The 126995-nt window shown below is 42.1% G+C and overlaps 3 protein-coding genes across 8 annotated transcripts; all 3 read left to right on the top strand.

The window, feature by feature from the left end:
• Positions 1 to 404: 404 nt before the first annotated feature.
• On the top strand, positions 405 to 56749 carry LOC100917444 (mediator of DNA damage checkpoint protein 1). 6 transcript variants are annotated; one of them, XM_031969295.1, is made up of 19 exons: positions 405 to 673; positions 3419 to 3565; positions 7459 to 7627; positions 9070 to 9159; positions 9950 to 10054; positions 10524 to 10628; positions 11815 to 11919; positions 12722 to 12817; positions 14401 to 14493; positions 19015 to 19116; positions 19920 to 20045; positions 26702 to 26806; positions 29224 to 29328; positions 38504 to 38599; positions 39374 to 39478; positions 42008 to 42112; positions 42913 to 43017; positions 52316 to 52420; positions 56453 to 56749. In XM_031969295.1, exons 2-19 carry the CDS (start codon positions 3440 to 3442, stop codon positions 56683 to 56685), a joined length of 2076 nt encoding a protein of 691 aa, XP_031825155.1. In that variant the 5' UTR covers positions 405 to 673; positions 3419 to 3439; the 3' UTR covers positions 56686 to 56749. The 6 variants fall into 6 exon arrangements, with proteins under 6 accessions (XP_031825155.1, XP_031825159.1, XP_031825156.1 ...); XM_031969296.1 differs by having other exon boundaries at positions 406 to 673; positions 19938 to 20045; positions 56453 to 56744; XM_031969297.1 differs by lacking the exon at positions 38504 to 38599 and having other exon boundaries at positions 406 to 673; positions 56453 to 56746.
• Positions 56750 to 61001: 4252 nt separating this feature from the next.
• LOC105750570 (nuclear body protein SP140-like protein) lies at positions 61002 to 105763 on the top strand (the record flags this gene model as incomplete). The annotated part of the gene is made up of 20 exons (XM_031969294.1): positions 61002 to 61125; positions 63179 to 63265; positions 67450 to 67536; positions 69700 to 69786; positions 74088 to 74174; positions 77278 to 77364; positions 79647 to 79751; positions 81319 to 81461; positions 84129 to 84176; positions 84948 to 85025; positions 85799 to 85846; positions 88906 to 88948; positions 91440 to 91568; positions 96192 to 96331; positions 96659 to 96724; positions 98348 to 98466; positions 99083 to 99206; positions 100440 to 100511; positions 100796 to 100939; positions 103180 to 105763. Coding segments are annotated over 20 exons (1902 nt in total), but the record flags the coding sequence as incomplete, so codon positions are not given.
• A 10105-nt stretch (positions 105764 to 115868) lies between these two features.
• On the top strand, positions 115869 to 125988 carry AIRE (autoimmune regulator). Its single transcript, XM_031968564.1, has 15 exons — positions 115869 to 116018; positions 116470 to 116644; positions 116844 to 116996; positions 117182 to 117253; positions 118748 to 118861; positions 119087 to 119220; positions 119569 to 119760; positions 120527 to 120642; positions 121566 to 121656; positions 121969 to 122154; positions 122485 to 122556; positions 122800 to 122924; positions 123739 to 123835; positions 124692 to 124841; positions 125702 to 125988. Exons 1-15 carry the CDS (start codon positions 115869 to 115871, stop codon positions 125780 to 125782), a joined length of 1908 nt encoding a protein of 635 aa, XP_031824424.1. The 3' UTR covers positions 125783 to 125988.
• Positions 125989 to 126995: the final 1007 nt, after the last annotated feature.

Below are 126995 nucleotides of genomic sequence, written 5' to 3'. Positions count from 1 at the left end.
GACAACAACAAGTTCTGTAACTACAGGGCAGAAAGCATTTAGAAAAAAATAGATTAAGCAGAAAACCAATTTACTTCCAGGGAGTTGCTTGTGCGTGGCGCAATGTCCCAAGGTTTGCCCCGGCTTCTGCTGGTCCTGGGGGTTTAGTGGCTGGTCCTGGGGGCCTGCCTTGGAGATTCCCAGATCAAAAGGAAGCTTAGATCCTGGGAGATCAAGGAGGGGAAAGGACCCCTCACCCAGGGTCATGCAGGTAGCAAGAGACATGTTGTTTTCGCACCGGGCTACGCCGTCTCCTTGCTTCAGGTGGCATGGCGGGGGGAGGGGGAGGTTGGGGAGTGCAGGGGCATGATCACCCTTCGCGAGAAGCGTGCCATGGTCAGATGATGCCGTTCCTTGCTCCAGTGAGTCCTCGGTTCCCCTCCCTCGACAGCCTCCTCCCCTTCACTCTCCGGGTACAGAAGCGGAGGGCTGGGGCCTCTGATTCGAGCTCTTGGGCTGCCTTTCCCCGCCCTGGGCACTGTGGTATAGGCAGAAAATGCTTTCACTTTCAATTCTTTAAAAAAAAAATGGAAGTTTTTAAACGGAAGTCGCGTTACGGTGAGGCTGAATCAAGTTCCAGCTCAGCCCTTCCGCCTCCCCAGAAGTCCGTTTATCCAGCTCCCAGGGGCTAGAGGTAAGAAGGCGGCGATGGGACGGAGCGGAGAGGGAAGGGCAGCTGGCGGCGCCTTCCCCGGGAGGGAGAGGAGAGAGGGCACGGGGAGCCCCAGAGGCCTGTGCCACAGCCCGGCCTCCGAAGGCCTGCGCTTTCGGAAAATCACTGTGTGGCTGAGCGAGGAGCGCCCTGGAGTGGGGTCACGAGGCAGGGAGACTCCACTCCCAGGCTAGGGCCATAATCTAGAAGTGAGGGGAGGGAGGCAGCCGGCACGAGGGTGCCGAGGGGTCGGAGGGGAGAAGGGAGCTTGGGACAGAGCCCCAAGTGACAGCCCATCGCTTTGGAGGCTTTTCCTCCCTATCCACCAATCCCAACCAATCGTACGTGGTCGTAGCCCCGCCGCCTGAGTCTTGGCAACGAGGTCACAGACTGGCCGGGGAGGCGGCAGGGAACAGTCACGGGGACCTCCAGTTATCCAGACACTCACTGAAGATTTCAGTCTAAACTTAATGGGTCTGATTCTCCCTAACAGGGAGGGGAAATCTGGGGGCGGGAGGTCTGATGTGCACGACTTGTTTGGGAAGAGCAGATTGCAAAAGGGACAAACTTCCAAAGCAAAGGCAGCCCAGGAGGGAGAAGAGACTCCTGAAATAGGGAAATTCTGAGGAAGCAAAAAGAAACGATTCATATGAGGAGGAAAAATGAGATTTGTCTGAAAAGGCTAGTGTGATTGCACAGAGAATCCGCCAATTTAGGTTTTTAAAAGAAATATAAAGAAAATGGGGGGGAGCCAGGTAACGTAAAATGAATAGGTAAATGAAAGGATGACTAAATGAACTAATAAATGAATGAGGAAAATGAATGAATGAACTAATAAATGAACAAAAGAATGAATAAATAAAACAGCATTGATTAAATAAATAAACATGTGCAAAGAACTATGCTAAATGATGAGGCTACAAGAGAAAGGTAATATAGTATCTGTTCTCAAGGAGCTCCCATCCTAATTGGAAGTGGGAAGATACAACATGCACACACATACACACACACACACACACACACACAGCCATTTATGAAGTTTCTGCTTCAAGTTTAATGGAAATCAATGGAAATTTCTGACAGTACTTAGGGCCAGTAGAAAGGCAGATTTCTTTAAACACCTGCTTTTATGTTATTCCCTTTGTTAAAACCACATTCATTTCTTTTTTTTTTTTCAATTTTTAGATTTTTTTATTATAGCTTTTTATTTACAAGTTATATGCATAGGTGATTTTACAGCATTGACAATTGCCAAACCTTTTGTTCCAACCTTTCCCCTCCTTCCCCATCCCCTCCCCGCAATGGCAAGTTGACCAATACATGTTAAATATGTTAAAGGATATATGTCCTAACAGTTATTTTGCTGTACAAAAAGAATCAGAGTTTGAAATAGTGTACTTTTAGCCTGTGAAGGAAATCAATGCAGGCGGGCAAAAATAGAGGGATTGGGAATTCCATGTAGTGGTTCATATTCATCTCCCAGAGTTCTTTCGCTGGGTGTGGCTGGTACAGTTCATAACTGCTCTATTGGAACTGATTTGGTTCATCTAGTTGCTGAGGATGGCCAGGTCCATCAGAATTGAACATCATATAGTATTGTTGTTACAGTATATAATGATCTCCTGGTCCTGCTCATTTCACTCAGCATCAGTTCGTGTAAGTCTCTCCAGGCCTTTCTGAAATCATCCTGTTGGCCATTTCTTACCGAACTGTATTATTCCATAATATTCATACACCACCACTTGTTCAGCCATTCTCCACTTGATGGGTATCCATCCATTCAGTTTCCAGTTTCTGGCCACTACAAAGAGACCTGCCACAAACATTCGAAAACCACATTCATTTCAAGAACTTTGATGTCAAGAACTTTTATCTGGGGCTGCTGAAAAGATCTACAAGGGTTACTTCTCTGGACAATGGCAGGCATGTGTGTGTGTGTGTGTGTGTGTGCGTGTGTGTGTGTGTATGGGTGGATGAGTTTGGCTGTAAAAAGGGTAGTCCAGGAGGTACAGCTAATCCCAAGGCTCTTAAGTTCGGGACCAGGGATATTTACATCAAGGTCTGAGGGAAGGCAGTGGTCAAAATGATTGGTTGCAATGGTTTAGAATGTCTGGAAAATGCCTCCCATTTCTTCTTTTAGCGAGGCTGACTTTTCTGCTCTCATGGTGGCAAATGGTCAGCCATTAGTATCATTGGTTAAGATAGGGGATTCCATTTCCACAATAGCAGTTGCTCCCCAGATGATGATTAGTGGTCTGGAACACTGCTATTGTAGGGTATGAGGACTTACCTGCTCATCAGAAACCATTTGTTAGTGACAAATAAATTTTCTAGTTTTTAGAGATTTTCCTGGAGTTTCAATTCCAGAAAGAATAATGAGCCAAGAGAGAGAAAATGGAAACCTCTCCTCTTTGGGATAATATCCCCTCCATGAAACTGTATCCTAATGAGCTCCTTGTGAGAGGAAAGAAAACCTAATTAACAATAACACTTATACTTGCATCAGTCATCACAAGTGAGGTCAGAAAAAGAGGAGATAATCCTCAGCAACCCTTGCCCTGCTCCCCTAATCTCACCATGCCCTGTCTCCTTGTTGGTTCTGTGGCCTGTTTTTTTTTTTCTGAAGAGGAAGGCTCCTCAACTGCCCTCAGAGATCCCTATACATTCTCCCAGATACTAACTCCATGTCCTCTGGAAGACACATTTTAAATGGTCTTTTCTCCACAGGTTTCAGATCTGGAGAGGAAGATGGTTGACAACCTTTTTGAGACCTTTAAAAAGAACAAATTTAAGATAATCACAGCAATAAATACCCCGTCTCCTTTCTTGGAGGTACTACAACATTACTCTTTAATCTCTGAGCACACTTACCATGTAAGTACTCACTATAATCTGGTCTAATGCACTCTCTACTCCATGACTTCATTAAGCTTACATATTTAATTAATTAACTAATGTTTATTAAGTACTTATTATGCACCAAGCACTATGAAAAATGTTAGGAATGCAAATACAAAGAATGAAATAATTCCTACTTGAAAAAATCCCTACTTGACATTCTAATGGGAGAGAGGAGAAGTACATATAAAACTACAGGTAGTATAAATATACTAAACGAATAAATACAAATATATCCAAGATAATTTGGGAGGAAGGACACTGGCAGTTGAGAGGGTATGAGGAAAAGATTTAGGAAAGAGGTGGTGCTTGGAATCTGAAATCAACTCTTCTCTCTCTCCTTCTCCTCCTCTTTTTCCTCCCTTCAATTCCCTCTTCTTTCTCTGTCTGTCTGTCTCTGCGTGTGTGTGTCTCTCTCTGAATGTCTCCTCTCTCTCTCTCTCTCTCTCTCTCTCTCTCTTCCCCATCCTCTCCCTCATGTCTGTGTCTTTTATCTTTCTTTCTCTCCCCCTCCACCACTCATCTCAAATCTGTTACCAAGTCTTGTGCATCCCACATCCTCAATAATTCTTTGCTCTTCTCCACTCACATAGCCACCAACCTAGTTAAGATCCTCTTCACCTTAAGTCTGAACTAGTGTAATAGGGTCCTAGTTAATCTCCCTGTCCCCAAAACTGTGTGAAAAAAGCAAACTGAAACTATGGGGAGAAAGGCAGGAGGCTCTTGTAATAAGCAACAGGTCACTGTATAAAAATATAAGCAAACAACTGCAGAAAATTGAATATTTCCCCAATAATTCCATAACTTGACAGTTGAATCTCTAATATTCCTGGAAGATGGCAACTATTATTATATCACTTTTATGGATGATACGACACAACTGAGGTTAAGAAAGATTGCGTGATTTGCTCAGAATCAAACAACTAGTTCATGAGGATCTAAAGCAGGACTAGAAGGAGTCTAAAGCTCTCATACCTAGCCTAAGCTGTATTGACAAGGGAATTCAGGTATGAGAGGAGTGGTCAGGGCAAGATCCCCAGGGATTCCCAACCAGCACCAGCTTAAGGAAGAGGCATAAGGAATCGTCCAGAATGATTCCAAGCACTGATAATTTCTTTTTTTTATTAAAGCTTTTTTTTTTTTTTTAAACAAAACATATGCATGGGTGATTTTTCAGCACTGACCCTTGCAATATGTTCTGTTCCAAATTTTTCCCTTCTCACCACCCCCTTCCCTACATGACAGCTAGTCCAATACATGTTAAATATGTTAAAGTATATGTTAAATCCAATACATGCATACATATTTATACAGTTATCTAGCTGCACAAGAAAAATTGGATCAAGAAGGGGAAAAAACCTGAAAAAGAAAACACAATACAAGCAAACAGCAACAAAAAGAATGAAAATGCTATGTTGTGGTCCACACTAAGCTCCCACGGTCCTCTCTCTGGGTATAGATGGCTCTCTTCATCACCGAATAATTGGAACTGGCTTGAATCATCTTATTGTTGAAGAGAGCCATGTCCGTCAGAATTGATCCTCATATAGTATTGTTGTTGCCATGTATAATGATCTCCTGGTTTTGCTCATTTCCTTAGCATTAGTTCATGTCAGTCTCTCCAGGCCTCTCTGTATTCATCCTGCTGGTCATTTCTTACAGAACAATAATATTCCATAATATTCATATACTGTAGCTTATTCAGCCATTCTCTATCTAGTTGATGGGTAGCCACTCAGTTTCCAGTTTCTTGCCACTACAAAAAGGATTGTCACAAATATTTTTGCACATGTGGGTCCCTTTCCCTCCTTTAAGATCTCTTTGCGATATAAGCCCAGTAGAAATACTTCTGGGTCAAAGGGTATGCAAAGTTTGATAACTTTTCGAGCATAATTCTAAATTGCTCTCCAGAATGGTTGGATCCATTCACAGTTACACCAACAATGTATCAATGTCCCAGTTTTCCCATATGCCCTCTAACATTCATCATCTTTTCCTGTCATCTTAGCCAATTTGACAGGTGTGTAATGGTATCTTAGAGTTGTCTTAATTTGCATTTCTCTGATCAATAATGATTTAGAATACCTTTTCATATGACTAGAAGTAGTTTCAGTTTCTTCATCTGAAAATTGTCTGTTCATATCCTTTGATCTTTTATGAGCTGGAAAATGGCTTGATTTTTTTTTTTAATTTTTATTTAATAGCCTTTTATTTACAGGATATATACATGGGTAACTTTACAGCATTAACAATTGCCAAACCTCTTGATCCAATTTTTCACCTCTTACCCCCCCCCCCCCTCCCCTAGATGGCAGGATGACCAGTAGATGTTAAATATATTAAAATATAACTTAGATACACAATAAGTATACATGACCAAAACATTATTTTGCTGTACAAAAAGAATCAGACTCTGAATTATTGTACAATTAGCTTGTGAAGGAAATCAAAAATGCAGGTGTGCATAAATATAGGGATTGGGAATTCAATGTAATGGTTTTTAGTCATTTCCCAGAGTTCTTTTTCTGGGCATAGCTAGTTCAGTTCATTACTGCTCCATTAGAAATGATTTGGTTGATCTCGTTGCTGAGGATGGCCTGATCCATCAGAACTGGTCATCATCTAGTATTGTTGTTGAAGTATATAATGATCTCCTGGTCCTGCTCATTTCACTCAGCATCAGTTCGTGTAAGTCTCTCCAGGCCTTTCTGAAATCATCCTGTTGGTCATTTCTTACAGAACAGTAATATTCCATAATTTTCATATACCACAATTTATTCAGCCATTCTCCAACTGATGGACATCCATTCAGTTTCCAGTTTCTAATGGCTTGATTTTTTTTATAAATAAAAGTCAATCATCTATATATTTTAGAAATGAGGCTTTTATCAGAACCTTTGAGTGTAAAAATGTTTTCCTGGTTTATTATTTGCCTTCTAATCTTGTCTGCATTAATTTTTTTGTTTGTACAAAAACTTTTAAACTTAATATAATCAAAATTATCTATTTTGTGATCAATGATGATCTCTAGTTCTTCTTTGGTCACAAATTCCTTCTTCCTCCACAGGTCTGAGAGGTAACCTATCCTATATTCCTCTAATTTATTTATGATCTCATTCTTTATGCCTAGATCATGAACCCATTTCGACCTTATCTTGGTGTATGGTGTTATATGTGTGGGTCAATGACTAGTTTCTGCCATACTAGTTCCCAGCAGTTTTTGTCAAATAGTAAATTCTTATCACAAAAGTTGGGGTCTTTGGGTTTGTCAAATACTAGATTGCTATAGTTATTGGATATTTTGTCTTATGAACTTAACCTAGTCCAACTAGTCTATTTCTTAGCCAGTACCAAATGGTTTTGGTGACCACTGCTTTATAATATAGTTTTAGATCTGGTACAGCTAGGCCACCTTCATTTGCTTTTTTTTTTTCATTAATTCCCTTGAAATTCTTGACTTTTTGTTCTTCCAGATGAATTTTGCTGTTATTTGTTTTTATTTTATAGTTTTGGGGGGAGTTTGATTGGTATAGCACTAAATAAATAGGTTTAGGGAGTATTGTCATCTTTATTCACTGGACCTATCCAGGAGCACTTGATATTTTTCCAATTTTCAGATCTGACTTTATTTGTGTGGAAAGTTTTTTGTAGTTTTGCTCATATAATTCCTGACCCTCCCTTGGCAGATAGATTCCCAAATATTTTATACTATCAATGGTTATTTTAAATCGAATTTCTCTTTGTCTCTCTTGCTATTGGGTTTTGTTAGAAACACTGATAATTTCAAAAATTCACCAGCGTTATAGGAAGTCACTTTCAAGAACCAAGGAATGAAGGGATAACTAAGCTCTCTTGTCAATAATTTTTAGGTTGCCCTAAAGGAGTACCAAAAATCACGCTGTATGTACAACGTGGTATACAACATCCTCATGCACCTAGAATATAGTTTCAGCACCAAGATCCTTGAAGCCTTGTTCCACCCCTTCAACCTGCAGACATATCCACAATTAAAGCAAATCCAACACCACTTCAAAGATGGTAAGACAAATCTAAAGCAATTTGGGATCTTGACACGGGGACACCTATGAGTGTAGGGAGACATGAAGAGACATCTTTTCACTGTCTCCCACTGGCATTCTAAATGACTGAGACTAGCTATGCTGGCTCCTATACAGGAGTTTTTCTTTCCTATGGGTACAAGGAAAGGGGTTGGCTCCTTTCTCCCACTTTCCTTTCCAGGGCTAGGAAAATCTGGCTACATTCAGGAGATCTCAACAACCACACAAAAGGAGATGTCGCTCTTATGTTTGCAAGCACCCGAGCAGCTCCTTCCATAGCTTTAGAGACAACTTTAAACAGGGATCTCTGGAAAAGGTGTGAAGAAGAGTCAGGGAGGTGTCTATCCCAGTGTAATTGCTTCTTTCTCTGACTGAAGCTTTCCTTTGCTGTCTAGTGATTCCAGATGAATCAACACCACAAGGCAGCAGGGGACCTCTGTTCCAAGCAGCAGCCTTGAGAGGACATCAGCTGTCAGGGCCCCTCAAAACGCTTTCCAAAGTTTGTGGGCTGTTAGGAGACCTCCTGTCTCTGTTCAGGGCTCACTTACCCAGATCTTTCTTATCTTATTTCTTCCTCTCCCACTGTGGCCAAGCCTCAGCTTTGACTTTCATATCATATCAAGTCATTATCCTGGGACTTGAGAATATCATATCCCCAAGTAACTGTGTCTCAAGTTCCTGAGGGCATTCCCACAATTTTTCATCTTTGTAAGAAAAGCCATATCTCAAAAAGGGGGGTAGCTAGTTGGTATAGGAGAGAGAGTACCAGCCCTGAAATCAGGTGGGTCTGAGTCAAATCTGGCCACAGACACTTAATATTTGCTGGCTATGTGACCTTGGGAAAGTAACTTAATCCCAATTGCCTCAGTAGAAAAAAAAAGAATAGCAATATCTCAGGAATTAATATGTATAATTTTGATTACATGAAATTAAAACATTTTTGTACAAAACACATCAATGCAGTCCAGATTAGCAGGAGATAGGGGAAATTTAATTCCAGCAATCCTGTTCCACTCCACCATTACTCCAAATCCAAAACCACTTCAGAGATAGTAAGGTGAATATAGATCCAGTTGAGATCTTAAGACAGGGACACTGGCATTCCCTGGGCAAAGAAGCTGAGATCAGCTGGGCTGGCTTCTTCCCAGGTGTTGTCCTTTCCTGTGGGCACAAGGAGATATCTCTACTCCTGTCTCCCACTTGCTTTTCCAAGATTGCTTAGGTCGGGATGCTCTGGAGGAGTCCCAACTGCCAAACAAAGGAGATGTTCCCTCTTAAGTTTTCAGGCACCTAAGTGCCTTCCATAGCTGCATAGAGAGCTTTAGGCAGGTGTCTCTGGAAAAAGTATGAAGAAGAGTCAGGGAGGTGTCTGCCCCAGTGCATTTGCCTCTTTCTCTGACTGAAGTTTTCCTTTATGTCTAGTGACTCCAGCTGCATCAGCACTACAAGGCAGCAGAGGACCTCCTGTCCAGTGGGCATCAACTGTCAGGGCTCCTCAAAATTCTGTTCAAGGTATTTGAGTTTTACGAGACTTCCTGTCTCTGCTCAGGTCTCTGTTACTCAGGTCCTTCTCATCTCATCTACTCCTGTTGCTTGTTAACTCTCAACTATGACCCTCAAGTCACATCATGTCTCCTTCCTGTCCCCTGAGCATAATATATTCCTCCCTGGCTGTATCTCAGGTTGCTGAGGGCATGCCCTTTGGCTTTTTCATCTTTATGGGAATAACAATATCTCAAAAATTAAAATGCATGATTTTGATCACATGAAATTAAGATATTTTTGCAAATGAAATCAGTGCTGCCAAAATTATCAGGAAACTGGGGGGAAATTCAATTAGGGCAGTCCTATTCCAACCCATTAACCTGTAAGAACACCCAATAGTCCAAATCCAAAAGCATTTCAAAGATATTAAGGCAAATCTAGAGCCAGTTGGGATCTTGAAATGGGGGTACCTGTGTTAAGGAAAAGACAACATCCAGTATCTCCCACTAGAATTCCAAGGTATAGATGACCGAGTCTATCTGTGAGGACTGGAGTTGTCTTTTCCTATGGGGAGAAGGAGAGGTGTCTGCTCCTGACTCTGACTAGTTTTTCCAGTTCTGGCTGCTCTGGGGACTCTCAACAGCCACATAAAGGAGATGTTCCCTCTTATGGTTGCAGGCACCTGAACAGGTCCATTGATAGTTGCATAGGGGCTTTTTAGGGAGGGTTCTCTCAAAAGATGTGAGAAGTCAGGAAAGTGCCCATTCCCCTGTTCATCTGCCGCCTCCTTTCACTGAAGCTTTCCTTTGCTGTCTAGTGGCTCCCAATGGATTAACACCACAAGTCAGCATGGGCTTTCCTATCCAGAAGAGCGGCCTTGAGAGGACTTTTGCTGTTAGGGCTGCTAATTTTGCTGTCAAAGGTAGGTGGATTTGGGGTGACCTCCTGTCTACACAGGCCTTTCTTTTACAAATATTTCTTGTCTAATCCATTCCTCTCCTTTGCTTCTCTCTCTTTACAGGCTATCCCTCAATTTTCCTTCTTGTCAAATGTCTGCCTCCTATCACCTGTGCATATTATATCCCCCACTGTTTTTGGTCCCTGAGGTAGCCCTTTTCATCTTTGTAAAAACTACAGTATTTCAAGAAGCTAAATGGATAACTTTGATTACATGAAATTGAAACATTTTGCACAAACTCCTGCCTCTCACTTGCCTTCCCAAGGCTGTTAGTTCTGGTTATTCTGAGGGAGCCCTAATTGCCAAACAAAGGAGATGTAGAGAGAGCTTTAGGCAAATGTTTCTGAAAAAAAGGTGTGAAGAAGAGTCAGGGAAGTGTCTGTCCCAATGCATTCGCCTCTTTCTCTGACTGAAGCTTTCCTTTGCTGTCTAGTGACTCCAGATGCATTAGCACCACAAAGCAGCAGCGGACCTCCTCTTCAGAGCAGCAGTTTTGAGAGGACATCAGCCATCAGGGCTCCTCAAAGCTCTGTCCAAGGTATTTGGGCAAGTAGGAAACCTGTCTCTGATCAGGCCTCTCTTACCCAGGTCATTCTTCTCTTAGCCCCTCCTCTGCCTTTGTGGCCAGGACTCACTTTTGACTTTCATATAATATCATGTCCCCATCCTGTGACCTGAGTATATTATATCCACAACTAAGTGTGTCTCATGGTCTTGAGAGCTTCCCCCTTGGTTTTTCATCTTTGTAATAATTGCAATATTCAGGAAATGAAATGGATAATTTTTATTACATAAAATTAAAACATTTTTTTGCACAAACCAAAATCAATGCAGTCAAAATTAGCAGGAAACAGAGAAAATCTGATCCTAATATGTAGAGGGCTGAATCTCTGAATCAGACAAGAGAGCACTTAAGGCTATCTATTCGATGTGAGACAATGGCTTTATCAGCATATATTTGGATGATGGCTCTCCTCTCCATTGGTGCTTGCTGAATGTTTGATAGTAAAATAATCATAGGCAAGGATTGGAGGGTGGAGGGAGAGAAGTCAGAGGCACTTGGCGGCAGGATGAGGAGGAGAGAGGCTGGAGAATGTGGACTCCAGAATTCAGGATACAGCTTTGGCAAGCCATGTGGCAGCTCGTCTCCCTCCTTCACTTCTCTCCCCAAAGACCAAGGACTTTGATTTATCCTGACTCTGGCTGACCCTGAGGCCCTCCAAGTATCTAGCTCGTACTTTACACTAATAGTCTTGTTCTACTCCATCAATCAACAGGAATACCAGACATTAGTTCAAATCCAAAAGCTTCAAAGATGGTAAGATGAATCTGGAGTCATTTGGGATCTTGAGATGTGGTCACTTATAGGTTTAGGGAGATAGGAAGGACATCTTCCATTATTAGCCACTGACATTCTCAAAGCATAAACAATTGAAGTTATGTGTGCTGGCTTCTATACAAGAATTTTTCCTTCTTCTGGGTATAAGGAAAGGGGTCTCCTACTTCCCTTTCCAGGGCTTATAGGGGCCCTGACTGCTCTGGGGGGTTCTCAAGAGCCACACAAGGAGATGTCAGCTCTTATATTTGCAGACACCTGAGCAGGCCCATTAATAGCTGCATAGGGGCTTAGAGAGGGCTCTCTGAAAAGATGTGAGAAGTCAGGGAAGTATCTTTGCCTGTGCATCTGCCCTTTTCTTTGACTGAAGCTTTCCTTTGCACTCTAGTGACTCCTGATAGATTAATACCACAAGTCATCATGGGATATCCTATCCAGAAATGCAGCCTTGAGACAACATATGCTGTTAGAGCTGCTAATTTTGCTGTCAAAGGTAAGTGAGTTTTGGGGGACTCAGGCCTCTCTTATATAAATTCTTCCTATCTAATCCACTCCTCTCCTTTTTCTTCTCCCCTTCTGTAGGCCAGTCCTCAACTTCAGTTCTTATGCTAAATCAGATCTCCCTCCTATCATCTCTGTATATTATATTCCCCACTGGCTGTGTTTTCAGTCCCTGAGTGTAGCCCCTTTGGTTTTTCATCATTGTAACAATTGCAATGTTTCAGAAAGTTAAATGGATAATTTTGATTATAAGAAATTAAAACATTTTGTAAAAACTAAATCAATGCAGCCAAAACTAGTAGGAAACTGGAGGGAGAAAGAAATTTAATCCAGGCAGTCCTATTTTACCCCATTCACCTTCAGGAATGCCTACCATTAGTTCAAATCCAAAATCACTCCTAAGATGGAAAGGTGAATCTAGAGCCTGTTGAAATCTTGAGACAGGGATGCTGACATTTAAGAGGAAAAACAATTGAGATTAGCTGTGCAAGCTTGTACATGGGTGTTGTCCCTTCTTTTGGATACAGGGAGGTATATCTAATCCTGCTTCCATTTGCTTTTCCAAAGGTGGTGAGGTCTGACTGCTCTGAGGGATTCTCAATGCCAAACAAAGGATATATTCTCTTTTATGTTTGCTAGAACCTGAGCAGCTCCTTCCATAGCTGGACAGAGAGCTTTAAGCAGGTGGCTCTGGAAAAGGTGTGAAGAAGAGTCAGGGAAGTGTCTGTCCCAAGTGCATCACCCAAGGCATCTGCCTCTTTCTCTGACTGAAGCTTTCCTTTGCTGTCTTCCAGATGCATTAGCACCACAAGGCAGCAGCGGACCTCCTGTTCAGAGCAGCAGTTTTGAGAGGACATCAGCCATCAGGGCTCCTCAAAGCTCTGTCCAAGGTACTTGGGCAAGTAGGAAATCTCATGTCTCTGCTCAGGCCTCTCTTACCCAGGTCATTCTTCTCTTACCCCCTCCTCTGCCTTTGTGGCCAGGACTCATCTTGACTTTCAAATAATATCACATCCTAATCCTGTGACCTGAGTATATTATATCCACAACTAAGTGTGACATCTGCGCTAGCACTCAGGACACCCCAGAATCAGCCAGAGTCAGGATAAGCAAAAGTCCTCAATCTTTATTCTTGGCCCCAGATGCAGGATTGAACAGGATGGAAGTAGAATCTCTGGCAACCGCCTTCCCTCTACCTCTGAGAGTGTGTCCCTGGCTAGCTTTACTCCACCCCCTAGTCCCTCCTACAATCCTCTATACACTAATCATTGAGCCAGTACGGATAGTGGAAAGGACCATTTTCCAAGCATATGTCCATAGAGTATCATCCAATCAGTAATTAGTCTCAAGTGCTCAGCAGTCCCGACCTCAGTGCATATTTCCAGCCCTCTACAACTAAGTGTGTCTCATGGTCTGGAGAGCTTCCCCCATGGTTTTTCATCTTTGCAATAATTGCAATAGTCAGGAAGTGAAATGGATAATTTTTATTACATGAAATTAAAACATTTTTGCACAAACCAAAATCAATGCCATCAAAATTAGCAGGAAACAGAGAAAATCTGATCCTAATATGTAGAGGGCTGAGTCTCTGAATCAGACAAGAGAGCACTTAAGGCTATCTATTCGATGTGAGACAATGGCTTTATCAGCATATATTTAGATGATGGCTCTCCTCTCCATTGGTGCTTGCTGAATGTTTGATAGTAAGATAATCATAGGCAAGGATTGGAGGGTGGAGGGAGAGAAGTCAGAGGCACTTGGCGGCAGGATGAAGAGGAGAGAGGCTGGAGACTGCAGACTCCAGAATCCAAGATACAGCTTTGGCAAGCCATGTGGCAGCTCGTCTCCCTCCTTCACTTCTCTCCCCAAAGACCAAGGACTTTGATTTATCCTGACTCTGGCTGACCCTGAGGCCCTCCAGGCAGCTAGCCTGGTAGTAAAGTAGTAGCTAGTAAAGCCCATACTTTACACTAATAGTCTTGTTCTACTCCATCAATCAACAGGAATACCAGACATTAGTTCAAATCCAAAAGCTTCAAAGATGGTAAGATGAATCTGGAGCAGTTGGGATCTTGAGATGGGGTTACTTAGAGGTTTAGGGAGATAGGAAGGACATCTTCTGTTATCAGCCACTGACATTCCCAAAGCATAGACAATTGAGGTCATGTGTGCTGGCTTCTATACAGGAATTTTTACTTCTTCTGGGTATAAGAAAAGGGGTTGGTCCTTGTCTCCTATTTCCCTTTCCAGGGCTTATAGAGATATGACTGCTGTGAGGGATTCTCAATGCCAAACAAAGGATATATTCTCTTTTATGTTTGCTAAAACCTGAGCAGCTCCTTCCATAGCTGCACAGATTGCTTTAGGCAGGCGGCTCTGGAAAAGGTGTGAAGAAGAGTCAGAGAAGTGTCTATCCCAGTACATTTGCCTCTTTCTCTGACTGAAGCTTTCCTTTGCTATCTAATAATACCAGATAGATCACCACGAGGCAACTTGGGATCTCCTCTTCAGAACAACAACCTTGAGTGGACATCAGCTGTCACGGCTCCTCAAAGCTTTGTCCCAGGTACTTGGACTTTTAGGGGATCTCATGTCACTACTTTTACCCACATCCTTTTTGTCTTAACCACTCTTCTTCTTTGTCTTCTCCCTTTTAGGTACTTGCGTCCCATCTTTACCTCTCATACCACATCATGTCTTCCTCCTATCACTTGAACATAACATAATTCTAAAGGCTATGTATCTGTTCCCTTGGGGAGTCCCTTTGGCTTTTCATTTTTTTTTTTAACAATTGTGATATCTCAGGAAATTAAATGGATAATTTTTGTTACATGAAAGTAAAACATTTTTTTCACAAACCAAATCAAAGCAGCCAAAATTAGCAAGAGACTGGGGGAAATTTTGATCCTGGCAGTCTTATTCCACCACATAAACCTGCAGGAATATCCACCATTAGTCCAAATCCAAAAGTGTTATGGGCCAGAACTTGAAACAAGGTGCTAAGTCAGTGGAATTGATAGAGACAATAGTTATCTAATTTAGCATGGTTCAGTATGATTGATTTAATCCTACAAGGAGATGTTTTGGGCCAGAACTTGAAACAAGGTACTAAATGGAATTGAGGAGATGTGGTTAAATCTATATTAGCACTGATTTAATCCTACAACATATAATGGTTTCCTAGCGATATAATGATTGGTGTATACTCAGTGTGGAACATACTCAGAAGCTTTCGGCCAGAAAGGACAGGCGCACTAGAAGTTCTCGGAAGCAAAGACAGATTCATTCCATCATCTACCTTTGTTGTCGCTGGAGGCTGAAGCACAAACCTTTGGAAGTTGAGGAGATTCAGAAGCCGGGAAGGTAGTCGGGCAGAACTAAGGAAGATAGAGAAGTGGTGGCAGGCTGTCCTGTGGAGAACACTGAAACTAAGATCCAGAAGGTCTCCAGAAAAAGTAGCCGAGCCCCAAGTGAAGGAGACAAGACTTTGAAGGAAACAATAAAGGATTTGGACTTTAACTCCTGGCTGCATTTGGAGTGATTACTGAACTGAAAAGAAGAATACCTCCAGAAGCCCCCCAAGAAACCTGCTCCCAGAGAACATTACATTTTAGAGAAGAATATTACATTTTGGCTCCAGAGTGTGGGACCAAGAACCTTTATCTGTGACCCAGAAATTAGGGTGAATACAAAAATAGACAAGGAAACTTTATTAAAGGGCTAAAGTAGTACTTCAGCTAAAATGGGACAAAGGTTTAGAAAACAGCCTTCTTTTCCAATTTAAGGAAAATGTGTAGAGAGCATTTTCAGACTTATTTAAAAACCAAGGTTTGATTATAATTTGGGGGCAGATCACTTAACTTTTAGAAACTGTACAGTACACATCTCCTTGGTTCTCTAAGGAAAAAGAATTGGATCTAGAGGAGCGGAAATTAGTAGGAGAGCAACTATGTCAGTTCTACAATGAAAATGGACCTGACTCAATTTCCAAAGATGCACTTTATACATACAATTTAATACAACTGGCTTTAGGAAATTATATGTGTTAGAATAAGGAAAAAGAAGAAAGAGCAGGAGAGGGAGGATCTAAATAAACTAGGTGAAAAGGATGAAGAATCAGCTAAGAATAGAGTTAAGTACAATTCTGAGTGTAGCATTTCATACCAGAAGCCATCTCCTGACCTACTTACCTCAATTAACCTTTCATGGAAGGAGGGAGAAGAAGGAGGGGGAGAGGCAGTGACACAATCAGCACCACCTATGAAGCAGCCTATGACAAGATTACACAAGGCATTGGTTAAAGCTAAGAGACAAGGACAGGATATATCTGATTCAAAAATAAATGCCTACCCTGTGATTGAAGAGCTTGACTCTTCAGGTCAAAAAAGGAGAAGATACACTCCTTTTGATCTGGAAAAAATGAAGGATTTGAAAAAGGGTTGCACTCTTTATGGGGCTATATCGTCTTATGTTAAGATTTTACTAGAGAATATAGCTTATGAAATCTTAACCCCGAGTGATTGGAAATCCATAGCAAGGACATGTTTAGAACCTGGACAAAACTTGTGGCTTTCAGAGTATCATAAATTATGTAGGATACAAGCCCAATGCAATAGACAAACAGGAGTTAATATACAAGTCACTTTTGATCAACTAGCAGGTGAAGGTCAGTATGCAGAGAATTCAGCACAGATTACCCCATAGGAGCATATGAACAAATTGCTGCTGCTGCTATAAAAGCTTGGGATTCCCTCCCAAGACACGACAGAGGGTAAGCTTTCACAAAAATAGAGCAAGGTCCCAATGAACCCTTTGCTGATTTTGTTGGACGTTTGCAAACATCTATCACAAGAATCATTGGAGAAAATGCAGCTACAGAAATAATGACCAGACATCTGGCTAAGGAAAATGCCAAGGAGGTTTGCAGAAGAATTATATGGAGACTACATAAAGACACTCCTTTAGAGGAGATCATAAAACGCTGTGCCACAGTGGGCACAAGTGCTTATTATACCCAGACTATGATGAACATGGGAAGACAGGGTCCCTCTTGGTAAGTGACTTCTAGAGAAACTCATTGACACCTTCAGTGTGAAAAAGTTGGACATCTGAGAGCCCAATGCAGATATGGAGATAGAGTGAGAAGACAGGATGAGAGAATAAGACCCAAAACCCCACGTCCAAAATGCCACAAGGGCTTCCACTGGGCCTCAGAATGTAGATTGACCCAGGGAAGTGAGAGGCAGGGCCCAGCTCCAAGATATCATACAAAAGACAGGTGGGACATGATGGCAGCTGAGTCTGCCCAGAGAGTCTTTAGAAGTTCAGGATTCTTTTGTGATCAATCAGCCAAAAAGCAATCACATGGCAGAAAAGGATTATAATTGGGGAGGATACAGGCTTTTTTAACTCAACAGAAGGGCAGTGTCCAGTGAGAGCAGCTTCAATATACCTGCCAGGTGATGAAGAGAAATCTAGAAAGTAATAACTAGAAAGGACTAGATAGGTTAACTGCTTGGGAGAAAGGGTTTGTTTGTATCTCTACAGAGGGAGAAGGAAACAGATGGGTGGCAACGAGCACCTGGAGAGAGATAGAAAAAGAGAAAAATCTGGAAACAAAGGAGAAGACCTAAGAACAAAATCTGTAGGAATCTTTGGATTCCCTAACACAAGATGAGACTATAGTAGGACTTCAAAACTTGTAAGAATTATTGGATTCCTGGCACATGAACTAATGGACCATAGATTCCTTTTGGACTATTTCTAGGATTTATGGACATATATAATTCCTTATGTTGATTCATGTTATTTGTTACATCACTACTAGCCTGTGTTACTATGTGCTTATATAATTTATGTAATTATGTGTAATACCTCCCATATTGATGGATTTATGTATACCTGCTTTAAGAGTGAGACCCTTCAGAAACCCACTAATTTCCCATTTCCTTTGGTGTTTTCATCTCCCTTCCTGAGATGTCAGGGAGGGCATGATCACCTCCTTTTATGGTGTTTTCAACCCTTTTTTGAGTAGTCAGGGAAGGTGTGATCACCTCTTTTTGGGTGTTCTCATATCCTTGAAAAGTCAGGGAGGTCATGACTACCTATGTTCTAAAAACAAAAGGAAGTGGGAGATGTCATGGGCCAGAACTTGAAACAAGGTGCTAAGTGGAATTGAGGAGACAATGGTTAAATTTAGTTTAGCATTGATTTAATCCTCCAACAAATAATGGTTTCCTAGTGATATGATGATTGGTGTATACTCACCACATATAAGCTAGAAGCTCTCAGGACCAGAAAGGACAAGCACACTAGAAGCTCTCAGAGGCTGAGGCAGATTCATTCCATCTTCCACCTTTGTTATGGCTGGAGGCTGAAACACAAATCTTTGGATTCAGAGACAGTCGGGCAGAACAAAGGAAGACAGAGAAGTGGTGGGAGGCTGTCCTGTGGAGAACACTAAAACCAAGATCCAGAAGGTCTCCAGAAAAACTAACCAATCCCCAAGTGAAGGAGACAAGACTTTGAAGGAGACAAAGGATTTGGACTTTAACACCTGTCTGCATTTGTGATTACTGAACTGAAAGGAAGACTACGTCCAGAAGCCCCCCGAGAAACCTGCTCCCAGAGAACATTACATTTTAGAGAAGAATATTACAAAAAAGTATGTGAAACATGATGAGATGAATCTAGAGCCAGTTGGGGGGAGGGCACCTATGTGTTTAGGGAGACAGGAAGAGACATCTTACATTGTCAACCACTGGCATTCCCAAAGCATAAGCAACTGAGCCCACTTGTGCTGGCTTCTACACAGGAGTTTTTTCTTCCTAGTACAAGTAAAGGAGTTGGCTCCTGTCTCCTATTTCCCTTACCAGAGCTAGTTAGATCTGGCTCCTTTGGGAAGTTCTAAACAGTCACACAAAGAAGATGTCCCCTCTTATGTTTACAGGCACCTGAGCAGCTCCTTCCAAGTGCATACAAAGCTTTAGGCAGGTGTCTCTGGAAAAGGTGTGAAGAAGAGTCAGGGAAGTGTGTGTCCTTGTGCATTTGCCTCTTTCTTTGACTGAAGCTTTCCTTTGTTGTCTAGTGATTCCAGATGAATCATCACAAGACAACTTGGATTTTAAAATTGAGAGCATCACCCTGGAGTGGGCATCATATATTATGGATCGTCAAAGCTCTGTTCAAGGTAATTGAGTGTTAGGTGACCTCCTGTCTCTGCTCAGGTCTCTGTTACCCAGCTCCTTCTCATCTTACCCATTCCTGTCCTTTGTTAACCAGGTCTTACCTATGACCCTCCCATCACATCATCTCTCCCTCCTATCACCTGAGCAGAATATATTGCTTACTGGCAGTGTCTCAAGTCCCTGCAGGCTTCCCCCATGATTTTTCATCTTTGTAAGAATAACAATATCTCAGGAATTTAAACAGATAATTTTAACTACATGAAATTAAAACTTTTTTTGCAAAATGAAATCAATTCTGTCAAAATTAGCAGAAAACTGAGAGGAAATTTGATTTGGGCAGTCCTATTCCACCCCATCAATCTGTAATAATATGCACCATTCGTCCAAATCCAAAAGCATTTCAAGGATACTAAGGCAAATCTAGAGCCAGTTAGGATCTTGAGATGGGATCGTCTATGTGTTAAGGGAGACAGGAAAAGACAGCCTCCACTGGCTTCCCTAGGCATTCCCAAAGCAGAGACAACTGAGTCTGACTGTGTTGACTTCTAAACAGGAGTTATCCCTTCCTATGAGTACAAGGAGAGGTGTTAGCTCCTGTCTCTGACATGCTTTTTCTGGGCTGGTTAAATCTGTCTGTTCTGGGGACTACCAACTCCCACACAAATGTGCTATCCCTTCTTATGTCGCTGGCACATGGACAGGGCCATTGATAGCTGCATAGAAGATTAGACAGGGTTCTCTGACAAGAAGTGAAGGGTTACTGATGTGTTTTTTCCTGTGGATCTGCCTCCTTCTCTGACTGAAGCTTTGCTTTGCTGCCTAGTGACTTCAGAGGGATCGACAACACAAAATGGTAGTGCAGGATCTTCGGTCCAGAGGACCAATCTTGAGGGAGAATCAGCTGTCAGTCCTCCTCAAGGCTCTGTGAAAGGTACTTGAGTTTTAGGTGACTTCTTATGTCTGCAATTCCTTTTGCAAAAAACCATTTTTTTGTTTTAAAGATTTTTGGGAACCAAAACCCTACCCCTTGTTCCCCTACCCCCAAACCCCTTTCCCCTGGGCCCAAAAATGCCCAAAGTTATTTTCTTTTGGGGCCGAAACCCCAAAGGAATTTTAAAACAAAAAAAAGGTTAATTTTTTCTTGGCCCTTCGATTTTTTAAATTTGGGCTCCCCCAAACCTAAAATTTTTTTGTCCAACCAAAACATTTGGCAAAGGCTTAACCCCTTGAAAAGGGGTACTTTTTAGGGAACCAGGGGCCCTCCCTGTTCCCAGGCTTTGGGCCCCCTGGGTCCCCCTTTTACTTTTCCGTTTCCCTTCCTTTTTCAAATTTATTTTCCCTTTCTTGCCCTGTTCTTCCCTTTTGTTTTAAATCAAAAATTGTATTTTTTTGGGTTTTCCTTTAAAAATTTAAAACAAATTTAAAATCTAAAAAAAAGGGGAATTTGTTCCCGGCCTTTTTCCCCAAAACCCCAAAATTTAAAAAAATTTCCAAAGTTTTAGGGGGCCCTTTAAAGGGGTCAAGAAAAAATTCCCAATTTTCAGCTTTAAGGTACCCTTTTGGTTTTGCGAAAACCTTTTTGCCCCTTGGTTGCTCCCCTGGGTGCCCCCCTTCTCGGGTTTCCCTTTTTTGGGTAAAGGGGTTTTTTTTTTCCCTTTAAATTTTAAATTTTTTAAAACCAAAAAAGGAAACCCAGTTCTAAAAAAACTAGAGCCCCAGGGAAAATTTTCTTTGAATTTTTTTTAAAAAAAAAAAGGAAAAAAAAATAGGAACTTTTTTAGGGGAAGAGAACACTTTTTAAAATTAAATTCTTTTCGGGGGTTTTTGCCAAATTTCACTCCCTAAAAAACCTTTTCACCCCCTTTTCCCTTTTGGGCCCTTTTTAGTCTTTTTCCCTTTTTTAAAAAAAGTTTTTCCCTTTAAATTTTCTTGCTTTCCTTTTTAAAAAAATTAGGGGGGTTTGTTTTAATTCCCTTTTTTAAAAAAATTTTCTAGGAAAAAACAAAACCCGGGGGCCCTTTTTAAATAAATCTGGCCAAAATTGAAAAAGGGGGAAATTTTAAAATTTCTATTTTTTTCCCCCTTTTTTTCCCCAAATTTGTAAAAAAACCAAACCCCAAAGGGAAAAAAAAAGGGTGGGACCCAGGGTTTTTGGGGAAGGAAAACCTCCCCTTTTTTCCCAAAAATTCCCGGGGGAGAAACAAAACCTTTTACCCTTTTAAAAAAAGGGTTGGGGAAAAGGGGAAAAGGTTTTTCAAATTTTTTGGGTAACCTTTTGGGAAATAAACATTAAAAATTGGAATTTATTGGGGGTTTGAATTTTGGGGGCCCCAAAAAATGTCGGGTTTTTAAGAGCTTTTCCCGTGGGGTTAAGGTTTTCCCCGGGTTTTTGGGCCCTGACCCCTTTCCTTTTGTTCCCCCCGGGCCCTCAAAAAAAGTCCCCTTTTTCAGGGAATTTCCCAAAATTTTTGCCCCAAAAATTTTAAAAAACGATTGTCCATTTTTTTTTGGGTTTATGTTTTTTTTCAAGTTGGAATTTTTGATTTTGGGAAATCCTTACCCTAAAAAAATGGGGAATTATTTAACCCCCTTTCCCGTTTCCAAATCCAGGGTTTCCCTTTTTTTAAAATTTTTCCTGTTATGGAAAAACGTTAAACCTTTGCCCCCAAAATTTTCAAAAAAACAAAAATTTGGGTTTGAAAAATTTTAAACTTTTCAATTTCTCAAAAAATTTTTTTTTCCTACCCAAAATTGGGGGAAATTTAAAAGCTAAAACGAAATTTTTTTGAAGGGGAAAAGGTTTAAAACAGAAACTAGTTAAAATTGGGAATTTTGCCTGTGCCCCTTCCTTTAAAGGGCTTCCTTCCCTTTTTCTTTGTGGTAACTAAATTTTTGGGGCCCCCAAACCCCAAAGGGTTTCTTAATTTCGGCATAAAAGGCCGGTTAAGGTTAAAAATTTTTGAAAAAGTTAGGGTTTTTTTGCCTTCCTCTTTTCTGCGAATTTTTTGCCATGCCCACCCCTTTTCCCCCGGGAGGGAAGGACCCTTCCCCCCCTTTGGGCTATAGGGCCCTTTAGTTTTTCCCTTTTCTTTTTTTTGGTTTTTTTTTTTCCCAAATTTTTCTTACCCCCCCTTTCCCTTTTAAAAAATTTTTCCCCCATTAAAAGCTTTTTTTCCCACTTTTTTTAAAAAGAAAAGGTTTTTGGATTTTTTTAATTAAAATTGGGAAAAACGGAAGAAAAATTTAAATAGTTTTAAAACCCAATTAATTCCCAAAAGGGGAAAGTTTAAAGGGGTTTGGGGCACCCCCTTCAAAACCCCAAAGGGGGTTTTTCTTTGGGGCCCAAAACAAAATTTTTATTTTTGACAGGAAAATTTAAAAAAGGCGGGAATTTTAAAAGGCAAAAGGGGGGGCCCCAGGGCCCCCCACTTTTTCTTTTTCCGGGATTTTCCCAAAGAAAGGGGAGGGTTGCTCCCCCACCTTTAAGTTTTTTGTCCTCCCCTTTGGGTCCCCCCCCAAAGGATTTTCCCCCTTTTTCCCCCTGGAACTCCCTTTCCCAACCTTTGCCCAAATTTCTTTTAAAAAAAATCGGGGTTTTTTCATTTTTTTCTTTTTTTTTTTTATTCGGTTACTTTTTCTAACCATCCCCCAAATTAAAAAATTCTAAAAAAAATTTTGGGTTTTTATAATTTTTAAAAATTTTTTTAGGGTTTGTTTTAAAAAAGGGTTTTTAAATTTTTTTCCAAAAAAAATTTTGGGTTTTTCCCGGCAAATTTAACCTGCCTTCACCACCCATTTTCCCTTTGTAAGAAAAAACCCCCATTAAAATGTAATTGTTTAAAAAAAAATTTTTTTCAAAAAAAGCCCCAATTCTAAAATTTTGGGGCCCAGTTTCCCAAATTTCCAATTTTCCCTTTAAAATCTTTTTTTTTTAAAAAAAAGGCCCTTTGGGTCCCTTTGGGAAATTGGGAAAAAAAGGGTTTTAGTTTTGGGACCCGCCCTTTTCCAATTTTTACTTTTCTTTTAAAGGGTTGGGGGGTTTTTTTTTAGGTTTTCCCCCTTTCTTGGGGTTTTTTCTGGAGTTTCCTTTGGGATCCCCATCCCAAATTATTGGTTCCCGAAATTATTTAAATTTTAAAAACCAGGGTTTCCAAAAAAAGAAATTTTAAAGGCCTTTCCCCTTCCTCTTGAACTTCCCTTTTCCCAAGGGTTTGGAAATTACCGTTTAAACCCATTTACCCGGGTTTGCCCTGAAAAATAGGCAGGGTTCCCTCTTTTGCAGGGTTTTTTGTTTAAAGGGAATTTTTGGTTTTTTTTCCCTTTTTTTTTGTTTCCTCCAACAAAGGAAATTTTCCCTTTTTTCCCCCTCCCCTTTTGAAACTTTTTAAAAAACTTCATTTTGGGCCCAAAAAATTTTTTGGGGTTTTTTTCACCTTTTTATTTAAAATTTTTTCGAAAAAGGGTTTAAATTTTTTGGGTTTTTTAAATTTTGCAAAAAAACCCCCCGCAAAAGGGGGGAAAAAAGGAAACCCTTTAAATTTTTTCCCCTTTAAAAAAAAAAGGGGTTCTTTAAATTTACTTTTTCCCCCTAAATTTTTGGGTTTTTTCCCATTTTTTCTTTTACTTCCAAAGGAAATGGAAAATTTTATTTAAATTTTTAAAACTTTTTTTACCAAAATGAAAATTCGCCATTTTCAACGCTTTTGGGGATAAACAGGCCAAAAAAATTTTTTTTTCGGGAGGACCTTCCCATTTTTTTTTGGGAAACGGGGTTAAATTCCGAAGGGGAAACCGGGTTCCCCCTCCCTTTCTCCGGGGATGTCCCCCTTTTTCCCCTTTAGGGGAAAAACCCAAGGATTTTCCCCCCAGGGACAGGGTTTTAGGGAAAACTTTGGAAAAAAGGGAATTTAAAAGGTTCCCCCGGTCCCGCAGCCCCCCTTTTTTTAATCCCCCCCCCAAAAGGAAACCCTTTTGGTCCCAAATTTACCCCTTTGGGCATTTTTTCTTAAATTTTAATTTTCCCCAAATTCCCTTTTTTTATTTTTTTTTTTTCCCTTTATTTTCCCAAAAAATTTTTAAATTTCAAAAATTTTTCATTTTAAAACAAATTTAAAAGGGGACCCAAATTTTTTTTTTTTTTTTAAAATTTTTTCCCGGTTAAATTTAAATTTTTAAAATAATTTTTATCCAAAAACCAAATTTTTAAAATTAAAGAAAAAGGACTGGGGAAAAAAAAGTTTCGTTTTGGTTTTATTTACCCAAAAAAAATTTTAAAATCCAAAAATTTTAAACTAAAAATTAGGGAAGATTGGGGGACCCTTTCACTTGTTTTTTAAAATTTCCGATAGGAATTTTGGGGTAAAAAATTCCAATTTTTTCCCTTGAAGAAAAAATGGGGGGAAAAGGGCAAAGTTATCCTGGCACTCTTGTTCCCCAAATAAACCTCAGGAATACCACCATTAGCCCAAACCAAAAGACTTAAAAGATGCTGAGATGAACGGGAAGTTGGGTGGAGGGTATTGTGTTTAGGGGAGACAGGAAAACATTTTACATTGTCAAGCACGGCATTCCCCAAAGATAAACTGAGCCCACTTGTGCTGGTTCACCGGGTTTTTCCCTTCCCAGTACCAGTAAAAGAGTTGGCCCTGCTCCCATTTCCCTTTCCAAAACAAAGCTGGCTCCCCTCTGGGGAGGCCTCACACCACACAAAGGACCTGTCCCCTATGTTTTCGGCAGAGCAGTCCTTCCGTAATAAATACTTTGGCAAGGTCTCTGGAAAAGATATGAGAAAATCAGGGAAGTTGTGTCTAGTATTTGCCTCTTTAGAGTGAAGCTTTACTTCTAGTGATTCCAGATGAATCACCATAAGAAAGCTTGGAATCTCTTATTCAGAGGATTACCCTTGGGGGCCAATTCAGGGTTCCTCAAAAAAACTGTCAGTGTTCAAGATATTTTGAGTTTTAAGAGACCTCCCCTGCTCGGCCCCTGTTACCCATTCCTCATCTTTCCAGGTCCTTGTTAACCAGGCCTTCCGTCATCCTCCATCACATCATGTTCCTCCCTTCACCTGAGCAGAATATATGCTTTTGGCACTCTCAAGTCCTTGAGCTTTCGGTTTTTGTCTTTGAAGAATAACAATATCTAAATTAAAACAGATAATTTTGACTACATGGAATTAAAACTTTTTGAAAATGAAATAATGGCCAAAATTAGCAGAAAATTGAGGGGAAATTTGATTTGGGCAGTCCTATTCCACCCCATCAATCTGTAACAATATGCACCATTGGTCCAAATCCAAAAGCATTTCCAGGATACAAAGGCAAATCTAGAGCCACTTGGAATCTTGAGATGGGATCACCGATGTGTTAAGGGAGACAGGAAGAGACAGCCTCCACTGTCTCCCAAAGGCATTCCCAAAGCAGAGACAACTGAGTCTGACTGTGTTGACTTCTAAACAGGAGTTGTCGCTTCCTATGAGTACAAGGAGGGTTAGCTCTTGTCTCTGACATACTTTCTCTGGGCTGGTTAAGTCTGTCTGTTCTGGGGACTCCCAAATGCCACACAAATGTGCTATCCTTTCTTATGTCGCTGGCACATGGGAAAGGCCCATTGATGTCTGCATGGAAGGCTTAGACAGAGTTCTTTTAACAAGAAGTGAAGGGTTAGGGATGTATTTGTTCCTGTGCGTCTGCCTCCTTTTCTGACTGAAGCTTTCCTTTGCTTTCTAGTGGCTTCAGAAGCATCAACATCACAAATTGGTACAGGATCTTCTGTCCAGAGGACGAGTCTTGAGAGAGCATCAGCTGTCAGTCCTCCTCCAAGCTCTGTCAAAGGTACTTGAGTTTTAGGTGACTTTCTATGTCTGTAAATCCTTCTTGCCTTATTCAGCTTTGTGTTTTGTCTTCTCTCCCTCGGGTGCCCAGGGCACATCTTTGCCCATCATGCCACATCCTATCTTCCTCTTATGAGCTGAATGTATCATATCACCTATTGGCTCTGTCTCCTGTCTCTTAGGGAACTCCTTTAGTTTTTCATCTTTTTTAACAATTGTAATTTCTCAGTAAGTTAAATGGATAAATTTTATTACATGAAATTAAAACCTTTTGCACAAACAAAATCAATGCAGCCAAAATTTGCAGGAAAAAAAATGCAGGGACAGGTGATCCTAAGCAGCCCTATTTTACCTCCATAAACACCACAAGCACTTCAAAGGTGGAAAGAGGAATTTAGAGCCAGGTGAGATCTTGAGGCGGGGGCACTTAAGGTTGCAGGGAGACAGGAAGAGATTCCCATTACTCCTCCAGCATTACCGAGGATTAAATTAATTCTGGCCGGCTTTGACCGTTGTCACTTCCCTATGAGACAAGGACAGAATTCCCCTGTCCCACCCCCCTTCTATGGCTGGTTGTCTTGTGCTTTGGGGGACCCCAACAGCCACAAAGGAATTTCCCCTTATATTCTTGCAGGCACCTGAGGATGATTAAAGGCTCAGAGGGGCTTAGGGGGATCTCGAAAAAGAGAACAAGATTCAGGAGGTTGTCCCAGGGGTCTCCCTTTCTCTGACTGAAGTTTTTCTTTGCTGTCTAGTGACTCCACATGGATCAACACCACAAGGCAGTATGGACCCTCCTGTCCAGAGGAGTAACTTTGAGAGAGCATCAGGTGTAAGGGCTCCTCAAAGCTCTGTCCCAGGTACTGTGCTTTTAGGTGACCTCATGTCACTACTCTTATCCATATCCTTTCTGTCTTACCCCCTCCTCTTCTTTGTCTTCTCTCTCTCAGGTACTTGTGTCCCATCTTTACCCCTCATGCCACATCATGTCTTTTCCTTCCTTGAATATCATATAATTCTAAAGACAATTACGCTTTGGGGAGTCCCTTGTCTTTTCATCATTTATTTTCTTTGATATCTCAGGAAGTTAAATGGAAAGTTTGATTCGAAAGAAAACATTTTTTCCAAACCAAATCTAAGAAGCCAAAAATTCAGGAACTGGGGAAATTTGATCCGCATTTTTTCCCCTTTTAAACCCCAAGAATATCCACCATTTTTAAACCAAAAGCCCCAAAAATTGAGAAATCTAGGGCCAGTTAGGTGGAGGGTACCATGTGTTTGGGAGACAGGAAAAAACATTTTACATTGTCAAGCACGGGCATTCCCAAAGCATAGGCAACTGAGCCCACTTGTGCTGGCTTCTACACGGGAGTTTTTCCTTCCCAGTACCAGTAAAAGAGTTGGCTCCTGTCTCCCATTTCCCTTTCCAAAAACTGAGACTGGCCCTCTGGGAGGCTCCTCAACACCACAAAAAGGCGTGTCCCCTCATGTTTTCTGGCACCGGAGCTCCTTCCGAATACAATACTTAACAAGGGTCTCTGGAAAGAAGAGGGAAAAGTCAGGGAAGTTGTTCTCAGTGTATTTGCCTCTTTCATTGAGTGAAACTTTCCTTTACTTCTAGTGATTCCAGATGAATCACCATAAGAAAGCTTGGAATCTCTTATTCAGAGGATTACCCTTGAGTGGGCATCAACTGTCAGGGTTCCTCAAAAAAAACTGTCAGTGTTCAAGATATTTGAGTTTTAAGAGACCTCCTGTCTCTGCTCAGGTCTCTGTTACCCAGTTCCTTCTTATCTTAACCAGGTCCTTGTTAACCAGGCCTTACCTGTCATCCTCCTTATCACATCCTGTCTCCCTCCTGTCACCGGAGATATATTTTTGCACTGTCTCAATCCCGCGACTTCCCCTCATGGTTTTTGGCTTTTAAGAATAAAATTTCAGGAATTAAAACAGATAATTTTGACTACATGGAATTAAAACTTTTTGCAATGAAATCAATGCTGCCAAAATTAGGAAAATAGGGAAATTTGATTTGGAGTCCTATTCCACCCCATCAATTGTAATATGCACCATTGGTCCAAACCAAAAGCATTTCCAGGATACAAAGGCAAATCTAGAGCCACTTGAATCGAGGGACCCCGATGTGAGGGGAGACAGGAAGAGACAGCCTCCATGTCCCCCAAAGGCATTCCCAAAAGAGACAAGGTCTGCTGTGTTGACTTCTAAACAGGGTTGGTTAAACAAGGAGAGGTTTAGCTCTTGTCTCTGACATACTTTCTCTGGGCTGGTTAAGTCTGTCTGTTCTGGGACTCCCAAATGCCACCAAATGTTTTTTTTCTTTGCTAATGGAAAAGGCCCATTATGCGATGGAAGGCTTAGACAGAGTTCTTTTTAACAAAAGGAAGGGTTAGGGATTATTTGTTTTGTTGCCGCCCCCTTTTCTGACTGAAGCTTTCCTTTGCTTTTAGTGGTTCAAAACAACATCCAAAATTGGCAGGATCTTCTGTCCAGAGGCGGTTCTTGAGAGAGATCACGTCGTCCTCCTCCAAGCTCTGTCAAAGGTACTTGAGTTTTTAGGTGACTTTCATGTCTGTAAACCTTCTTGCCTTATTCATTTTGTGTTTTTTTTCTCCCTGGGTGCCCAGGGCACATCTTTGCCCATCATGCCACATCCATCTTCCTTTATGAGTGAATGTTCTATCACCTATTGGCTCTGTCTCCGTCTCTTGGGAACCCTTTAGTTTTATCTTTTTAACAATTTTAATTTCTATAATTAAATGGATAAATTTTATTCAGAAATTAAAACCTTTGCACAAACAAAATCAATGCAGCCAAAATTTGCAGGAAAAAAAATGCAGGGACAGGTGATCCAACACCCTATTTTCCCCATAAACACCCAAGAAATTCAAAGGTAAAGAGGAATTTAGAGCCGGTGAGATCTTGGGGGGATTGGCAGGGAGACAGGAAGGCATTCCCATTATCTCCTCCTAATTACCTGAGGATTGACAAAATTTGGCCATGCTAGCTTTTAATTGTACTTTATGAGTACAAGGGACAGAGATCACCCTGTCTGCCCCCCTTCTATGGTGGTTAAGTCTATGTGCTTTGGGGACCCCAACAGCCACAAAAGGAGATTTCCCTTTTTCTTGCAGGCACCTGAGCAGATGATTAAAGGTGCATAGAGGGCAGGCAGGGGATCTTGAAAAAAATGAGAACAAGATTGGGGAGGTGCGCCCAGGGCATCTGCCTTTTCTCTGACGAATTTTCTTTGCTGCAGTGACTCCACATGGATCAACACCACAAGGCAGTATGGACCCTCCTGTCCAGAGGAGTAACTTTGAGAGAGCATCAGGTGTAAGGGCTCCTCAAAGCTCTGTCCCAGGTACTTGTGCTTTTAGGTGACCTCATGCCTACCTTTTCCATATCCTTTCTTCTTACCCCCTCCTCTTCTTTGTCTTCTCTCAGGTACTTGTGTCCCATCTTTACCCCTCATGCCACATCATGTCTTTCTCCTATCACTTGAATATCATATAATTCTAAAGACAATGTATCAGTTCTTTGGGGGAGTCCCTCTGTCTTTTCATCATTTATTTTAAAAGGATATCGGGTTAAATGGATAAGTTTGATTACATGAAAGTAAAACATTTTTTCACAAACCAAATCTAAGAAGCCAAAATTCGCAAGAGACTGGGGGAAATGTTGATCCTGGCACTCTTGTTCCACCATATAAACCTGCAAGAATATCCACCATTAGCCCAACAAAAGCACTTAAAGATGCTGAGTGAATTTAGGGCCAGTTAGGTGGAGGGTACCATGTGTTTAGGGGAGACAGGAAAAACATTTTACATTGTCAAACGGGCATTCCCCAAAGCAGGCCTGACCCACTTTGTGCTGGCTTCTACACGGGAGTTTTTCCTTCCAAGTACCAGTAAAAGAGTTGGCTCCTGTCTCCCATTTCCCTTTCCAAAGCTAATTAGATCTGGCCCCTGGGACCCAACACCACACAAAAGGACATGTCCCCTCTTATGCTTTCTGGCACCTGAGCAGCTCCTTCCAAGTACATATAATACTTTAGGCAAGTGTCTTGGAAAGATTTGAAGGTCAGGGAAGTGTTTTAGTGTATTTGCCTCTTTATTGAGTGAAGTTTCACTTCTAGTGATTTTTGGGTGAATAAAAGAAAGTTGGAATCCTTGATTCAGAGGATTCCCTTGGGGGCATCAACGTCGGGGCCCTCAAAAACTGTCAGTGTTCAAGATATTTGAGTTTTAAGAGACCTCCTGTCTCTGCTCAGGTCTCTGTTACCCACTTCCTTCTTATCTTAACCAGGTCCTTGTTAACCAGGCCTTACCTGTCATCCTCCTATCACATCATGTCTCCCTCCTGTCACCTGAGCAGAATATATGCTTACTGGCACTGTCTCAAGTCCTTGCAGACTTCCCTCATGGTTTTTCGTCTTTGTAAGAATAACAATATCTCAGGAATTAAAACAGATAATTTTGACTACATGGAATTAAAACTTTTTTGCAAAATGAAATCAATGCTGCCAAAATTAGCAGAAAATTGAGGGGTTTGATTTCGTCCTATTACCCCATAATCTGTAAAAATATGCACCATTGGTCCAAACAAAAGCTTTCCAGGATACAAAGGAAATCTAGAGCCACTTGGGGAGGGGATCAGTGTGGGGGAGACAGGAAGACAGCCCCTGCTCCCCAAAGGCATTCCCAAAGAGCCCGGTCTGACTGTGTTGATTCAAACAGGAGTTGTGCTCCATATCAAGGAGGGTGTTTGCTCTGCCGCCTTTCTGGGCGGTTTTGTCTGTTTGGGACTAAATGCCACAAAATCATTTTTCTTATTCGCTGGCAATGGAAAGGCCCATTGATTTATGGAAGGAGGGACGAGTTCAACAAGAAGTGGGGGTTAGGATGTATTTGTTCCTGTGCCTGCCTTCCTTTTCTGACTGAAGCTTTCTTTCTGTGGTTCAGAAGCATCAACACAAATTTAAGGATCTTTTCGGGCACGAACATCCTTCAGTCCCCAAGCTCTGTCAAAGGTACGAGTTTTAGGTGGGCTTTCTGTTAAATCCTTTTGCCTTATTCAGCTTTTGTGTTTTGTCTTCTTCCCGGGTGGGGCACATCTTTGCCCATCATGCCACATCCTATCTTCCTCTTATGAGCTGAATGTATCATATCCCTTTGGCCTGTCTCCGTCCTTAGGGAACCCTTTAGTTTTTCATCTTTTTAACAATTGTAATTTCCAGTAAGTTTGGATAAATTTTATTACATGAAATTAAACCTTTTACAAAAAAAATCAATCGAAAATTTGGGAAAAAATGCAGGGACAGGGATCCTAAGGCTTTTCCCCTTAAAACCCCGGCACTTAAAGGTGGAAAAGGAATTTGAGCCAGGTGGTCAGGCGGGGCATTAAGTTGAGGGGCGGAAGAGACATTCCTTATCTCCTTTAGCATTACCTGAGGATTGAAATTAACTGGCCTGCTAGCTTTGACTCAAGTTGTCACTTCCTATGAGTACAAGGACAGAGACTACTCTTCGCCAACCCTTCTATGGCTGGTTAAGTCTTGTGCTTTGGGGACCCAACGCCACACAAAGGAGATTTTATATTCTTCAGGACTGGGCAGATGGGTTAAAGGCCATAGAGGGCAGCAGGGATTGGGAGCAAGTTAGGGGTGTTGCCCAGGGATGCCTCTTTTCTCTGGAAATTTTTCTTTGTGTTAGGTCCCAATGGATCAACACCAAAGGCAGTATGGACCCTCCTGTCCAGAGGGTAACTTGAGAAGACAGGTTAAGGGCCTCAAATGTCCGGTACTTGTGCTTTTAGGGACCTCATGTCACTACTTTATCCATATCCTTTCTGTCTTACCCCCTCCTTTCTTTTCTTCTCTCCCGGTACTTGTGTCCCATCTTTACCCCTCATGCCACATCATGCTTTCTCCCACTTGAATATCATTAAATTCAAAGACTGTTCAGTTCTTTTGGGGATCCCTCTTTTTTTTTTTTTTTTTGTTCTCAGGAAGTTAAATGGATAAGTTTGTTTGAAAGAAAAACTTTTTCCCCAAATCAAGAAGCAAAATTTGAGACAAATGTTATTGGCCCTTGCCAACATCCTGGGTTCCACTTTCCCAAAAGCCTTAAAAGATGTGGATGAACGGAAAGTTAGGGGAGGGTACCTTGGTGTTTAGGAGACAGGAAAAATTTTACATTGTCAACAGGGCATTCCAAAGCATGGCAACTAGCCCATTTGGGGCCTCAGGGGACCTTCCAAGTACCAGTAAAAGAGTTGGCTCCCGCTCATTTTTTCCAAAGCTAATTAATCTGGCCCTCTGGGAGGCTCCAACACCAAAAAGGACATGTCCCTTTATGCTTTCTGGCACCGGCAGCTCCTTCCAAGTACATAAATACTTGGTGGTTGGAAAAAGATAGAAGAAAAGCGGGAAGTGTGTGTCTCAGTGTATTTGCCTCTTTCATTGAGTGAAGCTTTCCTTTACTTCTAGTGATTTCAGATGAATCACCATAAGAAAGCTTGGAATCTCTGATTCAGAGGATTACCCTTGAGTGGGCATCAACTGTCAGGGCCCTAAAAACTCAAAAGGTTAAATTTTGAGTTTTAAGAGACCCCGTCTCCCAGGTCTCTGTTACCCAGTTCCTTCTTATCTTAACCAGGTCCTTGTTAACCAGGCCTTACCTGTCATCCTCCTATCACATCATGTCTCCCCTCCTGCCCTGAGCAGAATATTGCCATTTGGCACTGTCTCAAGTCCTTGCAGACTTCCCTCATGGTTTTTCGTCTTTGTAAGAATAACAATATCTCAGGAATTAAAACAGATAATTTTGACTACATGGAATTAAACCTTTTTTGCAAAATGAAATCAATGCTGCCAAAATTAGCAGAAAATTGAGGGGAAATTTGATTTGGGCAGTCCTATTCCACCCCATCAATCTGTAAAATATGCACCATTGGTCCAAACCAAAGCTTTTCCAGGATACAAAGGCAAACGAGCCACTTAATCTTGAATGGGATCACCGGGTGTTAAGGGAGACAGGAAGAGACAGCCTCCACTGTCTCCCAAAGGATTCCCAAAGCAGAGACAACTGAGTCTGATGTGTTGACTTTAAACAGGGTTGTGCCCTATGAGTACAAGGAGAGGGTTAGCTCTTGTCTCGACATACTTTCTGGGCTGGTTAAGTTGTCTGTTCTGGGGATCCCAATGCCACAAATGTGTATCCTTTCTTATGTCGCTGGCACATGGAAAGGCCCATTGATTCGCATGGAAGGCTTGAAGAGTTCTTTTTAACAAAAGTGAAGGGTTAGGGATGTTTTGTTCCGTGCCTGCCCCTTTTCTGACTGAAATTTTCCTTTGTTTTAGTGGCTTAAACATCAACATCAAAATTGGTGGATTTCCTGCCAGGGGCGGAGAGAGATCAGCTGTCAGTCCTCCTCCAAGCTCTGTCAAAGGTACGAGTTTTAGGTGATTTCATGTCTGTAAACCTTCTTGCCTTTTCAGCTTTGTTTTGTCTTCTCCCTCGGGTGCCCAGGGCAATCTTTGCCCATCATGCCAATCCATCTTCCTCTTTGGTGAATGTATCATATCACCCTTGTTCTCCTGTCTCTTAGGGAACCCTTTAGTTTTCATCTTTTTAACAATTGTAATTTCAGAAGTTAAATGGATAAATTTTATATAAATTAAAAACCTTTAAAAAAAATCAATGCACCAAAATTTAGGAAAAAAATGCAGGGACAGGTGATCCAAGCACCCATTTTACCTATAAACAACAAGCACTTCAAAGTTGGAAAGAGGAATTTGAAGGTGAGACTTGAGGGGGGGCATTTAAGGTTGGGGAGAAGGAAGAGACATCTCCTATTATCTCCTCCTAGCATTACCTGAGGATTGCAAAACTGGCTGTGCTAGCTTTGACCGTTGTCACTTCCATGGGACAAGGACAGAGACTACCCCTTCTACCCCCTTATGGCTGGTTAAGTCTATGTGCTTTGGGGGACCCCCAACAGCCACACAAAGGAGATTTTATATTCTTGGAACCTACAGATGAAAAGGCTGCATAGGGCTTAGGCAGGGGATCCTGAAAAAAGAAACAAGATTCAGGGGAGGTGTCTGTCCCAGGGCATCTGCCTCTTTCTCTGACTGAAGTTTTTCTTTGCTGTCTAGTGACTCCACATGGATCAACACCACAAGGCAGTATGGACCCTCCTGTCCGGAGAACTTTGAGGAGGCATCGGGTGGGCCCTCAAAGCTCTGTCCCAGGTACTTGTGCTTTTAGGTGACCTCATGTCACTACTCTTATCCATATCCTTTCTGTCTTACCCCCTCCTCTTCTTTGTCTTCTCTCTCTCAGGTACTTGTGTCCCATCTTTACCCCTCATGCCACATCATGTCTTTCTCCTATCACTTGAATATCATATAATTCTAAAGACAATGTATCAGTTCTTTGGGGGAGTCCCTCTGTCTTTTCATCATTTATTTTTAACAATTGTGATATCTCAGGAAGTTAAATGGATAAGTTTGATTACATGAAAGTAAAACATTTTTTCACAAACCAAATCTAAGAAAAAATTAAGAGACGGGAAATGTTGATCCGGCACCCTTTGTTCCACCAATAAACCCTTGGGGAATATCCACCATTAGCCCAAATCCAAAAGCACTTAAAAGATGCTGAGATGAATCTAGGGCCAGTTAGGTGGAGGGTACCTATGTGTTTAGGGAGACAGGAAAAAACATTTTACATTGTCAAGCACGGGCATTCCCAAAGCATAGGCAACTGAGCCCACTTGTGCTGGCTTCTACACGGGAGTTTTTCCTTCCAAGTACCAGTAAAAGAGTTGGCTCCTGTCTCCCATTTCCCTTTCCAAAGCTAATTAGATCTGGCTCCTCTGGGAGGCTCTCAACAGCCACACAAAGGACATGTCCCCTCTTATGCTTTCTGGCACCTGAGCAGCTCCTTCCGACATATAATCTTTAGGCAAGTTCCCGGGAAAGATATGAAGAAAAGTCAGGGAAGTGTGTGTCTCAGTGTATTTGCCTCTTTCATTGAGTGAAGCTTTCCTTTACTTCTAGTGATTTCAGATGAATCACCATAAGAAAGCTTGGAATCTCTGATTCAGAGGATTACCCTTGAGTGGGCATCAACTGTCAGGGCTCCTCAAAAAAAACTGTCAGTGTTCAAGATATTTGAGTTTTAAGAGACCTCCTGTCTCTGCTCAGGTCTCTGTTACCCAGTTCCTTCTTATCTTAACCAGGTCCTTGTTAACCAGGCCTTACCTGTCATCCTCCTATCACATCATGTCTCCCTCCTGTCACCTGAGCAGAATATATGCTTACTGGCACTGTCTCAAGTCCTTGCAGACTTCCCTCATGGTTTTTCGTCTTTGTAAGAATAACAATATCTCAGGAATTAAAACAGATAATTTTGACTACATGGAATTAAAACTTTTTTGCAAAATGAAATCAATGCTGCCAAAATTAGCAGAAAATTGAGGGGAAATTTGATTTGGGCAGTCCTATTCCACCCCATCAATCTGTAACAATATGCACCATTGGTCCAAATCCAAAAGCATTTCCAGGATACAAAGGCAAATCTAGAGCCACTTGGAATCTTGAGATGGGATCACCGATGTGTTAAGGGAGACAGGAAGAGACAGCCTCCACTGTCTCCCAAAGGCATTCCCAAAGCAGAACAAGAGTCTGACTGTGGACTTTAAACAGGGTTGTGCTTCCTTGGACAAGGAGGGTTAGCCTTGTCTCTGACATATTGGGTGGTTAAGTCTGTTGTTCGGGGATCCCAAATGCAAAAAAAGGCTATCCTTTCTTATGTCGCTGGCACATGGGAAAGGCCCATTGATGTCTGCATGGAAGGCTTAGACAGAGTTCTTTTAACAAGAAGTGAAGGGTTAGGGATGTATTTGTTCCGGCCTGCCTCCTTTCTGACTGAAGCCCTTGCTTTCTAGTGGCTTTGAAGCATCAACATCCTTGGACAGGATCTTCTGTCCAGGGAGGTTTGAGAGCATCAGCTGTCAGTCCTCCTCCAAGCTCTGTCAAAGGTACTTGAGTTTTAGGTGACTTTCTATGTCTGTAAATCCTTCTTGCCTTATTCAGTTTTGTGTTTTGTCTTTCCTCCCGGGTCCCAGGGAACTTTTCCCATCATGCCACATCCATCTTCCTTTAGACTGAATGTATCATATCACCCATTGGCTCTGTCTCCCTTAGGAACCCTTTAGTTTTTCATCTTTTTTAACAATTGTAATTTCTCAGTGTTAAATGGATAAATTTTATTACGAAATTAAACCTTTGCACAAACAAAATCAATGCAGCCAAAATTTGGGAAAAAAAGGGACAGGGATCCTAAGAAGCCTATTTCACCTCCAAAACACCACTTTTCAAAGGTGGAAAGAGGAATTTAGAGCCAGGTGAGATCTTGAGGCGGGGGCACTTAAGGTTGCAGGGAGACAGGAAGAGACATCTCCTATTATCTCCTCCTAGCATTACCTGAGGATTGACAATTAATTTGGCCTGCTAGCTTTGACCGTTGTCACTCCTATGGTACAAGGAAGATCCTCCGTTCCAACCCTTCATGGCTGGTTGTCTATGTGCTTTGGGGGACCCCACACAAAGGAGATTTCCCCTTATATTCTTGCAGGCACCTGAGCAGATGAAAAGGCGCAAGAGGGCAGGCAGGGATCTCAAAAATGAGAACAAGATTCAGGGAGGTGTTGTCCCAGGGCATCTGCCTCTTTCTCTTGACTGAAGTTTTTCTTTTGCTGTCTAGTGACTCAAGGATCAACACCACAAGGCAGATGGACCCTCCGTCCAGAGGAGTAACTTTGAGAGCATCGGTGGGGCCTCAAAGCCTGTCCCAGGTACTTGTGCTTTTTGACCTCATGTCCTCCTTATCCATTCCTTTCTGTCTTACCCCTCCTTTTGTCTTCTCTCCCAGGTACTTGTGTCCCATCTTTACCCCTCATCCACATCATGTCTTTTCTCCTTCATTGAATATCATATAATTTAAAGACAATGATAGTTCTTTTGGGGAGTCCCTTTTTTCATTTATTTTTAAAATTGTATTCTCAGGAAGTTTGGTGTTTGATTACATGAAAGTAAACATTTTTTCCCAAACCAAATCTAAAAGCCAAAATTGCAAGAGACTGGGGAAATGTTTCCTGGCACCTTGTTCCACCAAAACCTGAGGAATATCCAATTAGCCCTAAATCCAAAAATTTTAAAAAGATGCTGAGATGAACAAGTTAGGTGGAGGGTACCTATGTTTTAGGGAGACAGGAAAAACATTTTACATTTTTAACCGGGGCATTCCCAAAGCATAGGCAACTGAGCCCACTTGTGCTGGCTTACACGGGGTTTTCCTTCCACAAGTAAAAGAGGGCCCTGTCTCCCTTTCCCCAAAACTGTTAGATCTGGCCCTCTGGGAGGTCTCAACACCACACAAAGGAGTGTCCCCTCATGTTTTCTGGCACCGAGCAGCTCCTTAAGTACAACAATCTTAGACAAGGGTCTCTGGAAAAGATATGAAGAAAAGTCAGGGAAGTGTGTGTCTCAGTGTATTTGCCTCTTTCATTGAGTGAAGCTTTCCTTTACTTCTAGTGATTTCAGATGAATCACCATAAGAAAGCTTGGAATCTCTGATTCAGAGGATTACCCTTGAGTGGGCATCAACTGTCAGGGCTCCTCAAAAAAAAACTGTCAGTGTTCAAGATATTTGAGTTTTAAGAGACCTCCTGTCTCTGCTCAGGTCTCTGTTACCCAGTTCCTTCTTATCTTAACCAGGTCCTTGTTAACCAGGCCTTACCTGTCATCCTCCTATTACATCATGTCTCCCTCCTGTCACCTGAGCAGAATATATGCTTACTGGCAGTGTCTCACGTACTTGCAGACTTCCTCCATGGTTTTTCGTCTGTGTAAGAATAACAATATCTCAGGAATTAAAACAGATAATTTTGACTACATGGAATTAAAACTTTTTTGCAAAATGAAATCAATGCTGCCAAAATTAGCAGGAAATTGAGGGGAAATTTGATTTGGGCAGCCCTATTCCACCTCATCAATCTGTAACAATATGCACCATTAGTCCAAATCCAAAAGCATTTCCAGGATACAAAGGCAAATCTAGAGCCACTTGGGATCTTGAGATGGGATCACTGATGTGTTAAGGGAGACAGGAAAAGACATCTTTACTGTCTTCCATCGGCATTCCCAAAGCATAGGCAACTGAGTCTAACTGTGTTGACTTTTGAACAGGAGTTGTCCTTTCCTGTTAGTATAAGGAGAGGTGTTAGCTCCTGTCTCTGATGTGTTTTTTCTGGGCTGGTTAAGTCTGTCTGTTCTGGGGACTCCCAACTGCCACACAAATGTGCTATCCCTTCCTGTGTTGCTGGCACATGGACAGGCCCATTGATAGCTACATAGAAGACTTAGACAGGGTTCTCTGACAAGAAATGAAGGGTTGGGAATGTGTTTGTTCCTGTATATCTACTTCTTTCTCTGACTGAAGCTTTTCTTGGCTGTCTTGTGACTCCAGAAGCATCAACTTTACAAGTTAGTACAGTATCTTCTGTCCAGAGGATCAGTCTTGAGAGAGAATCAGCTGGCAGTCCTCCTCCAAGCTCTGTCAAAGGTACTTGAGTTTTAGGTGACTTCCTATGTCTAGAAATCCTTCTTGCCTTATTCAATTTTGTGCTTTGTCTTCTCCCCCCTCGAGTCACCAGGCCAAATCTTTGTCCCTCATACCATATCCCGTCTTCCTTTTATGACCTGAGTATATCATTTCACCTATTGGCTCTGTCTCTATCTCTTAGGGAACCCCTTTTGTTTTTCATCTTTTTTTAATAATTGTAATATCTCAGTAAGTTAAATGGATAAATTTTACTACATGAAATTAAAACCTTTTGCACAAACAAAATCAATGCAGTCAAAACTACCAAGAAACTGGGGAGAAAGGTGATCCTAAGCAGCTCTATTCCACCTCCATAAACAACACAGGCAATTCAAAGGAGGAATGAGAAATCTAGAGCCAGATGGGGTCTTGAGGCATGGGCACCTAAAGTTGCAGGGGAAGGGAAATCTCCCATTTTCTTTCTCTAGCATTACCAGGGGACTGATGATTAATTCTGGCTATGGTAGTTTTGACACAAGTTGTTCCCTCCTATGAGTACCAGGACAGATGTCTACTCCTGTCTCCCATTTCCCTTTCTATAGCTGCTTTGAGGGACTCCCAACAGCCACACAAAGGAAATTTCCCCTTGTCTGTATGCAGGCACCTTAGCAGGTGGATTAAGGGATGCATAGAGGGCTTAGGCAAGGATCTCTGGAAAAAAAAATGAGGAGATTCAGGGAGGTGTCCCCGGGCATCTGCCTCTTTCTCTGACTGATGTTTTCCTTTGCTGTCTAGTGACTCCACATGGATCAACACCACAGGGCAGTATGGAACCTCCTGTCCAGAGAAGTAACTTTGAGAGAGCATCAGTTGTAAAGGCTCCTCAAAGCTCTGTCTCAGGTACTTGGGCTTTTAGAACCCACATCCTTTTTGTCTTAATCCCTCCTCTTCTTTGTCTTCTCCCTCTCAGGTACTTGTGTCCCATCTTTACCCCTCATGTCACATCATGTCTTCCTCCTATCTCTTGAACATAACATAATTCTAAAGGCAATGTATCAGTTCTTTTGGGGAGTCTCCCTGGCTTTTCACCATTTATTTTTAACAATTGTGATATCTCAGGAAGTTAAATGGATAATTTTGATTACATGAAAGTAAAACTTTTTTCACAAATCAAATCAAAGCAGCCAAAATTAGCAAGAGACTGGGGAAAATTTTGGTCCTTTCAGTCTTGTTCCACCCCATAAACTTGTAGCAATATCCACCATTAGTCCAAATCCAAAAGCATTTAAAAGATGCTAAGATGAATCTAGAGCCAGTTGGGGGGAGGGCACCTGTGATCACTGTGTATTTTAAAATCAGCCCGAGTCAGGAATTCAGGGTAGGGAAAAATCGTCAATCTTTATTCTCAGTGAAGAAAGATCGGAGGTGGAAGAGAATGGGCGATAGCAATGTGCGCAGCTGAGTCAAGAAGCTAGCTAGCCCAGAAGCCACACAACCAGCAGCTACCAGCATAGAACCCAGGTCCAATCTCTCCCAGCCTCTCTTCCTGTCTCTCTGCCTCCACCCACCAAAATGTTCATTTCCTATACAACACATCAGGACTTGCACAGAGAGTGGGCTGGGGCCATTCTTTATCCAAGCATGTATATTAATAGAGTATAGTCCAATTACTATTTAGCCTCACGTACGTGGGACCTCAGTGCATCAACTCAAGCCTCAGCCCATTACAGGCACCTATGTGTTTAGGGAGACAGGAAAAGGCATCTTACATTGTCAGCCACTGGCATTCCCAAAGCATAAGCAACTGAGCCCACTTGTGCTGGCTTCTACACAGAAGTTTTTCCTTCCCAGTACAAGTAAAAGAGTTGTCTCCTGTCTTCCATTTCCCTTTCCAGAGCTAGTTAGATCTGAATCCTCTGTGAGGATCTCAACAGCCACAGAAAGCAAATGTCCCCTCTCATGTTTGCAAGCACCTGAGCAGCTCCTTCCAAGTGCGTACAAAGCTTTAGGAAGGTGTCTCTGGAAAAGGTATGAAGAAGAATCAGGGAATCACCTCCTTACCCATTGCCCTATTATGTATCCCCCCACAAATATAGAAATATGTCTGACAAAAGAATTGTCTTGATAGGATAAAAATAGGAGTGCAAGCCCCCTTATTTCTATGACAATAGGATTCGAACATATACTAAAGAATCCAGAACCCTTTGTGAGTGTCCCAATGCATTTGCCTCTTTCATTGAGTGAAGCTTTCCTTTACTGTCTAGTGATTCTAGATGAATCACCACAAGGCAGCTTGAGATCTCCTATTCAGAGGATCACCCTTGAGTGCGCATCAGCCGTCAGGGCTCCTCAAAGTTCTATTCAAGATATATGAATTCTAGGAGACCCCCTTGTTTCTGCTCAGGTCTCTGTTACCCAGCTCCTTTTCATCTTACCTGTTCCTGGCCTTTGTTAACCAGGGCATACATATGGTCCTCACATCACATTATTTCTCCCTCCTGTCACCTGAGCACAATATATTACTGACTGTGCCTCAAGTCCCTGCGGGCTTCCCCCATGATTTTTCATCTTTGTAAGAATAACATTATCTCGGAAATTAAAACATAATTTTGATTAAATGAAATTAAAACTTTTTTGCAAAATGAAATCAATGCTGCCAAAATTAGCAGAAAACTGAGGGGAAATTTGATTTGGGCAGTTCATTCCACCCCATCAGTCTGTAACAATATGCACCATCAGTCCAAATCCAAAACCTTAAATCTAGAGCCACTTGGAATCTTGAGATGGGATCACCGATGTGTTAAGGGAGACAGGAAGAGACAGCCTCCACTGTCTCCCAAAGGCATTCCCAAAGCAGAGACAACTGAGTCTGACTGTGTTGACTTCTAAACAGGAGTTGTCGCTTCCTATGAGTACAAGGAGAGGTGTTAGCTCCTGTCTCTGATGTGCTTTTTCTGGACTGGTTAAGTCTGGCTGTCCTACGGATTCCCAACTGTCACACAAATGTGCTATCCTTTCTTATGTTGCTGGCACATGGGAAAGGCCCATTGATGTCTGCATGGAAGGTTTAGACAGAGTTCTCTTAACAAGAAGTGAAGGCAAGCTAATTGTACAATATTTCAGAGTCTGATTCTTTTTGTACAGCAAAATAACGGTGTGGTCATGTATACTTATTGTGTATCTAATTTATATTTTAATGTATTTAACATCTACTAGTCATCCTGCCATCTGGGGGGGGGGTGGGGGTAAGAGTTGAAAAATTGGAACAAGAGGTTTGGCAATTGTCAATGCTGTAAAGTTACCCATGCATATAACCTGTAAATAAAAGGCTATTAAATTAAAAAAAAAATAAGAAGTGAAGGGTTAGGGATGTATTTGTTCCTGTGCGTCTGCCTCCTTTTCTGACTGAAGCTTTCCTTTGCTTTCTAGTGGCTTCAGAAGCATCAACATCACAAATTGGTACAGGATCTTCTGTCCAGAGGACGAGTCTTGAGAGAGCATCAGCTGTCAGTCCTCCTCCAAGCTCTGTCAAAGGTACTTGAGTTTTAGGTGACTTTCTATGTCTGTAAATCCTTCTTGCCTTATTCAGTTTTGTGTTTTGTCTTCTCTCCCTCGGGTGCCCAGGGCACATCTTTGCCCATCATGCCACATCCTATCTTCCTCTTATGAGCTGAATGTATCATATCACCTATTGGCTCTGTCTCCTGTCTCTTAGGGAACTCCTTTAGTTTTTCATCTTTTTTAACAATTGTAATTTCTCAGTAAGTTAAATGGATAAATTTTATTACATGAAATTAAAACCTTTTGCACAAACAAAATCAATGCAGCCAAAATTTGCAGGAAAAAAAATGCAGGGACAGGTGATCCTAAGCAGCCCTATTTTACCTCCATAAACACCACAAGCACTTCAAAGGTGGAAAGAGGAATTTAGAGCCAGGTGAGATCTTGAGGCGGGGGCACTTAAGGTTGCAGGGAGACAGGAAGAGACATCTCCTATTATCTCCTCCTAGCATTACCTGAGGATTGACAATTAATTCTGGCTGTGCTAGCTTTGACTCAAGTTGTCACTTCCTATGAGTACAAGGACAGAGATCTACTCCTGTCTGCCACCCCCCCTTCTATGGCTGGTTAAGTCTATGTGCTTTGGGGGACTCCCAACAGCCACACAAAGGAGATTTCCCCTTATATTCTTGCAGGCACCTGAGCAGATCGATTAAAGGCTGCATAGAGGGCTTAGGCAGGGATCTCTGAAAAAATGAGAACAAGATTCAGGGAGGTGTCTGTCCCAGGGCATCTGCCTCTTTCTCTGACTGAAGTTTTTCTTTGCTGTCTAGTGACTCCACATGGATCAACACCACAAGGCAGTATGGACCCTCCTGTCCAGAGGAGTAACTTTGAGAGAGCATCAGGTGTAAGGGCTCCTCAAAGCTCTGTCCCAGGTACTTGTGCTTTTAGGTGACCTCATGTCACTACTCTTATCCATATCCTTTCTGTCTTACCCCCTCCTCTTCTTTGTCTTCTCTCTCTCAGGTACTTGTGTCCCATCTTTACCCCTCATGCCACATCATGTCTTTCTCCTATCTCTTAAATATAATATAATTCTAAAGGCTATGTATCAGTTCTTTGGGGGAGTCCCTCTGTCTTTTCATCATTTATTTTTAACAATTGTGATATCTCAGGAAGTTAAATGGATAAGTTTGATTACATGAAAGTAAAACATTTTTTCACAAACCAAATCTAAGAAGCCAAAATTCGCAAGAGACTGGGGGAAATGTTGATCCTGGCACTCTTGTTCCACCACATAAACCTGCAGGAATATCCACCATTAGCCCAAATCCAAAAGCACTTAAAAGATGCTGAGATGAATCTAGGGCCAGTTAGGTGGAGGGTACCTATGTGTTTAGGGAGACAGGAAAAAACATTTTACATTGTCAAGCACGGGCATTCCCAAAGCATAGGCAACTGAGCCCACTTGTGCTGGCTTCTACACGGGAGTTTTTCCTTCCCAGTACCAGTAAAAGAGTTGGCTCCTGTCTCCCATTTCCCTTTCCAAAGCTAGTTAGATCTGGCTCCTCTGGGAGGCTCTCAACAGCCACACAAAGGACATGTCCCCTCTTATGTTTTCTGGCACCTGAGCAGCTCCTTCCAAGTACATACAATACTTTAGGCAAGTGTCTCTGGAAAAGATATGAAGAAAAGTCAGGGAAGTGTGTGTCTCAGTGTATTTGCCTCTTTCATTGAGTGAAGCTTTCCTTTACTTCTAGTGATTCCAGATGAATCACCACAAGGCAACTTGGGATCTCCTCTCCCTAGGAGCAACCTTGACAGGGCATCAGCTATCAGGACTCCCCAAAGCTCTGTTCAAGGTATTTGAGTTTTAGGGGACCTCATGTCTTTGCTCAGGTCTCTGTTACCCAGTTATATCTTCTCTCCCCCTTTCCTCTCCCATTGTGGCCCGGCCTCAACTTTGACTTTCATGTTACATCAAGTTACCATCTTGGGATCTGAGCATATCCTATCTTCTAATTGTGTCAGGTTCCCAAAGGCATCTCCCTTGGTTTTTCATCTTTGTAAGAATAGCAATATCTCCAGAATTAAAACAGATAATTTTGTTTACATGAAGTTAATACATTTTTTTTTTTGCTAAATGAAATCAATGCTGCCAACATTAACACAAAATTGAGGGGAAATTTGATTCAGACAGTCCTATTGTACTCCCTCAACCTGTAAGAATCGACAGGAGTCAGGAATTCAGGTTAGGGGAGAATCGTCAGTCTTTATTCTCAGTGAAGAAGGATAGGAGGTGGAAGAGAATCGGCGATAGCAATGTGTGCAGCTGAGTCAAGAAGCTAGCTCGACCAGCAGCCACACAACCAACACTCAGTCTCGAACCAGGCCCAATCTCTCCAGCTTCTCTTCCTGTCTCTCTCTGCCTCCACCACAAAATCGTCATTTCCTATACAACACATCAGGACTTGCACAGAGAGTGGGCAGGGACCATTCTTTATCCAATCATGTATATTAATAGAGTATAGACCAATTACTATTTAGCCTCATGTACTTGGGACCTCAGTGCATCAACTCAAACCTCAGCCCATTACATCTCCCACTTTGTTTTGTTTTAGAACACAGGTGGTCATGCCATCCCTGACTCCTCAGGGAGGTCAGAGCCCCCAAGGGGAGGTGATCACAGCCTCCCTGACTTCTCAGGGAAGGAGGTGAAAGCTACCCGAAAGGAGGTGATCACAGCCTCCTGACTTCTCAGGAAAAGGCGGTGAAAGCACTAAAAAGGAGATGATCATGCCCTCCCTGACATCTCAGGAAGGAGATGAAAAGCACCAAAGGGAAGTGGGGGTTGCTAGCGGGTTTCTGAGCTGAAAGGTCTTATTATGCACAAACCCATCAGCATGGGAGGTATTACACAAGCACAAAGCAATAACGCAGAGGCTATTAGAGATGACTCTCCCCACAGTCAGTGCAGGCTCAATATGGTGTAACAAACATGAATTGTACATGCAAGTAGCAGAATAGCAAACAATATAAATCAACATGGTGTTATAAAAGATCACCAGAAGTCCTAGAAGGAGGGTATGTAAACAACAGTCACACATCGCCTTCTTCAGCAATAAGAGATAGTCCAAAACCAATCTATTGTCCATTTGCTTCACATGTCAGGAGATCAATGATCCCCCTGAGGTTTTTGAAGTCCTGCAAAGAGTCTTTTTATGTGTTGAGGAATCCAATGATTCCAGCAGATTTTGAAGTCCTGTAACAGTCTTATCATTTCTCAGAGAATCCAATGATTCCGAGGGTTTCGAGTCCTATGTCTCAGAGAATCCAATGATTCCTGAGAGTTTCAAGTCTGTGTCTCAGAGAATCAATGATTCCTGAGGGTTTTCAAATCCTACAATAATCTTATCATGTCTCAGAGAAGTCCAATGATTCCTGAGGGTTTTAAAGTCCAACAATCTTTGATGTCCATGAGTCAAACGCCATAACTGCCATGCTCTTTCAATGGTGAGCACAATCAGCAACAGAACCACCCAATATTTCTTGGGTCTTCTCCTTTGTTTCAAGGATCTGCTCTGTCTCTCTGCGATGGACAAGGCGAATATGGTTCGTTGGCACCCATCTGATTCCTTCTCCACCTGTAGAGATACAAGCAAACCCTCTCCCCAAAGCAGTTAGCTTATCTGGTCCTTTCCATTCACCACTTTCTGGGTCTCTCCACATCACCTAGCAATTATCTAAAGATAGTGGAGCTGCTCGCACTGGACACTGACCTTCCGGTGGGTTATAAAACTTGTCTGCTGGAACCAGTGCATCTTTGTCAAAAATCAAGAAGTTAATAGTATAAAGGGATAGATTTAGAAGTTCTCTAGGGTTACCTGTGGCTCCCCCTTTCTTTTGTTTTTGGAGGAGTGTCTTAATATCTTTGTTTCTCCTCTCCACTATTGCCTGTCCTTGAGGATTAAAAGGTATGCCCGTGGTGTGTAAAATCTTATAGTGTGCACAAAAGTGTGAAAATGTTTTAAGTATAAAGCAGGACCATTATCTGTTTTATTGCTTGGCACACCCATAATGGCAAATGCTTGTATGAGGAATTCAGTGACCACTCGGGCTGTCTCTTTTGCTGCTGGTATTGCAAAAGTGAATCCCAAAAAGGTGTCTACCACAACGTGGATAAAAGATAGATGACCAAAAGATTTATAATGGGTCACATCCATTTGCCAGATTTCATTGGGTCTCAAACCACGAGGGTTCTTCCCTGGAGGCAGTGTAGGAGCGTGGAAAGGAAGGCAAGCTGTACAGGCTTTTACTATGCTCCTAGCTTCCTCTCTTGTTATTCCAAATTGTAAATGTAAAGCTCGAGCAGTCTGATGATATTTAGAATGAGATGCCTGGGCTTCTTGGAATAAAGGGGTATTGACCAACATAGTTAAAAGGCTATCTGCCTTTGAATTTCCATCAAAAATGGGACCTGGAAGTCCACTATGAGAGTGGACATGTAATATATAGATCTTACCTGGATGCTTTCTCACTTGCTCTTGAAGTTTCTTAAGAAGCTGATATATAATAGAGCTGCAAATTTTATTTGGGCTGTGGCAATTCTTTGTACCACACCTACTGAATAGGCTGAATCAGATAATATATTTATGTCTCCTGGATAATAAGTAAGAGCTAGAATGATCGCATACAATTCATTCTGCTGAGTGGACTGAAAAGGAGTTCTAACTACTCTTTATAGTTAGATCATGAGAGTACACAGCACAAATATTATGTTTGGATGCATCCATGAAGATAGTTGGTCCTTTAAGAGGAACTTTAGAAACTTTTCTTCAAGAATCCATCGCCAATTATGTAATAGTTTGGTTATCTTTAATGGAGACCCATGTATAAAATTTGGAGCCATGGCTAATAAAATTTGCCACTCTGGGATGGTCTCACAACACACATTAATTTGTGTATTGATATAAAAGTTGTATATCTTGTCAGGTCTTGTCCCAGATAATTGTACTGCTCACTTAGTGGCCTTTAATAAAATTCTCACCACAAGCACTGGGTAGGGTGTAAGGCTTTGTTCTGGTTGTGCCAGGAGGTTTCTACCTCTATCCACACTGTCTCCTTGATGAAGGACTGCTGTGGGTGCCTCTTATATAGCAAAAAACTGCATATTTCAAGGGTTTTTGGTGACTCTTTCAACCACATTGGATAAAGCCAGTTCAACTTCTCTCAAAGCCTCTTGAGCTTCTTTTGTAAGCTGGCGTGGTGAATTTAAAGCACTGTCTCCCCTTAAAATGTCATATAACATTGTTGTAACTGATAGGTAGTCAAACCTAACCCTGGTCACATCCATTGGATATCTCCTTTCAATTTCTGAAAATCATTCAATGTGTTTAGCTTTTCTGTTCTTAAGGACAGTTTTTGAATTGTAAGCACCTTAGGGTATACTTCATATCCTAAATATTGAAAAGGAGCATGTCTTTGAATTTTTTCTGGTGCTATGTATAATTTGTAATTCCTTAGTGTTTCTATGGTCTTTTGTAGACATGCTTCTAACATTTGTTCCTCAGGTACACATCCCAATATATCATCCATGTAATGTAATAGCATAACTTTTAGGGAATGCTTTTCTTACTGGAGCAAAGCAGCAACAACATACATTTGACACATAAGTGGGCTGTTTTCATTCCCTGTGGCCAAACTGTCCATTCATATATCTTTCATAAGGCTCAGCTAAGTTAGCAGCTGGGCACTGAAAGAGCAAATCTTTTCATATCCTCCTTATCAGAAGCTGATAGAATAGAAACAATCCTTAATATCTGACCCATTAGAGGCCATTCTCTAGGCAACTGAGTAGGAGATGGAAGTCCAGGCTGAAGAGTTCCCATAGTTTCCATCTGTTCATTCACCTTTCTTAAATCTGTTAACATCCTCCATTTTCCAGATTTCTTTTTTACAACAAACACTGGGGAATTCCAAGGACTTAGAGAAGGTTGTAAGTGTCCTTGGTCAAGCTGCTCCTGTACTATATCTAATAAGGCCTGAATTTTATCGTTACTTAAGGGCCACTGTTCTATCCACACTGGTGTATCAGTTTTCCATTGGATAGGAACAGGTGAAAGTGTTGGCAGGCCTTCAACAGCAGCCCTGCTTAAAAACTGAAGTACTCAGTTTTAACCCTAATTGCTGTAAAACATCTCTTCCCCACAGATTGATGGGGATTTTTTCAACTATAAAAGGAGTAAAAACTCCTGTTTTGCCTTCAAAAGTCTATCTCATAGGGGCAGCATTAACTTCAGCTGCTATTGATCCTCCTACGCCAGACATGTAGGTGTCTGCTTTAATCTTTGGCCAATGACTGGGCCAATTGGCACCTCTAATGACCGTCCGATCTGCACCAGTGTCTACCAATCCTTCCAATGGAAGGCCATTTATATAGATCGTGAGCATAGGTCGGTCCAGTTATTCAACTGCTGTCCAGTATATTGCTGGATTTTGTGATCTAGAATCAGAATCTGGGTGACTATCACCAAGCTGCTTATTAGGATTCTGTATGAGTAAACCTGATGCTACTACTTCTCCTGGGTGATAAGTCACATATTGTCTGCCTGTATTGGTGACTGGGATATTATCTACACATTCCCCAGTTTCCCACATCAGTGTGTGGATGGACACTGTTTATGCGTGCTCTCAGGAGGTAAAATGGTCAAGCCTACTGTGCCTGGAGGCAAGGGATCCATAGGCTGGAGGAACAGATTTCACCTCTCCAGGGGGTATCTCAGTTGTCTCAGCTGCATACAACTCTATTCTCCCTAATTGTAATCCCTTTCTCCCATCAGGTTGCTTCCCGGCTGGTTGATTGTGTAATCCCTTTCTCCCATCACATGGCTTCCTGGCTGATTGATCATATTGGGGTATTGGACGTCTAGGCACTCTCTGGGTGCACCATTGGTTGCCATCATGCCCCAAGTGTTTTTTGCCTGGAGCCCTGGGGCTGGGTCCCTCATCCCGTTTCCCTGAACCTGTCTACATTCTAAGGCCCAATGGAAGCCACTGTTGCATTTTGGACATAGGGTACTGGGTCTTGTTCTCCCACCCTGTTTTCTCACTCTGCCTCTATACCAACATTGAGCTTTCAGATGCCCTACTTTATCACACTGAAAGCATTGATGTGTCTCTCTAGAAGTCCCTTGCCAGAAGGGACCATGTCTTCCCATGTTGGGATCTTGGGAAGTCTGCATCATAAACATATAAAAGGCATTTGTCCCACTGGGCCGTTTTGAACTCCTCTAAAGGAGCATCCTTTCCCAGTCCTGTATAATTCTTCCACCCTCTTAACATTTTCCTTAGCAAGTTGCCTTATTAAAAACATCTGTTGGAAATTTTCCCCATTAGTTCTTGTGATGCAGTCTCCGTCCCAAAAAGTCAGCAAAGGGTTCATCCCCCTTTGTGTTATTTTTGTGAAGGCCTCACCTTTGTCATTTTTTATTGGGATCAAAGCCCCCTTTGATAGCATTAACCAATTTGCTCATATGCTGCTACTGAATAATTAATCTGTGCTGTGACATCTGCATGGGACCTTACTTTTAGTGGTCACAGGTGATCACAGCATAAAATTTTTTTATTTTTGTTGGGGCTTGTTCCTCGAGCTCACTATATTCAAGCCACATTTTTTGTCCAGGTTCTAGGTATACCCTTGCTTGATTTCCAGTCATCAGGAAGTTTAAAAGCCAAATTCTGTAATAGCATCTTAACATAAGCTAATGTAGCCCCATAAAGAGTGCAAGCCTTTTTCAGGTCTTTGAGGATTTCTATGTTAAAAGGGGCGTATCTTCGACTTTCTTGACTGAAGGCATTAAACTGGGAAATTACAGGAAAGATTTACGGCTGTAGCTCCCTCACATCTCCGCCCTTTTATTTAGCCTTCATTAAGCCCTGTTGCAATCTACTTATAATTGGATGCTGGGGAGGTGTTGGTGTACTGCCCCCTCCCTCCACCGGAGGGTGGACTGATGGAGGAAGTCAATCACTTGCTCCTGAGGTGGGGCTGGCTGGTGGAAATCACCACACCCTTGCTCATTAAGTCTCCATGCCCTGTGGGGATATGGTTTAATCTCTTCATTTCTTCCTCCTTAATATCAGGCTTCCCTTTTGGCTACTCCAGAAGCAACTTTTTTCTTTCTTCTAGGGATAGGGTTTTCTTAAGGCTAACGAATTATATTTAAAATAGAATCCTCAATAAAATTAATGAGGACCTTTTTCACTGTAATTGGAATCTCTTGTCCAACGGGACCAGTTATCTTGAGAGATCTGCTCCTCCTCTACGAACCAAGGGGAGATGCGGTTTAATGTACCCACAAGTCTAGCTACCTGTTCCCAAGTTATAAGTAGTCCTTGTCCTTCTATCAGCTTAAGCATGCTTTCTATAGCACCACTCTTGGGTGGGGTTGAAGGGGTTGGGGGTGGGGATGGAGAGTCTTTAGCTAGCATTTGTCCCATTTTAGCCAAAAAGAAAGATTACTAGTTAAGTTTTTAAGAAAATAAGTTCCCTGTTTGTCTATTAACAATACTCACCCAAGTTCCTGGTCACCGGAGACTTCTTCAGTCCTTGGTTCCCACCTTTAGGTGCCAAATGCAAAGACCACGTATTTTAAAATCAGCCGGAGTCAGGAATTCAGGTCAGGGGAAAATCGTCAGTCTTTATTCTCAGTGAAGAAAGATCGGAGGTGGAAGAGCAATAGCAATGTGTGCAGCTGAGTCAAGAAGCTAGCTAGACCAGCAGCCACACAACCAACAGCTAGGAGTATCGAACCCAGGTTCAATCTCTCCCAGCTTCTCTTCCTGTCTCTCTCTCTGCCTCCACCCACCAAAATCGTCATTTCCTATACAACACATCAGGACTTGCACAGAGAGTGGGCAGGGACCATTCTTTATCCAATCATGTATATAAATAGAGTATAGACCAATTACTTTTTAGCCTCATGTACTTGGGACCTCAGTGTATCAACTCAAACTTCAGCCCATTACATCTACCTGTGCTGGCTTCTATACAGGAGTTGTTACATTCTATGAGTATACAGAGAGTTGCTGGCTCCTGTCTTCTACTGACATTTCCAAGCCTGTTTAGGACTGGCTGCACAGGGGACTTCCTGTCACACAACGGAGATGTCTCCTCTTATGTTTTCAGGGACCTGAAAAGTCCATTGATAACTCCATAGAGGGCTTAGACAGTAGTCCTGAAAAGATGTGAAGAGTAAGGGAGGTGTCTTTCTCTCTCTGCTTCCTTCCCTGCTTGAAGCTTTTTTTGTTGTCTAGTGACTCCAAATAGATCAGCACCACCAGTCAACATGGAATCTCGTGTACAAAGGAGCAACCCTGAAAGGGCATCAGCTGCCAGGACTCCCCAAAGCTCTGACCAAGGCACTTGAGTTTCAGGGGACCTCTTATCTTTGTTCAAGTATCTCTTACTCAAATCCTTTTTTTCTTATTCCCTCCTCTCCTTTGCCTTCTCTCTTTCAAGTACCCAGGTTTTTCATCTTTATACCTCACGCCACATCATATTTTCCTCCTATCACCTGAACATAACTTATCCCCCGTTAACTGTGTGACAGGTCCCTTAGTAACCTCCCTTGGTTTTTCAGCTTTGTAAGAATTGTAATATCTTTGGGGCAGCTAGTTGGTATAATGGATAGAACACCAGCCCTGAAGTCAGGAGAATCTGAGTTCAAATCTGGCCACAGATACTTAACACTTCCTGGCTGTGTGGCCCTGGGCAAATTAATTAACTTCAATTGCCTTAGGCAAAAATAATTTCAATATATCAAAAAATAAAATAGATAATTTTGATTACATGAAATTACAACATTTTTGCACAAACAAAATCAATGCAAAGTTAGCTGGAAACTGGGGAGAAAATTTGATCCTGGGAGTCCTATTCTACCACATCAACATGCAGAAATACCTACCATTAGTCCCAATCCAAAAGCACTTCAAAGATGGTAAGACAAATAAATCTAGAACCAATTGGGATCTTGAAGAGCAGGCACTTATGTGTTCAGGGAGAGAGGAAAAGATATCTTCCACTATTTCCCACTGGCTTTCCCAAAGCATAGATGACCGAGACTGCATAAAGTACTTTTTAGCAAAGATGCCTGAAAATTTTATGAAGAGTTAGGGAGATGTCTGTCCCTGTATCTATCTCCTTTTCTGACTGAAGTTTTCTTTCTTATCTAGGGTCTCCAGAAGGATCAACACCACAGGTCAGTGTGGGATCTCCTATGCAAAAAAGCTGCTTTAGGGGAGAATCAGCTGTCACAACTCCTCAAAGTCTTGTTCAAGGTATCTGAGTTTTTAGAAACCTCCTGTCTCTGCAAATCTTTCTTTTCTTACCCACTCCTATCCTTTATCTTCTCTTTCTTTGCAGCCTAAACCTCACCTTTGCCCTTAATGCCACATCATGACTCCCTCCTAATCTCCTAACACCTGAATATATCATATCTTTCACTGGCTGTTTCTCAGGTCCCTGAGAACAGAGTTTTTCATTTTTCTAGCAATTGTAATATTTTGGGATTAGAATAATTTTGGTTATATGAAATTAAAAATATTTTTGTACAATCAAAATCAACGCAGTCACACTGAGTAGGAAATTAGTAAACTGGGGTGAAATTTTTCCAGCAATTTCCTTTGATAAAAGCCTTGTTTCTCAAATATATAGTGAATTTAGTCAGATCTATAGAAATGAAGATACACTCTCCATTTGATAAATGGTAAAAGGATGTGAACAGGCAGTTTTTAGAAGAAATAAAAGTTATCAATAGTTGGCAACTATTGATAATATTAGTTGCAGTTAATAACTGCAACAGAAATAATATCAGCTTATATTTTTTGTTGCTTCAGCACTTGAAGGATTTTCATATATTGTCTCATCTGAGCCAGAATGGAGGAAACTTACCTAAGATCACACAACAGGGATGCTTTGGAAGTTATGACATATGAATAAATGAGTTTATTCTCCTAAAACCCATGGGCCTATGCTGATCCTCACAGGTGCTCTGAGACCATGAATATTGGCTCTCTGGGCTGAGGGCAGAGGAGGAAGGAGTTTATTTTTTATTTTTTATTTTTTTTAAATTTAATAGCCTTTTATTTACAGGTTATATGGATGGGTAACTTTACAGCATTAACAATTGCCAAACCTCTTGTTCCAATTTTTCACCTCTTACCTCCCACCCTCTCTCCCAGATGGCAGGATGACCAGTAGATGTTAAATATATTAAAATATAAATTAGATACACAGTAAGTATACATGAGCAAACCGTTATTTTGCTGTACAAAAAGAATCAGACTCTGAAATATTGTACAATTAGCTTGTGAAGGAAATAAAAAATGCAGGTGGGTGTAAATATAGGGATTGGGAATTCAATGTAATGGTTTTTAGTCATCTCCCAGAGTTCTTTCTCTGGGCGTAGCTGGTTCAGTTCATTACTTCTCCATTGGAAATGATTTGGTTGATCTCATTGCTGAGGATGGCCAGGTCCATCAGAACTGGTCATCATATAGTATTGTTGTTGAAGTATATAATGATCTCTTGGTCTTGCTCATTTCACTCAGCATCAGTTCGTGTAAGTCTCGAGGAAGGAGTTTAATGAAGAAAATTGAATAGTTTCAAAATAACTAGTAATTTTATTCAACTATTTTTGTTTTCAAAGAAGCCTCATGATATAAATATTTTGTCTCTACTATAGGATTACACTTTATGTAGGATTGTCTTGCACATGGTTGTCTCAAAAATTAGGCCATAGTTTCACCATGACTAGTAATCCAGGGAGTCATGAGATGTGTAGTCCACAAGGCTTAATTTCTTAGCAAATCCAGGACCAGTGGACTTTCTTGGAGTTAGGAAGACCTGAGTTCAAATCTGGCCTCAGACATTCATTAGCTGTGTAACTCTAAGTAAGTCACTTTACCTTTGTCTGCCTTATTTTCCTCATCTGTAAAATGGAGATAATAGTAGCATTTATCTCCTGGAGTTGTTGTGAAGATCAGCGAGATAATATTGATAAAGCACTTATAGCATAGTTCCTGGCACATTATAAGAACTGTATAAATATCAGTTCTTATTATTCCTGGGGAAATCCTATAACTAGATCATTAAAGAGGTACTTTGTGAACAAGTAGAAAAAAATCCAGTTTAGAAATCTCTGAGATGGATTTCATATCCAAGGTACACTGTGAACTAACTAAAATATAAGAATAGTAATCATTTCCCAGTGAATAAGTAATCCAAAATATGAATAAGCATTTCTCAGAATAAAATGACAAATTTCCACAACCATAATGGAAAAAATGCTTTCAAACACGAAAAATAAAAGAAAGATAAATCAAAACAACTCTGAGATTTGTCTGGAAAATTCAATTTAATAAATATTTATTATGAGCCTACTGTATGCCAGGCACTATACTAAGCACTGGAAATCCAAATAAAAAAGAAAAATAATTCCTTTACACAAGGAGCTTACAATCTAATAAGGGAAAAAACATACAAAAGTAAGTTGAAAAAGGTAAGGGGTCCAGGAAAGACCCAGTAAGAGCTTCTGCCTCTGCTTTCTTCAGCCTCCAGCCAGCACAAAGTTGGAAAATGAATCTGTCTTGCCTCCAAGAGAGGGCTTGTGGGCTTCCTCCCAGAGTGCTCCTCTCCGACCCCTGACAATGTTCTGAAGTAACTCATTTGACTGGCTCTATTTATGCTCCTTTTCCAAGAAGGGATTGTGGGCTACGAGAGAGTGGGATTATGGGTTTCCTCCCAGAGTGCTCTCTGGCCCTAAGAGCTTCAAGGGAGGTGTGAATTCCAATATCTCATATTAAACCCTAAAATCTCCCAAACGTGTGAACTCCAATGAGTACTTAAATACTTCATCGTTTCTATCAGTTGTACTTAGTACCTTGTTTCAAGTTCTGGCCCATAACATCTCCCTGTAAGATCAGATCAATCATACTGAACCATTAGATAATTATTGTCTCTATCAACTCTAATGACTTAGCAGTTTGTAAAGATTCCAACAGCCAACCATCATTTTGACTTCCTTCCCTACACTTTTGAAATTTCAAAATAGCAATGTGCCCTGAACCTTGACATGCAAACTAGGCAGCCACAGAAATCAAGATTTTAGACCCATGTCACTATAATACTAAAACCAACACTGCCCTTAGGTAAGCTTCATTCGGTGTATGTATGAGTTATAATTGGATCCCCTTCCCCTTTCCACCTTCTTCCCATCCCCCTCCTGACAAGATTGACTCCAATAAAATTCAATATTCAACTGATCCCCACTATTATTATATATTATCTTGGCATCCAAACCCATTAAGGGGTTTTCTTCCCTGGTGTCTCTGGTTGGCCCATGGATTTTTCCTTAGATCTAAACTCAATCCCCCAATAAGGACTTTTTCTATTGATGACTATACCTATATCAGAGCAATCTGGCACTTTTGTGCCAACTCATTAAAAATAAGGATCAATGGGGAAAAAACGATGTCATTCCCCCCCCCCCCCCTCCCAGAAGGGACCATTCTGTGTCAGAGAACTGTCATGGCTTCTGAGCCTTACAGCATTAGAAACCTCCAATGTCTCCAGTCTCTGAGAGCTCCCCTAATGTCCAGAGTGGAGACATAGCCACTGTGATCTGCCAGTGAAGGGGGAAAGGGTTGAAGGAAAACTGAAAGAATGGATCTTAACTGGATCAAGAATTTAAAAGCCTTCTGGTCCAATGGATTCATTTTGAAGATGAGAAAACTGAGGCCCAGAGTGGCTTTGCCAAGGTGACCCAGGCACTAAGTAGCATGGCTGGGATCTAAAGACAGACTTGGGACTCTTTCCACCAGACCACACCATAACAATGCAGAGGAAGGAAGGGGAAGGGAAGCACAAGATGGTTTGGTATATTAGAGCTCTCCAAACTGGAAACTTTTAATGGGTCATGTAAGATCATCTTTTTCCATTAATTTTAAATTTTTAAAAATATTTTATCATAATTGTTATTATATATTATTTTTATTTAATATTTTCCCAATTACATGTCAAAACCTTTTTAATACTTTTTTTAAATTTTGAGTTCCAAATTCTTTCTTCCTCTCTTCCCTCTTCCCTTCTTGAAAAAGCCAGAAATTTGATATAGATTTGGTCTGATTTGGCCCCAGCTACCTCTTAAGGTCTGGGATTCTTGAGTAGGGGTTAAAGAGTGATTTGACCCCTTTTCACCATCTAGTTCTAGGGAGTTTTATTTTGGGGGTTTCTGAAGATAAAGGTCCCAGAAAGATCCTAGGGGACCTCTTGATGCCCACTTCACCCAGCTCTGATTTTATCTTTTCCAGATACCAGTAATAACAACGAACCCTCAAATGTTAGGCGAAAAAAGAAGTGGGGAGGCGTTCGGAAAGTCCTCCAGGTCAGAGTCACAGGTAAGCTGAGACATGAGCCTGGTCTTTCCTTGTTAGCCTTGCCAGGAGCCCACAAAAGTCCATGTGTTTCCAACCCTTTTACCAGATTGCAGCTTAGCATCCCAGCCTGTGAGCTCAGTGTGAGTGGGTCAGAATCAAAATGTTAAACAAGGCTTAGGAAAAATCTGGACTCTGCTGGGGTCCCTTGTCAGTAGCAATCAAGAGATACTGTCAGACTGCCAGTGTCCAGTCATTGAAAACAAGGATCAATAGGACAGACTTATATCCCTACAGGAGGGATTCCCCTTGTGCTAGAGAACTATCACAGAACTGAGGACTTCTGAGCCACATTATCATTAGAAATCTCCAATGTCCCCAAGCTCTGAGGGCTGCCCCAATAGCGAGAGAGGAGATATAGCCACCATGTCTGGGGCCCTGACCTGCCATTAAGGGGTGGGGAGGGAGGAGGAGAGCTGCTGAGAATGGATCTTAATTGAATCAAATATTTAGAAGCTTTCTGGTCCAGTGGATCCATTTTGAAGATGAGAAAACTGAAATCAGAATGACTAAAGGGCTTTGCCAAGCCTAACTAGACACTGAGTAGTAGGACTAGGATCTGAAGACAAGTCTTGGGACTCTTTCCACCAGACCCCCCTGTGATTATAAGTTGCAGTGGGGCGAAAGGAAAGGGAAGCACAGTGGGATTTGGCACGTTAGAGCTCTCCAAATTGTAAAGTTCCAATGGATGATGTAAGATATTCTCTCCTCCATTAACTTTAAATTTTTTAAAATATTATTACATTTATTATGATATATTATTATTATTTTATTTATTATATATTTAAAATTGTTTCTAAAAGTTTCCCAATTACATGGAAAAACCATTTTAGCAACTTTAAAATATTTGGATCCAAAAATTTGGAAAGGATATTTAAAATTTCCCCAACCAAATTGAAATATGAACCCATTATTATGATAATTTTTTGAATAAGAAGTTTAGGAAGTAGGTAACATTGGATTTAAATTCCTAGTTCCTACTTTTAGATCCTAATTTTTTTTTAGAATATTTTTTGAATTGATTTATCCTAAAAATAATTTGATTAATTCATAACTTACAAATATAAAGATATTAATGTTGTTAACATGAAAATTTTTTATTTTAATTTTATTTTTTGAAATTTTAATTCCAAAATTTATGGGGAAATACTATTGGTTGATCAATTTTTATGTTTTTACTAAAATTTATCAGTTCAATTATTTGAATTTTGTTGATAAGGATTTAAAATTTTTTGTTTTAAAAGGGAGAAATTTTGTCAAATACCAGAAAAAATTGGCAAATTACTTTTCAAAGTTTTTATGAAGGAAGGAGAACAATTTTAAAAAGAAATTTCATTGAAGGAAAAAAAAAAATTTAATAAGTAATTTTAAAAAACCTTTGAAAAAAAAATCCAAATTATTAAGAAATTTAGACTTCCATCATATCTTTCTAATGAAAAAACCAAATAATCCAAAACTAACTTAATGAAATGAGAGAAAAATCGAAAAGGCACCAATCAAAATTAACCTAAACCAATACCAAAGTAACCTAAATGAAGTGGTAAATTAGCAAAAAAAAATAAGTTTTCAAACCAATTTTTACTGAATTATTGCAACTATTTAACAAGAATCAAAATTTAAATAAGGGCAAAAGCTAAAACTTTTGTTTTAGACCAATGAAATTTATGGTGTGATGTAATCATTATCCAAAAATGATTTGGAACATTTTTAGTTGTTTTATCATAATTGTAATTAATATCCCCTAATTTAGGTTAATTGAAAACCAATAATTAAGGAAATATGTTTATTTGAGTAGGTGGAAACCCTTTAAAATAGTTAACTTCCAAACTGTTAAGTTTGTTGAAGTTATAAATAGAAAAAACTTGTTACAATAAGTTCTGTGAAACCACAAATTTGATTAAATCCTGAAAGTAAAAACCTATATGTATTAATTTTTAATGGAAATTCAAAATGGTATTAATTATCTTTATCTTAATTTGGGTTATGTAAAAATTATGCAAAAAATTCAAATTATTCAAGTTTTTGCAGTTCTGAAGGGGAAAAAAATAGAATAAGAAAAAGACATTCAGACAAAGGAAACTTGAAAAAACAGAAAAAAGGGATAATAAAAGCATATTAATGGATATTTTTAAGATAATTTCATTATATTTTAACCCTAGTAAGGGCAACTAATTTTTGTTTTTTTTTTTTTTATTTGATTTCTTTTTTCCTATTTTTTCTTCTATTTTGTTTTAATTTAAATAAGACATTAGGGGAAAGTATACTTTTAAACTTGAGTTCTAGGAGTTTGTTGGGGTTTCTAATAAAGTCCATCAGGGACCTCTTGATGCCCATTACCCAGCTCTGATTTTATTTTCTAGATCAGTGATAACAAGGAACCTCAAGTTCTGGGAAAGAAAGTGAAGTGCTCGAAAGCCCCAATAGGGTCACAGGTAAGCGAGAATGGTGGTCTTTCCTTGTTACCTTGCAGGAGCCCAAAAGTCCAATGTTTTAACCTTTTACCAGATGCAGCTTAGTATCCAGCCTTGGAGCTCATGAGGGGTCAGAATCAAAATGTTAAACAAGGCTTAAGGAGAACTGGACTTGCTGGATCCCTCTCAAAGCAAGAGAGATCACGCAGTTCCATCATGGAAAACAAGCATCAGTAGAAGAGACCTGTGTGACCCCCACCCCGCCAGGGCTGACCCCCTGGTGCCAGAGAATGTAAAAACTGGGCCTCTGAGGACATACATTAGAAATTGTGATTCCCAACCTCTGAGAGCTGCCCAACCCCAGAGAGGGACATAGCCACAAGTCTGGGGCCCTGACCTGCTACTGAGGGAGGGAGGAGGAGAGCTGCAGACAATGGATCTTAATTGGAGCAAAGATTTAGAAGCTTTCTGGTCCAATGGATCCATTTTAAAAGTGAGAAAACTGGAGCCCAGAGTAATTTTGGCAAGATTGCCCAGGCACTGAATAGCACTGCTGGGATCTGAAAACAAGCCTTGGGATTCATTCATTCCACAACACAAGTGATGAAAAGAGGAAAAGAACACTGGTATGGGTATAGAAAATACTTATCCTTCAGGAAAAGTAGGAAAGGAGGATCAAGAAGGGGGAGATAATAAAAGAAAGGAAGGGGGGTCAAAAAAACACTACTGAGGAGAAAGGTGAAAGAAGAGAAAGAATAGAATAACAGAAGGGAAAACCAGTTACATGGGAATTGTGAAAAGAATTTTAAAAGTTTTTGATAAAGGCCTCACTAAATAATAGGAACTGAGTCAAATTTTAAAAAAAATAAGAGCCAGTCCTAATTGATCAATCGAAAATATGACTATTTCAAGGCTATAAAATCATCAACTGATTTAACAATATCATTACCATGAATTAAAAGGATTTTTAAAAGAGAAAAGCAAAGGAACCGATAGATAAAAAGTTTTATAGCACCTTTTCTCAGACCAAGACTTGAAATTAATGGATGTCCAACAATTGGGAAATGATGAATAAATTGTGATATATGATTATGATGGGATATTTGTTCTATAGAAAGATGAGTAAGCATGTCTCAGAAAAGCCCATGAGCTCACAAAGTGAAATGTCCTGTTTAGAGTGATAGCATTGTAAGGATAGTTTGTGAAGACTTTGTATTCTTCAGTAATACAATATTAAGACTCTGAAGGACAAATGCTATCCATACCCAGAGAACTGTTTGTGTTTGAATACACATTGAAGTATACTTTTTTAAACTTTATTTTTCTTGAAGGGGGTGTTGTCTTTTGTAACATGACTTTTATGGAAATATTTTGCATAGCCTTAGAGATATGTTCTCAATGTGAGGAGGGGAAGGAAGAAAGTCGAACGTTAAGAACAAATAAAAAAGTATTTATATGAGTGGGAAAATAAAAATATTAAATCCCAAAAAGGAAAGAAATATAGAAGAGAATTGTGGAATATTTTATAAGAAAAACAACACATCTAGAGAACAGATCAAGAAGAGAAAACATAAAAGTAATTGGATTACCTGAAAGCCATGACCAAAAAAACCCCATCCCCAAAACAAAACTTTTATGCAATAAGAAATAGAGAGAATGGTCCAGAAGTGATACAACAAATGGGGAAAGTAAAAATAGGAAAAAAATCCACCAGTCATTTCATCATTGAGATCCACAAAGGAAAACAATATAAATATCACTGATAAATTTGAAATCTCGATCTAAGAGAAAATTTAGAAAAAGAACAAAACAAAATAAAAACAAAAACTAAAACAAATTAATTCCACTAGTCGAGCTACTATAAAATTACAGGATTTAGTCAAAATATTATATTCAACAAAATTAATTCATAATATTGAATGAAAAAAGAACATTGAACAAACTTAGATTTTAGAACATGCGTGTGTATCTATATACCGAGAAGTACCTTCCAAAATCTATAAGGGACCTCTTGATGCCCATTTTACCCAGCTCTGATTTTATCTTTTCCAGATACTAGTGATAACAAGGAACCCTCAAGTTCTGGGAGAAAAGAGAAGGGGAGAAGTGCTCAGAAAGTCCACCAGGTTAGGGACACAGGTAAGCTGAGACATGAGCCTGGTCTTTCCTTGTTAGCCTTGCCAGGAGCCCATAAAAGTCCATGAATTTTGAATCCTTTTACCAGATTGCAGCTTAGCATCCCAGCCTATGAGCTCAGTGTGAGTGGGTCAGAATCAAAATGTTAAACAAGGCTTAGGAGAATTCTGGACTCTGCTGGGTCTCTTATCAACAGCAAAGAGAGTGTCCGACTTCCAGTATCCAGTCATTGAAAACAAGGATCAGTAGAAGAGACCTGTGTGCCCCCCCGCCAGGGCTGACCCCCTGGTGCCAGAGAATTGTCACAAAACTGAGGCTTCTGGTACAACAATTAGAAATCTGTGATTCCCAACCTCGAGAGCTGCCCAAACCCAGAGAGGGACACAGCCACCAAGTCTGGGGCCCTGACCTCACTGAGGGACGGAGGGAGAGGAGGAGCTGCAGACAATGGATCTTAAATTGGATCAAAGATTTAAAGCTTTTGTCCAATGGATGCATTTTAAGGTGAAAAACTGGAGCCAAGATGGCAGTCCCAGGCACTGAATAGCACTGCTGGGATCTGAAAACAAGCCTTGGGATTCATTCATTCCACCAGACCACAAAGTGATGAAAAAGAGGAAATAACGTACACACTCAGTATGGGTATAGAAATATACCTTATCCTTCAGGAAAGGAGGAAAGGAGGATACAAGAAGGGGGGAGATAATAGAAAAGAAAGCATGGGGGTAAAGCAAAACACTGAGGAGAGACAGATTGAAAGAAGAGAAAGAAAAAACAACGAAGGGAAATACAGTTAGATGGTAATGTGAAAGAATTTTGAAGCAAGTTTTTTTAGCCATACAAATATAGAACTGAAGTCAAATTTATAAAAAAAATAAGCCAGTCATTGATAATGAATAAAAATATGAAGTTTCCTCAAAGGCTTTATAAAATCATGCAACCTTTGATTTAACAAATATTTACTAAGCATGAATTAAAAGAGATTTTTTAAAAAAAAAGCAAAAGGACGATAATAAAAGATTTAACATTTTCTCAGACAAAGACTTGAAATTAAGATGTCCATCAAAATGACTGAATAAATTGGATATATGATTATGATGGGATATTATTGTTCTAATAAGAAACGAGAGTAGCATGTCTTCAGAAAAGTCATGAGCTCAACAAAGTGAAATGTCCCTATTTAGGTAAGCATTGTTGTGAGTGATCAGTTTTGAATGACTTTACTCTTTCTCAGCAAATCACTATTAAAGACTACTCTGAAGGACAAATGCTATCCATACCAGAGAAAGAACTGTTTGTGTCTAATTCACATTGTTACATTTTTAACTTTATTTTTCTAAGGGTGTTTTTGCAACATTAATTTTATTGGAAATATTTTGCATAACCTTACATGTAGTTCTCAATGGAGGAGAAGGAAAAAGTTTGGAACCAAGCTTTAAGAACAAAGTAAAAGTATTTATTGTTGGGGAAAATAAAAATATTAAGTCCAAAGGAAAGAAATAAGAAGGAATTGTGGAATATTTTATAAGAAAACAACACATCTAGAGGAACAGATCAAGAAAAACATAAAGGTAATTGATTACCTGAAACCATGACCAAAAAAACCCCATCCCCAAAACAAAACTTTTATGCAATAAGAAATAGAGAGAATGGTCCAAAGGATGCAACAATGGGGAAAAATAGGAAAAAAATCCACCAGTCATTTCATCATTGAGATCCTACAAGGAAAACATATATAAATATCACTGATAAATTTTGAAATCCTCAGATCTAAGAGAAAATTTTAGAAGCACAAGAACAAAAAACAAAATAACAAAACAAAAAAACTAAAACAAATTCAATTCCACTAGTCTGGAGCTACTATAAAATTGCAAGGATTTAGGGAGCCAAAAATATTATATTCAACAAAATTAATTCATAATATTGAATGAAAAAAGAACATTGAACAAACTTAGATTTTAGAACATGCGGATCTATATAACCGGACATTCTTCCAAAAATCTATAAGGGACCTCTTGATGCCCATTTTACCCAGCTCTGATTTTATCTTTTCCAGATACTAGTGATAACAAGGAACCCTCAAGTTCTGGGAGAAAAGAGAAGGGGAGAAGTGCTCAGAAAGTCCACCAGGTTAGGGACACAGGTAAGCTGAGACATGAGCCTGGTCTTTCCTTGTTAGCCTTGCCAGGAGCCCATAAAAGTCCATGAATTTTGAATCCTTTTACCAGATTGCAGCTTAGCATCCCAGCCTATGAGCTCAGTGTGAGTGGGTCAGAATCAAAATGTTAAACAAGGCTTAGGAGAATTCTGGACTCTGCTGGGTCTCTTATCAACAGCAAAGAGAGTGTCCGACTGCCAGTATCCAGTCATTGAAAACAAGGATCAGTAGAAGAGACCTGTGTGCCCCCCCGCCAGGGCTGACCCCCTGGTGCCAGAGAATTGTCACAAAACTGAGGCCTTCTGAGTGACATAACATTAGAAATCTGTGATGTCCCTAACCTCTGAGAGCTGCCCTAACACCCAGAGAGGGGACATAGCCACCAAGTCTGGGGCCCTGACCTGCTACTGAGGGGAGGGGAGGGAGGAGGAGAGCTGCAGACAATGGATCTTAATTGGATCAAAGATTTAGAAGCTTTCTGGTCCAATGGATGCATTTTGAAGGTGAGAAAACTGGAGCCCAGAGTAACTTTGGCAAGATTCCCCAGGCACTGAATAGCACTGCTGGGATCTGAAAACAAGCCTTGGGATTCATTCATTCCACCAGACCACAAAGTGATGAAAAAGAGGAAATAACGTACACACTCAGTATGGGTATAGAAATATACCTTATCCTTCAGGAAAGTAGGAAAGGAGGATACAAGAAGGGGGGAGATAATAGAAAAGAAAGCATATGGGGGGGTCAGAAGCAAAACACTACTGAGGAGAGACAGAGTGAAAGAAGAGAAAGAAAAAAATAAACAGAGGGGAAATACAGTTAGCAATGATAATTGTGAAACGAATTTTGAAGCAAGTTTTTTTGATAAAGGCCTCATTTCTCAAATATATAGGGAACTGAGTCAAATTTATTAAAAAAAAATAAGAGCCAGTCCCTAATTGATCAATGACCAAAAAATATGAACTATTCTCAAAGGGCTATAAAATCATGCAATCCTTTGATTTAACAATATCATTACTAAGCATGAATTCAAAAAGAGATTTTTTTAAAAAGAGAAAAGCAAAAGGACCGATAGATAAAAAAGTATTTATAGCACCTTTTCTCAGACCAAAGACTTGGAAATTAATGGGATGTCCATCAATTGGGAAATGACTGAATAAATTGTGATATATGATTATGATGGGATATTATTGTTCTATAAAACGATGAGTAGCATGTTCTCAGAAAAAAGCTCCATGAGCTCAAGCAAAGTGAAATGTCCTTGTTTAGAGGATAGCATTGTGGAGTGATTGTTCGTGGAATGACTTGCTCTTCTCAGCAATACAATTATGTAAGACTACTCTGAAGGACAAATGCTATCCATACCCAGAGAAAGAACTGTTTGTGTCTGAATACACATTGAAGTATACTTTTTTAAACTTTATTTTTCTTGAAGGGGTAGACTTGCTTTAACAGCTTTTATGGAAATATTTTGCATAACCTTACATGTGTGTTCTCAATGTGAGGAGGGGAAGGAAGAAAGTCTGAAGCAAAGTTTAAGAACAAAGTAAAAATAGTTTTAGTACTGGGGAATGAAATATTAAGTAAAAAGGAAAGAAATGAAAGAATTGTGAATATTTTATAAGAAAACAACACATCTAGAGAACAGATCAAGAAGAGGAAAACATAAAAGTAATTGATTACTGAAAGATGACCAAAACCCATCCCAAAACAAAACCTACGAAAATATAAGAAAAGAAGATTGTCCTGAAGGATCAACAATGAAGGAAAAGGAAAAATCAGTCATTTCATCATTGAGATCTACAAGGAAAACATATAGAAATATCACTAATAAGTTTTGAAATCTAGATCTAAGAGTTTTAGAAGCACAAGCAAAAGCAAAATAACAAAACAAAAACAAAAACAAATTCAATTCCACTAGTTGAGTTACTATAAGAATTGACGGATTTAGGGTGAAAATATTATATTAAAAAATTAATTCATATATTGAATGAAAAAGAAATTGACAAATTTAGATTTTAGAACAATGTATGAGATACCAAGAAGTATCTTTAAAATCAAGGACCTCTTGATGCCCACTTCACCACCTCTGATTTTATCTTTCCATGCAAAACAACGAACCTCAAATTGTTGAGAAGAAGGACTGGGGGAGGCATCCAGAAAGTCGCCAGGTTAGGGACACAAGGTATGAGACATGAGCCTCTTTTCCTTGTTAGCCTTGTGGAACCCACAAAACCATGAGTTTTGAACCTTTACCAGATTGCAGCTTTAGCATCCCAGCCTGTGAGCCCAGTGGAGTGGGTCGAATCAAATTAAGAAGCTTAGGAGAACCTGACTCTTGCTGGGTCTCTTATCAACAGCAAAGAGTATCTACTCAGTGTACCCTTGGGCAGAGATTACACAAACTGAGGCCAAGTACATAGCATTAGAAATCTGTGATGTCCCCAACTCTGAGAGCTGCCCAACACCCAGAGGGACAAGCCCAAGTCTGGGGCCCTGACCCTCTGAGGGAGGGAGGGAGGAGGAAGCTGCAGACAATGGATCTTAATTGACCAAAGATTCCAGAAGCTTTCTGGTCCAATATCCATTTAAGGTGAAATAGCCAGATAATAAAGATTGCCAGGAATGAATAGCATGCTGGGATCTGGAAAAAAAGCCTGGATCATTCATTCCACCAGACCACAAAGTGATGAAAAAGAAAAATACACACCAGTATGGGTATGAAATCTACCATCCTTAGGAACGTAGGAAAGGAGGAACAAAAGGGGAGAAATAAAAAGAAGGCAAATGGGGTCAGAACAAAACACCACTGAGGAGGAGACAGAGTGAAAGAAGAGAAAGAATTAAAACAGAAGGGAAATACAGTTAGAATGGTAACAGAAAAGAATTTTGGAAGCAAGTTATTGATAAAGGCCCATTTTCAAATATATAGGGAACTGAGTCAAATTTATTAAAAAAAATAAGAGCCAGTCCCTAATTGACCAATGACCAAAAAATATGAACTATTCTCAAAGGGCTATAAAATCATGCACCTTGATTTCCAATATATTACTAGCATGAATTCAAAAAAAATTTTTTAAAAAGAGAAAAGCAAAGGACCATTAGTAAAAAGTATTATAGACCTTTCTCAGACTAAAGACTTGGAAATTAATGGGGTCCATCAATTGGGAAATGCAATAAATTGTGATATATGATTATGATATATTATTGTTCATAAGAACGATGAGTAGCATGTTCTAGAAAAAGCTCTACGAGCTCAAGCAAAGGAAATGTCCTTTAGAGTGATGCATTGTTGTAGAGGACAGTTGTGAAATGACTTTGCTAATTCTCATAATACAATGATTATAAGCTACTCTGAAGGCCAAATTATCCATACCAGAGAACTGTTTGTGTTTGAATACATTGAGTATACTTAAACTTATTTTTCTTGAAGAAGTGTTGTCTTTGTAACAACTTTATGGAAATATTTTGCATAACCTTACATGTGTGTTCTCAATGTGAGGAGGGGAAGGAAAGAAAGTTTGGAAGCAAGCTTTAAGACAAAGTAAAAATAGAATGTAGCTGGGAAAATAAAAATATTAAGTCCCAAAAAGGAAAGAAATATAGAAGAGAATTGTGGAATATTTTATAAGAAAAACAAACATCTAGAGAACAGATCAAAAGAAAAACATAAAGAATTGATCCTGAAAGCATGACCAAAAAACCCCATCCCCAAAACAAAACTTTTATGCAATAAGAAATAGAGAGAATGGTCCAGAAGTGATACAACAAATGGGGAAAGTAAAAATAGGAAAAAAATCCACCAGTCATTTCATCATTGAGATCCTACAAGGAAAACATATATAAATATCACTGATAAATTTTGAAATCCTCAGATCTAAGAGAAAATTTTAGAAGCACAAGAACAAAAAACAAAATAACAAAACAAAAAAACTAAAACAAATTCAATTCCACTAGTCTGGAGCTACTATAAAAATTGCACAGGATTTAGGTTGTAGCCAAAAATATTATATTCAACAAAATTAATTCATAATATTGAATGAAAAAAGAACATTGAACAAACTTAGATTTTAGAACATGCGTGTGTATCTATATACCGAGAAGTACCTTCCAAAATCTATAAGGGACCTCTTGATGCCCATTTTACCCAGCTCTGATTTTATCTTTTCCAGATACTAGTGATAACAAGGAACCCTCAAGTTCTGGGAGAAAAGAGAAGGGGAGAAGTGCTCAGAAAGTCCACCAGGTTAGGGACACAGGTAGTGGAGACATGAGCCTTCTTCCTTGTTAAGCCTTGCCAGGAGCCCATAAAAGTCCATGAATTTGAATTTAGCCAAGAGCAGCAGCATCCCAGCCTATGAGCCATGTGGAAAGTGGGTCAGAATCAAAATGTTAAACAAGGCTTAGGAGAACTCTGGACTCTGCTGGATCCCTTCTCAACAGCAATCGAAGAGAGTGTCCGACTGCGAGTGTCCAGTCATGGAAAACAAGGATCAGTAGAAGAGACCTGTGTGACCCCCCCAGGGCTGACCCCCTGGTGCCAGAGAATTGTCACAAAACTGAGGCCTTCTGAGTGACATAACATTGAAACTTGATGTCCCTTAACCCTGAGAGCGCCCCTAAACCCAGAAGGGACAGCCACCAAGTCTGGGCCCTGACCTTACTGAGGGAGGGAGGGAAGGGAGAGCCAGACAATGGATCTTAATTGATCAAAGTTTAGAACTTTGATCCAATGAGTTTTGAAGGGAGAAAATGGAGCCAGAGTCTTTGGAAGATCCCCAGGCACTGAACAGCATGCTGGACTGAAACAAGCCTGGGATTCTTATCATTCCCCAGACCACAAAGTGATGAAAAGAGGAAATACATTACACTCAGTATGGGTATAGAAATATACCTTATCCTTCAGGAAAGTAGGAAAGGAGGATACAAGAAGGGGGGAGATAATAGAAAAGAAAGCATATGGGGGGGGGCAGAAGCAAAACACTACTGAGGAGAGACAGAGTGAAAGAAGAGAAAGAAAAAAAACGAGGGAATACAAGTAACAATGATAATTGGAAACGAATTGAGCAAGTTTTTGATAAAGACCCATTCCAAATAAGGAACTGAGTCAAATTTATTAAAAAAATAAGAGCCAGTCCCTAATTGATCAATGACCAAAAAATATGAACTATTCTCAAAGGGCTATAAAATCATGCAATCCTTTGATTTAACAATATCATTACTAAGCATGAATTCAAAAAGAGATTTTTTTAAAAAGAGAAAAGCAAAAGGACCGATAGATAAAAAAGTATTTATAGCACCTTTTCTCAGACCAAAGACTTGGAAATTAATGGGATGTCCATCAATTGGGAAATGACTGAATAAATTGTGATATATGATTATGATGGGATATTATTGTTCTATAAGAAACGATGAGTAGCATGCTCTCAGAAAAAAGCTCCATGAGCTCAAGCAAAGTGAAATGTCCTTGTTTAGAGTGATAGCATTGTTGTGGAGTGATCAGTTTGTGAATGACTTTGCTCTTCTCAGCAATACAATTATGTAAGACTACTCTGAAGGACAAATGCTATCCATACCCAGAGAAAGAACTGTTTGTGTCTGAATACACATTGAAGTATACTTTTTTAAACTTTATTTTTCTTGAAGGGGGTAGATCTGTGTTGTCTTTTGCAACATGACTTTTATGGAAATATTTTGCATAACCTTACATGTGTGTTCTCAATGTGAGGAGGGGAAGGAAGAAAGTCTGGAACGCAAAGTTTTAAGAACAAAGTAAAAAAGTAGTTTATATGTAGCTGGGGAAAATAAAAATATTAAGTCCCAAAAAGGAAAGAAATATAGAAGAGAATTGTGGAATATTTTATAAGAAAAACAACACATCTAGAGAACAGATCAAGAAGAGAAAACATAAAAGTAATTGGATTACCTGAAAGCCATGACCAAAAAAACCCCATCCCCAAAACAAAACTTTTATGCAATAATATAAGAAATAGAGAGAATGGTCCAGAAGTGATACAACAAATGGGGAAAGTAAAAATAGGAAAAAAATCCACCAGTCATTTCATCATTGAGATCCTACAAGGAAAACATATAGAAATATCACTGATAAATTTTGAAATCCTCAGATCTAAGAGAAAATTTTAGAAGCACAAGAACAAAAAGCAAAATAACAAAACAAAAAAACTAAAACAAATTCAATTCCACTAGTCTGGAGCTACTATAAGAATTGCACAGGATTTAGGTTGTAGCCAAAAATATTATATTCAACAAAATTAATTCATAATATTGAATGAAAAAAGAACATTGAACAAATTTAGATTTTAGAACACATGTGTGTATGTAGATACCAAGAAGTATCTTCCAAAATCTATAAGGGACCTCTTGATGCCCACTTCACCCAGCTCTGATTTTATCTTTTCCAGATGCCAATAATAACAACGAACCCTCAAATGTTAGGAGAAGAAGGACGTGGGGAGGCATCCAGAAAGCCCGCCAGGTTAGGGACACAGGTAAGCTGAGACATGAGCCTCGTCTTTCCTTGTTAGCCTTGTCAGGAACCCACAAAAATCCATGAGTTTTGAACCCTTTTACCAGATTGCAGCTTTAGCATCCCAGCCTGTGAGCTCAGTGTGAGTGGGTCAGAATCAAAATGTTAAACAAGGCTTAGGAGAACTCTGGACTCTGCTGGGTCTCTTATCAACAGCAAAGAGTATCAGACTGCCAGTGTACCCCTGGTGCCAGAGAATTATCACAAAACTGAGGCTTTCTGAGTGACATAGCATTAGAAATCTGTGATGTCCCCAACCTCTGAGAGCTGCCCTAACACCCAGAGAGGGGACATAGCCCAAGTCTGGGGCCCTGACCTGCTACTGAGGGGAGGGGAGGGAGGAGGAGAGCTGCAGACAATGGATCTTAATTGGATCAAAGATTCAGAAGCTTTCTGGTCCAATGGATCCATTTTGAAGGTGAGAAACCTGGAGCCCAGAGTAACTTTGGCAAGATTGCCCAGGCACTGAATAGCACTGCTGGGATCTGAAAACAAGCCTTGGGATTCATTCATTCCACCAGACCACAAAGTGATGAAAAAGAGGAAATAATGTACACACTCAGTATGGGTATAGAAATCTACCTTATCCTTCAGGAACGTAGGAAAGGAGGATACAAGAAGGGGGGAGATAATAGAAAAGGAAGTATGCTAAGGGGGGGTCAGAAGCAAAACACTTCTGAGGAAAGACAGAGTGAACGAAGAGAAAGAATAGAATAAACAGAGGGGAAATACAGTTAGCAATGGTAATTGTGAAAAGAATTTTGAAGCAAGTTTTTTTGATAAAGGCCTCATTTCTCAAATATATAGGGAACTGAGTCAAATTTATTTAAAAAAAAAATAAGAGCCAGTCCCTAATTGATCAATGATCAAAAAATATGAACTATTCTCAAAGGGCTATAAAATCATGCAATCTTTTGATCTAACAATATCACTACTAAGCAGGAATCCCAAAAGAGATTTTTAAAAAAAGAAAAAAGCAAAAGGACCTATACATAAAAAAGTATTTATAGCAGCTCTTTTCTCAGACCAAAGACTTGGAAATTAATGGGATGCCCATCAATTGGGAAATGACTAAATAAATTGTGATATATAATTATGATGGGATATTATTGTTCTATAAGAAACGATGAGTAGCATGCTCTCAGAAAAAAGCTCCATGAGCTCAAGCAAAGTGAAATATCCTTATTTAGAGTGATAGCATTGTTGTGGAGTGAACAGTTTTGAATGACTTTGCTATTCTCAGCAATACAATGATGTAAGACTCCTCTGAAGGGCAAATGCTATCCATACCCACAGAATGAACTGATTATGTCTGTATACACATTGAAGGATATTTTTTTATTTTATTTATTTTTATTATTATGATAGTAACTTTTTATTGACAGAATCCATGCCAGGGTAATTTTTTTACAACATTATCCCTTGCACTCACTTCTGTTCCGATTTTTCCCTCCTACCCTCCACCCCCTCCCCTAGATGGCAAGCAGTCCTATATATGTTGAATATGTCCTAGCATATCCTAGATACAATGTATGTGTGCAGAACCAAACAGTTTTCTTGTTGCACAGGGAGAATTGGATTCAGAAGGTAGAAATAACCCGGGAAGAAAAACAAAAAGGCAAACAGTTTACATTCATTTCCCAGTGTTTTTTTCTTTGGGTGTAGCTGCTTCTGTCCATCATTGATCAATTGAAACTGAATTAGGTCTCTTTGTCAAAGAAATCCACTTCCATCAGATTACATCTTCATACAGTGTCGTTGTTGAAGTATCTAATGATCTCTTGGTTCTGCTCATTTCACTTAGCATCAGTTCATGTAATTCTTTCCAAGCCTCTCTGTATTCATCCCACTGGTCATTTCTTACAGAACAATAATATTCCATAACATTCATATACCACAATTTACCCAACCATTCTCCAACTGATGGGCATCCACTCAGTTTCCAGCTTCTAGCCACTACAAACAGGGCTGCCACAAACATTATGGCACATACAGGTCCCTTTCCCTTCTTTAGTATCTGCTTGGGGTATAAGCCCAGTAGTAGCACTGCTGGGTCAAAGGGTATGCACAGTTTGATAACTTTTTTGGGCATAGTTCCAGATTGTTCCAGCATGGTTGGATTGTCACAGCTCCACCAACAATGTATCAGTGTCCCAGTTTCTCCCATCCCTCCAACAATCATCATTATTTTTCCTGTCATCTAGCAATCTGACAGGTGTGTAGTGGTATCTCAGAGTTGTCTTAATTTGCATTTCTGATTAATAATGATTTGGAACACTCTTTCATAGAGTGGTAATGATTTCAATTTCATCATCTGAAAATTGTCTGTTCATATCCTTTGACCATTTATCAATTGGAGAATGGCTTGGTTTCTTATAAATTAGAGTCCTCTTATATTTTGAAATGAGGCCTTTATCAGAACCTTTAACTGTGAAGATGTTTTCCCAGTTTGTTGCTTCCTCTAATCTTGTTTACATTAGTTTTGTTTGACAGAAGCTTTTTAATTTGATGTAATCAAAATTTTCTATTTTGTTATCAATAATGGTCTCTTAGTTTGTCTTTAGTTCACAAATTTCTTCCTCTTCCACAGGTCTGAGAGATAAACATCCTATGTTCCTCCAATTTGTTTATAATCTCGTTCTTATGTCTAAATCATGGACCCATTTTGATCTTATCTTGGTATACGGTGTTAAGTGTGGGTCCATGCCTAATTTCTGCCATACTAATTTCCAGTTATCCCAGCAGTTTTTGTCAAATAATGAATTGTTATCCCAAAAGTTAGGATCTTTTGGGTTTGTCAAACACTATATTGCCATAGTTGACTATTCTGTCTTGTGAACCTAACCTGTTCCACTGATCAACTAATCTATTTCTTAGCCAATACCAAATGGTTTTGGTGACTGCTGCTTTATAATATAGTTTTAGATCAGGTACAGCTAGGCCACTTTCATTTGATTTTTTTTTTCATTAATTCCCTTGAGATTCTCGACCTTTTGTTCTTCCATATGAATTTTGTTGTTATTTTTTCTAGATCATTAAAATATTTTCTTGGAAGTCTGATTGGTATAATTCAAATAAATAGATTAGTTTAGAGTATTGTCATCTTTATTATATTCATTCGACCTGTCCAGGAGCACTTGATATTTTTCCAGTTGTTTAAGTCTGACTTTATTTGTGTGGAAAGTTTTTGTAATTTAGCTCATATAATTCCTGACTTTCCTTTGGTAGATAGATTCCCAAATATTTTATGCTGTCAACAGTTATTCTGAATGGAATTTCTCTTTGTATCTCTTGCTGTTGGATTTTGTTGGTGATGGAAGCATATTTTTTAAAATTTTATTTTTCTTGAGGGGGGTAAATCTGTGTTGTCTTTTGCAACATGACTTTTATGGAAATATTTTGCATAAATTCACATGTGTCTTCTTAATGTGAAAAGGGGAAGGAAGAGAATCCGGAACTCAAAATTTTCAAAACAAAGAAAAAAGTGGTTTACATATAACTGGGGGAAAATATTAAAACCAAAAAAAGAAAGAAATATAGAAGAGAATTGTGAAACATTTTATGAGAAAAATAACACATTTGAAGAACAGATCAGGAAGAGAGAACATAAGAATAATTGGATTACCTGAAAGCCATGATCAAAAGAAAAACCCCCCAAAACAAAACCTTGACACAATAATATAAGAAATAATTAGGGAGGATTTTCCTGAAGTAATAGAACAAGTGGGGGAAGTAAAAATAGAAAAAAAATTCACCAATCATTTCATCATTGAGATCCTACAGGAAAAACATATAGAAATATCATTGATAAATTTTGAAACCCTCAGACTTAGAGAAAATTTTAGAAGCAACAAGAACAACAAAAAAGTAAAATAGCAACACGAAAAAACCTAAACAAACTCAATTCCAATAGGCTGGAGCTACTATAAGAATTGCACAGGATTTATGTTGTACCCAAAAATATTATATCCAGCAAAATTAATGAACAATATTGCATAAAAAAAGGACATTCAACAAACAGGATTTTGTCTCAAACAAATTTGAACTCTATAGAAATAAGGTGCAGAAGAAGCTACATAGATACATTAAATGAGGGAGGAGGGCAGGTAGTTCTGAAAACCTATTTCCATTGGGAATGGGTAAAAGAGGGAATAATACATACATACACACTTGTGAGTATGTAGATACCAAGAAGTATCCTCCAAAATCTATAAGGGACCTCTTGGTGCCCACTTCACCCAGCTCTGATTTTATCTTTTCCAGATGCCAACAATAACAACGAACCCTCAAGTGTTAGGAGAAGAAGGACGTGGGGAGGCACCCAGAAAGTCCACCAGGTCAGGGTCACAGGTAAGCTGAGACATGAGCCTGGTCTTCCCTTGTTAGCCTTGCTGGGAGCCCACAAAAGTCCATGTGTTTCAAACCCTTCTTACCAGATTATCTGCAGCTGGGATGCTCTGTGGTCACCAGACCACAAAGTGATTATAAAGTGCAATGGGGTAAAGGTGAAAGGAAGCACAGGATGGTTTGGTATATTAGAGTTCTCCAAACTGGAAATTTCCAATGGGTGATGTAAAATCATCTTTTTCCCATTAACTTTAAAATTTTAAAAATATTTTATTATGCTTATTATTATATATTATTAATATTCAATGTTTTCCCAATTACATGTCAAAATCATTTTAATACTTTTTTTTTTAAATTTTGAGTTTCAAATTCTCTTTCTTCTTCTCTTCCCTTTCCCCTCCTTGAGGAGGCCAGCAATTTGATATATATTTGGTCTGATTTAGGCCCTGCTCCTCTTAAGATCTGGGATTCTAGGGTAGGAGTTAAAAGAGTGATTTGAAAAGTAGAAGAGGAGAAGGGGAAGAGAAACAAATGAATCTTACTCTCATCAGAATTGGCTCAAAGAGGAAATAACATACACACTTAATATGGGTATAGAAATATACCTTATCTCACAGAAAGTAGGAAAAGAGGATACAAGAAGGGGGGAAGATAATAGAAAAGGCTATGGGAGGTCAAAAGCAAAACACTTTTGAGGAGAGGCAGAATGAAAGAAGAGAAAGAATAGAATAAACAGAGGGGAAATACAGTTAGCAATGGTAACTGTGAAAAGAATTTTGAAGCAAGTTTCTTTGGCAAAGGCCTCATTTCTCAATTGTATAGGGAACTCAGTCAAATTTATTTTTAGAAAAATAAGAGCCACTCTTCTACAGTAAGATGAACCAAATCAGTTCCATTTGTTCAATAATGAATAGAACCAGCTACACCCAGCGAAAGAACTCTGGGAAATGAGTGTGAACCACTACATAGAATTCCCAATCCCTCTGTTTTTGTCCGCTTGCATTTTTTATTTCCTTCTCAGGTTAATTTTACATTATTCCAAAGTCCAATTCTTCTTGTGCAGCAAAATAACTGTTTGGACATGTATACTTATATTGTATTTAACATATACTTTAACATATTTAACATGTATTGGTCTACCTGCCATCTAGGGGAGGGAATGGGGGAAAGGAGGGGAAAAGTTGGACCGAAAGTTTTGCAAGAGTCAATGCTGAAAAATTACCCATGTATATATCTTGTAAATAAAAAGCTATAATAAAGAAATAAGAGCCAGTCGCCAATTGATCAATGATCAAAAAATATGAACTACTCTCAAAGGGCTATAAAATCATGCCTATCCTTTGACCTAACAATATCACTAGTAGGCATGAATCCCAAAGAGATTTTTAAAAGAGAAAAAAGTAAAAGGACCTATACATACAAAAATATTTATAGCAGCTCTTTTCTCAGAGCAAAGACTTGGAAATTAATGGGATGCCCATCAATTGGGAAATGACTGAATAAACTATGATATGTGGTTATAATGGGATATTACTGTTTTATAAGAAACAATGAGTAGGATGCTCTCAGAAAAACCTCCATGAGCTCAAGCAAAGTGAAATGTCCTGTGTTTAGAGTAATAGCAACTTCATGGGGTGAACAGTTGTAAATGACTTTGGTATTCTCAGCAATACAATGATCCAAGGCTACTCTGAAGGATTTGTGATGACAAATGCTATCCATACCCAGAGAAAGAACTGATTGTGTCTGAATACACATTGAAGTATACTTTTTTAAACTTTATTTTTCTTGAGGGGGGTAGATCTGTGTTGTCTTTTGCAACATGACTTTTATGGAAATATTTTGCATAACTTCACATGTGTCTTCTCAATGTTAAGAGGGGAAGAAAGAGAGTCTGGAACTCAAAGTTTTAAAAACAAAGTTAAAAATGGTTTATATGTAACTGGGGAAAATAAAAATATTAAATCCAAAAAAGGAAAGAAATATAGAAGAGAATTGTGAGGCATTTTATGAGAAAAACAACACATCTGGAGAACAGAGCAAGAAGAGAAAACATAAAAGTAATTGGATTATCTGAAAGTCTTGAACCCCCCCCCCCAAAAAAAAACACCCTGACACAATAATATAAGAAATAATTAGGATTGTCCTGAAGTGATAGAATAAGTGGGGAAAATAAAAATAGAAAAAATCCACCAATCACTTCATCATTGAAATCCTATAAGGAAAACATAGAAATATCATTGAAAGATCTTATGTTGTCTTTTGCAACATGACTTTTATGCAGATATTTTGCATAATTTCACATGTGTCTTCTCAATGTGAGGAGGGGAAGGAAGAGAATCTGGAATTCAAAATTTTAAAAACAAAGTAACTGGGAAAAATAAAAATACTAAATCCAAAAAAGGAAAGAAATATAGAAGAGAATTGTGAAACATTTTACAAGAAAAACATCTGGAGAACAGATCAAGAAGAGAAAACATAAGAATAATTGGATTATCTGAAAGTCTTGAACCCCCCCCAAAAAAAAAAACCTTGACACAATAATATAAGAAATAATTAGGATTGTCCTGAAGTGATAGAACAAGTGGGGAAAGTAAAAACGGAAAAAATCCACCAATCACTTCATCATTGAAATCCTACAAGGAAAGCATACAGAAATATCATTGATAAATTTTAAAATCCCTAGATGTAAGAGAAAATTTTAGAAGCAACAAGAACAATAAAAAAGTAAAATAGCAACACGAAAAACCTAAACAAACCCAATTCTAATAGACTGGAACTACAATAAGAATTGCACAGGTTGCAGCCAAAAATATTATATCCAGCAAAATTAATAATATTGAATGAAAAAAGGACATTCAACAAACTTAGATTTTTAAGATTTTGTCTCAAATTTGAGCTCTATAGAAACGAGGTGCAGAAGAACCTACATACATACATTAAATGAGTGAGGAGGGCAGGTAGTTCTGAAAATCTAATTCCATTGGGAATGGGTAAAAGAGGGAATAATACATGTGTGTGTGTGTAGACACCAAGAAATATCCTCCAAAATCTATAAGGGACCTCTTGATGCCCATTTTACCCAGTTCTGATTTTACTTTTCCAGGTGCCAGTAATAACAACAAACCCTCAAGTGTTAGGAGAAGAAGGACGTGGGGAGGTGTCCAGAATGTCCACCAGGTTAGGGACACAGGTAAGCTGAGAACTTGTCTTTCCTTGTTAGCCTTGCCAGGAGCCCACAAAAGTCCATGTATTTCAAACTCTTTTACCAGATTGCAGCTTAGCATCCCAGCCTATGAGCTCAGTGTGAATCAGAATCAAGATGTTAAAGAAAGCCTTAGGACAGGGCTCTGCTAGGGTCCCTTGTCGGTGGCAATCAAGGGGAGAAGAATAGCTTCACTGGCTTAGAATGACCTGGAGGATGGAGATTTCTGGGACATTGAATGCTTTTGTCCTTCAGAGTCAGTCGCAGCCTCATCACCCTGTGGCCTCTGTGCCTTTGTGTCCAACTTTCACTCCCCATTCTGGACATGATGCTTAAAGTCCAACAGATTCCTTTGGCCTTCGTTACTTCCCCCACGGGGCCCTTTCTGCTTAGGATGTAGGACATCCTGCATCTAGTCTTCGCCAATCCTTTTCGCAGCCAATTCCCTGGAGAAGGCTGCCTTTTCTCATTGCCTCCATGCCCTCTCCTCCCCATCAATTCTCAACTGCTCCTGGTCCGGCTTGCTCACCTACTCAACTGAACTCAGCCTCTTACAGGTTGCTAAGTCTGAGGGCCTTTTCTCAGTGCTTTGCTCTTTGACTTCGCTGTAGCGTTTTCTTCTGGCAGTCACCTCTTCCTCTAAGTTCTCTCCTCTGTGGACTTTGAAGTCACTGCTCCTCCCTGGTTGTCCTCCCACAAGTCTAGCCTGATTTCAGCCACATAGGAAGGAGGCTGGCTGGGTGGGGAGGCAGGAGCTTATCCTCTGGTCAGAGTGGCAAGAAGCATCATCTCTTTCAGCCCTGATACCGACCATTTCTAGCAAGTAGAATGAGCAGAAGAGCTCTGAGGTCTGAGCCACAGACCACTGTGGTCTGTAGGTAGAATAGCAAAAAGGTTAAACACAACTAGGTGGTGCAATGAATAAAGTGCTGGGCCCAAAATCAGGAAAACCTAACTTCATTCTGATCTCAGACTCTTATGAGGGAAGTCATTTAACTTCTGCCTGCCTTAGTTTCTTCAACATTGGGCATAATAATAGCATCCTATGCATAATAGTATCCACGTCCTAGGGTTGTTATAAGAATCAAATTAATGTAAAGCATCTGGCATATAGTAGGTTCTTAATAAATGCTTGTTCCACAAGATTTTGCAAGTGTCAGTGTTAAAAAATTATCCATGCATATGTTTTGAAAATAAAAGGCTTTAATTAAAAAATGCTTGTTTCCCTTCCTGAGGTATTAAAAAATAATTATAAGGAATCATTTTGACAAAATCACAGGACCATACTATTTAGAGTTCAAAGAGACCTTAGGAATGACCTTGCCTTTCCCTTAAATTTTGTGAAGGAGGAAAAGGAGGCAGAAGTAATGATTTGTTCAGTGCCAGGTCAGACACAGCAGTGTCAGAACTCAAGAAAGCTCTATACTCTTTCCACTACACCTTGCTTCCAGCCTTGACCCAAGACTTAGAACTCTAAGCCCCCAGTTCATTCTCTGGACCACCTGACTTCTGACATTCTAGTAAATTTGGGCTTGATCAGGGAAGGCCTTTGTTAATAAGGTTACAGCTAATATGGGTCCAGAGCTGGAAAAAATTTAGTGACCATGGAATTTAACACCTTGGTTTTTCAGAGAAGAAAACAGAGGCCCAGGGATAATCTGTGGTTTGCCCATGATCATATGATAGGAGCAGAGATAGGATAATAAAGGTCACCATCATAATAATAGCTGGCACTAACACGGTGCTTTGAGGTTTCCAAAGCATTTTATAAATATTATCTCATTTGATTTACATACAAACCCTAGGAAATAAGTGATATATTATTATTTCTATTTTGCAAATGAAGAAACAAGGCAGACAGAGATTTATTGGCTCGTCCAAGGTTACAGAGCTGATAAGTGTTTGAAATGGGATTTGAACTCAGGTCTTCCTGCTGCCTCAGTGATTTGAGCCAAGGTCTCTCTGCCTTCAGAATCCCAGGGTTCTGTCTGCTTTGCCATAAAGCATAAAGGTGAGCATTTCTAGAGTACTTTGAGATGTCACCTGACCCTTCTAAGGAGAGAGACACTTATTCTGATGCTTCACAGTAATTTGCCATGGTTCCTCGGTAGCGAGTATCAAAGGCAGGACTTGAATCTTTGTGCCCCTTGCCCCCAAAGCTGGTACTCCGTTCCTTACCTTCCTCTGGAACTCCTGCCAATGCCTTTTCTTTGTGTAGGGTACAATCTGTTGGGATAAAGAACAAATCAAATTGGTGATTTCTCTTCCAGTTTTCATAAACATCCAAGATCCAAAAGTGAATTTCCATCTCCCTGAGCTTCCTGTCACCTGTGGGATGATAAAGGGCACTTTATATAAGGAAAAACTAGAAAAAGGTGAGCCTTATGTCCTCTGACTCTTGGGAGACTCAAGTCCATAGGGACTGATTGTAAAATGAATTGAAGGATGAATGGACAGATGGATAGAGTTGGAAGGGTGGAAAAAGAGATAGAAAGGTACATGAAAGTGTGGATGGAAGGATGGACAGATGGGTGAATAAAGGGGTGGACAGAGAGATGGGGGAAGGTATAAATAGTCTTTAGCTCAAGAATATTTGGCTCTTTAAGATCAAAGGAAATGTCCTCACCTTTTCTAAATGAGTTTCTAAATGAGATTGGGGGGCACACAACCTTATAGAACTCCAGACACTTTAAAGTCATAAATAGGGACCCATCTGTCCCTGATCAGTGATTTCACTGATATAAGGAACTCCTAGAGGAGGAAATTCCCCTCTACCAGTGCAAGTTACCACCTTTCCTCAATTTATAGTCTTAAAGATTTGCCTTTTTGTTGTTATTCAATCACATCAGTCATATCTGACTCTTTGAGAACCCATTTGGGGTTTTCTTGGTAAAGATATTTGAATGATTCACCATTTCATTCTCTAATTTATTTGACAGATGAGAAAGCCGAGATAAACAGGGTTAAATGACTTGCCCGGGAAGTGCCAGGAAGTGCCTCAGACCACATTTGAACTCGGGTCTTCCCAACTCCAGGCCACTTGGCTGCCCAAAGATTTACCTAAAGCAGTAGTTCTCAAATATTTTAGTGCCCCTTTGCACTCTTAAGAATTACTAGAAGAGTTTTTGTTCCTGTGGGCTATACCTATTGATGTGTACCATATTTGTCAGAGAGAATGTAAAGAGAATTCCTAGAAAGTCATTAAAGATTGAGGAGTATCTGGACTCAAGTGGAGCATGTCCCTGCAGCAGCCAACCAGTCATGCCCGAGCTTTTGATGCCCACTGTGCACCAAGCACTGCACTAAGCTGGGAATACAAAGAAAAGCACCAAAACCAACACGGACTCGGCTTCCTAGAACCCCACATCCAATGGGGGAGAGAATTTGCAAATGAGTTATAGACAGGATACACTGGAGGATAACTAGCCTCTTCATACTTGGTTTATTAGAGTGAGGGGGGAGGGTGACAGGGAGAGGAGGAGAGAGGTGGGAGAGGAGGAGGTTTGGGAGAGAGAATAGTGTGGAGCTCCAGTGCTACTGAAGCAATCCAGAGCCTCTCAAAATTCCCAGAATCAATCTCTCTGTCTCTCTGTCTCTGTCTCTGTGTGTGTCTCTGTCTCTCTGTCTCTGTCTCCCTCTCTTTCTGTCTCTCTCTGTCTCTCCTTCTTATTCTCCCTCTCTCTCTCCCTTCTCTCTGTATCTCTGTCTCTCCTCTTCTCCCTCTCTCCCTTCCTCTTTCCCTCTCTTCCTTGAATTCTTCCTCCTCCTCCTCTCTGTGTGGTTTTTTTCTCACTCTCTGTCTCTTTCTCTCTCCCCTCTGTCTCTCTGTTTCTGTCTCTTTATCTCTGTCTCCCCCTTCCCTTTCCCTCTCTCCTTCCCTCTGTTCCCCTCCACTTCTTTCCCTCCCTCTGTCTCCTCCGCTCCCCACCACCTCAATCCTAGGCTCCTCAGAGAAGTGCATCGAGATGGCCGACGGGACGTGGCTCACCCCGAGGGAGTTAGAAGTCAAAGGCGGCCGTGAACGCTCCAAGAATTGGAAGAAAAGCATCTACTGCGGCGGCCTAACACTGAGCAACCTCATCCAGGTAAGGCCCCGAGCTCTGAGGCCCCCGACCCGGCGCTGGAGCCGACGGCGTTTCCTCCCCTTCTCCGGCCACGCACGTGAAATCCGCGCTCCCGCTCCCCCACGGTCACTCACTCCCACGAGCCCCCATAGCCTCTGCGGGAAGAGTCGTGACTGACGATCCCGCACCCTTCCCCGCACTGGGGCTGGGAGGCAACGGGGCCCGGGACTTGCCCCCCGGCAGCTGGACACTTGCCCTCTGGCAGGTGGGCATTCGCCGTGTTGTCCACTGTGCTCGCGCTGATTTCTGGGTCCTTTCGAGTTCTACTCTGGATGTGAATCGCTCGGTTGTCTCAGACTCCTTCTCTTCCTCCCCCCCCCCTTCTTTCGTTCTTCTCCCCCTCCCTCTCTCTTCTTCCCACATTCTGTGCTTGAGCTTGTCCATTTTCTATTACCTGCCTTCATTTCCATCTTTTGTATACATTTTAATAGCTTTTTATTTTTCCAAATCCATGCAAAAATAGTTTTCACCTTTGTGAAACCTCATGTTCCAAATTTTTATCCTTTCCTTCCCCCAACCCCCTCCCATAGGCAGCAAGAAGTCTAATCCAATGTTAAACGTGCAATTCTTTTAAATCTATTTATATATTGGTCATGCTACACGAGAAAAATTAGATCCAAACATGAAAGAAAATTATTTTTTAAAATAAAAAGCTATTGAAAAGCAAAGAAAAAGAAAAAAAAAAAAAAAACAAGCAAACAACCAACCCCCCAAAAAGTGCGAAAATACTATGCTTTGATCCACAGTCAGTTTCCATAGTTCTCTCTCTGGATACAAATGGCTCTTTCCATCACAAATCTATTGGAATTGCCTTGATGTTTATATATTTCTAAAATCTTAGTTGATGAGTGATCTGTGAACCTCTATCAATCTCTTCAGACAAGTATCATTCTTCTTCCATAGAATTGTTAGCCTCTGTGTATTCAGAATTTCATTGTGAAAGTTTTCAGTGTTTCTGGGATTATCTCCTGTAGAATTTTAGACCATAGGATCCTACCTAGTTTCCATTTCTAATCTCATAATTGATTTATAGTAAGTAAACATTAAATCATTATTTTCTCATTACCAGTTTCTAGGTCTTTCTTAACCTTGTTAAATTTCTGATGGATTCTTGGCCAGTTGAGGATATGCAAAGGCCCAGTTCTGAATTCTTTAGCTGGAAATAATGATATTTTCTAACGTAATTGAAGAAGTTTTGTGATGAATATACTCAGCTTTAGGGATAGCTAAGTGGCACACAGACAGAGCTCTGGGTCTGGAGTTGGGAAAATCCACATAACTCTGAGCCTGGAGTTGGGAAGATCCTGCATCAGACGCTTACTAATTGTGTGACTCTGGATAAGTCATCTAACTCCAATTCACCTCATTTCTTCATCTTAAAAATGGGAACACACTGGAGAAATAAATAGCAAACCACTCCAGTATCTTTGCAAAGAATGGGGATGTAGCTGAACAACAACAAATGTTTAGTTTTTTAAGAAAAAGCTGTTTTGAAGTTCCGGTCTATTTAATTTGCTTTCTAATGAATTTCTTTTTACTTAACTTTCATTTCCTGTTGTCACTGGATAATTTTTCACAATTACAATCCATGCTTTTAAAATATGTGAATTACTTCCTTCTGGCTATTGATAAGAGACTTTTCTTTGCCATTGAAGGACTCTGGATTTTGTGATTATATTACTCAGGGAGTTATACTGGTGTTCCTCTCTGTTGAGCTCCTATGGATATAGTACAAACTCATCTTTTTTTCAGTTAAAATCATCACACAATCTGGCTTCAGCCTGTTTTTCCAGACTGATTTCACATTACTCCCCATTATGTGCCCTATGTTCTGTCCAAATTGATCTTGCTCTTCCCCTTACCTAATATTCCATCTTTCACTGTTATACAAGTTATTTTCTCCAGGCTTTCTCTTCTCTCTTCTACCTCTATCTTTCAATCATCAGCCATCATGGAACAGTCCAAGTGCTATTTCCTATACAAAGTCTTTCCTGATTGCTCTGTTTTTTCATTGCATTCCCCTCCCCTTGCCTCATTCCAAAATTACTTTGTTTATTTTTTATATTTAGTTTCTGTTTACATATTGCTTCCTCCAAGCAAAATCTAAACTCCTTGAGGGCAGGAACTTTGTCTCTGTCTTCATCTTTGGATCTCCAGCACTTGTCATATAGAAATATAGTAAAGATTTAATAAATGTTTCTTGTGTCCAGTTAAGTTGACATCATTCAAATGAAGTGATGACAACCTTCATTATGATGATGTCAGTGAGTATGTTAAAGAAGGAAGGGATGATAGAGACATTGTGAAGGACCATCCACAGGATTTACCAGTTATCTTTAAATGGGTGACAATGAAAAGGGGAGCATATGGGCCGCCCCTGAGGCTCAGATCCTGATTAAGCAGAGGACAGAAGTGTCCACCACAGGAAGTGCAAAGCCAAAAGGAGAAGCCATTTGAGGAAAGGGATGGGCAGACTGAATTTCATTTTAGATGTCTAGAACTTGGTATAATGAGATCGGGGGATGGAGATTGTTATTACAGATTTAGAAATATGGACTTGGGATGGAGGAGGGGCAGGAGAGACCATGGACAAGGACACTGTACTCATTAACTTTGTGTCTCTTTCAGGACAAACTTCTACCTTGTCCTCCACCTACACGTCACAAGAGAAAAAAGGTACTTATGACCTGATCTTACCACAACGTGCCTATTTCTGGTGCAAGTATTACTTAGATCAATAGTGTTAAATTCAAAAGAAACAAGCTATTAAACTGTATCTAAAGATCCTTTCCAGTTGCAAATTGACTTAGAAAACCACATAGCATTATCTGTGTTCTACTATATTTTTTATTCATTTAAAAATATTTCCTAATTATATTTTAATCTGGTTATGCTGGCAATAGATCCTTCCATATCTGACAGCTCTGATCTAGAATTTCTTGAGGGCACCAAATATGATGAATATATACTCTTGGGCAGAACCTTTTGTATTTGTTTTACAATTGGTATCTCCCCTTATAGAATTATATTTTTATATTCCTAATAAAGAACACAACTCCTGTCACACAGGAGGTATTTAATAAATGCTTTTTTATGGATTGGTAGTTGAAGCTTAAGGAAAATATTTTGTGAACACTGTTTTCTAGAATCACAGAGCCGGTTATGCTTCAAACTACTAAAAGGGCAGAACTGAAGTCACAGAAATGTTGTAGAGAAAGATCTGGAGGTCATAGGAACTGCCAAGATAAATAGTGAGTCAAAATTTTCAGTGCTTCAGGCCTGCCATTGGAATGAAGATCAGGAGTATCACACAGAGGAAAAAGAAGATCATTTTTCTTTGAGATTTTTGACCTGTATATACAAATATTTTGTCCTCCTAACCTGCTGGTAACAATAAATAGACTCAGAATTGAACTAATAGGCACTAATTGAGTATTGTGTCTGTAGACGCTCCCTGAAGGTGAACCTAACAGACAGCCAGAAGCAAGGAAAGAGATACTTCCAAGTCAGCCTCCATCTGCTCAGGTAAGTCCTCCCTCAATCAAAAAACAAATGTTTCATTGGTTTCACCCCTAAGCTTTATTTTGCTCTCTTCTGTCCTTATTTGTTTGGTTAGTGCTGGGATGGAGTCCACTGCCTTATTCAGAGCCTCCACTGGTTTTTCTAAATTATCAGAACTATTCTTCCTTCAATGTTCTATTTCCATACTTGCAGATGACAAAATTTCCTTTGAATCTCAGTGAATTCTAGACTTGTCTGAAGATTCAGCCTTTTCTCCATTCGGGGTTCTGACTCCAGATTAGGAACAAGCCTCTGGAATGATGGCTGGGCAAACAGACCATCGTCTAACCCTCTGATTTATAATTTAAGAACACAAATAGTTCAAGAGAGGAGGGGAGGGCAGTGACTCCTAGGGATTGTAGCTGGGGAAAGTGGTCTTCTCTTCCTTCTGAGTAATGGTGGGCTGAGGTAGTTAGGCCTTGGAGATAGTCAAGGAGTGTGAAGGAGATTGAATAGTCAAAGAGAGAGACTACAAAGGTGCCTCAAATATGGGGATGAGGAGGATGCTGGGACCTGAGCGGTTTCTAATTGTCCAGAGGCTAGGGTGGCCCCATCAGGAAGTCCACAGCCAGAAAGGGGGACCAGGTTGAAGATTTCCATTAGATGTGCTGAGTTTGCAAATTAGGGGCTGGGGGGATAGATATTTAGTTTTGAGAGACAACTGGAAATATGCGACTAGAAGGCAGGACAAGGAAGCCCCAAGGGAGCCCTGCTCATTAGGTGTTTCTCCTTTTCAGAATGAAGCTCCACCCCAACCTAAAAGAAGGCGCCTCCAGAGAAAGATGGTAATTTTAAAAGGACTTTCCCCCAGGAGATGCTACTGTGCCCCAAGAAACCTCCGAGTTCTGGTTACGCTGAGGCTCATGTCAGGAAAAGCTTCCTGACAGTTGTCCCCTGGCAGAAGGGATGGTCACTGGTGGGGGGAGGTGGGGTTTGCCATAGTTAGGTCTAGTGGATTTTTGGTTAGGTCTGGGTCAGACTGGATGGCTGCTGAGGTCCTACTCCTAGTTCTGTGATTCTTTGAAATCTGATGAATCTCTTACTGTAGTTTCATTTTCAGGAAAGGAGAAGATGAATTTTCCTATTTTAGTAGTTAGCTCAATTGGGACCAGGATCAAGGATGAATTTGTCCTTCCTCTGTCCCCCTTACTCCCCAGAACTACATGGAGGCCAATTATTGCTCCCAAATACCTCAGAATCAGGGCTGGTAACAGAAAAGGGCATTCCTAACCCTAATTCCACCTCTCCTCCCTTTAGTGACTCATCCCAGCATCTGCCAGGGATCAAAGTGAAGTCCACTGGTCCAAGGCTTTTTGCCTTAAATTCCAAACTCAGGCATAGATCTCTGGGGACAAGGCTCAGCAGTAACACCTGCCAAGCCTTCACATCCCGTTTGTCACTGCCTCAGGGGATCTCCATTTTCCAAGCCCGCCAGTTGGCAGGTGATAATTCACCCAAGCTCACTCCCACTTGCCACTTATGAGTCCTCCCCAAGGAGATACAGGGCTCATAATCATGTCCTAATAGTCCTCCCCCATTTCTTCATCAGGTAACACATAGAGCCCTCTGATGGCCCTGGGCAAGGTTCCAGTGGCCCTGGTAATGATCTGAGAGGCTGAGCCCTCAGAGACTGCTGTACTCCGAGGCTTTCAGCCCTATGGGCCATCACTAGAACAATGATGGTGTTATATTTGTGTAAGAATCAGTGAAATATGCACAAACATATATGATGTAAGGATAAATCTAAAGTCAGAAACTGGGCCAGTAATGATATAGGAACCTCCCAGAAGGTTATTTTGAAGGGGGACATTAGGGATGAAGAAGCAGATAAAGAAAGATTTCATGTAGGAAAGTGCATCTAAAGTGAGCTTTGAAGGGAACTTGGCAATCTGGCAGAAGTGAGGAAGAAGTCTGGGGGACAGAGAGTCAGTTCAAGGGGCCAAAGATGGAGACCTAGTGCTGTGTGTGAGGAGGAGAGACGGTCCATTTGGTTGGACCTTCGAGTAGGGGGAAAGGCAACAATGTATGTTGAATATACTTTAAGATATTTAACATATATGGGACCACCTGCCATCTAGGGGAAGGAATGGAGAAAAAGAGGGGAAAAGTTGAAACAGAAGTTTTTGCAAAGGTCAATGTTGAAAAATTATCCATGCATATGTTTTGTCAATAAAAAGCTTTAGTTAAAAAAAAAAACAATTTATGTTGTAAAAGTAGGTAGTACAGTAGATAGTACCTACCAGGTACCTGGTGGACTAGGTAGTACAGTAGATAGAGCACCAGCCCTGAAGTCAGGAGGACCCGAGTTCAAATCTAGCCTTAGACACTTAATACTTCCTAGCTGTCTGACCCTGGGCTCCAGTTGCCTCAGCCAAAAATAAATAAATAAATAAACAAACAAAAAGTAGGTTGAAGTAAGGTTATGAAGGAAAATTTATATCTGATCCTGGAAATAATTGTTTTGTTTGGCATCAGCTCAAGTTAAAGTAAAAATAAGGATTCAGGAATTTCCAAGAAATTTGTATTCAGGAAGCTGATCTCAAGAAGTGCTTTATTATTTTGTGGGTCAGCAAGCAGGCAAACAAAAGCACATATACACACACCATGTGGCAATAGAAGCAAACATATTCTCCTCCTCCCCCTGAAACTTAACCAGGTTGAGAGGGAGGGAGATGTCAGGGAAGAAACGTGCTCAAAGCTGGGGTTCAGATGAAAAATTATGTCCCCCGAGAATGGGTATTGACTGAGAACAAGTAATGGGAACCATGTGGGGAAGAAGACCTTCCTAACCACCAGTGGGATAGAGAAAGTTCTCAGTATCAATTATCAATAGCAGCGGGGGTTGAGACTCAGAAAGGGGACTATCAGGTTACCCTTCTAGGTCAGCAGAAGGAGAATGACTCAAGACCCCTGGAGCAGGTTAAGGTTTCATCCAGTCAAAATGTGTGAGTGTGATTTGCCCAGCTCAGAGTTAAGAGATCAGCAGGAGAGAAAGGTACAAACTATCTGTCTGGCCATCTGCTTCAACAGGCCTTTGGCTCCGACTGACCCTCAGAGTCCCACCATTAGAACTATAACACCAAACTACGTAAAGTTTACACTGTTCACAGGAGTCCTTGGAGTTTCCCTCGCACAGCTTGGGAGAGGTGGGGCAGAAGGATAGGATCTCAGTCACCTGTTACAGGAATAACTTTGGCCCTTGAGTGGAGACTGAACTGAGTGGGGAAGGACTTGCGGCAAGCCGGCCCCCCAGCCGCTATTACAACAGTGCAGGAATGGGGTGACAAAGGCATGTACCACGCTGGTGACCAGAGGAGAGAAAGGGGTCTGTATAGAAACGATGTCCCAAAGATAGAAGCAAGACCTGGCAATAGATTGGTTCCATGAGGAGGGGAGTCAAGGAAGACCCTATGCCATTTTCAGGGTGCCAATCCCAAGGATGTCCCTCTCTTTGCCCAGCTCGCTGACCCTGGAGTGCACATAAGCACATGAAGGCATAGACACGCAGACAACTTGGGAGGTCTTTCGTGTGGAATAGAGAGAGGACCATTGTGGGCCAGACTCTGTGAGACCATTGGGTGGAAGGAGGCTGGACTTCTCAAAGAAGGGATGGCACACCCAGCTCAAGGTTCCTCCCCATCCTGGGGAGATACAGAACCAATGGGAAGCACTAGGCCCAGAGAGTCCAGGGCAGCCCTGGGTTATGGCCTCCATGTTCTTTACAGAACTGAGGGGAAGAGGACAGAAGGTCCTGGTATCCTTGAGCCCATTCCCTAAAGAACACTCATTCTGCAATGTGCATGAGCACACCTGCCTGACATCTCTGTTTCCTTGTTTGCCACAGCAGGTACCAAAAAGGACGCCTTTGAGCCCGTTCTACTTATCAGGTCAGTACCAGTTTTTAATTCTGTGTAAGGATTTATCATTTGCAAAAGGAACAGATTGTGACTTGGGAGCATGACTATAATATATGAATATTCCCTACTGATGGTGCTATATATGATGTGTACTAATAATAATAACATTAATAACTAGCTTTAAGATTTGTAAAGCACTTTCTACATGTTAACCGATTGGATCTTCACAACAACCCTGGGAGAGAGGTCCTATTATTATTTCCATTTTGCAGATGAGGAAATTGAAGCAGTGATTTACCCCGACATACAGGATTTGAATTCAGGTCTTCCCTACTCTCAGTCCAATGTGCTCTCCACTAGTTCACCTAGTTGCCTGTGTAACATAGATGCATATTCACCTGTGTGTGTATGTGTGAGCCACAGAAGCTAAACAGCAGCTTTTGTCAATGGCATTGGTGAGCTTCTCCGAAGCTTCCCGTGTGATAGTTTCGACAGGAGAAAGAGCAAGGATGTTCTGTGAGAACATTTTTGGTGGCATAGAAATGAAGCTCTAGGAAGTTCTGTTTACTGAAATGCCTTTAAAAATGTATTTAAAATAAAAACTTGCAAAAAATTATTAAAACGAAATTAAACTTTAAAAAATTCATTTAAAATATATTAATCCCTGTCATTAAAAATAATTTATTAGAAAGAAATTTTTTGATTTATTAAAAACATTCAATTTTTAAAATTTCTTAAACTTCAAAAATTCACTTTGAAATACATTAATCCTTTGATTTATTAAAATTTTCTAAAATTTATTAAAAAATGAATGAAACTTGAAAATTTATTAAAATTAAACTTTGGAAAATTAACTTAAACTTAAGTTTTTAATTTATTATTTATTTTTTTATTATAATAACTTTTTATTGACAGATAAATTTATATTTTTATCTTGTTACTTTGCACTTGACAATCATCAACAAAAATGAGAATTTTTTATATTTGACATGCACAGAAGGGGAAAAAGGATTGTATAGGAAACCATGAGTCAGTACTACATAAAGCTTGTGATTTTTAAAACAACGTCATAAATTGGCTGTGTCAGATTCAGATCGTCCTGCTTGAGTTTATCGTTCGAAATTCTTTTGCTCTTTTCTATGTGTAACTAGCTGGGTAACTTTCCTTCTGTGAGGGTGTGTTTTTCCTTCACTGTGTCCCCACTATCCCCCCTTGCTTGGTGTCCATTCTCCCATTTTCCCCCAAAACCATTTGGAGATTCCGATAGTCATGTCCTACATCAAGTGTCTCCCAACTGGGCTTGAGGAGTGGGGAACAGTACCATGGACTCAGAAGTGCACACCCAAGAGCACCTATAAAAACCATCATTGTTCCCATTCAGTGCAAGGTCGGGGATAGTGGGGCACCCACCCCAAATTCTTCTCTGTGTGTCCCCTGAAGCACTCAGGATGCATGCACCCCTCAAGCCCCAGAGTTAGTCGTACCCAAGTATATTCTGGTTTTCAAATTGGATACTTCAGAAAAGCTGATAGGGAGCAGTGTGGGGAGTGGTAAGAACAAGTCCGTGCAGTCCAACAAGCATTTAGTAAGTGCCTATTATGTGCCAGGTTCTGTGGATGGGGGCCAGGAATACAAAAACAGAAGATAAATAGATCTTGTGCTCATGGAGCGCACATTCTTCTGGGGGAAATAACATGATCAGGGGAGGAAAAGTAGATATAAAATAAATGGAAAGTAATCTGGGGAAGGAGGAAGAGGAGAAAGAGCACAGGCACCAGAGGGATTCTCAAGTACTAAGTTGTTTTGGGGGGAGTTTTGTTTGTTTTTGAGGCCATCCCACAATTCTTGTGTGCCCAGGGACACACAGCTAGTGTGTCTCTCTCTCTCTCTCTCTCTCTCTATATATATATATATATATATCCTTCTCTTCTTTCTTCTTTCTTCTTCTTCTTTCTTCTTCTTCTTCTTCTTCTCTCCCTCTAATTTGCTTCCTCTGTCCTTTCTCACTCTCTTTTTCTCCCTCCTTTCTGCCTTCTATCTTTTTTTTATTTTTTCTTTTCCTAACTTTATTTCTCCCTCCTTTCTCTCTTTTATTCATTGTCTTTCCAATTTTTCATTCTCTTTCTCCTCCCCATTTTATAGTCAGTCTGTCTCCATGCATCCTTCATGCTGTCTGGCTTTCTTCTATCATATTGGGCTGTGAGGGGGATTTAGGGCAAACTTTCACTTACTTCATGTATTTCATGGGATTTTCACCAGACTCACCAGAAGGTGGGCACCAATTTGGCCTTTTGGAAGGGCTCCTTTGACTGTTCTTTTTGGAATGTTTTCTGTCCTCTTTTGTTTTCTGGTAGTTTTAGTGAAATCTCACTCTGAGACACACACACACACAGCTTCAGTTTTCATCCTTGGGAGAATGACCATCCCTCTTGACCCAAGTCCAGTCAGGGTTAAGGATCTATAGGGATTCTTTGGCTCCTTTGAGCACTGAACAAACAGGCTCATTTTCGTTTTCTTGTAGCAGTGAGAAGTCAAGTAACTACCCTGGACAGCCGACCAAAGTACCGGGCCCAACTCCAAGCCAGGGAATGGCTTCATGTGACATGCAGAGTAGGCAAAGGGCGTCTGTACAAGAAGGAATTTGCCTCAGGTGAGTTCTCCGAGAGGTTCCTGGTATAGCGTTTGGGGCCTTCCTGGTTCTACAAATCCCAGCCCTTGGTTCCATTATCCTCCAAGGGACTTTACTTGCCAGGTTGAACAAGGGAGAAAACTGAAGGAGAAATGAGTGACTCATCTAAAGTTCTCCCTTTGACTGTCATATAGTGTCAGTGCCTTTGGGTGATACAACATGAGAGCAGGTAGTTTGGCTCAAGCGTGAGAAAACCCTGGGAACGGATTTGATGGTCAGAACTGAAATGAAATTATATCTGCAAAGACTGTGATTGTAACATGAACCTGGAATTATCATTGGTATAGATAGCAGAACAAAGTAGGGCATTTCTGCTTCCGAACAAACCATCATCAACCTGGAGTGAACTTGCAAAGCTTAGTAGCCAGGATCCTCAGTAGGGATAGAGACCAGGAGTCACTCTAGAATGGCCAACCGTGAGAAATGCTGGAGTGAAGTGAATGTACCTTCATAAAGGGGTAAAAAGGATGGTCTTTCACATATAACTGGGTTCTACAGGTTTTCCAACCTCACTTGTGGGTCATCCTTGAAAATGCTATTGACTCATACTTAATCTTATTATTCTGAGCTTGAGGGTATATTTATAGCTCTTATTAATAAATAAAATTTCAATAGCTCAATTAATCAACTATGTTCAGAGCTCCTGTAACAGTTCATCAAATGTTATTTATCCAATAAACTGGAGAAGTATCCTTTCCCAACGGTAGTTACTCATGTCCCATGGTATGCAGTTAAATGTTTAACAATCAGTTCTCTGGAAGAAAATAAATATATGTACACGTAACATACTTAAAAATTTAACCTATATCATTAATTTTTCCTCTATAACTTCCTAGACAAAAAGAAAAACAAAAACTCAAGCCTTGATTTTTATCATTTGATGATTTCTGAGATATGCATCTCCTATTGAAAATTTAACAATCAGCTCTCTCAACCTGTTAGAAACTGTGTGCAGCATACACATACACCTTCTTATTTATCTCTCTATACTTAATTGTTTAATCTTCTACCGTAGGCTTGATTTGGGAGAAGGGATGTAGGCAATCTTGGCTTTTAGTTTGGTATGGGGTTTGGAGACGAAAAGGCATGACTTCTGATGGCTATGGAAAGGTTGGGAGCCCTGAGAAATAGGCAGAGGGAGAGAAGAGACTTTTTGACTGAATTCTACAATAGGTAGATGGGGCATCAGCAACCTGAGGGGATCCAGTGATCAGTAACCCTGCCATTCCCAAAGCTTGAAATTGCCAATTCTATGTCCACTTCCCAATCAGGAAACTATCTCGTTAGTTGCCTACCTCATGGAAGCTGACTAACAGGACTGCCTTAGGACTAAATAAATATTGAAATTTCTGAATGTGTAATTCATTGACAATGAAATAATAATAATATGGCACTTTAATAATTTTGCATTTTAAAAGTTGCAAAGCTCTGTACAACTATTAGTTGACTCGTAAGAATCCTTTTCATCTTCTTCCCAAGATAGTTATAGATAGTAAATATTTCAGAAAGAAAGACGATCCTGTCATCATCAGTGTCTCTGGTCTTTCTCCAATCATAACAAGAAAACAGTATCTTCAGCATTTCCCAAGCCCTGATAACATTTTCTTTAGAATGTTTCTTTGTAACATGAGACAGATGTCCCAAGGAAGAAATTTCTCCTCACCTTCCTCTCTGTCTTCTTTATACTGTATCTTACAGGTCAAAATTAAACACATATGATACTTTCCCTGACTCCATAAGGGAAAATATTTCATAGAAGAACATCTGGAAGGCTTCTAGGTCCTCTGTTTCTTAAAGAGATGACAACAAAGCAGAGATTCTTTTTTTGGAAGAAAATACATCTTTATTTTCACTCTCCTTGAACTAAAATTTACAATTTCCTTCAATTGTTTTAAAACATTATATCATAGAAGGGGATCTAAACTTCATTAGATGGCCTGCCAAATGAGTTCCTGACCCACAAAAGGTTATGAACTTTTTTTCTACAAACTCTGATTGGGCATCTTACAATTTTTTCTTTTTTTTTCTGGAGGACTTGAGTTCATGTATTTTTTTTTTTTGTAATATGTGTAAACATACTCAACCTTCTCTTGTTGTACAAGAAAAATCAGATCAAAAGGGAAAGAAAATGAGGAAGAAAACAAAAATGCAATATGTATAAACTAAATCATTCTGCCTACCATCTTTTGGAGAGGGAAGGGGAGGGAGGGAAGGAGGGAAAAAAATTTGGAATCGCAAGCTTATAAAAATTAATGGTAAAAATTTTCTTGACATATAACTGGGGGAAAATAAATACTATTAAAATATAAATAAAAAGGAAGCAAAAAAACCCAGAAAAGAATATAAGATTCAGAAGCTTACATAGACAAGGACAGCTTTTCAAACTGTTAAATTTGTTTTGTATTTTTTAAAAATTCAAACCGCATATGATAGAGATACATGGTTTTATGTATAATCATTTTTCTGTTCTTTTTTGTATATGCAAATGCTTGTGTCTATAGATGACTGTCAAATTCTGGATGATAAAATTTTAAAGGAGAAAAAAAAAGAAAACAAAATGCAAATGAATAACATCAAAAAGAGTGAGAATGTTATGTTGTGTTCCACACTCAGTTCCCACAGTCTTCTCTCTGGGCGTAGATGGCTCTCTTCATCATGAGATCATTGGAACTGGCTTAAATCATCTCATTGTTGGAAAGAGTCACATTCATCAAAATTGCTCATTGTATAATATTGATGTTGCCGGGTACAATGGTAAAGCAGAGTTTCTTAATATGAGATCTGTGTACTGCATGTGTGTGTTTAAGTATACAAAAACATACATGTATGTGTACACATATGCATTTCAATTTAATTGGTTTCCTTTGCATTTTATTTTATGAATTTAAAAGTATTATTTTGAGAATAATACAGAAATAATAAGTCTGGGGAAACCTACGGAATGCTTCTCATTATTCAATCTCTTGTTCAGTGGCCTTTGGGAAAGGTTTTAGAACACTTTGCTGAAAAGAAACCATACATATGAAAGAAGGAACAGCCTCCCCAGTTTTCTACATGCTGTTTCCCCAATCTTGCATTCCCAGCTGCCTATTAGACATTCCCAAATGGAGAGTGGACCTTACCTTGGATCCCACCACTCAAGTGGTTCTGAGATCATACAACTGAGCCATCATCTAACCCACATCTTCGTTGTGTTCATGGGGAACCTTGTGAGAGGTTGTTGTGTCAGTTTGTGATTGTGGCTTCTTGTCCTGAGTGGATGAATAGGGTTAATGGAAGGAAGCTAGTAGGGAAGGCTAGTTTGACTGTGTTTTTACATAATAGTGGGAAATTTCTGGTTTTATGTGGGAGAAGTATATTGTAGATTAGGGGGAAAGTAAGTATAATAATGGTCAGCAAAATCTTGGCAAATTTATGATTTTGTGGTGATTTTGAGCCTGACAAGCAGGCCTTGCATCCTTATGATCAGAAGATCTTGTTCTTTAATCACTCACTTGTTTCAGGTTTTGACTTGGACAGGGCCCATTCAAGCTGTCACCACACTCAGGGAGGTCTCTAGGGGTGTGCCTCAAGTCTCCATTACTGGCATTGTCTTGGTCAATGTTTTATTAACAACTTAGATGAAAGAGAGAATGCATGGGTCAGAGGGATGGATAATTGGATGGATGGCAGAACTAAGCCTTGAAAGGATCCCCACAAGCTGAAAAGTTGGGTCCAGAACATAGAGAGCAATGGAAAAGCTTACATTTAGATCTATGGGATCAATGATGCACATATAGTTAGAGCAGGACTGACTGAACAACCTCCTGTGGGAATTTTGGGGGCCACAAAAATTTTTATCATCATGAGCCAACATTGTGGGGGACATGGGGGGATAGGGTGGAGAAGATAGGAGGAGATGGAATCAGTGCTGATAGAGCCAAACAGCTGAAAGCCATAAGACTTCTCCTCACGATGAGGAATAATGATGTCCCCATATTCTTCATTGCTGTCAAGTTGAAGAGCAGCTGGAGGAACCCAGGGTTCTTATTCTGAAGAAGCCTATGGGGAAGGTGTGCTCACTTCCCTCCAAAATGTGAGGGCCAACCCTATAAATGAAGGAGTTCAACACCCTCAGCATTGCCCAAAAGAGGAGAACAATGGGTAAAAGATTTAGGAACTTCAACCCAGTGTAGAATGTAAGCTCTTTAAAGGCAGGTTTGATTTTTATTATGGTTTTTTGCCTTTGTTTCCCAGAACCTACTTTGTTATTGCTTAATCAGTCTTTATCTAAGTAAATTGAATTGGATATAAAGAACTTCCTAAAAATGGGAAGGAAAAAAAAAACCCTACAGCATCAGGTAATGGGCTTCCCATCATGGAAATGTATGCTAGTCTGGATATCTATCTTTTAGAGTTGTTATAGAAAGGACTGCTGGCTAATCTCTAAGTAATTTTGATTATTCTGCAATATCTTATTCTTGATGGTCTTTCCCCTTCTAGGGAAAGTTCAGACAGGCCATGAACACTGAAGATCGAGCCTGAGGCAAGAGGGCTGCCATATTTTCCTTTTCTCCCTAGTCTTTCCTTCTGTTTGTTTTACAGCCTATCGGGGGAAATGCATCCAGACAGAGACAGGGTGGTACACCCCAGCAGAGTTCTTGGCCAAGGACCCCGAGTTCGAGATTGCTTCCTGGACCCACAGCATCTACTGTGGTAGACTATCTCTCCAGTGCCTCATTGAGGTAGGCTCCTAGGCTCAGTTCCTCCCTGGCACTCTTAGCAACCCAACACCTTGCATGCTTGTGAGAGGGACAATTCAGATGAAGTTACAGGAAAGTCAGGGGTGATCCAGAAGCATCCCCGGCCCTGCTTCTCCTCATGGAAACCCCCTGGCCTTCTGATGTGGCTCTGACTTTCCTCCACAGTGGGGATGACAATTTAAGTAGCTCTGCCTGAGGGAGATTAGTGTGTCAGCTGTTCCCTCCTCTCTGGAAGAATCTGCCCAAAGGAAGGGCTTAGTGCCCCCAATGGGCAACTCTTTTAATGCTATTCCATCTTCTCTCTAACAGAACAAAATTTTGAATCTTCATGAAAGCGGCTGCGGCTGTGCCATCTGCAAGGAGGAGGACATCTTCGTGAGTTCCACGTTCCTCCCTTGTCTTACCCTGCCTATGTCCCTTTCTTAGCAGAGTAAAAGCTAGGCTGGGATTTCCTCACCTTCTCAAGTACCCGTGAGGAAGAAGGGGCTGGGAAAGGGTCATCCACTTGTCCCAGTTACCCAGTGAGTCAATAGAAGAGCCAAGATAGGAATCCAAACCTCCAGACCCACACTACAGAGTCATTCCACTATATCTCATGGCTCACCTCATATCATTTAGACACATTTTTGAAAAATTTCATGAAAGGATAAAAAATTAACACTCATATTTTGTTGTTTTTTAGTCATGTCTGCCTCTTTGTGATCCCACTTGGGATTTGCCATTTCCTTAGCTGTGGAAACTGAGACAAACAGGGTTAAGAGACTTGTCCAGAGTCACAGTTAGTAAGTTTCTGAAGCCACATTTGAACTCAGGTCTTCTTAAGTCCATGTCTGGTGTTCTTTCCACTGTGCCATCCACCTGATCAAGCATGTATATGAAATCCCTTAAAGTTTACTAAGTATTTTACAAATATCCCATTATCTCCTTACAATAATTCCTAGGAAGCCAGTGCTATGGTTATCCTTATTTTCCAGATGAGGAAACTGAAGCAGATAGAAAATGAGAAATGAGGGCTCTGTCCCAGAATCATACAATGACTAAAGTAGGATTCAAACTCAGGTCTTCCTATTTCCAAATTTAGCCCTCTATCCACTGCCCCATTTGGCTGCATTCCAAGGTTGTTTAATAGGATCTGTGTTGGTGGTGCCCTCCATTGGGAGCCAATCCCTGAAGAACTCAAGAGGCACCAGGTTCTGTTACTATCTACTGCCATGTATGTAACTTGAAAGCCCTGTGTAAATTGTAAATGTGAGTTGTTTTATACACACACACACACACACACACACACACACATATGTATGTATGTATGTATATATGTATAGTTCACAAAAACTGCAAATTTGTTTCAAATCATTTGTGTCAGTTTTTAAAATGCACTATTTTTAAATTTTTAAACTTAATATTTTTAATTAAAATTAATTTAATTTAATTAAAATATTTTTAAACTTTAAAAAAATTGGATAAGTCATTTGGCAGAGAAGTCTGTGAGATTGCTGTGGTACAGTGAGGACCTGGGTTTGAATCTATTGTTCATTCCCAATGCATCCTTCTGAAAAATCACACAAGTTAATTTGATACTTATTATGGATCTGTGGACTCATAAATGTCACTGGGCCTTGGTGAGAAAGGAATTCTTAATTCAAAGGGGAGAAAAAAGGAGGGGAAGAAGTTATCATGGTATATTAAGAAAGTAGAATCAAACAGGGGGAGAGCATAGTGAAAATCAGTGGAAGCAGCTGCATAAATGATGTTGTCAGTGAAATATACTATAGACCACTGAGACAGAAAGAAGATATAGATGAGGAGCTAAAGAAACATCCAAGACTACAACAGAGTCACCTACTCCTTTCCCATCAAATCCATCTGTATGGTTTCTCCTATATTTCTTGGGTCAGAGATTACCTCTTTACAGGAGGTGTCAAGTTATCTTCATGAGTATAAAATCAAACAGATCCCTCAGATCCACAAGTAATATTTTCTTCCCTCTTTCCTTTTCAGCCAGAGAATAGCAATGAGTGCTTCGTGTGTACAGATGGAGGTAAACTGTTCTGCTGTGACTCCTGTCCCAGATCCTTCCATGGGGACTGCCACATCCCTGCTGTTTCACAGGAGAATGGGTGAGATGAGATTCCAATATGTAAAGTCTGGCGGGGCGAGTGTGAGGTCCCCGTGGAGCTCAAGCTTCTAGGGTCCCAGGCTATTTGTTAGAGGGACAACTCCTCTTTAAGGGAAATATTCCTGAAATGGATGGCTCTGGGGACACCCAGTTTCCCAGAGATGTAACTGTGTTAGCTATCGGGAATAGTACAGGAACTCATGTACTAGAGAGGGGGTGACCACATCACACAGCTCTGCGTTTGACCCGTAGTAATTCAGGAAAAGTTGGGAGTACTAATCATTTGAATGGGATGGTGGGGCCTAATGTGCCATAGCTGGCCAACATCAGGACCTTGGCTCCATCAGGGGTTCAATGCTAGACCACTGATGGAGCCAAGGACCTTTAGAGAGAAGGATGGAGAGAAGGAGATGCCCATTGTATTCTTAATAAGAATTGGCATTATTTATAATAATCAATAATTATGATATTATGTATATTATATAATATGATATATAATAATAATTAATAATAATGTGAGTGATGGCATCAGCCAAAGATACAGGATATATATTCATGGATTTTTAGGTATTTAATAAATGTTTACTGATTGACTGACTGTTTCTTTGACCTCTCAGTGCACAGTGGTTCTGCACTTTTTGCATAATAAGAATGAATAAGGAGAAGAGGAGCTCATACAATAAATCCTGCCAATTGGAATCGGAGGCTCTAAAACACCAGATGTGCTTTGAGCAGCAGGTGGTAAGTCAGGATGCTATCCCTTGTGAAGATCGGGTCCTTTCTGATTGCATAGTGACCATCAGCCTTTCTGCTGCCATGAACACACAGAAACATACACACAAATGCACACAGTCCGGTCACTAGGAAAGTGACTGGAATGTTCCCATTTCACTTAGACCCCTGTCTTTCAGGGCAAAGGAGACTTTTGGCCCACTTTCTGCATCTTCAAAATACCAAGAAGTCTTGTATTGTAAACAGAAAATACCCTGCACCAAATGTTTTTTAGGATACAAATCAATAAAAGAGATCATTTTGGTCAGTGTTCCAAGACAAGGCAGAGAGAAGCATCATGAAGCAAGAGGAAGTCAGAGTTAAGGATATTTCCTTTTTAATTTTTTTAAAGCTTTTATTTTCAAAACATATGCACAGATAATTTTTCAGAATTGATCCTTGCATAGACTTGTGTTCAGAATTTTCCCCTCCTCCATCCTACCCCTTACCCTAGATGGTAAGCAATCTAATATATGTTATACATATTAAAATATATGTTAAATCCAATATATGTAAACATATTTATACAATTCTCTTACTGCATAAGAAAAATCTGATCAAAAAGGAAAGAAAATGAGTAAGAAAACAAAATGCCAGCGAACAACAACAAAAAAGATCCACACTCAAATTCCCACGGTTCTTTCTCTGGGGGTAGATGGCTCTCTTCATCACAAGATCATTGGAACTAGTTTGGATCATCTCATTGTTGAAAAGAGCCACATCTATCAGAACTGATCTTGCTATTACCGTGTACAATGATCTCCTGGTTCTGCTCAATTCACTAGCATCAGTTCTAAAGCTATTTCCACAAGTTTGAAAATACACGATTATGCTGGGGCCACAGCCATTAAGTCACTGGTCTTAGGGGCAGTCTGTTGAGATTCCAAGTCAGGGAAAGAATACTTCTTAATCTACTCATCTATTGTCGGCCTCAGGGTCCAGAATGGGTGGGCTCTGTCTTTTGGTGGGTCTGGCAGAGTTAAAGGGGATGTCCATTCATATGGAATTAGACAAGACCTCATCTTCAGTGAAGTCACTCATGTCAAATAAGGGAACATCCAGGAACTCCCTTCTTCTGCTACCTCACTAGCATGGTCAGCTTGCCACTGAATGCATCAGGTCTTCAGTCTTTGGAGACATGAGGTGAGACTCCCCAATTGGCCTGGCTTTATTTGTCTCATACACAAGCTTTATCTTCTGCAGAAATGTGAGTATCTCCTGATGAAAATGTATTGCTGCAGAGAAAGCATGCTCTTTGCTACAGATCCACGCAATGTAAGTAACAGTGATTCAAATAATATTCTTACCTCTGAGGGCCAAATTATTAAACATTCGCTAAACTCCCACTGCCTGCCAAGCCCCATGCTGGGCACTGATCACCCAGGCACAGAACAGAAAGGACACCTCGCAGCCAAATAATGTTGCCAAATATATAGCCCAAAGTGCTGATACCTTGGATTCACTTGCTTTCCATGTGGGGCTGGACATCCTGATTGTTTCACCAGATGGAAGCAGCCACTGTGTGAGAGCTGATGTCCTTTCCATGTTTTTGTCAACAGTTTACGGCGTATTCCAAGTGTGTCAGAGAACCCATGTGGCTGGACCTGATAAAGAAGCGGCTCAGTGACGAGACCTATAATACAGTAGAGGGGTTTGTCCTGGATATGCGCCTGATTTTTAACAACTGCAAGAAATTTAACAAGGTGAGTAGCACTGCCTGCTTCCTGGTGCCCTGGCCTCCTAACACCTGGCTCTAGACTCTGACTTCTCTTTACTGCCTCTCCCTTCAGTTCTTCTCATCTTCTCTTTCTCTGCTATCTGCTCGGACCACTCAGTGCCCGACTTGCCCTACCTACCATATTCTGTGCCCTCGTCCTTGTTGCCTGGCTGTCCGCCTCCTGGTCCACTGCTCACCTCACCTGGGTAGAAAGCATCCACTGTGATTCCAATAAACTTCAGCCATCCTTAACTAAAGCACCCATGGTTACAAGGGGCTGGTCTCTCATCTTATTCCCATTTGGGGCATCTAGTGGGGGTTGCCTGCTCTGGATGAGTCTTTTCACTCCCAAAGCTAAGCTTTAAGTTCCTTGATTTCTGGATACTTCTTCCTAGACATTTCCTTCCCAGGCTAATCTTCTTCTCCTCCCCCATTTCAAGTCCAGTGTTGTGGTCTGGCTGGTCCCCTGACCTGTACTACTGAGGGAGATGGAAAATTACTCTCTGAAACTGAACCATGCACAGTAAGTTATAGGCCTCGGTAGGCCATGGTCGTTGGAAGATCTTGGCCGGTGGACCACAAAGATGTCATGCAGGAGCCTCAAAACTCTCGTACCTTTCTCCAGGAGGGAAGCGCAAGTACTCTCTGTGAGCCTGGAGGTCCACAGAATCTTATTTATGCTAATTATTGTCATTGGGCTCATCCCTGAAAACAGAGGGAGAAAAAAATCAAAATTCTGGATTTCTTCCACAGTAGATACAAGTGCTAGGAAATCTATCCAGACCATAGTATTCATTCATGTTTATGATAGGATAGAAAGAAATGATGGGTAAAAACATCCACACACAAAAAACAAAGAAAGATCACCTATTTGGAGTTTGCTGCTTATACCTACCAATTCTCTGGCCAGCTACCCCTAGAACTCAGCATACTACTTGCTCCCTCTTTATTCTCCCTTGACCCCCATAACTGAGAAAGTTCACCATTCTAACAGGCCCAGGGTTCTGCCGTCACCAATTCCAGCCGTACATGAAGCCTGGATAGGAGGGCCAGATAATTCCATTGAAATAATTTTTCAATTACTATTTTTAAATGTTAATTATTTTTCTATTAAAGAAGCACTTTCTTTACCTTTCTACCTCCCTTCCATTGAGAAGGAAAGAGAAGGAAGGAAGGAAGGAAGGAAGGAAGGAAGGAAGGAAGGAAGGAAGGAAGGAAGGAAGGAAGCAAAAGCTGTTATAACAAATAAATATATTTCCACATTGGCTATATCCAAACATGTATGTCTCATTTTGCCTTTTGAGCCCATCATCTCTTTGTTAGGAAGTGACACTCTCCATTAGCCCTCGGGAATTGTGGTTTCTCATTGCATAAATCAGAGTTCTCAAGTTTTTCAAACTTGTCTTTCTTTTTATGGTATAAATTGCTCCCTTCATTCTGCATCAGTTCATATAAGTCTTTCCAGGTTTCCCTGAAACCATCCCATTTGTTGTTTCTACAGCATAATAATATTTCATCTCATTCATATGCTATAACTTATTCATCTCTTCCCTAACTGATAGATATCCCCTCTGTTTCCAGTTCTTTGCCACCACAAAAAAAGAGTTGCTATCAATATTTTTGAACATATGGTTCCTTTTTCTCTCTTTTTAATCTCTTTTGGATATAAGCCTAATAGTAGTATCACCGAGTGGAAAACCATACACAGCTCATGACTTTTGGGGTAAAGTTCCAAATTGCTTGCCAGAATAATTGTATCAATTCACAGTTCCACTAATCATGGTTCCTGTTGTCCATTGTCTAAGCCAGAGCTTCTTAAACTTTTCCCACTCACTACTCCATTTTTACATGACCCCAGGTGTATAGGTATATAAAACAGGTATCGAAATCAAACATTTACTGATAATAAATTATAATTTCACCACCTCCACATTCATTTGTGGAACCCATTTAGGATCACAACCCACAATTTAAGAAGCTTTGATCTAAATGGTGAGGTGGCACAGCTGATAGAACATGGTATGGGAGTCTGAAAAACCTGAATTTAAATTCTACCTCAGCTACCTACTGTGTGGCCCTGGGCAAGTCACTTACCCTCTGCCTTCCTCCATTTCCCCCATCTATACATTAGAAATGATCATTTTTATCTCCCAGGATTGTTGTAATGACCAAATCATATAATATCTGCAAAGTTCTATGTAAACATTAGCTCTTGTTTTCTTTCAGGACAACCAGTTTGGTCATCTGGGAGCAAAGATGAAGGAAAAGTTTGAGAAGGATTTCAAAGAAGTCTTTAATATTGAGAAATAATACTAAATGGAACAACAGATCTTTCTATGACTCTTCATTAGTTATGAGCCGATCTAATTCTGTGTGTTGCTTCCTCCTTGGCTGGAATTACAAGATCTGACCTCTCCACTGGCCTTCCTCATTCTGACCCATCAGTCATCAGCTCTACTGAAACCCTAGAAGTCTTCTCTTTCTATTTCAATTTGGACTTTTCTGGTTGGTTTAACAAGCAATTGTCATGCTCAATAGTAATATTGAAACATTTCTCCAACAGATTTTACAGCAGAGAATGCTTTTTGTTACACTCCTAAAATACCCAAAACAATTCCATGTGAGCGCATTAGTCTGAAATTGCTATTTTCATCCATCCATCCATTTATTCATTCATTCATACACAAATCACTTATTTACAAGAGACTAGGAATGACTATTATCTGGAAGGGATCTCACAGGCCATTTTAGCACTGTGCTCCCCTACTCTCCCCTCCCCATTTCGCATATGAAGAAATGTTGTGGGGGGGGGGGTGGAGCCAAGATGGGAGAGAATACACACACTTCATTCTGAGCTCCTAAGAAATAGTCCAAAATGGATGTATTGTCCATTACTTCACATGTGTAAAGATTCCAATGATTCGTGCAAGTTTTGAAGTCCTGCAATAGTTTCATCAACAATTTTTCATCTCAGGAAATCCAATGATTCCTGGTGGTTATAAAGTTCTGTAATAGTCTTGTTATCAGCTGTGCCTTTTCAGCCATTTGCCTGCCTTGTGAAGCAAATTCAGCTGCTGGCTCTTTACATTTGGCAGCAATCTGGTGAATCAAGTCTTTCTATCTCAGACTGTTCTATCTAACCTTGTTAGATGTGGGTTTTTGTTGTTGTTCTAATCTTGGTCAAATTACAGTTTGACCTTCTTCTGAGACATGGATCAGCCCATCTGAAGCTTTGGTAGCTGTCAGCACACCACACCCACCCCTTGCATGGATTGAGAGCCTTCACCCGTTTCTCAGCCTGAAGCAGCTTAGATTGAGACTCTCTCCCCTACTCCTGATGTAATTTGGACTGATATGGGGGCAGTGGGAAAGTGGTTGATGAATTACTGTTAAAATTACAACTGTACTATGTGCATTTAAAATTTGGGGTGGAAATTGTTAAATTGTATAACTACTGCTGTTGTGGATGTATAGGAACTTTATATGTGGATGGTTATTTGATGCTTTAACTTTGAAACCCCTTATTCTGTTTGAGTTGCCCTGGCAGCCTTAGTGTTTGGGACCTTTTTTTTGGAAACAACCAGAAATCAGGTGCCTTGGCACTTGGCAGTCTGTAACCCCAGGTTTTTAAGTGGTATCTCAACCTTCTCAAAGGACGTTTCAGGCCTCTAAAAGTTCGGAGTTTGCCTGCCTTGATGGTCTAACTATGCATACTCTCATAGCTCTGCTCAGGAACCTGTATCCTAGTGGCTGCCCTGTCTATTCCTCTGGGCAGGAGCTACTCCAAGCCTCACCCTTCTCCCCTGCAGTGGGGTGCCCCTCTGAATGGGCAGCATGACTGTCTTGAGCATTGCTACTTCCTATATAAGCAGAGACTGAGTTAAGTGCACAAATGACTGCAGACCACCTAACACAGTGAACTGTCCATCACAAACTGGATTCTCTGGCTGAGATGGTGCTCCATCTGTCATGCTGCAATAGGGAGCCTTTGTACTGCTGTTAATTCTGGGGTTGTCAGGGAGAGACTTGCCCTTGCCACATAAGTCCTTGCATTTTTCTACTTCTATTTTGGTTTATTTGCCTCAAATAGGGTTGGTCAACATTATGGTTCTGGGACCTTCCAGGTATCTAGGGGAAAGCAATTCAATGATTTGAACTGTTGTGCCACAGTTCCCTTAATGGTCCTGTCCCAGTTTCCCAAAATGGCCCTGCCTCAGTTTCCCTGAGTTATTCTGCCTCAGTTCCCCTGTTTGCAAGTTTCCCCCTCCTGTTCATTAGGACTAATATAACTTAGGGCTCGTTACTTGTAAATGTGCCAACTCCAGATAAAGGGGGAGTTCAACAAAACCTTTGGGCAACCAACCTCCTATGGGCTTCAAGATCCTCCTGGCCCGGCTGATGGCCAGGGCTGGCAGCGCCTTTCAGAAGTTTGTGTGATTCTTCCATAAGCCTTGAGCTATTCTTTGTTTCAGAACTGCTCTCTAACTCACTTCGAGAGGACTCCCTCATATGATCCTCTTTCCTGTTTCTTTTTCTTGCTGGAATGAAATCCCTCACTGAGACTGCTGCCAGCGATGTGCCAAGGTGAACACTGCCTATCCCCAATCTGTGCCTTCTCTGCATCCCCGAGGACTCACACCTGGGGACACTGGGAAGTCGATTTCACCGACATGGAAACCCGGTTTCAAGGACATCATTTTCTTTTGCTTTTTGTTGACACCTTCTCAGGTTGGCCCAAAGTCTTTCCTGTAAAATCAGAATCTGCTTTGGTTGTTGCCAAGGAACTTGTGACTGAGATCATCCCCAGGTTTGGACTCCCTTTCTCTCTGGAGTCTGACAGTGGCCCGGCTTTTGTTTCTGATGCTGTTCACTCCCTGGCACAGGCCCTCGGGTCCCAGTGGTGCCTTCACTGTGCCTATGGACCACAGAATTAGGGTCAGGTAGAAGGAATGAACAGGACACTTGAGGAGCACATTTCTAAGTTCCGGTTGGGAACTGGCGAGACCTGGGTAGGAGCCTATTGGGTGTTCCAGCCCCATTCTTCCCCACATGGGGCAGGACGGCTCTTAGGATGTTACTAATGATTCCCTTGTCAAGTCCCTGCAAGCTCTCCAGGACACCCGGGCAGTGGTCAGGGCTCTCTTTTGAGCCCCCGCCTACTGGACTGGACCTCTAACCGGGGGATTGGATCCTGACCAGAACATTTCCTCGTGGCTCTTCATTGGAACCCCATGGGACCGGCCCCCACCAGATCATCTTCTCCAATCCCTCAGCAGTGAAGGTAGCCGACCATAAAACATGGATCCATCGTTCCCATGTGACCCTGCTCCTGAGGCATCTGCAGGACTGGCTCAGGAAGATGGTGTTTTCATGCCTTATCCCCTTTTATGGCCTGATGCTCTCTCTTGCTTCTCCTGCCCCATTGGGGAAGCCTGGCCGTTATTCTCCCCATTGATATGTGTGGAACCTAATAAGAACTGCTGGGGGGAGGTGATGGCCCAGAATGAGACTTATGGGCAGCCATGGTTCTAACTGGCCCTATACCAGCTCTTGGAAATCCCCTCCCTCCTGCTGACATTGTTTTACAGCACTCATGGAAAATGGTCCTTCAAAGTAAAGGGAAGGGAGTGTGGAAACACGGCCCTCCCCTTGTATGGATGTGGGTCTGTGAGCATGGAGACAGGATTGGGGAAAACCCAGTACTGTATGTGCCCAGTGGATGGACTGTCTAAGTGTCAGAGGTCGGGCCAGTATCACGGTGGGTCATGGGGCTGTGAGACCAGTGCAGAGTGGCTCTCTGAGGGAGGTGAGGACTCCTACATTAAGATGCATAGATTAACACCAGCACAATAGTTTCAGAAGGAAGGCACCTGCAATCCCACTGCAGTCACAATGAGAGAATGGTACGATGAGGCCTGGGGATTGGGAAGGACATGGGGTACCAGATTTTCTGTGGCAGGAAGAGATTTGGGAGCCCTGTTCACAATCCACAGAAGGACCCTCCCGAGGGAAAACATCCTCATAGGCCTTTATGTAGTTATTAATCCCCCTCCTTTACCCCAAGACCAGACGCAACCACTTCTCATTTGGGAGGGGAAACCACAACACTTGTCCCCTCATCCCCTCAGCCTCCACTCCCTGGAGCACTGCTGTCTCCCTATAAGACCTTTATGTCAGCCCTTGATGGAATATACTGGCTGATAAACCTGACCAGCCCCACCCTCTCCACAAGCTGTTAGCTCTGTCTGGACTCTGCCCCCCTTTACTTTATGGGCATAGGCTTAAATGCCACCTTGGGGGCAGGCCCCCCCCCCCCACCCATCCATAATCTTTCACTCTCAGCCGAGAACCTGTCCCCAGAGTGCACCGCCCACGTTCCCAGGTTAACTTTGGGAAGGGTGGAGGGTGAGGCTCGGTGCTTCAAATCGGAAGGTTACAATCTGGAGCGCCAGGGTAACCTGGCTGATCCATGGGGACAGCCAGCTGTTAGCTGGACCAGGATTTAAAGGACCTGGAAAATCCTTCTTGGAGAACTCCCTGAACTCCTTGGCAGAGGTGGGCCTTCAAACCACAATTTGATGTTCCTCTTTCCTTTTTCTAATCAAATTTACCAAGGGTTTATCTAAGTTGTTGGTTTTTTCATAGAACCAGCTCCTAGTTTTACTTACTAATTCAATAAATTTTTTACTTTCAATTTTATTAATCTCTCCTTTTATTTTTAGAATTTCAAGTTTAGTGTTTGACCGGGGGGGTTTTAATTTGCTCTTTTTCTAGCTTTTTTAGTTGCAAGCCCAATTATTGATTTTCTCTTTCTCTATTTTATGCAAGTAGGCCTCTAGAGATATAAAATTCCCTTTATTATCACTTTGGCTGCATCCCACATATTTTGGTGTGTCATCTAATTATTGTCATTTTCTTGGGTGAAAAAATTAATTGTATCTATAATTTGCTATTTCACCCAATCATTATTTAGTATGAGATTATTTACTTTCCAATTACTTTTTGGTCTATTTTCCAAATAGACTTTTTATTGAATGTAATTTTCATTGCATTGTGATCTGAAAAGGATGCATTTACTATTTCTGCCTTACTGCATTTGAATTTGAGGGTTTTATGTACTAATATATGGTCAATTTCTGTATGGGTTGCATGAACTGCCAAAAAAAACAGTGTACTCCTTTCTGTCTCCATTTAGTTTTCTCCAAAGATCTATCATACCTAACTTTTCCAGTATTCTATTTACCTCTTTAACTTCTGCCTTATTTATTTTGTGGTTTGATTTATCCAGTTCTGAGAGTGCAAGGTTGAGATCTCCCACTATTACAGTTTTGCTATCTATTTCTTCTTGCAGCTCTCTTAACTTCTCCTTTAGGAATTTAGATGCTATACCACTTGGTGCATATATATTTAGTATTGATATTGCTTCATTATCTGTGCTACACTTTAGCAAGATATAGTTTCCTTCCTTATCTCTTTTAATTAGATCAATTTTTGCTTTTGCTTGATCTGAGATCAGGATAGCTCCTCCTGCTTATTTTTATTTCACCTGAAGCATAGTAGATTCTGCTCCAGCCTTTTACCTTTACTCTGTATGTATTGCTCTTTACCTGGATTGTTTCTGTCCATCTCTGTGCATCATGTACGCTGGAAAATAAATGCCAGCTTGGAGATTGAAGGAAGCATGCCCACAGGAAGGGCCTGCCCTCCAGCAAGGAGCCAGGGAAAGAGCAGCACAGCCCCCAGATGGTCAGTTCTATACCAGGAAAAAGAGGATGCAATTATGTGGTTTATCTATAGGATGATTCCTAAAGGTCATGGAGTCTTTGTAAAGTGCCTGGCTCATAGGAGGAGTTTAATAAATGCTTATTTCCTTCTTCCTCTTTCTATATCTTATGGATTTTTTCAGAATATAAATTATTTCTTTAAAAATGATAATTGTGGAAATATGGATTTAACATATATTGGATTCCTTGCCATCCAGGGGAGAGGATAGGAGAGGGAGGGAAAAATTTGCAAAAGCAAATGTTGAATATTATCCATGGCTATGCTGTATGTGTGTATATTTATAGGTGAAATGCATATGTTTTTAATATATATTCGATTACTTGTAGGGAGAGAAAAAAACAGGATACAAGGTTTTGCCAAAGATAAATGTTGAAAACTACCTGTGTATATATTTTGAAAATAAAATAAATAAATAAATACAGGGGTTCTCTCACATTCTGCCTCCCCCCACACAATCAGGGCAATCATTGGATTAAACACATATTTCTACCATGTTTAACATATATTGGATTACTTGCCATCTGAGGAGGGGGTGGAGGAAGGGGAGAAATTGGAACACAAAGTTTTGCAAAGGTTAATGTTGAAAAATTATCCATGCATATGTTTTGAAAACAAAAAGCTTTAATATAAAAAAAAAAAATCAGGGCAATCCAAGTCAGTAGCTCCTTGGAGCAAATTCAGGTTTTGAGTAGCAACCTAGCCCCAGCAAGGGCATTTACCTAGACAAGAACTGCAGCAGATGAAATGTTGTCGTATTGAAAATTAATCCAGTCTAAGCCTCTTTTTTTAAAAAAAATGGAGAAATTGAGGCCCAGAGAAGGGATTTTCCCAAGATATCAGAGAGAGCAAAGGTCACACCCAAATCTAGAAAGTGAAACTAGAGAAATCAAGAGTGTTGTGGAGACAACCACATCGCTCCAAGATAGGGACTGTGAGTTCATAACCACCAACAAGATAACAGGAGGCATGGATCAATGAGAGCCAAAGCCTTATGGTTAAGAATAAAAATGGGACAGCAAGGAGGACCTTCACCTTCTTTTTCAGAAGAGTGTCTCCCTCCACTAACATCCTCCTCTGCCACAAATTACCTGGGCAACCTGGGACTCACTATCTGCTCAAGTCTCCATTTCTCTCTGTGAAATGTATTTTGTACATACCCCTTCCTCTTTCCTAAAGGGAAGTCCAAATTCATTTGGTTCCTTACCAAATTCTGGAACAAAATCAGGGGAAAATTGACATCCACCATGTGATAGGAGAAACTGGCTTCATCTGGGCCCTTCTCATATGAGCACTTCTGTCTTCCACAGCACAAATATTATTCTTGCCATGTGTGTTTTGGCAGCAAACACCCTACTTTGCTGGAAACCTCTTCTGCCTTCTTTCCCAATAAAATAGAGAACAGTTTAATCATCAATAAAGTATGAGTAAGAGACACAAATGTTCAAGAGAGAAAAAAATTGGAACTCAAAATCTTACAAAAATGAATGGAGAAAAACATCTTTACATGTAATTGGAAAAGCAATATACTATTAGAATAAATATTATAATAGAATAAATAGTTTGTTGTTTGTTTTTTTAAAGACACAGAAGTTCTTTCCTTATTCCCTTCAGTTGACAGTCATTCAATTAATATTTATTAAGCACCTATTGTATGTATTCTAGGGAAGGGAATATACATTTATATAGCACTTACTAAGTACTAGGCACTGTGCTAAACACTTTCACAAATATCTAATTTGATATGCCAGGTACCATGCTAATGCTTTCTAAGAGCTCATTGCCTAATAGAAGAGGAAACATGCAAAAATCTCTATATCAATAAGATGTAAGTAATATAAAGTAGAGGTCATTTCAGAGGAGAGACAGTAAGGCTAAGGAGGACTGGGGGCAGAGTATCAGGAAGAAACACAAGTATTTTGCCCCATCTTCCCAATTCCCCCAGACATGTGTAGATAATGCACCAGCCTGCAGCAGACCAAATTTTGATGCGGAAACCCAAGAAAAAAAATTAAAGGGTGCCACTTCTCCAGCTCAAATCAGGAGAGAGAGAGAGAGAGAGAGAGAGAGAGAGAGAGAGAGAGAGAGAGAGAGAGAGAGAACAGAGAGAGAGAGAGAGAGAGAGAGAGAAACAGAGAGAGAAACAGAGAGAGAGACAGAGACGAGAGAGAGAGAGAGAGAGAGAGAGAGAGAGAGAGAGAGAACAGAGAGAGAGAGAGAGAGAGAGAGAGAACAGAGAACAGAGAGAGAGAGAACAGAGAGAGAGAGAGAGAGAGAGAGAGAGAGAGAGAGAGAGAGAGAGAGAGAGAGAAGAAAGAGAGAGAGTTGTAAACCCTGGTGATGGAGTCTTACCAATAGAGTGACACAGGGAGCATTTCAGGATCCTGGAAAGAAAACCCATATCAGAACCCCTAGAGGTTGTGAAGGGAGCAGGAACAGATGCTATGTGGTAAACTTTGTAATTCACTAACTAGGAATAAGTGCCATATGGCAACTTTGTTGTTCCCTAGCCAGGAATAGGTGCAATGTGGCAACTTTGTTGTCCACTAGCGAGGAACAAGTGCCATGTGGCAACTTTGTTGTTCACTAACCAGTTCTAGGTTATAAATTCAGATCAGACAATCAAGAGTGAGGAGCCACAGAAGGAATCGAGTTATGGAATCAAGTTCCAAAGCAAGTAGCACTAGTGTGACTCAGACCTCGGGAAGAAAGAGGGATCTTGGTTCTAGTTTGTAGCCTAATTTGAAGACTGCAAAGGCTTTGGAACCATCACAGGAATCTCAGAACAAAGGGGAGACTATAGCTGTGCAATCATGACCAATTGAACTCTCCAGCTGGCTGATGAGAACTGAATACCGCCCCAACTTATTATTGCTCAGGGAAGCATAGGATTCTATGGCTGACTGCATGTGGGGCTGGGCAGCGGGAAGAAAGGTTGAGGAGTCCGGGATAACATTTAGATTTGGAGCCTGAGTAAGTGGGAGGACTGCAGTGCCCTCAACAATGCTAGGACATTAAGTTAAGAGAGGGGAAGGATAAGGGGAAAAAGATAAGTTCAGTTTTGGACATATCGAGTTTGAGATGTCTAATGGCACCTCGGGTTTGAGATGTCTAATGGCAGTTATAGTCTTAAGGTATGAAGGGATGTTGAGGTGACACAAGTCTTCTGAGAGTCATCTGCTTGGAGGTGATGATTGAGACCACGGGAGCCAATGAGATCGGTACATGAAAGTCTCGACAGAAAAAGGAAGAGAGCCCAGAAGAGCTTTGGAGGAAACCCTCTGTCAGCAGGTGTAATGGAAAATTTGACAAAAGAGATTGAGAAAGAATGAGCAGCCAGGAGACAGCAATCGAATGACAGCTTGAGAGAGCAAAATGTGAATGACAGTGTCAAGTACAGATACATTAAGATGAATGGGGACAGAGACAGCTACATCGAGCTATGGTGGATAGAGCACAGGCTCTGCAGGCAGGGGAACCTGAGTTTAAATCCAGCCTCAGGCACTAGCTGTGTGATCCTGGGCAAATCATTAATCCTGATGGCCTCCTCCCAAAAAAAGGAAAGAAGAGGGGAAGAAAAGGAAGAGGAGGAGGAGGAGGAAGAAAAGGAGGAGGTGGAGGAAGAAAAGGAGGAGGAGGAGGAGGAGGAGGAAGAGCAGGAGGAGCAGGAGGAGGAGCAGGAGGAGCAGAAGGAGGAGGAGGAGGAGAGAGACCAAGAGCAGGAGGAGAAGGAGAAAGATGAAGAGAAGGAGAAGGAGAAAGATAAAGAGAAGGAGGAAGATGAAGAGGAGGAGAACTGGAAAAAGACCACTGGGAAGTGGGGTTGCAAATGCAAAAAACAAAGACAGTCTCTTCCCCCAAAGAGCTCACGATCTAATGGGGGAAGACATAAAAGGAAGCTTAAAAGGAGAGGGGAAGAAGGTACCCACACACACAGGGATATGGAGGAAAAATCCAAAGGAATTCAGTCTGGTGGGAAAAGAACAGAGCTTCCTCACTCACTCAGAGGAATCTCAGGCCATTCAATCAGGGGCCAGGAGCTATGTCACTCAGGACCTCTGGGCACTCGGGGGCTTTGAACTGAATCAGGGCCAGAACCTGTGTGTGATCACCCTACAGTGGTTCTCAAAGTCTGGTCCAGAGCATCCTGGGAATCTCTGAAATCCTTTCAGAGAGTCTACAAATTCATAATTAGTTTTTATTTTTAATGTGATCAACATCTATAACTATAAACCACATAAACAAAAACTCTTTGGACAGATCCTCAATCATTTTTAATAGGATAAAGATATTGAGAACAAAAGTTTGAGGACCACTGAAGGATAGGATTCAGTTTCCATGGCATCCTTGCTAAATAGTAAAAAGCCCCTCAGACTCTGTGGAAAGTCCAGAAGCTCCGAAGGCGGCCCACCTTAATCACACCCAACCAGGGGGAGGCCTTGGGCTTCTGACTCCCATGGGCAGGTGGATTACACCCTCGCTACCAGCCGAGTTTGTAGAATCAGGGTTGAACTGAAGAAGTCATCAGTTAAGTGAAATTCAATCAAGGGTTCCTGATTTCAAAAACCAGTGTGTATGTTTAAATAAAAATGTGAAATCTAACCCTGCCATCGGGTCCTGTTCTCCCTTTGCTGGTATCCCTGAAGTTCTGTTATCCCCATTAGCGTTAATTAACCCAAAGCTAGTTATACTTAGAAGGTGGCAGGCAATCCGAGAACCAGAAACAGATAGCCAATGAACGTCCTCTTGTGAATCCAGGGCCCTGTACGGTGCACACGTTTGAGAGCTGTGGCACATATCCCAGCCACTAGAGACTGCTCTCACACCTCCTGATATTCACACCATTAAACAAACCTAGGCAAGGGCAGTAGGGTCTGCTGCACCCAGCCCCCTATGGCAAGGGGAGCATCACTTTGAGCAACTCAGGGGAGCAGGGTGGCAGGCTCATTTGTTGGAAGTCTTTCTTTTTTTCTTTCCTTCTTCCTCTTTCCCTTCTTTCCTTTCTCTCTTCTTTCCCTCTTTTTTCTCCCTTTTTTCTTCCTTTTTGCCTTCTTTCTCTCTTCCTTTCTTTTTCATTTCTTTTCTTCCTTCCTTCCTCCCTTTCTTTCATTCATTTTTTTCCTCCACAGTTCTGGGAGGCAATTATTGTAGAGAGGAAAGATTTGCCATTGCACAGGAAAGAAAAGTATTGTCTAAAATCCAAGGTTGGCCAGATGACCTGAATCTGGGAGGTCAGGAGCATTGCAGTGAGAGGGGAGAGGAAGTGCATGTGTAGGGTAGAAGAGCAGGTAAAGAGAGAATTCCTCCCCTTTCTACAGCACATGGGCCACAATGTCTCTAATCCCAACACCGTCCCCAAGGCCACAAATCCTCTAGAAATGAGAAAACAAGCAAAACGGATAATCTTGAGTGTGTCTGTGATCCAAGGGAGCCTTAGGAGAAATTAAAGGAGAGTGACCTGGGGGCGGGGGTGGGGGGGGAGGGGGGGGGGAGAACCAACGTAGTTCATACCTCACCCGGGTGGTGAGTAAGGAGACCCAGGTAGAATTTCAGACCGCCTGGCTCAGGGGGGCTCCATCTGTTCAGTGTTAGATCCTGATGGAACTGGTCAATAGGAAGACTGATCCGTGAACTCAGGTTGTGGAAAGAAGGCCAGGGCAAAAGTCTGGGTATTCCCCCAAAAGCCCATCTGAAGTGTGAGCTGGAAGGCAGGGATGCTCATGGGAAGAGCAGGGCTCCTAGGAAGGAGAAGGCGATAGAGCCCCTTTGTCCTCTGCCCCTTGCAGAGCCCAGCTACAGGCATCCATCTTTAGGGGCTGATCTTGGTCTGAGCCAAACCCAGACAGAGAAATGTCCGAAATGCAGCCCCCATTCCCAGCTCTATTTAGCTTTTCCCCAGACTGAAACCGGGCTCCCTCCAGGGCTGTGGTGGGGGTACAAAGGGGAAGGGAATTCATCAAATCAGCCCCCTACTCACCAGGATGTCACGGTGCTGACTAAGCAATCCGTGTTTGCGTGGAATTGTACACGTCACTCTGGGGCCTCAGAAGCGAGACTTGGGAAAGCCCCCAAGATAGTCCTGGGTACTTGGGACCTTCTCTAAGTCTCCGTCACACCCCTAAATACAGAAGCTCTCCTGGGAATCCTGGTTGGTCCCTTTGATGGGGGTATTTCTGTTCTTTCCGTGAATGGAACTGGGTATAATAGGGGGCAGCCCAGGTACCATCTGGTGCATCCTGCCTGGCTTACAGGGTCCTGCTGCCCAGTCTCACCCAAGAAAGAAGGAATCAAGCAGCCCACCTGTGCCCAGCTGGGGTGGCTGAAGCCAAGGCTAGGTGGGCAGAGGAGAGACAGAGATGGGCAGAGACAAAAAGAGATAGAGAAGCTGACTCTCACAGGGCACATCCCGAGTCCAGCAGGGTGGGGAATGGGAGGAGGAGAGGAGGGGAGAGTGTGAAATAGAACGAACTTGGGGAGGTGGATGTGAACCCTATTTGCCTCCAAGGGTGAGGAGAGCTTCCTTTTCCTTGGTCTCTATTTCTCTCTATCTTTGCCTGTCTTTGTCTCTCTCTGTCTCTCTCTCTCTGTTTTCTGTCTTTGCTCTCCCTGTTTCTGACTCTGTTTTTCTGTCCTTGTCTCTCTTTCTTGCTCAGTTTCTCTCTCTTTCTGTTTCTCTCTGTCTCTCTCTGTCTCTGCCTCTATCTCTGTTTCTGTTTTTCTGTCCTTGTCTCTGTTCCTGACTCTTTTGTCATATCTCTTTCTCCCTCTTTCTTTCTTTCTCTCTCTGTCTCTCTGTCTTTCTGTGTATGTGCCTGGCCTCTGTCTTTCTCTGCCTCTGTCTCTGTCTCTCTTTTTCTGTCCTTATCTCTCTGTCTCTCTCTCTCTCTTTCTTTCTCTCTCTCTCTCTCTGTTTTTTCTGTCCTTGTCTCTCTCCTTCTCTCTGTCTCTCTGTCTCTGTGTCTCTCTCTGTCTCTGTCTCTCTCTGTGTGTCTCTCTCTGTCTCTCTCTGTGTCTCTCTCTGTCTGTCTCTCTCTCTCTCTCTCTCTCTCCCTCCCTCCACCATCCCCCACTGACTAGAGAAGTCCAGTAGGTCAGGGAGCTGCCCCCCCTTTCCCCCAGTGGCCCCTCTCAGGATGTCCAGCTCAGACAGACCCTCAGGGGAGACAGACGTCCGGCAGCTGCTGAAACTCTACCGAACCGAGATCTCCATGGCGGTGGACGACACTTTCCCGTTGCTCCATGGCCTGGCCGATCATGACGTCATCACGGAGGACAAGTTCAGGGTAAGAGAAGGAGCCGTTTCGCCTCCCTGGGGCCGTGGGGCGGCGGGTCTCACACCCCTTTGTGCCCGGATGCTGGATGAAAACCTGTGAGAGAAGGCTGTTCCTCACCCTCCCATCCCCGGTTGTGAAAGGTGAGCTTGGGGATCCACCATGGCGCTGATGCAGCCGCTGCCCACTCAAGCCTGTGAGGCTCCTGACAGGAGCCAGGCTCTCCCCAGCAGGGCGGGGAGGGAAGGGAAAAGGGGAGGGGGAAAGAGGAAGGGAGAAGAGGGAGGAGAAAGGGGAAGAGGGGAAAGGAGAGGGAGGGGAGTGTCCCCAGCCACCAAGGAAGGGGCTGACCTCAGTGACCTCCAAAGTCATTTCTCAGCCAATGGTTGCAGGAGAGGGGGAGATGGGCAAGAGCTGCCCGACCTTCCCGTGCCCACTCCCGTGCCAGGCTACTTCCCTTTAGGAGACTCAGAGTCTGGGAGAAAAGGACGGCTGCCACAAGGCGCTCCACGCCCTGCTCAGCTGGCTCCTGGGGAGGGACTCAGCCTCCATCCGCGCCTTCTGGGCGGTGCTGTTCAAGGACTACAACCTTGAGAGATATGGCAGGTTACAGGCCATTCACAGCAGTTTCCCCAAAGGTGAGGGGGGTGGTCTGGGGTCCCACTGTCTAGCCGACGGCCCTGGCTGGGCCAGTTTGCCCCCCAGTCCCCGGTGCCCCGCTTCCACGGGCCCCGGCTTCCTCCTCTGCATGGGAAGGGCCCCAAGGCCCCCAGGGGACATGCCCCCCACAGAGCCCTGCCCGTGCCCCACTCACACAGAAGCCCCCCTCCCTTGCAGATGTGGACCTCAGCCGAGGCCACAAGGGGAGGAGGCCCCCAGCCAGCCTGAAGGTCTCCAGTACATACAGACTCCCGGGGAAGCGAAAGGGCCTGGAAGAAAAGGAGGCCCCTCAGCCGGCCTCCCAGGCCCCGAGAGGTGCTTCCAGTCCAGGTGAGTCCTAGGAAGACTTCTCGAGTGCGCCTGGCGCTTCCACAGCCGCCCCGTCACAGGCCTGGCTCCCCACCCGCTGTGGGCATATGTCCTGCCTTAGGGGGCTCAGGTCCCACCGCCCCCCACCTTTTCCCAATAAGCCCAATATCTGCCTGAGAGTCTCTTACTCTGTTATCGCTAATCAGGACCCCCCCACAAGGTGAAGCCCCCCAGGAAGCCAGAGAACTCAGAGCCCCCGCGCTTCCCCCTGGGAAACGGTGAGTAAAACCTCTTCCAAGTGTCCCTCGCAAGGAGCCCCTGTGGGACCCCACCCCCCGTCCCGGGGCCAGGTCAGGCCCATCCTGGGTGTGTGGATCCTCCTTCCGGAGGCACCTGCCTTCAGGACCAGGTGAGGGGGAACAGGCAGCAAGGGCCTGGGAGACAGCTGTGGCCCCTGCACCCTCTTGCAGCTCCTCGGGCCCCTTGACCCAAATCACCAACATGGCCAAGGCAGCTTCTGGTTTGCCAAGATCTTTACAAACAGGACTGCCTTTGGTCCTCACTGTGCCCATTTCACAGAAGAGGATCTTGAGGTTCAGAGAAATTCAGCGATAGTCACAGAGTCATGCAATCCATGTCAGGTTCCAAGGTCAGAAGGTTTATATGAGGATAGGGGAGGAGGAAGGCACAGGGAGGCTGCAGAGAGAGAGAGAGAGAGAGAGAGAGAGAGAGAGAGAGAGAGAGAGAGAGAGAGAGAGAGAGAGAGAGAGAGAGAGAGAGAGAGAGAGAGAGAGAGAGAGAGAGAGAGAGAGAGAGAGAGAGAGAGAGAGAGAGAGAGAGAGAGAGAGAGAGAGAGAGAGAGAGAGAGAGAGAGAGAGAGAGAGAGAGAGAGAGAGAGAGAGAGAGAGAGAGAGAGAGAGAGAGATAGATTATGGGTAATTTAGAGGAAGCTATTTCAGTTGACAGCTGAGAGCAGCAGCCATGATGCAAAGGTTGGAGAAAGGAGAGAAGGGTAGAAAGTGTAGAAGCTTTGTGGGGAGTCCAGGTGATGAAGAGCGAGGAGACAGAGCCTGGGCAGTTAGCAGGCTGGGGGATCCTGTTGGGCTTTAGGAGGAAGAGGGCAATGGGGCGGGTTTGTAACAGCAGCCATGAAGGAGCTGTAGAGGAGGGAAGGCTTCAGCTTCGAGAGTGGGAATGTGCCAGAGGAAAAAAATAGAAAAGTTTGGGATTAAACCTGCTTGTGGAAAGGCTGGCCTGAGTGCAAGGCGCTAACTCCTCACATCAGACTGGGACAAAGGGGAGGGGGAGGATGATGTTACGAGGCTGTGAGAGAGAGAAGAAAGGGGAGAAAGGGCAGGTCTTGGTGAATCTTTGGAGCAGATACAAGGTGAGTTTTCAGCTGAAAAGGTGAAGGGAGGGAGTCCAGGGGAAGAAAAGGTTTAGAGAAGCTGCCGTGCTGAGTTATTAACATGTGAAAGAATGGCTCGCTGCAGGGAGAGCCTTATGGGAGAAATTATGTAAAATAAAATTGTTATGGCTGGTTCTGTGATTTTCTTCAGCTTCATTCAGTGGTAGATAAATGTGGAGAAGAGGCTGGTGGGGATGAACTGGTTCACACAGGGACCCAGCTGGGGAGGAGCACGGCCATTGCTCAAGAAATGAGGTTGGGAGGGACCCGAGGTTGCCGTGAGGATGGAGAACAGGAATATGGGGGGGGGGGGCGCTTTGGTGCAACACAGACTGAACAGTGTCTTCCTCTCTTGTCCCCACAGGAATCCGGAGCGTGTCTGCTTCGGTCCAGAGGGCTGTGGCCGTGGCCGCCAGTGAGCTCCCGGGCACCTGCGGGGCAGTGGAGGGGGTCCTTATTAAACAGGTGTTTGAGTCAGGTACCTGACGTTGGGGGGCAGGACCTAAAGAGCAGATGAAGGGGCCAGACGCTCTGTGGCCAGGGAGGGGAAGGGGGCCTGCTGCTGAGCTGATGGGGTGGCCTGGCCTTTTGCATCCACATGGCCCCAGGAGCTGCTCTGAGGACTGAGGGCTGTGGAGCATCTGGAGACTGGGGAGGGGGGGCCTCCAGTCCACCAGGATGGACCCCGGGGCCCCTTTTCCAGGAGGCTCCAAGAAATGTATCCAAGTTGGTGGAGAGTTTTATACACCAGGCAAGTTTGAGGAGCCCAGTGGGAAGAACAAAACAAGAAGCCCGAAGCCGCCAACCCGAACCAAAGCGACCCAGGTGCCCCAAAACGTAAGGCCTGCAGGAAGGGAGGGAGGGAGAAGGTCCCTGCAGCCTCCTCTCCCCTAAAGCAGGCACTTATTCTTCCTCTGGCCTGCACTGGGCACCTGACGGCAGCCCTGCTGAGGCTCTAGCCAGCAGAGAGGCACCCAGAGGTGCTGGTCAGGCTCTGGGAAGCATCAGGGGCCAGTGGTCGTCCCACTGCAAGACTAACCCCCTTCCCTGACCCCTGGACCCCTGGCCAGAGGCGATGCCTCTGGGGCCTCCTCCTCCCTCAGATGCTCATCGCCTGGCTCTGGGCCGGAGGAGTGGCCTCTGATGCCTTGTTGGAGGCCCTTAGCATCTCCATTGCCTCTGCAGCAAGCCTCTTCCCAGAACTGCTGCATAGGAGCTTTGCCCGCCGCAGAGGGCACCGGCTCGGGGGCAGAGCCCCTTCCACTGGGTGAGGGCCCTCTGGTTTTCCGCCCCCAGGGCAGAGCGGAGCTGCAGCTGAGCCAACAGAGCGGCGGGCCTGCCACGCCAGCCCAGCCCCCAGAGCTGCACCTCCACCAGGTAAAGATGGGCTTACTCCGTCCCCTTCCCTTTCCCACCCCTTCTCCCCCTCCTCTCCCAGCTCCACCATCCCCAGCCCCAGGCTGAGATGAGATGGGGCAGGTTCAGATGTGAGGAACGGGCAGGTAAGAGCAATTACAGAATTCAGACCCATCCTCCAGGAGACCCAGACTTTAATTTGCATGGATGGCCATTTTTAAGTATCTGAGGGGCTGCATTGGAAAGAGCGAGCAGCTTTGAACCCCCAACTCTCGCCCAAGGCAGAGCCAGAGGCCTGGGGGGGGGGGAAGCTACAGTCTGGAGGCAGAGAAGACTTTCCCACACTGAGAACTGGCTCCCAGTGGTCAGAAGCAGGTGAGCGGCTCCTCCAAGTAGAGGCCGAGGGCTCACCTGGTGAACCCTTTTGGAAGGATGCAGTTGGGGAGGGTCCTTCCCGCTCTGACATTCTGTGTCCTGTGGGGGAGGTAGAGGGGATGAGTCATTAACACGATTGTGCGAGCAGCTCACTGTGCTTTGGGAAGGTCCTAAAGGGCCCAGAGCAAGCTGGTGGGCACAGGAGAGAAGAAAAGCAGGGACATGGCTCACCGGGTTGGGGAGGAGGTGACATGGACCCCTTAAACCACCTGAGCTAGCCTGGGCAGCCCTGAAACGGCCGCCTGCCATGGCCCAGTGGGCCCATCAGACTGGGGTCTCCGGCTCAGACCTGTAATTAAGGAGGGTGAGTATGGAGTTGGCCCCACCCTGGCATTTTGGTTCCCCCCTTTAGAAGAATGATGATGAATGTGCTGTATGTAGAGATGGCGGGGAGCTGATCTGCTGTGATGGGTGTCCCCGGGCCTTCCACTTGGCCTGCCTGGAGCCGCCATTGACAGAAATCCCCAGGTAAGAGCCAAGGGATCCTGGGTAAGAGTCAAGGGATCCCGGGTAAGAGCCAGGGGATCCCAGGTAAGAACCTGGGCTCTGCCACTATTGGCGTGCCAGGTGGGGGCCTGGGGCATCTGGACAAGACCATTTTATAATCCATCTCCCAACCAGAGGGTGGGAAGTGTAGCTGGACCATTGTTCATCTTGTCCAGAGAACACAGGGAGTTCATCTAAGGAAACTGGGCTGGGAGGTAGAGGAAGATCAAGCAATACAATAGACCCCCCAGGCTGTGAAATGACAAGTGAGAGAGCTGGGTGCTCATCAGCTGCGTCCGGGGCAGGACAGCATCCAGGACCAGGGAGGGAGCGTGTGGCTGGGAGCAGGACCAGGGAGGAAGCGTCCTGCCGGCCTCTGTTCTGGTCAGACCCTCCGGGTCCCTGCTCATCCCAGTCTGGGATGAATAAACTCGGAAAGGTTCGGAGAAGCTTGCCAGGATCGGGAAGTTCCTGAGTGCGTGTCGCATTGGGGACCATGACAAGTCTCCAGTGTTTGAAGAGCCATCTTGGGGAGGAAGGTGAAGGCTGGTTCTCCTTGACCCCAGAGGACAGAACCAAGAGCGAGGAGGTGTAGCGGGGTTGGGGACAAGGCCAGGAGACAGCAAGGAAGCAGGTGAAGGCTGGATGTCATAACCTCCCAGGAGGCCAGAAGGGGAAGGGACTGCCTTGGGAGGAGGTGAGCGCTCCTTGCTTGGAGGCTCAGCCACTTCTCAGCTCTGCTAAGTAGGTTTCTTTTGGGGAAGGGTCCCAACCAGCCGTCCCTGAGACTATAAATCTGTGACCAAAATGGCACTTCTAGACTTCCTGAAATAAGTGGTGTGGGGAGGAAGGGTGCTGGGGGCACCCGTGAATGGGCTCTCCCCTTCCCCCTTCTCTGCCTCCAGTGGGATGTGGCGGTGTGGATGCTGCATAGTTGGGAAGGTGCACCAGGACGGGCGTCACGGAGACCAGAGAGACGGCCCCTCAGAGACTCTGGTACAGCCCCCCAAATCCACAGGGATGCGAGTGCTGTTCTCCAGCAGTGACCTTGTCCAAAGTCCTCACTTTCTCTCCCAGAAGGACATAAGTCAAGAGTTGGGGGGGGGGGGGTAATGGACAATGAGAGTTTCCTCTCCAAGATAACTCCTCAAACACTTGGCGATGTTGTCCATAATCCTCCTCTTTCCCAGAAGGACATAAAGTTGGGTCAGCAGACACTCGGTGTGAGTCGGCCTTTCCTTCCACTGATGGTGTCCAAAAGCGGTCATTTCGCATTCAGAGCTGGACATTCTTGTTCTTTCCAAGCAGGCTCCCCTTGGGCTAAGGCCAGCTAGAACACAGGTGAAGAACCCCACCCAGGAGCCCCCCCCAGGACTGGGGGCCACTTTCACCTTCAAGCAGCCTCTCCCCCCTGCTTCTTCTCCGGCCCTGATGTCAGCCCTTCCCCTGACTTCCTGCCAGCCCCTGCAGAGCTCGGGGCCTGAGAGGCAGCAGGTGAGCCAGATGCTGCAAGGTCACAGGCTGCGCATTTCCAGGGCTTTTCCAGGCCACCCTGGCTCTGGGCTTGGGCTGACCCCTTCAAGCAGGACTCTAGGCCCTTCTGCCCTTTCCCCCTCCTCGGGAGTTACCTCCAGACCGTACTTTTAGGCCGCAGGGCAGGGGCTGGTCAGGGGGTCACAGATGACCAAAGCAGCCTTCTGTTAGACAGCCATCCCTTTAAGGAAGGCAGCCAGGCCTTTGGGACCACAGACCCCTAAGGCTGGCGAGGGCCCCAATGGCCAGTTCATTCAACCCACAGCTGCTCCCCTGTTACATCCTCCCCAGGGGGCTGCTCAGACTCTGCTCACAGACCTACGGCAAGGGGGCAAATTGTTCCATTCTGGAACGGCCTTCCAGGTTAGCAAGTCCTTGGCTGCAGCTCGTGTTGTGGGGCTGCAGAGCTCCCCACCGAGGGTCTTTCTGCCCCCAGGGGCTCTCTGCCACGGCCATGATTCATTTCCAGGCAGCCCTTTTCTGGCAGACTCTCTCCTCAGTCCCCAGAACATTTGTGGCCGTTGGGGGCCAGATGAGAGGAGGGGGACGCTGTGCGGGCTGCTCACATGTCCACACTGCCCTCTCAGTGATGGCATCTCTCTATAGCAGAAGCTCTCGGCTGAAGAGCAGTGTGGGGTCTGCCAAGGAAGTAAGGACGTGCTTCATTGCGCCCAGTGCTCCAGGGCCTTTCACTGGCACTGCCACTTTCCAGATGACTCCAACAGCACAGGGTGAGTGAGGTCTCGGGGCTAACGGCCAAAGCGAGCCTGCTGGAATGGAGCCCTCTGGGATTCCACTGGGGCCCATGGAGGGACCCCCTTGGGGCCCCTGAGATCCCTGATTTCAGTGAACATCGGGTACCTTTAGCACCCCTGCCCACCTGCTAAAAGGATGCTGAGATTTTGCGTTTAGAGATACATTTCTTTGGGTGTTAGGCATTATGGGGCCTTCCCACCTTTGTGGGAGTTACTGAGTTTAGGTTAGAAGGGAAGAGAGGAGGGGTAACTTGGGAATTTATGGTCCAGAAGAAAGTCCTGGGCCAGGTAGGGAAGATGTCCTGGGCTTCCATCAAGGAACGGGCACCAAAATAGAGAATGCTCAAAAAACCATCAGAATTGCTGCTCTCCTTCTCAAGGGGTGAGGGAGGGATAGGCGGGAGAGAGAGAATTTGGGAGTCATTTTTTTTTATTTAAAAAAAAATAATGTTGTTAGGCAACATATAATGAAACAAAATTTTAATTAAATTTAATTTAATGAAATACATTTTTAAAAGACAGCAAAGTGGATGTAGGTTGTCTCTGACTATAGAAACAGGAGGTTCCTCTGGGACAAGCTCCAAACCTAGTTACCTTGAGCTTGGTAAGCTGAGCCTTTCCCCAGGAATGGAAACATTACTGTGGCAGAAACCTGACCTCTGCTCTGCTTGGACGACTGCACCCTGACCGCAAGCCCAGCTCACCCCACCTTCCCCCCAACCATTAGCAGGCTTGGCTTGTGCCAGAGAGCATCTCTAGCTACTCTCCCTGCCCTTTCCTTCTGATTCAGGGGGATCATCAAGTGCAAACTCTGTTCCCAAGCCCCCGTCCTCCCTCCCGGAGAGGATGCTCTGAGCCCCAGCATCTCAGCCCTGGAGCCCATGAAGGTCAGTGGGGTCCTCAGCCCAAATTCGTCGATCTACTGAGACTTCCTAAACCCTTCCTGAGCAATGGTCCCCACCCTGCAAAGTCTAGAAAATCCTTCCTTGTGTGGACAGGGGCAATGCTGAGCTGTTCACTGTGTGAGCTCCCCAGAGCCGTCCCAAGAACCAGAGGGAGCTTTGGGCATCCTGCGCGTGGCTTCATAGGCCACTGTACGTTGGAAATGAGGGGAAGCTGGGAGGCTTAGTACGGACCTGATTGAAGGGGGCCAAGCCCCATCTGTAATTCAAGTTAGTCTAGAAGATATTGATGAATGCATTAACTAAGTAAACTTTCCTATTGTTCAGGCATTTTTTCAGTTATATCTGACTTTTCATGACCCTGTTTGGGATTTTCTTAGCAAAGAGGCTTTTCCCGTCTCCTTCTCCAACTCATTTTACAGACAAAGAAACTGAGGCAAACAGGGTTCAGTGACACGGCCAGGGTCACACAGAGTATATCTGAGGCCAGATTTGAACTCAGAAGATGAGTCTTCCTGACTCCAGGCTGGTGCTGCCCCTCCCAGAGGTTCTTAACTCACTAAAGTAACCTTATATTCCTGCTGCTGGCTTTCCAAGCTGCCTCATCCACAGGGCTCCCCAAATGTTCAGAGGGAGCTCATGACAAAGCCCCTTTGGGCCTGTGGGACAAGTCCTAAAGAAAGGTGGGAAAGAGAGTTAGAAATGGTGGCCCCTCTCCTCCTATGGCACAGGTGTGCACTGACCCATAATCCCAGAGAGGATACTGTGAGCTCCAGCATCTCAGCCCTGGAGCCTGTGAAGGCCAGCGGGGCCCTTAGCCCAAACCTATTGATCTACTGAGAGTCTTCCCAGAGGATCAGGACAAACTCTCGGACAGGGTGCTCATGTAGCTTGGTCTGACATTCACTTCTCTCCACCCCAGGCGAGTGGAGAGTCTTCTCGGACTGAGACCATTCTGAATAAAGATGAGCTGGACTCATTTCTGGGAGAGGTAACTGACCTGTGGAGCCTTACCTTAGCCCCTAGCGAATTTTACCTTATTGGATTTGGCCCATCGCTCTAGATAGCCCTTCCATCGCCTTAGTCTGGAGCCATGTCCCTTCGATGCCTTCGTCCAAGCCACTGCTGAATGTATTATCATCCAGGGCTCAAAACAGCTCCCTGGGGCACTCCGCTAGAGATCTCCCTTGAGACTGGACTCAAATTTATAAAATAAGTCTGTGGATCCAGTTCTTCTGCCCGGGCCACCATTTGGCCTTCCTCCTACCTCCCATCATTTTGAACTAATGTTCTTGGACCTAATGACCTGGGTATTCCTCTCAACTCTGAATTGATGATCCCAGAGTCAACTGTGTCCACTGTGTGAGCTCCTTGGGTGATGATCCCAGGGTCAACATTAGTTTGTTTGTTTTTTTTTTTTTCAGGTGGGATAGAGTGAAAGTGGGCTGAAATTGAGGGATGGGTTGGAATGAGATGGAAGAAAAATTGGTGTCCATGAAAATCTAGAATCATGGGATCCTACACCAGAACTGGAAAGGGCCTTAGAATCCATCCCTCTCATTTACAAGGGAGGAAACTGAGGAAACGTGGTTCAATGAGTTACTGAGATTCACATTGCTATTAAGTATAGCACCCATGATTTGTCCCTGACTCCAAGGGCTGCACCCCATCCACTAAGCCCTGGCAGCTTCTCTGATAGAAGGGGCTCCAACCCCCATCCCCCTCCACCGGGGGCTCAGGAACCAATGCCTTATCCATTAGGCAGGCAGGTGAATGGCTACCTCATCACCTTTGCCTATAATGCTGTGGTCCTTTGAACCCTCTGAGAGCATGGGGGGCTCTGTCTTCCAGAACTCCTTTGACGGAATCCTGCAGTGGGCCTTCCAGAATATGTCACGGCCCCTTTCTGAGGCCCAGGGCTTTTTCTCTTAACGCCCTATAAAAATGGAGCCCAGCCGCTCACGGAGGAATGCAGACAGGTGATGGTGATGGACATCTTGGGAACGCCTGGGCTCTTCCCACAACCATCCCCGCCAATCTGCAGCTTTCTTGTGCTTGCCCTGAATGTGGGAGCAATGCCAGTGTTTGGCCATGTGATGCCACGGGACAAAAGTACTCAAGATTATTCATTTCTGGGCTTTGTGGGAGGGGCTATGGGGTGGAGGGAAGGGGGATGGAGAGAGTGGAAGAAGCAAAGGTGGAGGCCAAGGAGAGCCCATCCTGAGTAAAAATCAATAAGGTGAATAAAATAAAGAATAAAATAAAATACAACTAGAGACTTGAGGTACAGGGGAGAAGGGCGGGAGCACCCAGAGGCTTCAAAGACCGCCAGTGACATTCTGAACATTCTGACTTCGGCACATGATCTTAGAGCAATCGTTCATGTCTCGTTTGGGAGTGCTCCTGAGCAGGGCATCAGTGGGTCATAGGGAGTTCCACAAGACTACATTACCACATTGCACAAACACAATTCTCACCTGTGGGACAGGTGCTGCTGAAAGGAACACCAGCTCTGTCACTGGGGAACACCGCGACCTTGCGCAAATAACGGAAGCTCTCAGGGCCTCCCATCTCAGGTCCCTGCCAACTCCAGCTTCCACAACCCAAGGGACCCCTCTTGCCTGGGGGCAAGTCTCATCTGGAAGACAAACCCAGCAATCTCACAATCTCTCCCAGATTGGGGAAATAATCCAACAATAGCGGGTCCTGCCCAAGAATGAGCCTTTCTGGGCACACGGGTGAGGATGGGGCCAAAATCTAGGACTCTCTCCCGGGGTTTTGATGCATCTACACCAACGAGAAAATGTGAATGGCTCAAAGAGGAGGCAGGGACAGGGAGGATTCAAAGGAAGGGGCCATTTCCTGGGGTCTGGCTCTTCCGTTTTCCTGGGCCCAGAACTCAACGTTCTTGGGTGAGCCTGGGGCCTCCTTTTGCCCAGATGCACAGCCTCCCCTGGGGTACGGGACTATGCTCCTCATTCGGCCCTTCCCCAGGATTCAGGAACCTCTGCCTCCGCCCCGTCAGGATTCAGTTTGGTGCTTTCTAGGTCGGGTTGAAGGAGTTTGGGGAGATCCCTCCTGCTTCCTGTCACTCCTCTATCAAAATAAGCTTTTTCAGTTCATATGGGCACCTGTTGTGCATCCG

The sequence above is a fragment of the Sarcophilus harrisii genome, chromosome 4 (genome assembly GCF_902635505.1).
Source record: "Sarcophilus harrisii chromosome 4, mSarHar1.11, whole genome shotgun sequence".
NCBI classification, from domain to species: Eukaryota; Metazoa; Chordata; class Mammalia; order Dasyuromorphia; family Dasyuridae; genus Sarcophilus; species Sarcophilus harrisii.
Note: the sequence above shows the minus strand (reverse complement) of the source record. Positions and strands in the feature narration are given on the sequence as shown.

What these genes read in the sequence shown, in the direction of transcription:
- LOC100917444 (XM_031969295.1), top strand. Translation starts at nt 3,440, where the DNA reads ATGGTTGACAACCTTTTTGAGACCTTTAAAAAGAACAAATTTAAGATA. An exon ending in TCCTCAAAGCTCTGTCCAAG is followed by an intron (nt 12,818 to 14,400) that starts GTACTTGGGCAA and finishes TAATAATACCAG; the next exon opens with ATAGATCACCACGAGGCAAC. An exon ending in TCCTCAAAGCTCTGTCTCAG is followed by an intron (nt 39,479 to 42,007) that starts GTACTTGGGCTT and finishes TTTGCTTTCTAG; the next exon opens with TGGCTTCAGAAGCATCAACA.
- AIRE (XM_031968564.1), top strand. Translation starts at nt 115,869, where the DNA reads ATGTCCAGCTCAGACAGACCCTCAGGGGAGACAGACGTCCGGCAGCTG. An exon ending in CGACCCAGGTGCCCCAAAAC is followed by an intron (nt 119,221 to 119,568) that starts GTAAGGCCTGCA and finishes TTGCCTCTGCAG; the next exon opens with CAAGCCTCTTCCCAGAACTG. An exon ending in GATGACTCCAACAGCACAGG is followed by an intron (nt 122,925 to 123,738) that starts GTGAGTGAGGTC and finishes CTTCTGATTCAG; the next exon opens with GGGGATCATCAAGTGCAAAC.